The following is a 136,731-nucleotide window of genomic DNA, read 5'->3' as shown; positions in this document are numbered from 1 at the left end:
AGAATAACCCTTTTGAAGTACCCATTATTGAAGAAGTACCTATAAAAGGAAGTTTCAGAGAAGGCTGTGCTGACCTGCTGTATATGCCTGAATTAGACTCTAACCTCTTAGGCCGGGATTTACAATTGCAGTTAAGAATAGGGGTAGTCCTTGAAGGTAAACGTATGGTAGTGAAAATGATGGTTTTAAAAGAAGAAGATGAGAGAGAGATAGATCCGAGAGTGTGGGCAGAAGGAGGGGGTCATGGATTGTTGGAAATTCCACCCATAGAAATCAAAATGAAACCTGACATTCTCCCAATAAGAGTTAAACAATATCCAATTTCTGTAGAAGGGAAACGGGGATTAACACCTGTGATTAAAGACTTAATTAAAGAAGGAATTTTAGAACCATGCATGTCTCCACATAACACCCCAATATTACTCATAAAGAAACCCGATGGTACATATCGATTAGTCCAAGATTTACGAGAAGTAAATAAGCAAACTGTTACTCGATATCCAGTAGTAGCCAACCCCTATAATTTTATTGAGCAAAGTGCCATCAAGACATGCATGGTTTAGTGTTATAGATTTAAAAGATGCTTTTTGGTCCTGTCCACTTGAGAAAGAAAGTAGAAAATGGTTTGTGTTTGAATGGGAAGATGAGGAAACCGGGAGAAAACAACAATTACAATGGACACGGTTGCCTCAGGGATTCACAGAGTCACCATGTTTTAATCTCTGATATTCCCTGCTACTGATCCTGTGATCTGAGAAGTGATAGAGCATTCTCCCACGCACCTAGCAATCTGGCTCCAAAAGAAAGAAAGAACAGGTTGATACCAAAAGGGGAAGTAGACTCCTGCAACAGTAACCAGTAAGAACAGCAAAAGTAGTAAGGAAAGAGAGAAGAGAAGAGAAGAGAAGAGAAGAGAAGAGAAGAGAAGAGAAGAGAAGAGAAGAGAAGAGAAGAGAAGAGAAGAGAAGAGAAGAGAAGAGAAGATAGAAGAGAAGAGAAGAGAAGAGAAGAGAAGAGAAGAGAAGAGAAGAGAAGAGAAGAGAAGAGAAAGAGAGAGAAGAGAAGAGAAGAGAAGAGAAGAGAAGAGAAGAGAAGAGAAGAGAAGAGAAGAGAAGAGAAGAGAAGAGAAGAGAAGAGAAGAGAAGGGGGGGGCAAGACTGGATCAGGATATACTCTTACCAACAAGAGTCGCTGATCCTCTACGGAGAGGAGACATGAATGGGAGAGTAGCCTGTACCGGACCCCCAGTTCTATTGATCCTCCTACTTATCAGCATGAATAAGGGGAGATACAACCGTGTGAAAAGTGCTATCATCCTCTGTATGCAGAGAGTCTCGGACAGCCGTCCTCAGAACACACTCGAATCCGAGCCCCAATTGCATCAACTTTTTATCGTTAACCACCTGTATAGAGGACGGGCAGAGTGTATTGGCAATTCGAAAATATAGGGAATTTTTAAACAGAACTTGTTGGGGGAATGCCCTATGAAAGAAAATTGGATCAGAAGGGAAATCAATTAAAGGAGAAGTAATTCATGTGGCAGACATTGAGAAAACTATACGTGACTGAAGAGGAAACATGTTAACAAACTGATTAAAAGACTGGTCAAGAGAGTAATTGAATAACTGTCAAGAGACTGATGCGGGCTAAAGCCCGATCAAAGTTTTAGAGGGGGGGAGTTGTTATAGGTAAAAGTAATTTAAAATAGGATATAGTTCAATTATATTGTATTAATTATGTTCTATTATTTGTATTATGTTAAAGGGGAGGGGCTTATTAGAATGTGCTAGAAGGGTCCAGGGTTTGGTGAAACAGGGGTCTGATGGGGCAAGGCAAGGTCGAAGAGAGATTGGATGAAACCAATCATTCGAAGCCCTGCAGAAACGATTGGTCCAGAATGAACGGCGGTAAAGACCAATGAGAAGCCTGGAATGGACCAATCATCATGAGGATCCAAAGTGCACCAATCCTGGACTCCAGGGGGACTATAAATGTGGGGAGTTCGTTTGGGTTAGGGTTCCTCTTCTTTTGGGGTACTTGTTGTTTGGGAGAACCCAGTGCACTTGGGGTGAGCGCACTGTTTTCGTTTTTGGCTCGCTGTGTGGGTGCCTGGGCTTATCCTGGGCACTCCGTTCCTTGTAGCTATTTTAATAAACGAGAACCTCTTCCTCTGGAGAAAGTTTGGCCTCGTTCGTATCCGTAACATATATTCTGTGATTCTGTAATTCTGTGCTCATGTGATATGTGATTGTGCTTGATTGCTTGTTCCTAAATGGACACTACATCTTATTTCATCTATCCAGCCTGGTTTGTTTTGTTTGCTTTTTTAAGTTAAAACAGCTTTTAATCACATCAGTTGCACAATTAATAATGAAAATTTTACTCAGATATTCCTCAAGAAATACATAGACATCTTTGTCTTGTTGTGGTATTTAGTGCAGTGAATACCAGGGTTACTCAATTCTGCGCAGATGACTGACTGCTCATTAAGACATTATTCCCTAGTGTCTATATACTCATGCCTTTAATTTAAAGAAAAACTAACCTTTAACAATATAATCTATATAAATAAAGCTGGTATTATTTCCTTTTTATTTTATGGGATTCAAAAAAGGAATCACAGGAATGTCCTTTGCAGTTTCAACCCTATTATAATAAGAGCACTCTGAATGCCAGTCCTACTCTCTTCCCTCAAAAACATTTAAAACCTTTATTATTCCAGAAATATCTTCAGACTTCCTCAATATGTTCTGTTTTCCACCCTGCAGGCCTTTAACTAAAATCTTGAACAGAAGCCTGCTCTAGACAGACTTATGCAACACTGGAATGACTTCCCAGACTGAGAGCTACAGTTGAGAAGGGTACAGTGTTTCCCCACTGGATTACCATTTCACATGGGCCATATATATGTGAGTGTAAACAGCTTCTACTTGCTATATAGTAATTCCTCTTCCCTAAAGAATTGTCCTTTTTTCAATAACATGGTTATTCCAATTGATTCTCTGATATAATGCATTATTAGCAAACACCTCCTACTAGCAAACAGTTGTTTCCTAGTTAGTTGTTTCCTAATTATCTATTTGTTTCTCCTAGAAATTACTCCAGACACAAATTCAGAACAATACCAGATTTGTTCAGGATAATGTCTTGCAATAAAAAAACTTAGAGAAGAAATTATGTCATCCCTTATCTCAAGAAAACACAGATGATTCAAGCCAAAAGGTAATAGTTCTGTAGTTTGTGGGCTACTTATGTATTATGCTATATATTGGGGGAACACTCACATGATTGGTAGACAAGATGCTCTGGTGTGGTATTTCACAGAGGTAATATTCTCACTAATTTGGTAGGCCAAATTAAAACCTCCTGACCTGCTGTCAAGGAGCTAGGCTGGAAGGTTAGGTCAGGAAGGTGTTTGATCTTGCTGTGACATCATCTGTGATATCTTAAAGGGATGCAAATGAGGCGAGTTGCTCAGGACTACTTCAAATTTCAGCTCAATGCAGCCGTTAGTTTAGGACTTTGCTCAGCAGCAGATTTGTTCAAAAATCCATCCTTCCACATCTTCCTCAAGACTAATTTGAGCATTAGCAGCACCCAGGTTTTACCACACCTCCAGTGTAGGCCAGGTGGTGAAAACTTAAAACATTTCCTGTCTCTAAGTACTTCTGGGTTCTCCTAGTGCTGAAAGAACAAGTTTTTATGACTTTGTGTTTTGTCTTTATTCCATGTAAGTCATACATGCCCAGTGTAACAGGGCAGAACGGACAGACTTGTGCTCAAATATTACAAAAGTATATAATCTTTAAAAACTCATACAGATAAGTCTGTACTGCACAGAACTTATTTCTCTCCTTGTGGATGATTTCATCCTTTATTACCTATAAAATTCTCCACTTTACAGTAATACATAGCAAATGCTAAAATGCTGCAAATATCAGATGAAGTATTTTATGCTTCCTCTGCTTTGATGCATACCATATTATGCATGATAGTAGCAACTTACTCTGTTAAGGACCTAATCTTTATATAAAATGTAGCAATAAAGAAGTTTCTATTTCACATTTCTTAAATGAGAATATAAAAATGACACTCAGAGTTTGTCATTTCTGTCTGCCTAAAGGTGGTGAATCATTCTTGCTGTGTAACTCTTAAAGCTGTCAGTAATATCTTTCAGAGGCATCTAGTCTTTTAGAAATCTCTTTGCAGTATTTAATGATTATAGAAATAATATACAGCTGCAAGCCATGCATCACATGGGAGAAAGGGTCTGTTCTTTAACATAGATTTATTCAGCCATTGTATAATAGTCTCTGCAGTGGAGCTCATTTTTAGTGATAGATCAGTTTCTACTGTACCTGCATGAAATTACTAAAATAATTAGTCAAGATTGAAATGTAAGTGAAATAAACCCACTATATGAAACACCAAAGCTGTGTTAATCTCATTGTTTCTTTATATTTCTCTGGCTGAACAGGATACCAGAAAAAGTAAGGCAGGTACAGCTTCTCAGAACTATACAGACTTCATGCAGCCAGAGACATGGCAACTGCACAGCCACACAACATTAAAGTAAAACTCTTTCCATCAGCAATCCTCATGCTTGTTACAAATCAATCTCATTAACAGGGAAGGAGAAACCCTTTAAGTTGTGCCTCTTTCCTTCTCAGCATGTAGATCTGTAACATATTGTGACATTCTCTAAAACAGGCCAACCACCGTGTTTCCATAAGCAGGATCCCAAAGGTCACGCTGATGCCACAGGTGGATTGTCATCAGTTCCCTTGTGGGTGTTGCGCCCAGATGTCTGGCAGGACTCAACCATTCACAGATCTCCACTTGTGTTATTAGCATTTTCCCAGAGCCTATTCTCACGTGCCCCTGGTAATCCAAATGGCAATACAATGGCATGAGGGAGGATGTTGTTATCGTCCCTTGTTATTAGTGTTTGCCAGGTGTAAATTCAGAAGGAATCTGCAAATTCTGGCATATCTTTATGAAAAGAGTAAGTATGAATCTTGCATGTCATACACACTCCCATTGAACAGTTATGCTTCCCTTCCTACCTAAAGAGGGTGTTTGGGGACTTTTGCTGGTTTAAATAATTCCTGGAGATGCCATCATGTGTGTCTTCTCCTTAGCAGCTGTTCTGATCCTGTCAGAAAAAAAAAAACCAAAAAAACATCTTGTTATCACAGGTGCTAATCCCACGGTTAATCAAACCAGTTACAATTAACCTATTTAATCTGTGGGAAATGTTTTCCCCTTCTCCCCTGGGTTGCTCTGTTCTCTCATTCTTTTGCCTGTGTCTTTGATGATGATATTTACCACTTGTATGGACAGTTTAACAAAATTATAACTCAAGAAATGTAACTGACATTGAAATCCCAAACATACTTGCCAGTTTTCTCTTCCACAGTGACCTACACAAGCATATTTGTGGCATAATCTTCTAGGAATAGAACTTTCAGTACTATCTGCGAGAAGCAAGTGAATGCCTGTGTGCTAATATTTTTCATGTGCTCTTCCCATGAGAACTTCATGGTCTGTTTTCCCTTTAGTCAAGATATTTCCTTCTCAATGTTTGCCACTGGGTGAGGTGGATTCTGTAGCACCAGCAAATGTTAATAAGTATATTTTTATTCACCAGTACATAACAGTGCAAGGTTTTGAATGAAGATGGACAGAGATCAAAGTGAAATATATGCAGGAAATATTTTCCCAAAGCCCAGAGAAGCAGAAAACACGGCAAATGTCTCTAAAATTTGCACAGTTAAAAAATAGAAAACAAACATTAAAATGACGTTATTATAATAAGCAGTTTCCTCTTTTTTTTCTGCACAGTTAACATCAGTGAAAACAATTGCTTTCTTCTCAAAAAAGGGCTTAGTTATAACCCTAGTGATGAAATATTGAATATTTTTACACTTTTATCTGTATCCACACTATAAAATTTTATTCTCTTTAGATCACAGATGAGTGAACTTTTGCATTAATACAGAATTCTCTTATGCATTAACAGAAATGTGATTCTGCACATCTGTCCTTTATTTGATCAAAATTCATGGCTGATACATATTGATGTTTTCTTCACCTCTATTTTATCCAGAGTGATTTCTCCTATGTGGTTCACTGGCATAGAGTCATAAAATTAAAGAGCAAAATTAGGTTGTCCTTTGAAAACAGGTCTTTTGACTTCCCTCTAATTGTTGGAACTTTTCCCTGATGATTCTGTACTAAGCATTTACTGCAGTGTTGCTACCTTTAAAGTCCAGTCGCCTTTAGATAACTATCTTTTGAAAAAATCTCAATCAACTTCTTCTCCCAAAGATATTGGTTCATTTTCTTGGGCATAAAACCCATTAACAAATACAATGTAGCACAGATCTTTATGAAGTGAGGTTTTCTTTGTATCTTTAACTTGACTCTTTACACCAGTAAGAAAATGAAGAGTCAATGATGTTTAAAAAAAAAAAAAGTTTTGTGCTTTGCCTTAAGGAAAAAATAAACAAAAATCCAACCTTGGTACCAAGCTTGGGCAAAGTTGCACAGTCTTCTAAACCCAACAGATTCTTATCTCATAATACAAAACAGTTTTCAATATGCAGACATCTGTTACAATTCAGGATACCAGGAGTTGTTTAGAGCAAGAGCAACTCCCTGGGAAAGTGCTATGGAATGCAAAAGTGAAGAAAACAAGGAAGAAATTAGAAAATCAGATTGCAGAAATTTTTGCTCAAACAAGATATGATTTATACTCTAGAAATACATGCCTTCAAAATTATTTTATTCAAATATTGGTATATTTTTGAGTGACTAATAAAAGGTCAATCATTTTCCCTTTAAGTTCTGTTGATATTTCCCCTTATAAATGTTATTAAATAAAAAGTGATTAGTATCTGACATTAGGATAAGTTAACTTGATATAAAAATTTTAAAAACAGAAATTAGTCCTTGACAGTTGAATACTAATAAATCCTAGCAGAAAGGTCACTGTCTTCCAGAACAGTGGGAAATAAAAGAACTCTATTACTGTAATATTTTCTTATACTTCAGGCTTCATATGTACTAGAAAAGAGGTTTTCAGTTTTAGACCAGTGAACAGATAGTGGGGAATTAAGGACATCTTTGTCTTAATAGCTAGATAAAGATGATTAAACTCAGTGGCCAAGAATACTTGAGAACAAAAGCCCATGATAGGCTGATGACAGCAGCACTAACACACCTTCCCTGGCCAAACTTCTAGAGATTTCATGTCTCTATTTTGTTCTACTTAAATATTTCCTTTTTCCTTTTTTATCCTCAAAAGTCCCATTCACAATCTATTGGTTAAGAAACTGAACTGTTAAAAAGGTATCAAAAGTGGTATCTTCCAAGGGCAAATCTATCTTACAGAAAAATCAGTATGATGAAACTCTTTTACAGAAAGCTAGCTCTTACTGGAAGTGTGTGTATTGCATTTGCATGGCCAGGTTTTGGTAGCCAGGGGGGCAACAGGGATGGCTTCTGTGAGAAGCTGCAAGAAGCTCCCTCTATGCCTGACACAGCCAGGGCCAGCTGGGTCCAAGACATACCCTTTGCAGGCCAAGGCCAGGCCCATCACTGACCATGGTAGTGCCTCTGGCATAACGTATTTCGGAAGGAAGGAAAAAAATTTGTGCAATTGCAGCCAGAAGAAAGGAGTGAGAATATGTGAGAGGAGCAGCCCTGTAGACGCCAAGGTCACTGCAGAAGGAAAGGAAGGAGCTAATCCAGATGCTGGAGCAGAGATTCTCCTGCAGCACCTGGTGAAGAACATGGAGAGGCATCTGAGGCTCTGCAGTCCAGGGAGGTCCGCAGGTGTCATGGTTTGGGAATGACACTCCCCAGCTTAGTCCCCCCCCAAAGCAAGACTGTCCCAAACCAGGTGCTGCTTGCTCACTCCCCCGCTTCTCTAGTGAGAGGGAAAAAAAGGCAGAAATAATGGGTAGAGATAAGAACAATTTACTGGAAACAGCAACAGGACAAGTAAACAAACAGGAACAGAAACAATACTGAAACATGTACAAAAAGAGGGTGACTTACAAGCAAAAAACCCTCATCAACTGATCCAAAGCAGCACCACCCTGAAACAGTTAACCATGATGGATGGACCCTCTGTGCCTGTGCGAGAAATCCCTTTCTTCTGAGCCTGGGGGTGATATGAGGTGGTATAGAATAACAGCCTAGACATGCTCACACAGCTCCAGTTCTTCCTCCTCATGGCTAGTGTAAAATTTTAACTTTGTCCTGGCCAAAATCCAGGACAACAGGGAAGCAGACTCTGTAAGTGTAAAGAAAAAATGTGATTTATATGGTTTCTTGAGTGCAGCCTATTATATGAGCACAGGGATGTCTTAATACTAACTAAACTGCAGAATAAGAAGAACAACATTTTTCTTTGGAAAGTGTTTTGCCTCTGTGTACTTCTGCTAATTAGCCCTAACAAGACTGGATTTCGAAAGCCAAAGTACAAAACATATTTACTGGACTTCCATTTTCTGAGCCTCTGAAGATGAGCATTTTCACATTTTTTACATACTGGTCTTGTATTTTGTAGCTTGGTGATACTAACCTACAAAAAGACCATTAATGTAGAGACACTTAAATTAGTTGAATACTTGTCTACATCTTTTTTGCATGAGTAACTCATAGACTCAATTCAGTCAAATGATAATTACCTCAATTTTCTCCTTAGGCCTTTGAACTGCTCCATGTAAACTTCAGTTTGCCCTACTGCAACATTTTGCATATGAGGAAAACCCATAAGGATCTCAGTTTGTAAAGGCTGCCTGCTGTTCAGCACACAAGGGCAAAATGAAGGATTTCTGTAACTGGAAGAATCAGTGTTGTTGCGATTTGAGCTAAGAATTGGCTCAAACCGCAATGGTTTGAAGGGGTAGGCACAAAGAGGAAATTCAAATATGTATGCAAGCATATAGTCCAGCCAGCCAGCCAAATCTATTGCTACATGCTCTCCCACATGTGGAAGTTCTCTAGGGTACGCCGAGCACAGCATTGCTGCAGAGTTGAGGATGGTGATTTTCCCACTCTGCTCTGCCCTGGTACTGATGACTGACCATCTGTAGCACCATCTGATGACTGACCATCTGTAGCACCATCTGTAGCTTTGGGTGCCTCAGTAGAAGGAGGACATAAAGCTAATCAAGAGTGTCCATGGGAGGGCAAAGAAAGTGGTGAAGGGCCTTGAGGGCAGACTGAAGAGCAAGACAGCTTGGTGTGTTCAGCCTGGAGCAAAGCGATGGGGTGCCTCATCACAGTCTACAGCTTCCTCAGGAGGACCACAGCAGGCAAGCCCTGATTTCTCTCTGGTGAATACTGATACAGCCAAAGGGAGCTGAATGAGGCAGTGTTGGGGTGCTTCGGTTGGATATTAGTAAATTTTTAGCAAATTTTTTTTCCCCTGAAGGGTGGCTTGGCACTGGAACAGGCTCCTCAGGGAAGCGGTCACAGCACCAAGCCTGTCACAGTTCAAGGAGCACTTAAAAATGTTCTTAGGCACATCCTGACTGTGTGATTCTTGGGATGTTCTGCTCAGAGCTAGGAGTTGGACTCAATGATTCTTGGAGGTCCTTTCCAACTCAAGATATTCTATGACTCTAAGACTCTATGACATTATAATCTTCTAATATAATTTCATAATCATAAATCATAGTAAATATTAATAGTATCCTTGTATTTACCATAACTACAAACACTTGATATTAATATAGTATGAAATAGAAGAAAGCATGTGGTATCAAATTCTTAGGCTCAGCTAGAATAAATAAATTATGTACAAAGTCCAAAAGGCTGTCTATTTTATTGTCTACAGGTCTTTACCAGGAGACCAGGTGAAAACTGAAGAAGCAGGAAAAGGAGCAAAACTCCAACAGATGGGGTTGAAGAAAAGAAATCAGAACATGTTCAACCGTGTAGCAACTATCTCTTGCTTTTCCTATTAGAAAATGATTTACAATAGATAAGGAGAAACTTCATAATTTGCTCTTCTACACAGAAAAACTATTGACAATTTCTTTTTCTCAAACCATATTTCATTTTGGATAGTTGCCATTTTTAGCTAGTTACATCACCTTGAGATTGTTCTTCAAATTATTTGTTTCATTCTACATTGTTTTTCTATGTCCTTCACAGTTTCTTTGTCAGATATCAGCAGCACCTATGAAATGTTTGAAAAGTTTGAACTCTGGTCCTCACAGATACTTTCTTAAGTGTAACAACAAAAGGAATACTTCAATGCCACTGTGACTGTAAGCAAAGTGGTGGGAAGAAGTTTCTTTTTCACCTGTGATTTGCCTAGTAAATTTGACCTTCAAATGAGTTGTTAGGAAAAATAGATAGTTCCAAGCCAAGGCTGCAATACAAAATCTGGTGTATTGTTGCTCCAAAAAGTGTCATAAGAATGTTTTTCATGGATCTTTAGTGCTCTGCTTGTTTTGTGGCCATAACGCAGTGCTTCGATTTAATTACTTGAAGGGCCCATTTTAAAAATCAGAAATTAAAAAATAAAATTATCAGAGTTCATATACAAAGCCATAGCTCAAATTCAAGTGAGTCATCAATATAATACAGCTCCTGCTCTATATAAGAGTGGACTCAACAATTAGTAGGATTCTGAATAGCTGTGCTTTCCCATTTAAAAAACAAGGAATGATGTTTACTTTTGTATTCATTAGACTTCTTAGATCATATATAAAGTCTGACTCCCACGGATTTCAGTAATAAATAAGCCATAATGATGAAACTCAAATATGTCAAGAGTTCAGTGAAAATCATTCAGTGAGACAAACTTTCCAGTCACTTTATTGCAATTCATAATACACGTAGCCATATAAAGAGAATAACATTTGTGACTGTGTACTGATTACATCCTGCATCTCCTCTCCTCACCCATCATCTTTTCCTTATGTTCATACTGAAAGTTCCTAATCTGGAGACTCTAATATTTCTTACTAATGCCTTGAACTACTGGTGATCAGTCAGTTTCCTGCTCATCTCTCCAGAGCTATACAGCATCCTTTACATGAGGAGAAAGATCAAAAGAGCTCTTCTTATGCTCCAAATCTTTTCTTTCTGTGAGTCCAACTACTTTTGCTTTTAGCTTCTCTTCAGGGTACACTAGTCTGAGAATGATGAAAAGATAAAACTGAGGAGGGATTGCAAAAGCAGTTGCATAAGTGGCTATATACTTCTTCTGAGGTGTTTATTATTTGTGGAATATATGACTTGCAGTCATATTGCAATATTTTTACCTCCCTTTCTGTCAAATCCAAAAGAAGTAATTGTATTTCAAAAGACTTCCTAATACCTCTTCCCTATGCAATTTTAACATGACTTTAATTATAACGTGAAATGATGGAAATGCGCTCAACTTAAAAACAAATGCTACATAGATTAAAGGCAGATACAGATATTGTTAATGAACAGACACCACACTAATATGCAATCCCCATTCTGGTTTTGTCTATATTTTGTATTAATTATCTTTAGAGGGAAGGAAAAAAATTTGAAACTGATATCTGTAAACAGATAATCCTTGAAATTACTGAAGTCTCCAAAATAGTTTTCCAGACAAGACAAAGAAATGCTGTTGAGAAATAGTCCCAGATCTTCCCACATTTATGGCAGTAAAGTTCTAGCCACTCTTGATTCTCTACCTTCATTATTTGGCTCTTTGATTTTTTAGCTAGAAGCTGCAACACCACAAATGTAGTATATGACAAATAGAATACTGTGCTATTCAGGAGGAAGGATGAGGCTGCTCCAGGATGTAAGAAGGCATCAGGAAAAGGGATAAAGAATGGCTTAAGAACTAGCAATTACAAAATTAGACTGGTGTCTTAAAAAAAGGATTCCTTTACTATTGTTGGTGATGACATGAAATGTTTGACTACTTATCTTGGACTTTTGCAGAATCTATTTATCTTTGGCAGGTGTGATTAACTTGTAAATCTCTTGCCTTCTATGTACTTAAGAATTTCTTTGATACCTCTATATTTAAGCATGTAGGAAATCGCCCTTGAGAATATAAGTTAATTATTTTCATTCAGCTACATCATTGTATTAGCAATTGTTTCTAAATAAAACTAATTTATCTCCCCAGAGTCCCTTACATCAGAGTAGCTTGAAGTTTAATCATCTTCAGTAGCTGGCCTGAATTGGATGGGTACACACAGAACAGACAGGAACCTGTTTTAAAGTGATACTCAGAAACTTAGTTTGTACACTGTCTGGTTTATGTCTTTGGGATTTCTCTCTTACAAGACCTAATGAACTTTCCTGCAATAAACTATATTGTCTGTTATTTTTAGTACACACTTTCAGTTTTAGGTTGGTGTTTTCTGCCTAGTTTGAATGAGAAAAGGCATTCATGGATGCAATTTAAGAGGCAGGATCACTACTTTCACACTAGTAAATTTTATGACTAAGAGCTGGTAACATATTTCTTGTGCCTTAGCAAGCAAAGAGTTTTTAAAATTAAATATCACTTCTAGTTGATATTTGCGGGAAGGAGATAAGACTTATGTATCAGCTGGTGTTAAGATGCTCAGCCAGACATCAAGGAGACAAGGTCATTCTGGCTGGCTACTCTGAAAGGGGTAATAAGTGAGCCTTACAAAGTGAGATTGTCACTAGCCCTTCCTTATGCCAATGAAAAAAATAATGTAGTCTCTCTTGAGACATTTAAGATACTGCAAGTTTAGTTAAATGTGCCTGAGTTACAGTTGCTGACACCAGCTAGGAGAGAACAGCTTATTTCCACACTCCTAAATAATTTTAGCCTATAAAGCTGCTTGGGGGCATGCAAACCGACTAGTGGAAATGATCCATAATATATCACAAACTGAGCTTGGAAATTATTTGGAACAGTGGAATCTCACGTGGAACAAAGGTGAACTAGTGACTTGTGCTGGCTTTGGCTAGGGTAGAGTTAGTTTTCTTCATAGGGATTGCATGGGCATGTGTTTTGGATTTGTGCTGAGCTGTTAAGAATATAGGATTTTTTAAATCACTGAACAGTTCTTTTTCATCACCAAGCCCCTTTCTGCTTTTTCTAGAAAGTTGCCACACAGCTGAGGATGCCTGGGACACTGGGAGGAGACACAGCCAGGACAGGTGACCCCAACTGTGACATGTGACATCAGGCTCAGTATACAAAGTGGGGAGGGAAAAGGAGGAAGTGGGGAGATGTTTGGAGACATTGTGTTTGTCTTCCCAAGTCAATGTTACATATGATGGGGTCCTGCACTCCTGGGCATGCTGCCTGCCCTGCCTGCCCATGGGAAGCAGTGAATTCATTCCTTTGTTTTGCTTTGTTTGTGTGCATGACTTTTGCTTTTCCTATTAAGCTGCCTTTACCTCAGCCCACAAGTTTTTCAGCTTTTACTCTTCTGATTCTACCCCAGATCCTGCTGGTGGGGAAGTGAGCAGGTGGCTGTCTGGTGCTTTGATTGCTGACTGCTGTTAAACCCCAACAGAACCACAACAAAAATTTCACAGCATGTACAATTGAATTTCAGCTCTCAGGAGCGCTCCCCAGCACAGTTCAATTTACTAGAGGGTTTCAAAAAGACAAATCATAACAGTGATGTTCTTATGTCCCTTTAAACTGTTTGAGGTGGTTTATTCAGTTATTATAATTGTCACATAATCTAGACAATGATGCCAATGTCTCTGTGTATGAAGAGTAATGGCTACACTTTCTTCCTGTAATAACAAACACTAAGACCAAGGTGTGTGTTAGGTAGGTATCAATGAAAGAAAGATGGTTTTTGGTTTTAGCTACAAGAAATTGATAGGTATAATTGCATCCTTGTATGAGCAATTCCGCAAAATTTCTGTGCAAGAATACTAGTAGCTACAAGGTAAAAATTATTGTGAGGGTTTTTTCCCCAACACTCCTATTCACATTTGTGCAGAGTGCCAGAGAACCAGGCAGTCTCTCATTCAGTAACAGTTCTCCAGCGTTTCCTCAGAATTTATGAAAGAAAGAAGGGGAAAAAAGCCTGGTCTGAAAGATTCTGAATTCCCAAATGTATTCTAAGCAAAAGAAAAGGGCTGATATTTAAAAAGTTCAACTTTTAACTGACTTAAGTATGTCTTTATGATCCATGCCCTTGCTGCTTATCTAAAAGTTTAAAGTATTTGAGGTATTACTGCTAAAGCTGCATTTAGAAGGAAAAAGTATCTTAAAGATGAAAAGGATATACTCAGAATGATGTTTTTTTATTCCCATCCACCTTCTAGGCCATCTCCTATTTTCATATGAGCCTAAGAATTCTCAAACCAGGAAAAAGTAGAACTAATGAGCTTTCGAGCAGAGGCCTTCAATGAGACAGAAAATGAAATAAAATAATCTTACTTATGATGCTTTCACTGAGAAAATACTGTAAGAGAGATAAATGTCAAATGTTATGAAAATTCAGTTCAACCAAACAGATCAATGGTCTATCTGTGCCTTTTTAGTATATCTTAAAATTCTACCTAGTAACTAAACTTTCTCACTTCCTCTTTCCTGTTGTTTGTTGGAGTTTTTTTCCTGATCCTTTTTTTTTCTTGTTTTCTTTTGGTTTTTTTTTTACTGAAGATGAAAAATTTCTCAATGTTTTCTGAATTTCAAAGATTTCTATCAGGACTTCCTTAAATTTTGTATGCTTAGCAGTCTTGCAGATCAGGCCTTTCAGATTCTATTTCCTCTATATGCAGCTGTGATTCTGGGCTTGAAATGTCTGTGTGATCCAAATGAGAATGCAGATCAGTGATGGGGAACAAAAGTTGTGAGAAAAGACTTCAAATGTCTCATTTATGTCTGAGGTCTTAAATGTGGAGTCAAATGTAGACGCTTGAAATACCAATACTGTTAATTATGTTATATTCAGATGAGAAAAATTAATCTGAAAGGACAATCTCGGGGGTTGGATGACAAATCATCAGACCTTCAGGGTGTTATGTCTCACTAAGAATACAATTACCAGCTCCAGAAGTAGTGGAAACGTGGATGTTACACTGGTGTGTTTGCCCAGGGCTGGGGACTCCTGTCCCCTGGTGAACTGTGACAGTTAACAGAGGGTAGAAATAGAAGAGCTAAGCTTTGGATATACTGATCAGATTTCTTCTACAGCACTGAGATTATTCCACATGTTTTCAATAGTTCTGGCAGCAAACCCATGCACAAGGAACAGGATTCTGTGAAAGGCAAGTAAGTAGCAACCGCATCTGAAGGGGAGGAAAATAGCTTCCTTCTGGTCTTGCTCTGCTGCATGAGCCTACCTCAAAAATAAGGAATTTTAACTGAGGGTTTGGAAAGTACAAAGCACTGAATGGTCTCTTTTTGCACAGAGGTAAATATTATATAGATATTACACTATATGAATATTATATAAATATTCTATATGTAGAAGCAATCACATTATGTTGCTGAGCAACACCCAGGACAAAAGGACTGCACTGCACCGTGATCCCGGTTTCAAAAAATAGCCACAGCAAGGTGAAGTATAACCTAAACAAGACACCAGTGTGCTCTCATTCTTGCATTTCCTAAATTGTAAATGTGTGTTTACAGCTGATTTGCCTTATTGCTAGATACTTTTGCCAACCTTCCCTTTCACCATGCTTTAAGGAAGCACTAGCTGTTACAATGACTTTGGAGTAACACCTTTCATTGTGGGAAGGGAGACTGTTGTCTAGAATTAACATGTTAAACCTCTTCTATCCACTGAGGAAGCTCGCGTGACCAAGCCTAGGTATGAGGCAGATTTCAGCCCCGTTAATTTTATAACAAGACAGCAGAAAAATTCTTTTTGTCATAGGTTAATAAGGTGGGTAATCTGTTTGCCATCCAGTAAGCAAAAAGGGAGACTGAAAATCTTAGAGCAGATGGTAGATTCATGCTATAGCCTGTTTTCTTTTCAGGGGATTTGTTACCATATGTGCTTTTTCAATTTTACCGTCCTTCTGTTTTGATTACTGATACTACTCTACTGGAATGCAAGAAGGTTTAGGTCTCAGTGTAATGAATCCAAGACAGGTTCCAAAAGAGCAATAAGCAGTGCACTCATTCCTAACATGAAGATGGTATCCAACCAAAAGTCAAAACAATATTAAAGAAATTATCAAATTGATTTAGTTTTCTAGTCTTTAATACGCTGTGACCTGGGATCTGAAGTCTCCAAAGAAGTGGGGAAAGGCAACCGTAAGCTTTTAAGAATATTGATGTTAAATTAGCATTAATTAGCATTAATATCAGCATTTAGCTACACACTCAAATCCATAAGACAGCTGGCAACTTCAAGAAGCCTTCTTGGGTGCACTGTAAGACAAGCATCTCCTCTGTGCTTCTTCATTCCAAGCTGCAGTATTATTACTTCTACTCTTTCTCAATGCCTTCATCCTCTTCTTGTCTGTGCTGTTCTTCATTCAGGTAGTTGACTTCTACAGGTGAGGGAGGAGCAGCCAAAAGGCAAACTCATTCCACCAAAGACACAGGCAAATATACCTTTATATCTATGAAGAAGTAGGGGCCTTTTATTTGGTTTCAGATTAACAAAAAGAATTGGAATATCTCACTGAAAGTCAGAAATCCTCTTGAAATAAAAATAGCCTAGAAGAGTTCTGCGATCTCCATATCAATTTTAGAATTTTAAGAAGAGCTCTATTTAACAATTTATGGCTCAGTGTTCTCCTGTATATCTTCAAAATGAGGAAAAGGATGACCAGTATCTAGCCCTTAAAAAACAATGATGGTGGTGGTGTTACTTGTTTTGGGCTATGAAGTGCTTTAAGATGAGTCATAAAAGCCATCACCCTTCCTGGTAGCCACTTGGCTTACTTTTGTGGAAGAAAAGGGGCATCCACCTTTAGTTTTTTTCCTTCATCCTCATTCAGCATAAGTGCTAGCAATCATCACAATGACTTTAAAGAAACTAGCTCAGAAACATTTGACAGCCGAGATGCAGTCACATATCTCAGCAGAAAATTAATTTACCCTGGCAAATACTGGTTCTTAACTTAATGTTGCTTTCAGTGGACAGTTCTTGATTTTCAGGCCAGATTTGGTATTCCTCTACAGTTTAGAGCAGGTCATAACCTTTAAGAGCCTATGGAAAGAACCTCAGAATGACCAGAGCAGTATGTATTCCTGAAAGATAGTGCCTGATCTACAAGAGGACACAAGTGACTTTTTGTAAAGGACTGCTAACCCATACCACTTCTTTTCACAGACACGCAAGAGTTTTGGTTAACTGTTATCTATGTGTCCTAATATTTGTTTACCTTAATTCACACATCGAGTATTTCTTCGAGTGTTTCTCATTATTGGACTTAACTTCCTAAACATTGCTCGCTTAGACTTTTTAGAAACTACACAGTTACTGTACTTTGCAAACCTATTGCTACTACATGATACTCTAAATTTACATAGAAGTCGGTATCTTTTCAGGAATAATTTCTTCACTGAAAGGCTTGTCAAGTATTGAACTGGTCTGTCCAGGAAAGCAGTGGAGTCCCCACACAGCACTTGGTGCTATCATTTGTTTGATGGTGGTGTCAGTTGGAAGTTGGACTGAACGATCTTGGATGTCTTTTCCAAACTTTATACTGATTCTGTGGGTGCATGATACAAATGAAGCAAAAGCACCCATCTTCTTTTAAAGCTACTACAAGTTCTTCTTGAGGTAAATACTATTGGTATTGAGCTGACAGCTAAATATACCAAATATAGATGATGACTACAGAAAATCTAACAAAACCCACTAAATACACCTTAGGTAACTATTTAGAACAATGCTTGACAGAGCAAGGAAAGCCCTTCAGGAAGTTCTAATGGGGAAATAACATTACTGAAAACACCAATTTTTACTAGTACTTGTTGCACTTGGGAAGACCTAATTATGAACACTAGATTTTCCTGTTTTTTTTCATTAGATTCTGCTATCCCTTGAAGCCTGCCACAAGTATTTAATAAATGATCAGTCTGTTCCAACATACACTATTTTCCTTGGAAAAAGTATTCCTAGAATATAAACAATGCCATAATGCCAGTGCACTCTGTATTTTGGAGGATATTTTGGAGACAGTTTGATGGTGAGCCAATGATGGGTGTTAACATATATGATTAAAATGTCATGATATATGTCACATTTTAAAAAGATATTTCATTACACAATTATTAAAAACTTAATTAACCTTCTGGTGACACTGCAGAAGACGATTTTTGAGGATCAAAAATCAGTGCAAATTCATACAGTTTGTCAAAATATTCCTGTGGATGAAGATGAAGTAAGTATAGATACATGTCTGAATAAAGTCTCTGTCTTGATCTTGTCCCCATATGCACCTAAGCCATTTACATCATGATATTGGGATGCTTTCCTCAGTCTGTTTATATCTATTTTTAGAGAAGAGCAGCCTTCTGAAACACTGCTTAGTTTTTTTCTGATCATATCATTTAGCCTAAGATAAGCTATGAAAACCTCCCTCAGAAACCTGTTCCCCCTCTCCCCTAAAAAAAAAGGAACTTTCTCAAATATAAAAAATATCCTAAGAATGACACCTGCTGCCAAAACACTTCCAAACACTCACTCTGTCAGAAACATTCCTTCACATATTAATATCATACTAGATCTTTTAAACCCCATATTTATACTAGGAAAAACAAATCACAAAATTGCTTTCCTTAATTGTATATAAAAATAATTACAGAGGGTAGAGTCAAAAATAGCTAGTGGATCAACCACCAGTTATCATTCTGCCAGTATTTCAGTTTGCTGTTGTGAGTGTTACATATTGTCCAGACCCAATGGTATAATGCAGAAATCTTCACGGTAATCATCACATACTTTTGAGAGTTCCAGTGCATACAGTATTTGTCATCTCTTAGTAGTTCAGTTTTATTGTTTTTCACTGCTAAAAAACTTCAATTTCCCTTATTTTTTTAAGTTTTGATTTTCTGTTTAGATCTAGATTATAGGTATTCTAGTCAAAAAAAGAAATTAAGGAAAACATTATCTAGTATCACCTTGCTTTCTGAGGAGAACTCAAATTTGGCTAATGTTATCAAACCACTAATTCCAAGCCTTATTATTTTCAGACTGCAACAGACTGTGAAAATAAGTCACAGGTGTTCATCACTTGATATCATGTTTCTATTTTATTAGATGACAATACCTGTATTACTCACTGATGGTTCACAGTTCCAGATGAGATTTTTGAGAAACATTCTGTCTTGATGTGGAATGAAGCACAATCTGCCTCCCTGCCTCAGCTCTGGCTGCTGTGAAATTACCACAATATTTTGCAAATAATTATGGTGAGCAAGATGCTTCTGAATTATTTCTTTGAATTTTAATACCAGATATCCTTAATGTAGCTCCTAAAGATCAAAGCCATGCTGTGTTCTGTGGTGGCAGGTGATGAACAAAAACATAGTGAGTAAGTAGGCAATGTTTATAATTTCCAGATAAATTTGCTGGGGGTTCCATCTGCTTTGTGTTGAATTCTAGAAGTATTTCCAAATATTAAATGAGTAACAGTTGTTTACACTTTATAACAAGGGTTTCGTAAATTGAGAAAATGCTATAAAAACAATGTAATCCATTCTCCAACCAAATAAAATATCTTTTTACTACCCATCCCACTGACAACACTGTAGGTAAGTATTACTTTGGCATTTGGCAGAACCTAAAGATCAAAAAGACCAAGGCTCCTTACTTTGCCCAAGTTTCAATCAATCTATACATACTATACATTGGATTGCTTACCCAGAAATCAGCTAGGTGTGTTTTAAGTTGTGACTTAGCATTCCCTATTGTTAACAAACATTGCTGCCTTATGCTTTTTGAAAATGGACACACTGTTCTATAATTTATTTTTATCTTGTGTTTTGATCTAAAATGGTATCCTAGAACATTGGCAATCCATACATTAAAACGTTATTTGAATCATTAACAAATTTGTATTTTTTCTAACATTGACTATTTTTGAATCTTGAAACTTACCTCTGCAAAACAGTTTGAATAATTTTTTTAGCTCATTATAACCAAGTTTCCAATACAAGGGGGTTTTTTCCAATCTAGAGGTACTAAAGGATTGTTGCCCAGCAGCCTTATTTTTTACAGAATTGAAAATTAATTTCAGTAAATTATGGAAGGGAGGAAGGATATCAAACATAATCAAAAGCTGCTTTGGGTCAATTTAATTGCCGGGTTGCTTTTCAGGTTAGTTCACTTTATGTGTCTCATCTCCATTCACCCTTGTCTGCTTCCAGTCAAAACTGAGAGAAAGCAATAGCTAAATACTTCAGTATAGTCAACAACTCTCTTAATGCTAATTACACCTAGAGATCAATGACTGCTTTCAAAATGTTGACAACTCACGGATAAGTCAATTTGACTTTCCCATTCATTCCCAGGAAGTTACCTCAGGAAAATCTTTGGAGCTATTAATAACAAGCATTATGCAAAACACTCAGAGATTTTTGCCTTGCTACTTGGTCAGTACAAACTGAAAAAATTCCAGGCGCTACCAGTAAATTAATTTCTCTTTACAAACATCAGTTTTTATATGTTGGGGATTTTTTATAATTTATTTACATAATTATCATAGTTAGTGGTAAAATTTTTGTTAACCAATAAGTATTCCACCAAAAAGAGGCAGCATTTCAGTTTACACTTTACTGAACTGGTATGATAAATTACATTTTCCAGTAATTAAATAAATTTCCCTTTCACAGACTTAATATCACTTCATCAATATTTGATTTGTGGCAGTCATGAAGACAAGTATCACCACCACTAATTAAAAATGTTTCTTGCGCAATACTTCACACTTCTAGTTAGTTGGGGTTTGGCTGGCATAGAATGATTTTCTTCTTAGTCACTGTTCCAGTGCTGTGTTTGGAGCCAGCATGGGACGAACGCTGGCAGCACACTGATGCTTCAGCTGCTGCTGAGCAGTGCTCACCCTCGGCCAAGGCCCTTCAGTGTCCCATCCCTGCCAGTGACCACGTGCACAGGGCACTGGGAGGGAGCACGGCCGGGACAGTGACCCGAGCGGCCAGAGGGATGTTCCACACCGCAGAGCAGCGTGTCCAGGATGCAAACTGCAGGCAGCTGGCCAGGAGGGGCTGGCTGCTGCTGGGGGCTGGGCTGGGCATTGGTCAGCAGCTCGTAAGCAATTGTATTGTGGGTCACTTGCTTCTCTTGGCTTTTATTCCTCTTTCTCTCTCTCTCTCTCTCTCTCTCTCTCTCCTTGTCATCATGATGATTAGTAGAAGTAGTAGTAGTAGGAATAGTAGTAGCAGCAGCAGTACTTGTAGTAGTAGTTGTAACATAATAATATTTTATTTTGTTTCAATTATTAAGCTGTTCTTATGTCCTAACATGAATTTACTTTTCTTTTATTCTGATTTTCCTCCCCACCAGGGGAATGGGGATCAAGGAGTGAGTAAGCAAGCAGCTGAGCAGTACTTAGTTGTCCACTGGGGTAAGACCACCATGCCAGCTAATCATTATTTTTGAGTCTCCTCTTCTAAATTCTTCAAACCCTTTTACCAGTTAGATAAAAATTACAGCCATTTCAAGATAGTTCTTTTTTTTTTTTTTCCGTTTAGGTAGTTTGTATACTGTGTTTTTGCAGCACATCCTACAAGTTCTACTCTCATGCCCCTGCCGACACGCTGATGCTCTGTCCTTGAGGCTGGAGTCAAGGCAGGCCGAGCAGAGCGACATTAGCTGAGGAAATCACTCCCTCTGCTGGATATTCGAGCTTCTTGCTCTTATTCCAATCTCAATGCAGTGTCTATCAAATGGATCTCAGCTGAGGGTTTACATTTCCCCATGTGTTGGTGGCCCGCTGAAACCACAGCCAGTAGTCATCTCGTCCGTATTCCTGTAATCAGCAAAAGATACAGTCTACACGTTTCTGCTCGGCTCAGAAATTAAGCGAGGACGAGAGAAGTCTGATGGAAAGAAAAGATACTTTGTAAATAAATGAAATGAAAAAGCACTGACAAATCAAAAGAAAAACTAAAAATTGAATGCAAATAAGAAAATGGTAGGTAAAAACCAGAAAAAAAGAATATTAACACCTTGCCAAAATGAGAGATATATGTGCAAATGGAACAAATGTTTTAAAATAGATACTGCAGAAAACACACAGAATCTAAGCAGGTATCGGAAGTGCCTAAAAAATGCAATTAGGTGAAACATGGAAAATTTAAAAAAAACCCAAATGCACATACCTACACTGGACAGCAGACTCCTAGAACTTAGAGGGGCCTACAAGAAAGCAGGAGAGGGACTTTTTGCATGGGCAAGTAGTGATAGGACAAGAGGTAATGGCTTTAAGGCGAAAAGAGAATGGCTTAGGAATTTAGGCTATTTGGAAAAAATTATCTTCTGTGAGGGTGATGAGACACTGGAACCAGTCACCCAGAGAAGTTGTGCATGTCTCATCCCTGGAAGTGTTCAGGACAGGGCTGGAAGAGTCTCTGATCTGCCTGGTCTAGTGGGAAGTATCCGTGTCCATGGTGGGGGGATGGAACCAGATGATCATTGTAAGCCCTTCCAGCCCAAGCCATTCTATGATTCTGTGGCTACCCCAAGCCTGTGCTTTTTGCAAGGCAAGGTGAGAAATGCATGTATCCTGTGCAGTGCAGGATCCTAACTGTGCAGGACCATCAGCTTACATCAAGGCTGTACTGCTGTCAGTCATTGACAATCCAGCTTCTGTGAAGAATATGAATAGCTGAATTCAATTCAATTTTCCTGACATTTGTATTTCAAAATTGTAATGTTAAAAATATGCCAAAGCATACATCTAATTTCCCAGCTTAGAAGATGTGTGAACATGGTTATGGACATGACTCAGACAATAAAATCTATTTGATGCAGAAATAGCATCTTTAGTTCTTTTGGTCAGTGATGCAAGGCCTCAGCACAGATGGGTTGCTTCAGGAGGTGCCTATGTCTCAGGATCATTCAGAAGCATCCAGAGCAGTGTCAGATGTGCCACCCACACTTAGAAAGAGAAAACTTTAGGGCAAGCATGTGCCTAGGAGGGAGAACTCCAGTCCACAAATTTCTCCAGCTGTTCTCCCGGAGTACTAAAAACAATAATACACTCTACACCCTACAATAATACACTCTACAGACATTACAAAGGTGGGGAATGTGACTCTTTGACACATCAGTGGTTTCAAATTGAAAGAGAGTAGGTTTGGATTAGATATTATGAAAAAAATTGTTTACTGTGAGGATGATGAGGAACTGAAACAGATTGCTCAGAGGATATGTGTCTGCCGCATCCCTGGAAGTGTTTAAGGTCTGGTTGGATGGTGCTCTGAGCAACCTGGGCTGGTGAAAGGTATCCCTGCCCAGAGCAGGCGGCTTGGAATTAGATCTCTAAGGTCACCTCCAACCCAGCCCATCCTGTGATTCTCTGATTCTTTACTGGAAGGGTGACAGAGTAGTGGAACATATTGCTTAGGGAGACCATGGAGTCTCCCTCCCCAGAAATATTCAAAATCTGACTGGATGCAACACTACACAACATGTTTTAGGTTCACCTGCTTTAACAGGGCATTAGACTAGACGACATCCAGAGATCCCTTCCAACCCCAGCCATTCATTCTGCAGCTTTGTGATTCTGTGAACAGATTCAGTTTCCCACCTATTGTTTGTAGCAGGTATTTATGAACTCAGATATTTCTGGGGCCATTTTATCTGTCTAACATAACAGACTCATATGCTCTTGTGGGGCCACTTCTCAATCTCATCCCAGCCCCTCTGGATGACTTTCCATCACTCAGGTGTGCCAGTCACACCACTCAGCTTGGTGTCATCTGCAAATTAGCTGAGGGTGCACTTGCTCTCTCTGTCCTGGTCCCAGTATGGACCCCTGGGGGACACCAGTCACCACTGATCTCTGTACAGTGAACTCTTCACCCTTACTCTCTGGATGCAGCCATCCAGCCAACCCCTTAACCACTGTCCACCCACCAAATCCAGCTTGGAGACAAGGATGATGTGGGGTACCCTGCCAAAGGCTCTACAGAAGCCCAGATAAATGACAGCTTCTCTTATCTACTCTATCATAGAAAGCCAGTGGGTTGATCAGGCAGGACTTGCTCTTCATGAAGCAGAGTCTCAAACCACTGTTGTCCACAACCATCCCTGCTGTCCATGTGCCTTAGCACAGCTTCCAGAAGGATGTGTTATCATCTTCCCAGACACAGAAGTGATGCTGACAGATTGGTAGTTCCTTTCATCCTTTTTAAAAATTGATTCCATGTTTTCCTTTTGTCCACACACCCAGGACATCACCAGGCTGCCATGAATTCTCAAGTACCACAGACAGAGGTTTGACAACTCCATTGGCCAACTCCCTCAAGATTCTAGGGTGTACCTCATTAGGTCCCATAGACTCAAGTATGTTCAATTTCCTCAGGTTGTCTCAAACTTGCCCTTCTCTTACAGCAGGTATGACTTTGCTCCTGCAGGTGCTGCCTTGAGTTCCATCCACTTTAGAGATGTGAAAAGAGAGGGTTTCAGAGAAAGCTGAGGCAAAAAGTCTGTTAAGTACCTCAATTTTCTCCTTGTCTACTGTTACTGGATGTGTTAACACATATTTTATTAATGGATTTGTTTTTTCATGGTAGACATCAGTAAGATGTTTGGGTGATTGTTCTAAAAAGAACAATCTCTTTTAAATATACAAATTTGTCATAAAGGCTCTGAGTTCAAATTATTTTTCCCAGTAGAAAATATGGATTTGAAAGTCAACACTATTTTTGTTTTAATAAGGAGCATGTCCCTGTTATTAAAACTTGAGAAATACAATAATTAGTTAGGGATGCTAGTGTCTGGACATTTGTCTTGTACCAAAGTTAATTTCTTTGGAGCAATTCCCATATTTCAAAGTTCAACAATTCTTCTTTTTTTCATCTACAAAACATATCAAAAGTATTTTATATGCCAGGATGTCAGAACATACTACCACATAAAGAGATTTTATGAATAATTTTATTTTTCATTTTTCCTTCACTTCCTTCTTCTCATCTTCCTTTGCCTTTTCCTTCTTTTCTATTTTTTCATCCTTTCAGTTTTTTAATCTAATTATTTTATGTCAGTCATGATAATTAGGCCAAGTTTCAAACATATGAGGAAAGACAGGAAAAAGTTTCTTGAAGTTCAGTCTGCTATAGCTTTTCTGTCCCATATATTTTGAGATTCTTCTGATATGTGTCAAATACTCATCACCTACCAGCTCACTATAAATCCTGATATTTTTCTCATATTTGGAAAGTCTTGTGTATAAAATGTTGTGACTAACTACTATGTATTTTGGGCTCATTCAACAATATCTGTGTCCTGAGACATGACAGGAAAGCTTATTTATCACAGAATGAAATGTATGATGCATGCAGCCAACTCTATTGGACTAAAATGAGACTGCCTAACTTCAGATTCCTTAGTCTATTTTAAAGTCTGGGTTTGGCAAAGCAAGCCGCAGTCAGGGGAGTGAAAGCAGATGGAAATAAACCTTAACTGCAGACCACTGTTGTCTTACAGAAGAACATTTTCACTATCTTCCCTGGAATGTTTTTATCTGCAGATTTTCCCCCCACCATTAAGAGCAGATATTTTTTCTGTGCCTTGTTAAAAATTTTGACACTAAGCAAAGTTCGTAGTTTCAGCTTAATAAGTTTCATTAATAAATTAATAATTTATTAATAATTATAAATAATTTATAAATAAATAAATAAAATAAATTATAAATAATTTATTTATTAATAAATAAAATTAATGGGCATGTTTTTCATATATACACAAAAGAGGGAAATTACCTGTGATACCAATCTGCATTAGAAGTCCTGTATGATCTCCGCGATTGCTGGAATTTTCTCTGCGTATAAGAAAATCAGGAAAGAGTTGTTATTAATAGGTCCTCATGGACATACCTGGCCACATTTGAAAAGAACAAGTCTTCCTCCCCCACTGATCTAAAGGTGGATTTTTGACACCACCTTTCAAAAATGATGCAACAGTCAGTAGCTCCAGTGAGGAGGAGAGTGTCCCTGTGTTCCCACTTCTGATGAGAAGGCAGACAGGAAAGAAATGTGGCTTTTGAGGGGCTGACATAAGGGACAGACCCCAGGATGGTACAGATCAAGTACCTAGGCTTCTGTGAGCTGTGTGGTTTATCCATCGTCAGGTCAGAACAAGTTCCCAAGCATTTCTGGGTGCAAGTATTGGTTTTGAAAAACAAGACGGAAACAGCAGGTCTCTCCCCATAACAGGCCACACAAACACTTGCAAAGACTGGAGAGATGAGAACACAGTACAGACTGATTGCAGATGCTGTGAGCTCCCATATGTTCAGAAGCTCTTGCCAGGTTCCTGGCTAGAAAAGCTCTCTTTTCACACACCACAAAGAGCTTCCACAGTAGAGTTCCACACAAATTTTCCCAGACTGCTTGCAAGACACCCAGATTATGCTGGGAAGAGGTTTACAGTGAAGAGCATCTTTGCTAAATCCAGAGCATCCGTGAGGAACAGCTTCGTTTAAGTCACTCCTGTCGTGTGCCCAGGAGATGAAAGCAAATGGGATTGTGGCTCTGATCTGAGCCCCATCCTGCCTGCCTTCCACATGCCTAGGGTAGAAAGGGAGATCCTGCACCCCCACCTTTGAGCCCCATAACAGAGGATCAGGCCACAGCCACTGCCAGCAGCAAAATACAGGCTCAGCATTCTGCTCAAGACCTCACAGACAGACTGCTGAGGCACCTTCTTCCAGGATGTGGTCTGGCCAGCCTGGAGATGGGCTCCACCTGGCTGAGCTGCCATAACACTTTCCCTTGTGACCAGGCAGCCATGGTGCTTCTACTGTAGTCCTGCTCACCTCATCAGATTACAGGGACAGCTCTGTCCAAAGAGCAGCCCAAAGTTGTGCTTTTGTGCAGAAGGAATTACTGAGTGCAACCATATCAAGATTGCAGTGAACAGAAAAGGCTGGAGAAGAGCTTCAAGATGCCAGCACGGAGTGAGGCATGGAGGAGGCCAGGTCTGGGCTCATGAGCAATGAGGCATAGGTTGGACCTGAAGGCCTCCCTGTCCTGGCAAAGGAGTACATGTCTGTATCCCATCCCACCAGACAGGACCCATCCATCTCAGGCTGCTGCAGACACATGAGGGGAAAGGTGGGCACAGCACCCAGAAAAGGAGGAAAAGACTTCACAGGAAGGGATAGCAATACAAGCTACACTATTTTAATGGGACACCAAGGCTTTTCCTGCAGTTTCCATTGTTTTGTATTATTTTACAAGCGCCTTCAGGTCCTCTTAGGGGCCAGCACGTTTCACAGGACTGACCTGTCACTGGTTTCACTGCCTTAGTGTTGCCAAAGGTATGACCTCCTGGAGGTGTTCTGGGGGCCACTGGCCCTCCTCTTTGTGGGGCACTTGCCTCCAGCAATGTTGACGAGCTGACACACAAAAATGACTGCCTGGTTTTGTAGAAAGGGCTGGAATTTCCAAACCAAGGTCTCCTCACCCAGCCCCACCTATATACTCTTTTGCCATTTACATGGCCAAAGCCACATCCACCAGTGGCCCCATACACCAACTGTTTTAGCCAGGGTAGCAGGGCCACAAGGATCTCTGAGCAGTTCTAGAAAATTTCTGCAGAGACATCAGGCTGAAAGACACCCATGTAAGTCCTGGGCTCTTGCCCCACAGCACCTGGTGATCCTGGTGGCTGAAAACTGATGGATCTGAGGGGGCTGTTGAGCCATCTCCAAAAATTGAGTCCATTGACTAAATGTTGGTGTTTACAGCCTGCCTGAAAAGAGGAAATTCTGTTTTCCTCATTGTCCACCACACAATGCATCCCAGGCAGGACTGGTAAAGCAGGGAATAACATAAGCAAGATTCTATTGAGCAAGGTTCTATTGAGCTGATGGGCAGCTCCACCCAGTCTTCACAACCATGTTTGCATCTTGCAACAGGGCAGAGAAACCCAAGAACAAGGAGCTGCTTCCCTTGGCCAGCACCACAACACACTGCAGAATGGAGAAGACCACCTAAATTCACTGCTTCACAGAGGAGAGGAAGAAGAGCCCAGGTCCCTCAAGAAGGACACTTATCTAGTTCCCCCCATGGTCCAAGTACTTCCCAAGCAGTCCCCATATGGACAGCTCCAAGCTCCATCTATGGAAATCACCAAGTCCTATTTGGAAGTTCAAAAACAAAGGCATAGTTTACACAGAAAATGCCCTGAATTCAGCAGAAGCACATATCTCACTTTGCAGAGGTGTTCACTACCGGAAACTGATGCCCAAAAAAGGCATTCTCTGCTTTTGTTGTCCCAGTCACCCTTAAAAACTGAAATATTTAGACAAATAAGAACAGTTACTTTTTAGGCATCTCAGATACACTTCAATGGAATATTCAGCTGCCAGTAAATTAACTCTTAAGAGTCATATGAGATGCCCTCAGGTACAAAACCTGGCTTCTAAGTGCTGCTTTAGAGAACCATGTCATATCTTCCAATATCATAAACAAGAGAGATTTTTAAGTAGCACTGAAGACAATGTGTGTGTATCTCATTCAAGCCTTGCATTAAAATTGAAAAAGAGACTCAGAAGACGATGTTTAAGCAGCTCCTAAGTTGTCTGCAGTTTATAATGTCCATAATATAAACTACAAGATTTTTAAAATATTTAAGCCTAGAGACTGTGGGGACATAGCTTTTTTCTTAAGCATTTGTCCTATGGCTTAAGCCTGAAGTGAGAGTGTGACTAAACCATGCCAAAGGAAATAAAATCAACTGCAGTGTTAGTTTGTGGCAGTACTACTTTGACGTGGAGTTCAGAGTCATGGCTACATGGTTGGTTGCTCTTACTGAGAGCTGTTGAAGTATTCTCAGTGCTGGAACAGAGAACATTTTAAGGAATGTCACTCTTCACCGACCCTGCAAGAATCATAGGTAAAGCAGAGAGCTTCCTTTCAGCTTATCAGTACTTAGTTTTGGTAATTGAAATGGTTACTTTAAGAGGCCTGTTTGCGGGGATAAAACCAGAGCCTACATTCAAGGATTGGAGAAGGACTTCCATGGCAAAAGCAGTGAGGAAACAATTATGTAGAATCTGGTAAGAGATAAAAAACCAAAGTGAAAACAATATTTACTGTAGCATCATATTATATTACGGTTTTTTGATAACTCTATTATAAGAATTTTGGATCTCTGTGAGATCTGTCAGGAGAATTCATAGGCATCATTTCTCAGTAATAATGAAAATAATATGCAAAATGACTGTAGGAGGTTCTTTCAACTACAACAAAAGAGTATTTGAACACAGTCTCTTGTTAGAAAGCTTCAAAGATCTCCATTTTGGTTTTGTTGTGCCATCAAACTGCAAATAGCAAGTGCAACATAGAATTTGTTAGACCAAAATTCTCAACTCAGAAACTGAAACAGAAATAATTTTCAAAAAAGTAAAGCTAGAAATTATCTCAAAATTCTTCATGTCCTCAACTAAAATTGGTATCTGAATGAGGATATTGTCTACTGAGTGTAAGACAAGTAAGTTTTTCATAATTATGTAACTGAAACTAGAATACATACAGTAGCAAGCTAATTCCAGAGTAATTTAGAGATTAATTGATTATCTATTGATTTATTATGTACCAATATTTTTATTTGCTAAGTTCCAGCATGTTCAGAGAATAGAGTTCAGAATGTCATTAAAAGGAAATTTAAAAAATTATTTAATACAAGATAAAAATATGTGGAAATCATTATTTCTACAAAAATACTTTGTTCACAGTATATATCAGTATATATCCACTCAAACAGGTAATATGAAATTAATATTTTGATCTATTCTCAAGGATAAAGTGATTATTTAAGTTGCAGTGTCTTCTAAAATCAAGAACAGGTTACATTTTTTCTTCAGCAGTCAGCCAAATTAATAATTCTCTCTACTTACTCTCTATTCAATATTTGTAAGGAATAAGATTAAATACATTAGGCATACATAAAAGACAAACACTACTTAAAAGATAAACTCAAAGCAATTTTCAGTTTAAGAGGATAGTAACCAGGAAAGAAGCTGGAAAAAACCCAGCCATGGCACTCCCAGCCCAGAGAGCCACACGTGTCCTGGGCTGCATCCAGAGCAGGGTGGGCAGCAGGGCAGGGAGGGGATTCTGCCCCTCTGCTCTGCTCTGCTCTGCTGAGATCCCACCTGCAGGGCTGCATCAGCTCTGGGGGCACAGCACAGGAAAGATGTTCTGTTGTAATGAGTTCAGACCCAAGATGATCAGATGCTGGAGTGACTCAGCTATAAAAAAAGGCTGAGAGAGTTGGGGCTGTTCAGCCTGAGGAACAGAGGGCTCCAGAGAGACTTTTTAGCATCTTACAGTGCCTAAAGTGGGCAGCCTGCAAGAGAGCCAGAGAGGGACTTTTTACAAGAACAAGTCGCAGCTGAACAAGAGTAGCAGTTTTAAACTGAAAGAGGGCAGGTTTAGATTAGATATTAGGAAGATATTATTCACAGCGAGTGTTTTCAGACACTGGGAGAGGTTGCCCAGACACTTTGTGAATGCCCCATCCCTGGGAGTGCTTAAGGCCAGGATGGACAGGGCTTTGAGATACTTGGTCTCATGGGAGAAGCCCCTGCCCATGGCAGAGGGTTTGGAACCAGATGATCTCTTAGGTCTTTTTCAATCCAAACCATTCTGTAGTAATTTCTTTATATCTCAGCCTAAGAACAAGCCTGGTACATGTAGGTATTAGGACTAATGACCGAAGGAAAATTTCATTCTTTTCTACCCATTCCTATTGAAAAGTTAAACTGATAATTCTAGAAAAGTAATGCATTTCAAACTGCTTCATATAATGCTGCAATAAAAATATATTTACAAAGATGTAATTTAGACAATGGTAAAACAGACGATGATGCTGCAGTGTTATGAAAGATTAAACTTCACCAAATAGAAATTACTGTGCAGAGCTGTTCAGAATGTTTGAATGACAGCAATATTGAAAAAACCCTGAATTCTTTTATATTCCCTCTGAAGGATATAAAAGATGTTTTTACACTATTTAGGAAATATTATCTTTTTATACGTACTAAGCACTGACAAGGCAGTGCCTCTCATGGGAAGGGAAATCAGGACTAAGAACACAGAGACAGTCATGAGGTAACAAATTATCAAGGATGATCTTATTTTCACAAAAAACATAAAATTAAAAATAAAATTGCCACCACCAACTTTGGAAAACTTAGTTGGTGTTTCTTTTCTCCAATATTTTTCTTATGAAAAATATTTCTTATTTTTCTTATTCCATTTATCTCCCTGGTAGTATAACTACAACTTTTCAACAACTAAATTTCTTTTTGGTCAAATAATTTTGGGTGGGGGGTTTTTTTGGTATACATTTCCTAAGTTATAAAAGGCTGCAATAATATTTTATTTCCTCAGTGATGACCTCTCAAGAAAAACTTTGCGCAGCATTTGTTTTGCTGAACTGAATAAACAAAGCCATTTCTGCCATTTCTGTTTTCCCATAAAGCAGGCTCTATACATTTTCTATCACCTTAGTATTTTTCTTTGTGCCAAAATTAACTTTTTAAAAAAATTATTATTATCATCACTATCCATATTATTTCAAATTAAAAATTACCAGAGCATTGGTATTCACCTGCATGTACTGGAAATGCCAGGACAGAATTAGTTTTTCCAGCACTACATCACACAGTCAATGCACAGACATCCTGTGATCAATTAATATACTCCATTACTTAACCTCTTTATTTCTTCCAATTGATGAGTCACCACCTGATAGCAGAAATTCTTGCCAGCAATCTCAAAGTGCATAAACTTATATATTATTCACCTGAATCTCATTCACTTTCCAACTCTGTGACAGTCAAGGTTATAAAGTAACATTCTTTACAAGTTCTAATCCAGCTTCAATTTTAGCAACTTTAATTACTATTCCACATTCTCAAAAAAGATGTCATCTGCTGATCAGTATTTTTTGATTCCTTTCTGTTCTTTTCTATTTGTTGAAAGTCTGTTGAAAATACTGCTTCAAGTAACAATCCATTTCATTCTAACATTATTTCTGGAAGTATTATTCTTGCTGGGATAGAAATTCTTGGGTTTTTAAAGAAATTTAACTTCAGTTTCAGATATCTTCCCCAAATTCCTGAGCAGTTCAGATCAGCTGAATTTCTTTAGCTTATGTAAGCTCACTTTACAAGTCAAGCACTTAATACTTTGTTTTTCTTCACTAAAAACTAAATTGAACTAACTTAATCAAAAGCCTCGATGAAAATTTACAATGATCGGCTTAATGGTATTACTTACACAGACTAAATATCACATAGTGCAAAACCCCCTTCAAAGGGTTGTTAGTGCAATTTCATGTCTATTTAGTGAAAAACACTCAAGTTCTTCCTTGAAGATCCCAAATATTCCCTTTCTGATGTAAGCTCCACAATTCTTTAGGCACAGGCGTTTTTCTCAATCCTGTATATTCCTACAGAACATAAATTTTTGAAACCATGCCACCACATGGAGAAAAAAAACCCCAGTGCTTTTATTTTCAGCTGGATAACTAGTATGTTCTCCCAGGTCAAGGGAAATGTGGGATAAACATCTTTTCTGTATAATAGTTTCCCTTCTAGGAACTAGCTTTCAACAGCTGATAAGCAACAAAGTTCAGTTACTTACTATATTAGCAGTATATGGTTTTTTATGTTTTCTTTTGTCGTCTCTCAAGATAGCAGGATTCCTTGACCACCAGGATTGTGAAGCACAGAAAGGATCCCTAGATTTAACACAGCTCTGGATTCCATTCCAGGGAATAAGCAAACACAAATTAAGAAAACGAGATTAAAAATTACTTTGTTAGTAGTCCTATGGGACTTAAAAATGTTTTCCCTAACTATAATCCAGCTTATCATCACAATTTTAGATGGATTTGATTATTTTTCCAAAAGAAGAAAAAGCAAATCAAAGCAAATGTTTTTTTAGTTGATGGATATTCTGCATAAATTTTACATTTATTATAGGAGTACAACAAGATTTACAAATCAATTACAAACCATTATCTTCAAGTAAAAAAGTATGAAATGTCATTTTCTTGCAATTTACCTTGTAAGACAAAAAGCTTTTCAGCAGTGTGCTGAATTGAAAGTCAGGCTGTATTCTCAATAGGATAAAAATACACAAAAATATAATCTTCATCTCTCCAGTAAAAATGTTATGTGTGACAGTGGTCACAGGGGTTCTTGGATGAGGGAAGAGACAAGAATGTTGACTCCATGTTCAGACGGCTTGATTTATTATTTTATGATATATATATTACATTATAACTACTAAAGAATAGAAGGAAAAGTTTAATCTCAGAAGGCTAGCTAAGCTAAGAATAGAATGGAATGAATAACAAGGGTCTGTGTCTCAGACAGAGTCCAAGCTAACTGGGCTGTGATTGGCCATTAATTGTAAACATCCAAGATGGGCCAATCACAGATGCACCTGTTGCATTCCACAGCAGCAGATAACCATTGTTTATAATTTGCGCTGAAACCGCTTAGCTTCTCAGCAGGAAAAAATCCTAAGAAAGAATTTTCATGAAAAGATGTCTGCGACACTTTTGCTTGATGGCTATTGTAGTGCCTAGTATTAACAAAATTCATCCAACAGTTAATCCAATAGTGAAGGGTGAAAGAGGCCATGGTTGCTCATCGTGCTTCTCCTGATATAATGCTGTTCAAATATGCAAGCTGCTTAGAAAAGAAAAGAAAAAGGGTGGAGGGGGACAAACAAACAAACCCCAAACAATAAACAAAAACCCAAACAAAACAAAACAAAAAAATAAAACAGCAGGTAATGGCAAAGATGATTTTCCTTCTATGCTCAATGTCAAGTCCCAAAAGTTCTACTCAACAATTTCAATTTCTTCATTCTTTTCTCCTAATTCTCCCTTTCTGACCATCTTCCAGAACACGTGACCAAATAATTGATATGCAGGTCTTGGAGATGACCACATAATGGAGCACTCTAATGGGTTGAAAAACCAGGGATTACAGACTGGGTTAATGCTTTGGATGGTCATTAGTGCACTACTGAATAGCTGCAGAGAACGTAACTTCTTGTAATGAAGTATTTTGGTAAAGAAAGAAACTCTACAGGAATGACAATTAGGTTGTCCCTCCCTCTAGGCAGTTATATCAACACAACTGGAATGGAAATTACATGTTCCTGGTGTGATTATTGGAATACATGACCACTTATTAGAGGTTCCCATAGAGTACCTGTGAGCTGGATACACTCTCCATTGTCATGACATGAAAACAGAATGTGCCACTGTGTATGCAGCAGTCACTATGGCCCTGCAGGGTGCTTCAGTGCACAATGGCTCATTGCACAGGCCTTCAATGCAGTACTCCTGAGACACAATCAATGTCTCACAACAGCAGAGATGCTCTCTGGCTGCTGACTTACTGTGCACTGATCCTTCAACTTCCACCATAGACTTAAGGGGCTATCCTAGCAAAAGGCATTTCATATATAGCCTGCCTTCGAATTAACTACTGCATCAGACTGTCATGGGTCCCAAAGCCACAGCAAAATTCGTCTTCTCTAGTATTCCACCATCCAGCTGCTCTGTGATAGACAAACACTATCTATAAGATAATCAATACAGTTACCCACACAGTACAGCTGAATGGCTCTGAATATATTCTTGTAGCCAGCAGCAAAGTTTCATTCTTCCTCATTCCATTTGCTGTTGCTGTGATGTAAGCCATATGGTCCTTTTCACCTCTTAACCCCAGAGCCACCTTCATGACTATTTCTTTTTATCTTTTAATGTGGGATTCCATTAAATTCAAGTAATCCAACACTACATCCTACTTAAACTGAAACAAATGAGATGAAAAAAATTAAAATATCTCTCTCCTAATATTTGCAACATTATTCTATGCCATAAGTCGAGGCCTGAAATGTCTTGAATTCATTCTTTTAATCTGCATTTTATTTCCTCCATTCATCTATTTCATGTGTTGCTCTATAGTTTTATCAATTAAGTTTGCTAAAACTTGCCTTATAAACTGCAGTTCTTTATGACTGATAAATATTGCTTTTTCTAATAGTCATTTTAGTCTAAATTTGAGCATACTGTAGCACTCTATAAATTATTTGAAAATAATAGTCCATTTCTTCTACAGTTACTGTACTGCACATGGCAGAATAAAACATAATTTAATTATTGGGAGCATCCTACTTGTGATGTTCTTTACTGGCTCTCCACTAAGAAAAAGTAGCGATTACTACATCTCAAGTTGTAATCTTTGTGTACTTTGTAACCTTTGCAGTGCACTTTGGTCTCCATGAGAGCCCAGATGTTAGAGCCACCTAATAATATAATTTTGTCTTGACCTGCAGGGACTGTATATTGAAATATAAGTAAGATCACAGAAATTATATATCATAAATATAGGACAAAGCCTGAAATTAAGGTTTGATTTTTCCAAATCACCTCCACAGGCAAAGAAGTGAACAGACTCTAATTTAATTTTCGTCAGCAATCTTCCAGCCTTTCTTACTCTCACATTGCTTTAAAATTGTTCCATTCTCGTGTTTGAAGATTGTCATTAGCCTCATGAGCAGATTGTCAGCACGTATCAGCTCCTGGTCAAGCCACAGTGTCACCGCAAGAGACCAAATCCCCGCTGAGGTGCAAGGGACGCTGCAGGGATGGAAGCGGCCCACTCGGTTCTCTGGGCACACACGCTCACCGGCCTGAGGCCGCCCTTCCTTCCATGGAGCCCCGCCGGATGTGCAGCAATTTCCTACACCGATTCATAAGTGTTCTTCACTCCCTCGCCCCGTGTCATTTAACGCTTCCTCCTTTCTCTTGCTGTACATTAGGGCAGCCGGGGGCTCTGAGGACACCCAGCCTTGCAGGTGACGGCCGGCGGGCGCTCGCCCGTCCCTGCCATGTCCCTGGCCTCGCTCTATGAGATTACCATCTCTGGGTTTGGGTTGATTCCTCCGGCCTGAGGGAACGCAGTTTCTTCCCCAGGGGCCACTGAAAAGTTGTCGTTCATTTCTTTAGCCTTAATTCTCTCCGCCTCTCTTCTCCCTGGTCACAGCTTGCCGCCGGCGCTGACCCCACCCCGCTCCATCTGTGCCAGTCAGGAGACGAGAGGACGTGCCGGCCTCAGGGCTCGGCGCAGGCTGGCGCGGGCATTGCCTCCGTCCCCGCGGCAGCAGGGCTGGCCCCGCCGCCGCCGAGGGCCCCCCGCCGGCCGCAGCAGCCGCCAGGGCGGCCCGGGCTGCCGCCGTGTGCCTCCCGAGGGCAGGGGCCGCGCTGCCGGAGCGCTTTCCGCCGCCGTTTGTCTCCCGTCTCTTCCCGTTCGCGGGAGCAGCTGCTGCTGCGCAGCCCCTTCCCCGCCCGCCCGGTCGCTCCAGTGCCGTCGCCTCCTCCTCGCAGCCTCGCACGGCGCGGCCCGGTGAGCTGAGCGGGGCCGGGGCGGCGGGAGGCGCCGCAGCCGCCCGTGGGGCCAAGGCGGGCCCGGGCCGGGGGCGCGGGGGGCGCGGGTGAGCGCGGCGGTGCCGACAGCCGCCCGCAGCCGGGGGAGCGGCCGGGCTGTCCGCCCCCGGGTGAGCCCGGCGCCCGCCTGAGGGGCAGCCCCTGCCTTCGCTCCCGGGGTTACCTCGGCGGGGCAGCCGGTCGGGCCTGGGCGGGTTCGGGGTGCCTGGGGGCAGCGGCAGTGACTGCCTGGTGTCCCGCGCTGTGCGGGGACAGCGGCACCCTGTTCCTGTTTGTTTCGGTCTTTACTTTGTGCAACAACTAGTGCCGGGATGTGTAAGAGCATGAAACAGGCAGCTCTGACTCTGGGATCTCTTGGAAATACGAGGTCACACGCCGATCCGTGATCTTCCAGTGACCCGCCCGGTCTGCTCCCTGTCAAAGCCATTTACATCCTCCATATCCAGCAGTGCCTGGACGACCTGTTGACTTAGGCAGCAAGCCGCAGGGGATTAAGCAAATCAAGAAATTTGTTGCAAGCAACTTTTTTTTTTTTTTTTTTTTTTTTAACTTCGGTTTATTACATGGGTTACATGATACAAAAGTATCATGCTGGCCACCCGTGGTTGTCTCTCTGTCTGGTAAAGTATCAGTTCCTCCTTTTCTGGGAACAGGAACTCGGGATATGGACTCTTGTTGGCTAGAACAGCCCATTTAGCTTTTCTCTATCATCTTCCTACAAAGCTGACTCTCATCTAATTTTTTTTTAAGACTGTCAATAACTGTTGCTGAAGTTTCAGTGCCCTAGTTTCTTACTATGGTGTAAATATTATTGTAATTTTAATGGCTGCAATGCTCCAAAGGGGTCATAAGTGATTTTTGAAGAAAAGGCATTGATAACCACTTGTGTTGCTACACTTCTTTTCTCATTTTTATATATTTGTGAATGAAGGGCAAGTTGAAATTCTAGGCCGGATTTCAACAGAAATTTAGGGGATTGTGTTTCATTCTTCACTGTGAACCTACGAGAATTTTTAATAGGAGTCCTACTTCATGTTTTTTAGCAATCCTTTTGAAGACAGAATGACCAAAATGTAATATATTATACAATTGGAACTTTGTAAGAAATTTAGATGATTTAGATAATTTTTGTAATCTGTCTAGTCCTCTCAGCTGGTGAAACTGCAGTGAGTTCTGTGTCCAGAACTTGGATTCAGCAGGAATAGCTGACCCTTTTGAAGGAGTTCACAAAATAGCAGTGGCAGTTGGAGATCAAGAAAGCATTATCTCTGAGGAAAAAGAGAAAGATTTATTTAGTTCAAAGACAAGATTGAAGCTAATATCTAATAAGTGTTTAAAGTTTTAAAATATTCTGCACAAAAGGAGCAATTTTGTTCTCTGTATTCACAGCAAATAAGGGAACTTAGAAGAAAATTCCATGTAAGTATTTGGGGAAAAGTTAATAATAAAAGATAAGAAGACAATGAAGTAGTTTGGGAAGGCTGTAAAATCTTCATCAAAGGTCTCTAAGAGAAGATTAGACCAATGAGTTCCAAGAAAGGGAACCGAGACTGACTTGGAAAGGAAGTCTTAGGACTCTGATATTAGTTTTACTGGTACTAAATAACAAAAAAGAGTTTGAAGGTCAGCAGACAGTCGCCATGGAAGAATATAGGTTTTTAAACGCTCTGATATGTCTGCATGCTACTTGGGAGGCAAGCGTGAGGGAGGCTCACACAAAGCAACTGACCTGAAAGCAGTGCAGCCACACGTGACCTAGTACTGAGATAAAAAGGCCCACTCAGGGCCTGACACTATTTTTGGAGTTCCAAATGAAAAACTTTTTATGTAGACACTTTTTGCTGAAGGAGACTAAGACACTATGGTTAAACTGCATTTAACTAAACAAAAAACCTTCAAAATTCCGTGGTCGTATGCATTCATTTGAACTTACGTGCAAAACAAAATAAAAGTGCATATTAATGTGGTAAATGAGAAACATGATGTGTGTAGAAACTTCTGCAGTGTGTTGACATGCATCTGTAGAGTTTCTTCTCTTCTTTGTGAGGTCTGCAAAAGACAAGCAGAATTTTAATACGCCTGCTTACTTTTTAAATACTCCTAGGCCAGAAGAACACTTCAGCCTGCTGTACTGTAATATTTTTAAAAGTATCCAATTGACTTGGATTTTTTCCATGTAGTTCACTATCAGCACTCTTGCTTACACAAAACACAATAAAATACAACCATGCTGTGTGTGTCATTACACTTATACTATGCACTCATTTCTCTTATGTAAGTGTAATTTTAAATAGAAGGTATATGCTGAACTAAGAAGTACCTCTCAAAGGGTATAACTAACTAAACAAAATAAATAATTAAAAGACGTTTTATTTTGCAGTAAATCTTGCAAGATGTTATAGAGAAGGAGGATGTTTACATCAGTTCAAATGCCAGTGAGATCCTTAGAGAGCCTTTGTTTGCATGACTTGAACCTTGGCTTTTAAATAGAGTAGGTGCTCATCAGTCTTTCATCTGATTATTGAGAGGTCTATCCCAAAGTGGTTTTTGCCCTGCTCCAGTCATCAACTTCAAATGAAGCAGCTGTTCAAAAGACAGCAAGACATCCTGTTCTCTAAGGGGAACAGAATGTATATAGAGACTTAAATATATCATTTGGATAAAAAAAATACAGCATAAAAAGTGATGCAAGTATGTATCACCTCATATCAAGAAGATAGTTGGGTAGATAAGGATATGACTGTACCTAAAAGAATGTATGAACTAGCTGCATGCAAAATATCTTTCAGTCCATCCTGGCTGATCTTAGATTTGATGCTCACACTGAACTGTTGTAAAATTAGATTCATTCTAGAAGTGTATTATGAATTTGTGAAGGTTAAATTAATTAGAACAGCTTTAAAGTGTTTGAGTGATATAAAGAAATTCATAACTGATAATCATTCTCTCAATACCCTGTGGTGCCTAGTGTTATAACAGCAAAGGGATACAAAGTACTTCTAAAAATTTTCAGAGAATGAATTTACTTTAAAAAAAATCATTCATAGACAAGTTCATTATTTTATATGTTACATTCTGAAATGTGTCTGATACAGAAAGTAGCAGCACTGACAAAGGTAGGTTAGTAAAAACTAAGTTTTGGTTAAGTAAAAACTGAAGTTCTGCTTAAGTCGAAGTCTTTGAATCATTCAAATTTTGTCAGGAACAAGACAGATTGCTAGTAGAAGTTCTTAGCTTTTATGTAATTGTTTCTTGCATGATCCTTTGCTTGTCTGTCCTAAGATTCGTTAGTAGACCCTTAATAAAAATTCTTTTTAATTGTGATATTGCAAGGAAATATTTAATGTTTACCTTAATTTCACTTCTTAAGCTGAGAGAGGATCCATCTGATTGTTAAAAACTGCACATAAACTCAGAGTCTACTATATGTATAGATGTTTCTGCTTGTCCTTGTCAGACTATATTTTAGACCTTTACTTTTGTAGAAAAGTAAAAAATGTGCTGAATGAAGACCTCAGATGTAAATAAAAGATAATAAGTAACCTCTCTGTGTGTTTCATTGTCTTTAATTAAATCAGAAAACAAGGCAGAAAAAGGAAAGGTAGAAATGGGGAAAATTCAAAAGTCTGTATGTTTTCAATAAGGCAAACTGCTCTTCAGACAGCCTTTAGTGAAGACCTCAAAGATTCTTTAGTTAGTGAAAACTGAAAAAATTTAAATGTTAAAATAGTTGCAAAATTAGATGTTTGGACTCTGAAACTTTTTACACTGATTTTTAGTTTTATAGTCCAGCATGCCCATCAATGAGTGCTGTGCACTTCAGCACTTGGAGTAGGCCTAACTCTACTACAGGGCTTGAGTTGCTATGTAGATGAAAAAGATTTTCTTATTTTTTTTCATGTGGCTAGCACAAGGGGGTAAAAACATAAGTACTTTAAAAGAAAAGTTGGAGGGTCTTAGGAGAAAACTTGACAAAAGGGGAAGATTTTGGAAGAAGCTAGAGAAGACCAGAGAGACCATCAGGATGCAGCAAGACCCAAAAAGAGAAAAATAGAATATTTGTCTTGTCCTTCTGGTGTCTTGAAAAATGGTTGCACCAGTAGTGTTCATCCTTGCACACAAAATAATTTAAGGGAGCAAGCCTCCAGGTGCATGTTGAGAAAGGAATCAGTCATCTGTAGTTTTATGTTGGCATTCATTATTGTTATCTGGCATAATATGTGTGTATGTATTCCATAAAAACTGGAATATGTCCAGTTCTCTTATCTTTTGTCCAAATATTGGACAAGATTTTTGTTTGGTTGATTGTTCAGTTTTGTTTTATTTTATTTTGGTTTTAGCTGTCTTTTGTTGTTGCTGTTTAGTTCTTTTTGCAACCTGGAAATAAAACCAGCTGTTTCATGTTACTATTAAAAACATCTAGATGGCATGCTATATAAGATCAGATTACGTTTGTAAGTAGAGTATTAGTCTCCACTACAGTGGTGAGAGTATTTATGGACTTCAAGGTCTCAAGAGAAAACTGGTGTTTCAGTGGGTGACCAAATTGTATGCTTTGTGGTCTTTACAGGTCAACATACAGAGCTGCAAAATCCCAAGCTGACATAATGAACAATCAAGAGGCTGGTGTTCTCTGTTGCTGGAGATGTAGAAAATATATAGAAAATTCTGTTTTTCTTGCAAAATGTAGTGAGAAAAAAACATCCCAAGTAAGTATAGCTTCTTCTGAGGGAGTTTGTAAGTTCTTCTGGTGCCATTTATTTTCAATGAAGAAGTATTAGACTTAGCCTCACTTTGTACTTAATCTCTCGTATGTAGTAAAGAGACATTTCTGTAGAGAGTAGTGGAGGAAATAATTTTAGTGAAGCCAAGTAGGCAGTGATCACCTTCATGTTCTGCCATATGCAGGCTTGTGCTCATGGACGCTTGGCTACTAGCTTATATAGAGCACTACCATTTCTAATATAGAAAATGGGGTTTGGTTTTGATGGTTTTAAAGCAGTCCTTTTTTTTAATATCTCTTAATGGACAACTCTTTGTGTATAAGGTGTATTTTAAAGACTGGTTCTAATTTCCGCTCTGGTAGTTAACTGTGTGTAAAATATCCCTACATCAGGGATATTTTGCTCTTCATTTTTTAAATGTGGGCCGTAGTCTGTGCACAAAAATAGCTCAGAAGGTTAGTTTGCCCTGAGCAGGGTTATACCCTGCTCAGAAATTTATATTGTTTTTATTAAAATAAACAGAAGGATTATTACACAAAATAAAACCATGACAAAGTATTTCCTACTGTTTTATAATGGCAGCTACTAATCATAAAGAGCTAGGGTCTTTCCAAATGTGCCAAAAAGGCTTACAGCCTCTTGAATCAAAGTTAAAAAGCAAATAAAAGAGAAGGTGGTGATGTTTTTTATTAATGTGTTAGTAATGCAATAACATTCTTTTGCACTCTAGAGAGGGGTACAATCAATGGATGTAGAAACAAAGTTAGTTTTTAAGATCATGATAGTATTATCAATAAAACCCATTTTAATCACTCTGCTTACAGAGCTTGAAGTTTTAGAATAATTTTCTCACTTTATATTTGATGGTTCTTTTATGCATGGTTTGAAGTGATTTTTTGGGGGGGAATGTGGAAATTCCAACTCCTTCCATGGAAAAAAATGTAATGAAAATAAAAAGATATCTTTATCCAAGTTCCCTATGGTGGAGCTTTTAGTTGTGAGTGGAGATCAACCCATCATTGCACATGGCTGAGGTAGTGTCTCCTCCATTTATGTAGATAGCAAATTAAAAAGTGTAATTTAATGCTATATCTAAAGAGGTTGGGAGGAAAAGACAGTATTAGAATGAGAAGACTAATGTTTTCAGCGTGTTTTCACAGATGATTTTTAGACCTTCACACAGAGACATAACTGAATAATGAATGAAGAAAAATGCAGAACAAATTTTAAAACAAATGTTGAAGTTAAGACCACAGTCTAAACACTAATAATTAAATGCACATTGAAGTGCAGATGATCTTCACAGACAGGACAAAAAGCCAGCATAGGCATAATAAATGGATCTGTCTTCTGGCAATACTTGGAAAATTTTTAAAAGCTTTTATCTTCTATCTATAGCCCCACTTCTAATTCTCAGCAGAATAAAATTTTTATTTCAATGACTTTAATAACATGGGCATTGACAACTTTCCTTATTCATAAATTTTAGCAGCTGATTTTAAGACTTTCTCACCAGTTTCCTTATAATTTTAGCCATCCCTGTAACACTTATTTAGTTAGGCAATTGTTTTTATTTTAGTATCAATTAGTGAAATGCTACAGGTTTTTGGATTTCTTTTCTCTTCATTTGATCACGTTATTGCTGTAAAAACTCAAAAGTTGATAAGACTACCTGGTTACTCTGATAGTTATTCTAAAAAAACCCAGAAAATTAATTCTACTCATTGCATTTGTGCATTGCTGATCACAGTCTTTATGTAAATTATAACTTATATTTTTCTGTCTTTACTGAAAAATTATGCCAGCTCACAGTGATTCTAAAATCAATTTCCAGATATTCTTGGAAGGCCTGCAACGGCATACTTTCTGTTCTTTTAAACAAAACAAAACCGCCTCCAGACGCCTACATTTCCGCAGGAGTTTGCCCAATATTTTTAGATTCAGAAATAGATAATTACTGACAATATCTATCTGATTTTTAGCTTAAAGATTTGAGATTTTTTATTTCTTAATGTTTACCGGTTTTGGGGAACTGTCTTCTGGCTATATTCAAAGAAAAGAAAGCTTACATAAATTTTGAGTAACAGTGTAATTGTTTCATTAACAGATATCACAACCTTCAGCTGCTGCTCAGAATTCTTGCAATGTATGGCATGTGAGTTTAGAAGCCATTCCAGAGTGGGTGAAATGTGTGATTGAAAAGGTAGTAGATTTTTTTTTCTTGCATCTTCATTATTCAGCATGTAAAACAATTAAGGGGGACAATTTCAAGGACACTATTCTGGCAAGGTCCATATATGTTACAGAGACCTTGTAACTGAGGGAATTCTTTTCAGGAACGTCTATCGTTACCATTTACCATTACCGTTTTTTTCCTCTCTAAAATATTGTTTAATTTTGTTTTGCTTTTTAATATATGCAGAAGTGCTACGAGTGATAAATTCTGTTTCCTACTCTTTAACAGATGAATGTATTTATGGCTTTCCAAATAACTGTCATGGGCCTATCTGCATGTTTGTCAATGCTTAATATTATATTTATTACTTGGGCTTTGGGGTTTTCTTTGTTTTGAGCATGATATCTTGATGTATAGGTTGACAGGGACAACAGGAAGCACGTTTTCCCATAGAAGTGGACTCCAGATTTGTTAAGAGATCAGTTTTTGGAATATGATGTGTTTTATACTTAAGTTTTTTATACTTAATATGCTCTTATATGTCATATGAATATAAAGTAGATACTTTTCTGCAAATTCAAAGGTCTGATGACAAGCCAGTGTCACTGCTTTTGAGTTTTAGCTGCCCATTTGTAAATTACAAAGCATCTCATAAGTTTCCTGTTGTACTGACTGCTTCAGTTGGTATTTTCTTGTTGACAATCTAGAAGTTAATGTTGTGGCATAGATACCAATAAGCAGAAGCAGTGGGTTTTTTTGCCTCACTGATTTTCTTTTATGAATATTTGATTTTGATAAGTAAATTTTATTTGCATTCCTTAGACTTCTTAGACTTCAGTGTAAAATTTTGCTGTATTTTAAGTAATTTCTGCCCTAAGCAAGCCTATACTCAAAATAATGCACAAAGAGAAAAAAAATTGTTATGACTGTAGAACTAAGGATACAGAAATTTAGAAAACCTTAATCTTCCTTCTTTGTATTCCTCTATGTGGGATTTTTCTGTTAAACATTAATTAAACTTTTTAAAATTAGTGATATCCTCTACTTCAATGAATTAAACATTGTTGTGTTATAATAGTTATGTTCAGAAACAGTAATCTTAGAGGTATGTTTGAAAATTACAGTTCATGAGTTGAGTTATAGTATGAGTCACTTTACAATATCACCTAACCATGAATCTTTAATAATAAGGCAGTTTTTTAGAGGTTTTTTTGCCTCTTAAATTATTTCAGTAGAATTGAATTCAATATTGATAGTAGTATTATTCTTTTCACTTTTAGCTTTTAAATTATTATTTTGCACCTTTAGCTTTTGCATTTGAAAACCTGGAGGGTCAAACTGGGGACCGAGAAAATATAAAACCCATTGAATGCTTGGCACATTTGCTTAAGGATGCAGAGGAGCAAATCTCCTGTGGTGAAAAAGGCAGACAAGGCAATTCTCTGTGTACACCTTTGACATCTTTGTGTTCACTGTGTCACTTAATATCCTTGGAACTCTTGCCTCATTCACTTTGTCTCCTCTGGCAAGATCCTGTGTTTTTATGGGTAAGTGCGGGGGAAAGCAGGGTGTTAAACAATTCTGACTTACCTCCAGATCCTCCTGAGCTCTGAATAATTTTGTGATCATGTGTTATTTTCTCCTGTATGACTCCTGAATCAAAGGCTAAATCATTCTGCATAAGCGCAAAGTCTATTTGCAGGCTGTAAAAACCCACTGCTTCCCAGCCGGTTCTTTTTTGCCATCTGTCCCTGTTCTTAACCAATCTTCTTGGATTTCATGTACGTATTAGTATAGTTAATCTTCAATAATTATAAATATGTAGCTAGTGCTGCTAGTGACCTTTGTTGACCTGGATTTTCTGTTACCCATCACTTATTGCTTGATTTGGTTTCTTTTTCTAACTGTTTCCATTTTCCCTTCATATGCAGTCCATCACTAAATGTATGTATCCTCAGCACTCTTTCAGATCTTGTTGATTTTCCCCCTACCACCTCCTCCACTAGTAGGCTGTTACTTCTTTTACTGAGTCAGTGCTTCCACACTCCATTGCCAAACTCATGCTAAATCAGTCCCAGGCTCCTTGGTACTACACCTCATCTCCCAGTCTCTGTGCACATGGGGCATGGAGGTGTCCTTTTTCCTCCTGTGTCTTGCATGTCAATTTTTTTGCAGGCTTCTGGCCTTCTGTGAATCATTTTGCCTCTCCATTTGAAGATTGGATGCTATTCCATCCCAAAAAGACCCAATAAAGTCACGAGAAAGTGCTTTTCTCTTAATTTTAGTGTCTAGCGTCTAGCCCCTGCCATCTGGGAAATGGACTGTGGGAGACTTAAGAGTAAATCTCTGAAGAAGCTTAACTCTTCTTTGAGAATGGCCTGTGTACACATCGGTCAGTCTTATTAAACTGAGAGCCATTGTGAATGTTTGCAGAATTCTCAAGAATTTGAAAGCCTGATTATGTGTAAACTATTCTTTTTGAAAATAACTTTTTCCACACAAGTTGCTGGAGTTTTTTTCTGAAACTGCTAAATTGGTCTTTCTGACATTTTCTGTACCTTTGAATGGGACAAGCATCAGTTGTGGACATAGCTGTCCAAATCACCTTGAAGGGCATTTACAACTGAAAGCAATGCTTAAACTAGAAATGTTGTGCACCTTCTGTATTCATAGTTCTTTAGACACTCAAGTCAGTTAAGTGTGGCTGGAGTTGATAATGTTGTTTCTCTGGGCTTTGATCCTACAAACACTTGCATAACTTTAGTCCTCAACAGTACTGCTGACAAATGAATATAATTGCTGAAAATACTAATGGTTGTCTAAATATATAGGAGGACTAATAGTTGTATTAATATGTAGGCATTTATAGATTTTTGATATGTATTTTCTTTTGAAAAAGTGCCTTCAGGGTTGAAAAGAATTCATAAAATTATAAATAATGAAAATAACTGTCTCCCTATATATAGAGTATTAAGGATTTGTCATGGTTTCTGCAGAGAGATTATGTTGTAATGCTACATACACCAAAATACAAATACCATTTTAAGCTGTTGTGGGTTAATCAAAGTGAAAAGCTATATTCTTTTTGTAAGAAATCTTCTTTCACCGTACTTAGTATGCAAGAAATATATAAGTGCTCAGAACACTCAGCTGAGAAGCTGTGCTTGCCAATTCCAGATTAATTTGGGAAATTGATTTCACTACTTTAAAGATCTAATGTTTTCATTAGTATTGCAGCATTATTCTATCTGTGGACAAATTCTAAATATATTTTAAAGCTTGTACATTTTACAATGTGTGTTGTAGTTTTCTTAGAATTTGTTATCCCTGAAGCAAACCAAGCTTTGACCAGAACATTATTTATGGTGAATTTGCTTCCTGCTGTGAAGTATCTTTTATTCTATTTGAAAAACAAGAAGAAAATCCTCTTACTAAAGGAGAAAATAACTTCAGTAATTTCTTGCTCATTTATTTTCAGTGAACATGTTGGATGTTTTATTTTTTTCTCTTTTTGTCAATAGGCACAGTGGACAATTGGAAAACTGCACTGTCCATTCTGTGAGGCCTGCTTAGGTGGCTTTAACTTTGTTTACAACAAAGAATGTTCCTGTGGACAGTTACTAAATATACATTTCTTCAAAACTTGGACTGAGGATCGGCCACCTTTCTCTGTTAAATTGTCAAAATCATCAGAGAAACATTTGCTTCTCAAAATTCAGTCTGGTTTTAACAAGGATACCTGCCATGAAGTGGTAACTGCAACTTTGGAAATCATAAATCAAGGGCTTTCATACACAGCTGGAAGTAATAATGGTGCTGGAAGATTAACAGAAGCACTTTGTCTAGAATTAAGAGCTCCTAGATATGAGATAGAAAGTAAAAAACTTCCCTTAAAAACATTAAATCAAAAAAGAAATCTTCCTTCTTCCTATCCTCTAAAAGATTCATGCACTGTAAGTCCTTTTCACAGATCATGTAGCTTGGATTTAAATATCAGAGAAAGACTTGTTTTGTCACCTGTGTTATATGAAACTTGTGGCATGGGACCACTCTATCATGGCCCAAGTGAAAATGCACCTGCTTATGTACAAGGGAGCTTGCAATTAGAGGCCAGTAGAAAAGGTGGTAGTTCTTTTCAGGATCTGTATAGTTCCAGGGCTGAGATACTACAAAAACAATTTCAAGTTACTTCTGTTACCACATTACTACACAGAGACACTGAAAGTGAGTGTGACTTTGAAGTTACTGGACAATCTTCTGGTACTGTCATTGCTGATGGGTCACCATTTGTGATGAATCTTCCCTCACCTACAAGGGCTGTAGAAGACAAACAGTACATCACACCTGGTGGTCTTGTGCAGCCTACGAGTATCTCCTTCAACCAAAAGCTGAGTAAAAGAGAAAGAAACAAGTCAAAAAGCTTGAGGAGAAAACAAAGGCGAGAACAATGTCTACTGAAGCAAGTAAGTGTTTAAAATTAATTATGCTACTTTTTTGGTGTAGTTTGACTTGCTTTTAGAAATAATTCAGATTTTTTTTTTCCATGTTGTCTTTTAATACTGGCTTAATGTGGAACTGTCTACAGTTCCTACCTGACCTGCAGTCAGGTATCAGGCAAGCAAAGATGTGTGAACCCTTCCTATATGTAGTTTTTTTTCTAATTCTGTCATATCAGGTTTTCTTTCTGGGCAAAATCAAAACATGATGGGTTTTCACTGGCCTTCTTATTGTTTTGTGATGTAATATTAATTTGAAGTGGGAAAAAACACAGTGAAATTTAATCTGTGGGATTAAAGAAAAACTAAAAATTTGAATCTTCTAAATGAGGAACCCTACCATGACAGAATTTTCTAACTTCAAGTTAATGGTGTTTTGAGTTAACTTTATAGTTAAGTATGTTTTAAATGCCTTCATTATTTCTTGTATATTATTATTGTTATTGTTATTGTTATTGTTATTGTTATTGTTATTGTTATTGTTATTGTTATTGTTATTGTTATTGTTATTCCATAAAACTATTTTTCTATGAGTAAAGAGTTGATTACTGTTATTTCAAATATTAGTCCTTAATAGGACTAATATTTTAAGTAACAGTAATAATATTTGCAGATAAATATTTTATCTGCAAATCTTACACAAACTGTTACACATTCTTATCAATTGGACAGTAATGGTTTCCTTTTTTAAGGCATATAAAGCAGAACAGAATTAAAGGTGATAGGCAGTCACAATTTTTGGTGGAAGGCTGGGAAGGAAAGCCAGTCATGAAATGACTAACACAGTTTTGGTTTGCTCTCAAATTTAGTAGAATGACTAATGATAAATATGCCTTTATAAGAAAATTTCTCATCATAAATTTCCTGCAAAAAAACTGTGTGGTAAGCAAGAGCAACCTTACTAACTAATCAGAGAAGCAGTATCTACTCAAGCAACTATTCCTCCTTTGGGTAGATTTGTCATTGTGAATTCCAGATTTAAGAGAGATACTTAGAGGGTGTCTCTCTCAATTAGATGTGAGAACCAGCTTGAAAACATAATGGGTCTTGGAAATATTATGAGTCTTTTCAGTATGGTGTGCATATATTCTTTCTTCTTTAGGAAGGCTTTTTGTTTTGCTTTAATACTTAAACTGCTATTGAGACCTTTTGAAAATTTGTTCTCGTAAAATGCATCTATTAAGCTGAGAATGTGGATGTCTTAATATTGAATACTTGTTTTCTAATAAGCCTATAAAGATTCTTAGCTGTCCAGATCCTTAAAATAGCTTTAAAAATTCCAAATCACATTGTTTTGGTAAGTGAAATGATGATGCACAAGCACAATGTACATTTTTCAATTTTATCATGTCACCTACGGTGTCTCCAGACACTTTAATCTTTAGATGTTACTTTCAAGAATAAGACGTTGTACAGATTTTCTGAATTTTTGATAGCTAAGGAAGAAAGAAACTTTCAGAATTTTTCTTGTAAAGACATGCTTAACCTATTCCAACATTATTTTAGTTACATTTGTTAAGATCTGATTATTGGAGAGATGCGTCTAGCCAAATTAAGGTGCAAATGAGACCAAATGCTGAAGGCAATAGTATGAACTTCATCTAACAGTAAGTGGGAGGTAGAGAGAGATAGAAAGAAATAGAAGAAGAGAGGAGAGGAGTGAAAAAGAGTGTGAGAGAGAGATTAAGTAAAAAGATATCACGAGCCATGGTTCCAGACATCATCCCCATGGTCCTCTTCTGGTCTTTTCAGTAGTGAGGGTCCAAGGTCACTCAAAACTTCTCCCCATTTGTACATTTTAGCAATCAAAGGAATCACTGCTCATTGCATACACAGTTCTGCCATTCTCTTGGTTAAATGATCTGCTTGTTCCCAATGCTGAGTGGTGCCATGCTCAGTTTTCCTCTTCTTTTGAGTCAGTGGGCCATGGCCTCTTCCTTCTGAGCTGAGCCCAGTCAGAGCTGACTGTCAGCGCAGTTGCTGAGCTGGCTTTTCTTACACCACCCTGTGGCTCAAACACTGGATTCCAGGGCCTCTTTCTCAGTTCATGGGTTGTCTGTGGGGGTGACAGAGATAGAGGGCCCTACAAGAAAACACAGAAACAGCAGAAGCAACAACACAAGCAATCATACCATGTACAATAGCTGTGCAAATCATTAAAAATACAAATCCAATTCCACTTATTAACCCAATCCTGATTAGGCACTGCCCCTACCAGTGATACACAAGGATCTGAGTGTTGTTTAATTGGTAGTGGATGTGATGGATTCTGCAATACTGTGTCTGTTGGATGTAGGCCAACATTAGCCGTAGAATTACAGAGAGCATCTTGATTTTTAAGTCCCATAGGCCAGTATCCCCAATAAACACATACATTATGTGTTAAGATGGGTCAGTTAGCCTGCTCTGAAGTAGATTTTCATGTCACTTAGTACAGCTGATTACACAGTTGCACACTGGGAATAAGTGTGAATGGATTTGTTGAAAAAGTATGCTTACATACTTCAATTTTTTTTAAATAAACACTTCAAAGTGTACTCTTTCAACAATATCCACTGTAGTTGAAAGAATTTTATAGGCAATGTTCCTGTCCAGCTGAGTAATTCTATGTTGGGATTTTTTGGGTTTGGTTGGGGTTTTTTTGTGTTGGGGTTTTTTTGGGTTTTTGTTTTCTGTGGGGTTTGGTTGGGGTTTTTTGGGTTTTTGTTTTCTTTAATTTTTTTTCAGGGTGCAAATGGCCCTCGTTGCTGCCAGAGTAAATTGCACCCACAACTGAGAGGCGCATGTGGTACAGAATGCACTAGAGTAACTATATTGATTAGCATAAATAAAATAAATTAGGTGAAGTTAAAATACTCTGTTAGGACACACTGTAAAAAGTCAGTGTACATCAGACATGTTCAACAGGGAATATAAATCTCTGATTTGATTTGGAATATCTCATGATTGATAACATATTTTGTTCCAAAACTGGTCACAAGTAAAGTTGCTTAAGATCTGGTAAACAGCCTTTTTGTGTTATACCCATGCCCCTTTTTTGGTCCATGGCTGTCTGTCCTTCTGGTCTAAAAAAGAAACGTTCCATTTTGCCTGGAACATTTGTTTTTTTAGGATTATTCAGCTCACTCATTAATATCTCTGAAAAATGTAGCCAAATCATCCTAAATCTAAAGCCTTTTGAGGCAGAACTGGTTAATATGTGTTTGTATGATTCCAAGTATACATAAATTCTTATGCCAACTCCCAGGCTAAATTTGATTTAGACAAAATTATACATTTATGAGACAAAAGTAAAAGGTCTTCCCACACCATTTTTTTCCAGTAAAAAACAAAATAAGCTTGGCAGAACATCAAACTAACAACACATAAAATGGTTTGAATAAGACGTGGTCTCCCAACAGGTTCACCCGCAATGAAAACACAAACAAATCACAAACATTAATAAGTTGATACTATAAGCAATTATGGTGGCAATTAAAAGCTTCATTGGTTTCATGCAGCTTGGTGTCATATGTTGGCAGGTTCCTATAAAAAGAAAAGTGAAAATTCAGCCTACTACAGACAGATTATTGGGAGGATGAAAAATCCATCCAGTGTTAATTCAGAGTTCCTGTGTCTACCAGGGAGGATAAAGGCCCTAAAGGAAAAGTCATTATTGTATCTTCTTAGCTGGCTTCTGCGAACTTTCTCATGTAAATCCACTGATTCACCCTCTCTGAGCTGGTTCTTTTGATCTTCAGTGTGGGCAGGGAATGCTAGCACTCCTAGGAGAAGAAAGCAACACTATCTTCCTGGCAGATTACCCCTTAGAATTTTACCTTCTGTTTCATGAAGTGTTTGGTGCACTCCTCTTGTTGCTTCCTTCATCTTTTCATGGGGCATTCCTCTAATTTATTTCACATCTGGAGGAAATAAGACTGCTTGCAAAATTTCGGGAAGTGTTGAATTTGTGAATTAGGGAGTGCTTTAATGGCTTAGCCCAGATTTCTTTTAGGGTTAAGATTAGCAGACTTCAGTTTCTCATCCAGGAGCCATGAATTAACCTTATCAGTTTGGCAGATAACACTGGCTCTGTTTACTCCAATGATTTTACCTCTTTGCCATCCTGAAAGTATACCCAGATTTCCAGTATCCTAATGAATTAATATTAATGGATTTCAGTCTTGCCTGATGTATGAACAGGCTTTGATATCTTAGTAGATACATAAGGCACCATTTCAGTAGCCCTTTGCTGATCCTGGCAGTCATTTGGGGTTTCAATTTTAATTAAGTATGAACACGCTACTGCCTTGTCATCAGATGTCAATGTTAATGTTACATTTTGCTCTTTTGCAAAACCACAGACTCATGCACTGTCTCCCAACTCCTCCCAACTGAACAAAATAATGTCGAGTTACGAGATCATGTTTCAGAGTATGTTAGAGGTTCTCCATCCTGCAGTTATTCCCCTAAGATTCTCCCTCTTTCTCATTCATACTCTAAACTTCTGCCTGAAGAATTTGGGCATCATCTTACTTGACAGCTAGCAATTCCTCTACTTGCATTCTTTTTTCTTTTTCCTTATTTAACTGAAAGTGCTATTCTTTCACCAAATCTCATAAGGATACGATTATTTCATCTTCCTATTTTTGAATAAGCAGTAGCTCATTATGAGGAACCAATAGGTTAATTTTCTTGCGTAAACCCACCTGTCATGTAGGAGGGAAACTAACAAATTTTTCAATGAAGGATACAAAAATACTTTTTTTGCACTGACTACCCTGGACAGCCATTTTTTCAAAAGTTCCCACAGGAGAAAACATGTAACCTTCCTCAGAGGAAAGCTGTGGCAAAGTTTCCAAGTGTTCCCAGGGAAGGAACCACACAACCCCCCCTAGAGGGAACTGTACTATTGTCAAAGAAAATTCAGATCACAGTATCCTGCCAACTATGACAAAATAATGTTAAGATCCCATTACTTGAGCAAAGCCTCTGCCCAAATTAAGGTGCAAACGAGACCAAATGCTGAAGGCAATAGTATGAATTTCACCTAAAGTAAGTGGGAGGTAGAGAGAGATAGAAAGAAATAGAAGAAGAGAGGAGAGGAGTGAAAAAGAGTGAGAGAGACAGATTAAGTAAAAAGGTATCACCAACTGTGTTTCCAGACATCATCCCACTGGTCCTTTTCTGGTCTTCTCAGTAGTGAGGGTCCAAGGTCACTCCAAACTTCTCCCCATTTGTACATTTTAGCAAGCAAAGGAATCAATGCTCATTGCATACACAGTTCTGCCATTCTCTTGGTTAAATGATCTGCTTGTTCCCAATGCTGAGTGGTGCCATGCTCAGTTTTCCTCTTCTTTTGAGTCAGTGGGCCATGGCCTCTTCCTTCTGAGCTGAGCCCAGTCAGAGCTGACTGTCAGCGCAGTTGCTGAGCTGGCTTTCCTTGTGGATGCTTTGTGTTCATTATCAGTGTTCCCCCAGCTTGTTTACCTCTTCCTAGTCTGAGATAATCGGACAATATTACCATCTTTTTCTTATCTCTAGTTCCTGCCATGTGACTTAACTTACTGTTCAAATTTCCAGGAAGTCACAAAGGCATATCCAACAGTGGCAGGGTGGGTGGCAGGGGTCAGGGTGGTAACCAATGAACAGTTGCCTCGTGGTGTTGGTTTGGCCAGAATGAGCAAAGTCCTTTGGTGATCTTAACAGTATTTGAGGCAATTTTGATCTTTAAGTCTCTTACAATATTATATAGAAAATTATATACAGTTTGTTATGTTACTTCTCATCAGTAAGTGTAGTTTACAAAATACAAAATTTTCAAAATTACTGTGTAAACGAAGTGATTGCTTTCAAGTAGTAGCTTTCAGAAGATGATACTTTGCTTTGAGTTGATTATTTTATCCTTGGTGAGAGGTTGCAATCATGGCATGGAATGTTTAAATGTGTCTATTTCTTAGAGCGTGTCAAGCTGCGCATGTGGCTAGTGCATCTGTGTTTCCCAGTGCTGAGGTATCTTCCCAGGAGAATGTTATTCCAGAAAGTCACATCCTCTGTACAGCCTGACATGTCGTAATGGTCCTCTGCCACGCACCCCATTTCATGGCTGCTTGCCTCTCATGTCAATCTGCTATCCTTTTTTTGCAAGTTTTACTTTTCATCTTTTTTGGGTTTTTTTGGTGTTTCTGCAATCCTCCTTGTAAAAATGTGGATTTTGTCATTCTGATACTTCCAATAGAAAGCTGATCTGTGATACTTTGTGACCATGATTTCTAACACACCCTGTGTGTTCAAGCAATCCGTAAAACTTCACGAAGAAAAAACCATAAACCTCTGGTTGGATGGAGTGAAAGAGTTTTAATAAATGGCAGTGAGAAGTATATAATTTAAGTACTTTTTAAAGAATTACTTTAATGCAGCCGAACCCTGCTGTGAGGTAAATATTTTCAAAGATGTAACAAAAGCACTGAGCATATCACTTCTATCTTTAATTTTCTGGAGAGCAGTCTAAGATAACAAATCAATTCAGACTTTGGAATTTCTTTGTAAATGCAAGGGCTACTTTATTTTAATAAAGATAAGTATCTGTCAAAGGTTTTCTTCTATCTTGCAGAAAAGCAAAGTGCAGCCATAAACATTATGTGGCAGCAGAATGCACTCTGTTATTAAATTGAACTCAGGAACGTTCTGTGAGCTCCTGGCCTGCACTTCTTCCAGAGGCTTGAAGTAATGCAGGTTCTGAGGCGTAGGAGCAGGACTGAACTAGCTAGCTAACAGTAGAGGGACCCAAGCTTCCTCTCTCTGTTCTGCAAAGGATGGCTCTTCATGCCTGTGCAGGGGATGCTTGCATTTTTAATGTGTATGTGCACATCTGTGTTCATGGGGGATTTTTAGACTTCTGTTAGGATATGATTATATATGGTTAGAACGTGTTAATTATGTAAATTGTTATGGTATGATAATAGCTGCTTAAGTCTAGGAGTTGCCAATATTAGTAATGATTCTTATTAGTAGCTAAGCAGCTGAAGTACTTCTTCTATGAATTCCATTTTGTGTATATCTTATATGTTTACATTGTTTGCTAATGAGGAAGCTTGTATTAGTTTTCAGGAAGACCTCAGAAAAATATGATTTGTGATTTCTCCAGATACATTGCATTTTTTCTCAAAATCATTTTACATAGAGCTCTGTAATCAGCTTCAAAACTGCAGTATCCTCTTGGAAGGGATCCTAATTTGTAGGGGGAAATACTTACAGTCTTGCTACTTTTCTTAATGACACTTCACTGGTTCTTTTGTATCTTTTTGAAAACATCAGTGTTTTATCTGACAAAGATGGCTAGCGGTCAGTTTCCAAAAAGTCAGTTTGCTTTTCATGCTCCAGTGATAATCTAAACTATGGACAAATAGGTGGGTGAGATATAGTGTCGTTTATCCACACTGTCAGGTGTTGTTATCTTGCCCTACAACCTTGAGTTTTCAAGTTCATGCTGATACCTTCTACCATTTGAGAGTCTTGTAGTGAAAGTGCTAGACTTTCAAGGTTTAGCTTGTGACCAAAGTTATTCATCTATGTAAGTCTCTTGTTAATGAGCACAATAGTTTACAGTTCTTTTTCTTGCACAGTCATGTTTTTATTGCAACTGTAAATCTTTCATGTGTCTAGTTACGCATTTATGTACTTGGATTTCGTTCACTCTTTCTGTGATGATGCTCATAACAAGATTTGTTCTCAGACTGCATATGGATCTCTCAGCTGGCTGCTGTGGGGGCTAAAAGCATACATGGAACAACTGCCGTTACTTGTTGTATCATGAAAAGATTAAAAAAGTAAAACAAATTAACTGCAGACATCTGGTCAACTAGAGAAATTGCTGTCACAGCTAAACAAAGTAAAGCTAAGCAGCCAGCAGGGCAAGGGGAGCCAGCCACAGCAAGTGCGTCTAGCCTCAGCCCTGATGCCTTTCAAGGTCAGTGCTGAGCTAGTGGTTGTTCTTACAGCAGCAATACTGCATTACAGGGCTATGTGGGTACATGAAGTAATGTCTTTTTTAACTTCCTGAATAAAGGAGACAGTAAATTTCAGGCATGGGTTGCTGCTGAGCCAAAGTTTCTCTTGGCTTTTGCTCTGGTTGTAACTATTGTTGCTACATGACCTTGGTTATTAGCACATTCATTCTGTCACTGATTAGAACTGGATTAAGAAGAAGGTATTAGGGATGATGGATTCATGGCCAAATGCACGGCATACCTTTGTAAAACTGCAGTTGTAGTGTGTATGGAAGTTGTATCTGAGTAAAATAGCATGTAACAGCTACTGTTTTCTGAAGTGCACCTGAATCTCCTGTCTCAAGCATTTAAATGTCAAGGTTTTAGAGTTTTAATTACTTTTAGCTGCAGTCTTTTTATACCATTATTTGTGATTACAGCTTTTAAGGGTATTTTCTGACCTGACTTCTTCTACTCTTTGACATGTCTTCTACACAGCTTGGGGTTAATAATAACAAGTGGAATAGATAGTTTTGCAAATTTGCAGGAGGACCCTTTGCCTGCATTTGGTTATGAGTTGTGTTGTAAGCAACACTTGTGTTGCGAAGGATAGAAAATTGCTCAGGATGCTACTGGATAGAAACAATATATCAGGATTGTCTGTATGTATTTTCCTATATTTTATGATCATCTTGAAGCTAGATTATTTAGACTAGAATATAGTGTAGATGCACTGTCATAGTAGCTGTAATGAAGGCCAAAATAGCTGGCTGTGCTGTGAAATTCATTCCTTAATTTAAATGAAATACAGGTTTATTTAGCTGCTTGTCTATAAAACGCTTTTAGGATATATAGAATTATCCCAGCAGAGTGGGATCCAAGAACTGTTACGCATTATGTGCACATTTTACACAAGACAGAGGGGATCATCTGCTACTTGCTGTGCCAGGCCAGCACTGGTGTTCAGAATGCTAAGATAGAATAGTATTCACTGATATATTTGTGCTTTTCTTGCATCCTTAGTAATCTGTAGTTTTTTCTGAAGAGAGACGCAGAAAGTCTGCAAATGCGGCCACCTCTGCCTTAAGTAATAATATACTCATAGTGCTACAACCCAAAGCGTCAATGCCTGGGGTAATGTCCCATGCCACAAATAAGATCCTAATCCATCCTCACAGGCACTGTATCTTGCTGAATGAAAACAACAAAAGAAAGAAATAGCCCATTGAAATTAATTACATATTTTATTGCTGTCCGCAAAAAAAACCAAACAAACAAAAAAAAGACCAATGAAAAACCAGTGTGTTTTTTCAATAGATGATCACAGAATCTTTGCTGCTGTTCCAAGGCCCTACTGATTGCTATTCCAAGAAAATACTGATGATCAGCCTAGAACCATAGAAGTACTGTACGCTTTTTTCTTTTATGAACTGCAAGGTCTAGAATCTATTATTTTAGTTTCTCTAGAAGCTTACAGACAACTTAGATCATAAGAATTTATGAAATTTTTAGTCTCAGCTGAGAAAGATAATGACCTGTTCACAGAGGTAGGTTGCAATATTGTGCAGTTAGGTGAATCCTATAATTTCAGCAGGAATTATTATTACATAGATAGAGTGAAGAGCACAATAAATTACAGTTACATAAGATGCTTTGTGGCAGATGAAAATCAAAGTTCAACAATCCTAGGAACAATAATACAAGAGTGCTTTCATATCACGATTTTTACTGTGTATAACCAGAAGAACAACATCAAATACACAGTAAGAAAAGAATTTTACCAAAAAAAACCCCAAATTTTGTGCTCCTAGTTCTTCCTTTCTATGAATTGCTACTGACTCATTCTCAGTGACTAAGAGTTTGAGTAGGTTTTGTATTTCTGATTAGTTTTCAGGGTATTAAACTCTCTGAATACATATAACTAAAATAAATTAAAGGTGGCTTTTATGGAAATTCAAGTGCAGGACTTGGTTCTCCAATTTTTTTTTTAATTTTTTTAAAGAAAAACATTCCTAAGATCTGAGAGAATTAAAGCTTGCTACTATTTCACAGAATCAGAATTATAGGATGGTTTGGATCAGAAGGGATCTTAAAAAATAATCTCATTTTCACCCCTCTGCCCCTCTGTCTCCCTTCCAGTAGACCACGTTGCTCATATCCAGCTTGGCCCTGAACACTTCCGGGGATAAGGAAACCACAGCCATTTCTTCCTGCTTTATAGCAGTCAATGTGTCTATGAATGTTATTAATCCACAACGTCTCATTAATTTTAATGGTATTCAACTCCAAAGCCTTTTTTTTTCATCATCACCTCTTATGGGAAAAAATAATGCTATCTAAAAATATTTTTTTTCTTTACATTACTTTCATTATGCAGGCAATCACTGCGTAAAAGTCATTGTACACATCCAAAAGACATCATGCTAATAGAACAGATCAGATTTCATACCAACTGTTTCTGCAGTTGATAAGCAATCAGTGATTCTAGTAGGAAATGGCAAAGTTAAAGTAACAAATTAGTGAAAGTAATATATAGTACTGCAAAATACTGAAGAGGTATTGTATGGTAACAGCATTTCAGAATTAAGGAAATAATTCAGAAGTAAGGAAAGATAGCATCTACTTTTACAGCTAAAGAAGCTGGCAGTCTTTCGGGCATGAGAATGTCTTTGTAACGTGCAAAAAACAAGTTTGTGCCAAAAATTTAGATAAAACAAAAGTTTCCTATGCTATGATGTAACACCCTTATGTCTGTAAAGCTGTGATGTCATTTTCTAAAGCTAGATGTTGCCAAGATTTTATTTGAAACACTGCTTTTTCTGATATCACATGATCATCTAATGCTTTATATAAACACCTAAATTATAATGATTTGTGATTTGTCAATGTTCTATATCAACCTTAATTATAATGATTACACATCAGAGGGGAATGATTTCCTTTACAGATGATTTAGCTAAACATGCTTCACAATTACTACAATTTAGAATTATGGGGGATAGAATGTATGGGGGGTTTGTTTCTCTTTTAATCTGCATTCAAGAGTATATGTGCTTTACATATGTGAGAATGCTAGAAATTTGTCCCTTCCCTTTATTAGTATTTGTAATCCAGTTTCTATTTTACCCTTCATTTGAGCATTAGAAGATAGGATGCATTGTTTCTAAAGGGTAGAGATTGGAGTATGAGCAAGAAAACATTTGCACATATTGAAAATGAGGAAAGTAAATGTCCTGATTCATTAAAGATCTTACCTTTTTGAAAATGCTACCAGTCTGAAGAAACTTATTCATTGGATGAGGTTTTCTCCCTATAGTCTTTATAAAAACAATCTTAAACTTTGACAAAATGTTAATCAAATCCAAATATTTGTAGGTCAAAAATTTGAAGATGTCTTATTTTCATATCATGTATATCTCATTTTCTTCTGTCTAGAGTGCGAGGAGAGATTGCAGTACTTGGACTAATCAATCTTGTATGATTAGTAGAATTATGTACAATCAAATAAATATTTGACATTATGAACACTCAACTAAATCAATAATTTGATGCCTCTCTCTAATATAATGACATTATTTCTTTCATTTGTATTTTGTTCAACAGCTTTTAAAAGCAATTTTGAGTTTTGCTTTGGATTTAGACTTTTTGCTAAAGTGCACTGCTAATACAGATTTTGAAACAAATTGAAAATAATTAGCTAGCAGCTTGGGAACTAAAATGGGATTTTACCTAAGGGAAACTGAGAGGAAGCAACTGGTGAAGAAAGATGATTTTCACTTTCTTCCATAAATGCAAAAATTTTAAATGATGTTTTGGTAAAAGATGTATAGAAATTGGTGAAATGACTAACCAAAAAATTTACCAAACAAAAACAAATACACACACACACACACACACACAAACACACCAAAAATATGTAAGAAACAAAAATTTTAGGGACTTTTTTAAAAGTCAAATTAGAAAATCAAAAGTAGATGTAATCTAGAAAATATCTCAATTTCCATTTTCAGATTAAAATTAGTATGTCTCAGGAAGAGGAGAGCTAGAATTATAGTGCAACTCTGAAATGCTCTTTACTAGAAAAAAAAAACTCCATCTGTCTGCTTATCCCACTGTTTTTCTTGTCATACTAGTTTTGAAGCCAAGCAATTTACAGATTAAGAAAATAAGTAATGGAAATTATTTAATTATTAAGAAACAGAGGAAATAACATTCATTAAAACATCAAAAAGGTCGCACATGGTGAAGGAACTAAAATACATTAAATAATGAAAGCAACCAGGCAACATGGAGTGTTACATTGAGTAGGCTCCCTGAATTGGAAAGAATAGATGACTGTGGAGCATTCTGACTCTGCTCCAATTGGTTGTAACAAAATGTTTGTTAAAAAACCAACAAACATATATGAATAGCATGAAACATTACACTTTTGATTCTTGGAAGGTAAAAACTGTGTGCCAGTCATTTTTCTGTAAAAAACCTACAAACTGTGGGCTGATCATTTGTATGGAAAAAAAATTACGATCTTCCTTTTTGTGTGTTTCCTCAATGTTTTCTGACCTCTTTTTTCATTCTAGCCAATTCTACACAATTTATCATTTGGTAAGTTTTATTCAGATAGCTGCTAATATTTAGGAAATTTTAGGAAATTCAATTTACATGGTAGACTCCTAAATGCTCTATGTAAAATGCTGTACAGGAGCTTTGTAATAGGGAAACATACAAGTCATAAGGCAAAAATCTGTAGACATCAAACCCCAGTGCAGCAGACCAGTCAGCACTGGCACATCCAGAAGGAACGTGTCCTCCTGCATGGGACCTGCTCTTCTTCAGTTAGATTAATTTGCTTTTATTCCTCTACTCTGATGCATATCAAATATGTGGTTTAGAGAACTTCTTGTTTGTTTTATTGACAGTATTGGAAAATAGGATTCTAGAATAGCAAAGAGAAAAAGACAGCATTGCATGTGGGCAATTGCGTATGGTTTTTATAATTTGCATTTTTCCAGAAAAACCCATTTAGTGGGTTTGGTGTTCCATATCACTTTCTACAGGACAGATTAGGCTGTAGAAAAATAATGGGAAGAGATTTTTTAGGGGTAGACATGAGCACACCCGGTAGTTCCTCTTGGCTGCATAATGACATGGCTTGTGTTATTGAGTACGCCTTTTGAGGTGGGTCCAAAATCCAGACTGAATTGATTGTGTCAATCATGTTATGGTAAAGAGGAGTAGTGTTTTTGGTGTATTGGCAAACTGAATTTTGGGTTTATGCATTAGAAAAACTGCTGAACAGAAAGAATTCTGATAGATAATCAGTTCTCTTCATCAGGGAACCTCTAAACTGAAAGGCAGAACATTTTTGCAGTTGCTGTGACAATATGCTGCTCTTTCCATCTGCAGCACAGCACAACAGACTGATCTGGTTTCTAAAAGCTGTTTTATGAGGATATAAATAATGTATTAGAATTACTACTAGATTAATCTTTCTGGATTGAAATCTGTTAATCTATAGAATCCACATTTAGAATGGTATTAACCACCATGGGAATGTGTGTGTTTTGGATTCCTTTTGTTCTAAAAGTAACCCAATTCCCTTTGCCTTAAGTATGAATGTAACATTGATTAGTGCATGGAAGCTGTTTTAATTCACATGTGTGCACAGTATTGAATTTTTGGGATAAATGTGGAAAGCACAGTATGTGACCCAACACAGTGGGGACAGAATGTTTTGAGGATGTCATTGGCTTAACTTGAGCCACTATTAGTATAATATAATCTTACTTTATAATGGAAAGATGCAGTAGAATTTAGTTGCTCAGCCGTAGTGCTAAGATGTGCTCCCAGTTGTTCTCTGTTTTTTCCCTAGATTGAACTACTGTAAAACCTGTTAGGGGCAGCAGCAGTGAACATCTTATTGTCTCTAGCACAACATTATATGATTCTCTGTTTCTCTTTATCTATACCACTATTTCATCAGTTACATCTACAGAAATACATTGTTCCCTTGCTTCTCATGTCAATTCTAGACAGATTTCATTTGGCATTTTGAATCTCAATACATCCAGTGATCTGATTAAATGAGATTCACAGTATCTGTTTATCTGTCCTAAGTTTCTCTGCCTAATATTCTACCTGTGTTCTTGGCAGCAGTTTGCCTTTCTTGTCCTTCCATATGCTGTACATGACACCATATCAAAAGACTTCAGACCACTGCAGCTGCTTTTTTGAATTCTCATGTGTTTTCTCAGCACTTTATCTTCAAATTCTTATTTGAACTTTAAAATACCTTGGGGTATTTTTCCACTTGTCTTCCATTAATCTTCTGTCATTTTTCAAATATGGTTGTGCATGTGCTGTGGGAACTGACTTGCTGTACTTTGTATGCAGTGTGCTTTTTATTATCATTTATCGTACGTAGCATTCAATTGTTCAAATAATTCTTCCGGAAAAACAGGCCGAAAATGGGATTTTGCACATAGTGGAAGAAAATTCTTATACCTCAAAATGGATACCATAAGAAACTTTGCCAGTATTTTCCAACCATATACATGGTGTATGGAATGTGAACTGTTGCATTTTAGTGCCACAGGTATGGAAACTCTGCGGCAAAACCCCTCAGCGAGTGAATTATGACCCAAATGTCGCTCACATCACTGTCTGCTCTCCTTTGTGTCCCATTCTAGTTTGTAAGCAGTCCTTTATGTATGGAGAGGGAAAAGACCTGGCACAGGCAGAGCTGATTGGAAGTTCATTGGCAGACTGTACCTCTAGAATCCAAGGGTGAGACTACTTAGCCTAAGAAATAAATTCAGGGTTTTTTTCTTTCGCTGTCTCCTGTCTCTTTCTTTAGCTCTCCTGCTATGATGCATGGAACTGCAGCTGAAGGTAGAGGAACAACAAAAGGTAGTGGAGCTTGAGTGCAAATGCATGTACCTTCCCTGCTTGTACTGTGCTTTGTTGTGAAGCTAGACTATAAAAAAATAAAAGGGGAATGGGGTGAAAGAGAGCAAACTCACTGGAGGCTATGACTACTTGCACCAGTGAAATCTAAGTAGAAAACAGGGTGGTGCCCATCAATTTGCACTTATGTTGAAGCTGAAGAAACAGACCAGAAACCTGTGGGTGTATATGGAACACAGGATGGAGAGTGTCTTTTTTTCATTTAGCTCTATCTTTTTACTTTTAAAGAAAGAAGTTAAGACATACTAGTAAAAACCAAAGTGAAATCATTTCATAGTTGTACAAGAACTTCGCCTGTTTTTTCGCCTGATCTAGGGAATTTTTCTAAGGACACAACCCCCCTAATTTAGTGTAGAATATTTATGTTAATAAAATTTTTGGGGTTAGTGTCACGTTTATTCAGAAACAAAACAGTGTTTTGTTTAAATTTTGTTCCACCAAAAATCTGTGCTTAAGTACAAACTTCTTATCAATGCCAGTAGCTCATCTTTACTGATTTGGAGCCTGTTGGTGTAAGATGCATCTTCCATGACACATTGTTGTGGAAGCTCACTAAGAGTTCAAAGTCCCTGTTACTTTACAGAGTAGTCCTTTTGACAACTTGGTAACCAAGCTAGATTTTTGGCACAAGAAAGAATAAAAGGTATGATATTGTATTATGCTACATCATGTTCCATTCTATGGGGCTCCTACTAGTGATTTTTTTAGACTGTCGGAACAACATGAAGCTGTCAGAATGGTGGACGGGCACAGGGTGTTTGTGGCTGAACCAGAAATTTCCAGGAATTATGCTTTGTTTTTGTCAAGCATGAACATCAATGAAAGGTATATGACTCATCGTCCTGCTGATATGCTATTGCAATTTAGTTTTATGAATTATATTCTGGGAAACTTGCACAGTTCTTTGTTCAAAATACCAACAAAATCAGAAGCACATGGCAGAGCCGAAACACGCCAGTATCTGATGGCTTTTTAGTTTAAATGATAGTGTGAGTAGGCAACGTAGGTGGTGGTTTCAAGTTAAAGTGGATGAAAAGGAACCCACATACAATTCCGGCCGGAACTGGCTGCTTCTCTTGTCTCATCTGACCCATGTTGTCTGGGTTCAGAGAGGAAAAAACCTAAAATTAAATATTTCTCTATTGCTTCTTCTGCCACATCAGATCCTGTTGGGTTTACTAGTTTGCTGCAGCCAGCATAATACAATAGCTGGAATGGTGCGATTGGAGGTAAACAAATGCTAGCTGGTAGATCAGCTAAGCTAGAACATGAAAATATGGCTTATACTTTTGATTTTTGCTACTAATTTGTTCCATAGTCTAACAATCTTGATAGGAAATGTTCTTGTGTTAAAGTCTTGGTTGTTTGTAGTCATACTATTTCCTATCAGCTAAAAATCTTCACTTGCTGGATGTTTCTTATGATGGCTATAAAAATGTAATTATTCTCAGTGGAAGTGTGTGAGACATTATCCAGAACTGATTTGCTGTGAACAGAATTAAGTTGAGGGCTAGAGTATTTTGTATTGAAACCCTTTATAATGTGAATATGAAAGTGATCCAGCTTCTGTCTCTCTATGCTTAAATCATATGGCATATACCATGATACATTGCTTTGCTGCATGGTCAGGAAGTTTGTATTTTGCCTCTATAGCATTTCTATACTGCTGTGGAAATATTAGGGATTACTGGGTGGGGGTAGTGTTGGGAAGGACTACTTTTTCTGCAAGAGTCTAAAATATTATTTCAAAATTTAAAAAACTATGAAAGTAAATTTCCACCTATGTTATATAAGAAAACTTAAAATATCTGGGAGGTGGTGAGCAGGGATGGGGGGAGAGCTGGAATAGGGAGAACCAGTCTTGTGCAAAACTGTGTTGTTTGCAATTTAATTAAGATCAGTTTAAGCACCTGCACACTACCATTTATGAAGGGAATTTATAAAAGATATTAATACAGGTATTTATTTTTTCATTTACAAAAGAACACATCTGAACCCCCAGTTCCAGCTGTGTGTTCCACTTCTGTAATGAAAAGTATTTAACAGTTAACACTTTAGAGAGCACTTCTTAGGCACTAAGAACAGCCTGCTCATCTAGTCATGCAATTGCCCTCTTTCCACAAGGCACTGAGGTTATTTTTGGGTTTAAAAATGGGTATGGTAACACAGCAAAAGTGCAATACAAACCATGTATCTGGTGAATCCAGTGTTTCCTAAGATACTAAAATAGTTAGAGGGCATAAATTTTAATTAATACTTAATGATGCAAGAGCAATGAAAAGGACCATCCTACCTAGCAGTTGTGCCTGGGTGACTTTCATGCTGATAGTGTTGGGTAACCAAAGTCTGAACCCTAAGACTGAACTTAGTTCTCAGTTTATTCTAGGAAAGACAGTTTTTCACTCTTGTTTTTGGCTCCTTGCTTTGTACTAAATTTGGTTTGAGTGGACATGATTGTACATCATAAGCATATTAACTATAGAACTATAGAATTAACTACTCTCTACAAGCATTTTTAAAACTGAATTGAAATTACAGAACTGACTGTATTTTTAACATTTGATAGCAGAAAAATTGCCCAGCCATTTTTCAGAGAACTTCAAGGCTTGAAGAGTCAGTCACATTTTAATTTTATCTCTGTAGAAAATTTTTAGTGTCATATCAGAATTTTGGAAAATTAAAAATATTCTCTGAAAAAGACAGTATGTTCTGGAAATCACAGAATCAGAATGGTTTGGTTTAGAAAAGACCTTAAAAGCCATCTGTTTCCCTGCCATTGGCAGGGCACTTTCCATTAGACCAGGTTGCTCAGAACCCTATCCAACTTGGCCTTGAACACTTCCAGGGATGGGTCAGCTACAGCTTTTCTGGGCAACCTGTGCCGGTGCCTCACTTCCCCACAGTAAACAATTTCTGCCAAATATCTGATTTAAATCGACCCTCTTTTGTTTTATAGCCATTCCTCCTCATCCTGTCACAATATGCTCTTGTAAAAAGTCCCTCCCCATCTTTCTTGTAGGTCCCCTCAGGTTCTGGAAGGTGCCATGAGGTCTCCCTGGAGCTTTCTCATCTCCAGGCTGAGCAACTCCAGCTTTCTGAGACTCTCCTCAAAGGAGAGGTGCTCCAGCCCTCTGATCAACTTAGTGGCTCTGCTCTGAAGACCACTAGTTAGTTCAGTGAGATTACAGCTGGAGAAAGTTTTCAGAGACTGGTGTGAGACCAATGACATGCTGTGGTGAGGCTGGAAGACCAGGGTATGCCAATTTAAATTTTAGTTTGAACTGATGCAAAACTAAGCAAGCCACATTTTCCAGGCAGTATTTTCTTTGAGACTGTTGAGTACAGTGTAGGTACTTCAGCGAAGCACTAGGAATCCTGGGGTATTTCAAGACACGAAAATGATGAAAAGCTCAAACATTGATTGAATGATCATCTTACCCAATTGAAAGAATTTTCATTTGTATATATGTATGTATATAGGTATATCCCTGGTGCAAACCACAAACCATCTCCAGTCTTGGAGATTGTAATTTTATGTAGTATTTTTCTCAGATGCAGGAATGATGCTACGTTGATTTCTGTAATATGGAGCAGTCTGAATTATTAATTTAGTTTCATTTTACAGGTAAAATAGTTTTTAATTGATTATGCTATAAATTACAATATATGCTTTCACTGAGCTGTTATCTGTATTTGAAAGTTTTAAATGAATATCTAATTTAGATATTCATAAATCAGGATGCTCAAAACCAGTATAATCAAAACCTAAAAATAAATATTATCAGAAGTGTTTAAAAGGCTCTGATTCAGGCAATAGATTTTAAGTTCCAAGAGATTAATTGTTTGCTGGGTTACTGTTGCAAATATCTTTGGAATAAGCAATTTTATTTAAAGCTTTAATTGGCAAATAACCTTTGTCAATTGGGTAAAACAAATTCACACTTAACTGTCTAGGAGCACAGACAGTAGCTCCCTATAAGGATAGTTTCTGATGGTAACATACATTTGTACTGCTGTACTGAAAACTGAAGTTAAAACAGCTATATTCAAACTTGGAGAGCCTGTGTCCTGTAAAGAGTTTTCTTGGATTTTTATGCCTTGTAAAAATTGTTGTAATTTTTAACTGAAATGAGTCATAGTTCTTCTAAGAATCTTGTTAACCTTTGAATTCTTGAAAGAATTGCAGCTCTAGAACAAGGAACTATATCAGATAGCCATATGACGATTTTTACTATGTGTACAGCTACACATTTTATAAAATAATATTTGAGATTTTTTTTCCATTATAAAGTAACTTTTTCTGTTATAAAATATTTTTCCATTATAGAGTAACTTCGTTTGATACAAGTAGAGAGCTAAATTATGGTATTTGCTCTATAAATGAGTGTAAAGAAAAAAATGAGATGCTATCATCTATTTGATGTTAGTGTGTATACATTTTAAACTTCTGCAAGATTGTCCTTTTGAAATACAGACCTAGAGGACTTTATCATCTAGATTGTCAGATTATGGGCTTTTGTTGTGAACACAGAAAATTAAACGCTCTTCCTGGGAAAAATGAGAACAAAGTCATAATCTTTGTCAAGAGCGATGTCTGTGGTCCTTTCTTTTCAAAGTGTCATTACTACCAAGGCAGTGATGTATTGTTTGCACTATTTGATTTAAATTTTTGTTTGTACCACATTTAGGCACTCAGAAAGTCACCAGTCATTGAAAATCTACAACACCCAGAGACAAGGCAGGCATCATATTTTGGCATTAATTTATCAGGTTCTGTGTTGCTGTGTTATCTTTGCAATCTCAAGAGTATCTTAGTGAATAGATTTGGTGCCAGGAAGAACATAGATTGATCTAGTGAGAGCAGGTATGTAATGCTGACCTAGGGACAAGTTCATAATCTCCTTTTCAGTGTTATCTGTCATTGATCTCTTCCCTCTTAGTTTGAGGGGCTTATGATAATGGATTTTATAAAAATCATAGAAGTAAGATTTCACTGGGTTTTATTACATTATGGAATTGGCTTGGGCTTTTGACAAGATCTTTTTACATAATGTTTTAAAGCACTTAATATGAATTAGTCTCTTCTGGCATTGAAAAAATAACTGTTGAAACTCAAAGTTTACATACAGTAATCTAAGGAACAATGTGAATGAAATGTGATTGAAGGCTGAAGAACTATTAAAAACTTGTGTACATCTTTTAACATAGTACTATAATGGTTTCTTATTTTTATTGTGCAATTATCATCCATCATTATGGAACAAGTGACTAGTTTGTTTGTTTTGTTTTGTTTGTTGGTTTGGGAGAAATTTTTTTGTTTGTTTTTTGATAAAATTATTTATGTATGCCTCTTTATTCCTGTCAAGATACAGTCCTTGGAAGAATAATTAAACACTTATATCTGTTCAGTTCCTTCAGAGCAGCTATATGCTGACCCCAGCCAGCAGCCAAACACCCAGCCAGCCAGCCCCTTGCTCACTCATCTCTCTTGCAAAGGCAAATAGGGAGTTTGTTCTTGTGGGGGCACATGGAAGGAAGGTGACAACACTCACAGATCAAGATAGTGAGAATTTACCAGGCAAGGTAAAAGCTCTGTGTGCAAGCAGAGCAAAAAGAGTCTATTCACTCTTTTCTATCAGCAGTTAGATGTCCGTCTGCTTCCTAGGAATCAGGGATTCAGCACATGTAGTTATTGCTTGCACAGAGAAATACAACCACAAACATTCACCCCTTCCTCCTCAACTCTCTGAACATCACACTCGGTGGTATGGTCACCTGTCTTGACTCTATCAACTCCCAACCTCAAGCCCAGTCTCAGCCTGTTTGAAACAGGAAAGGAAGCATTCCAAGGAATGAAGCAATAGCCAAAACACAGATGTGCTATCAGCACTATTTTGGCCACAAATACAAAGCACAGACAGACATCCATGCCATATATCTTTATAATATGTATGAGGAAATTTTTTTATTTCTGCATTTGGTTAGTTTTTTGACACACCTTCCAGCTTTTCTCTGCATTGTCTTCCCAGCAGCCCCTCCAGTTCCTGAGTCCATTTCATACACCATGTATCCACTAAATGATCATGGTTAAATGACTAAAGTTGACGTTGATGGACTTCAGAACTAAGACTGCACTCATGCTTAAGCAGGACCGAGCTCGCATCGCTGAGTTTTTCTTTCAGGTTGTCTCCGTCAGTTAAATTTTATTACTTTTGAAGGTTTATCTGAGTACTAAAACTTCTTTTTAGCAACAGAATGTTAGGTGCTAGAAGATTGGAATTTGTCATGCACTCTAAGAATTTGTGCTGGTTGTACCCTTCATAAAGGCTTTATGTTACATCTTCTGCTTAAAGGCTTTAGCTTGTGTTCTTTAAGATCCAAAATTAAGTGCTACCCTTGCATGGAGTGCACTGTAAAAGTCATAAAATGAAAAGTTTGTAGATTAACAAGTTTTACTCTTTGTAAGATTGGCAGGCTTTTGAACAGTGTAAAAGTGAGCTTTGTTGCTCCAATCATGCCCTGCTTTTGCCTGAAGAACTGACATAAATAATACATCTAAAAATGCTCACAGTTTGTCAGCTACAAACTTAAATTAAGGAGGCAACCAACCCAGCACAATCAAATTAAAGGGCATTGGTTTGCTTTGTGTGCTTCACTGTATTGGGTCTTTTGTCTTTGCCTATTACGTTTCCTCATTAGAAAATACTTTCTCTGTCCTGCTAAACTAGGGCATAGCATGCTGCCCACATTAAGGAGATGAAAATTATTAGCTAACTTCAAAAAGTTTCTAAGACCTTACTAGAGAGTCCTAGAAATTTGAGGGAGTCTGTTGGGTGAGGTCTGTCCTCTACCTCAGTCTACTAGGATTATTTTTATAGCAACTCCATTTTTCCCCTCACTGTTATACTAGATGCAAAGTATGTAATGCCTTTGCTTAATGTCACTATGGATAATTAAAAATGAAATAATCTTTACTTAATATGTTAATGGCAGTGGGCATCTCTTGGATTTTTCAGAAAAGGGATAGATAATCTAGTATCAAACTATAGTACAGTACTTTGCCACAAAAATAAATTGCAGTTTATTTTACACCATGTAGAACAATAAGTCTGAAATAACTTTTCCTGGTCTTTTTTTTTCTTGTATATATTTTGAACTGTTCTTCACATGAAAACATTGTAAGTTGTGTGTTCTAGTTTCTTTGTATTTCTACAAATTTCCAAACTCTTATATCTTCTTGGTGTCAGTCTTGCAAGTATTTTTAGGATGTCAGCAGTGAAATTTTTGAGACGTCTTGTATTTCGATGATTAATTATTTTGCATGTTGGCTATCATAGCCAGATCCAAGTATTCGTTATGTCATATATCTAAGTTCGGTCAAATATGTGAAGTATTAGGCAGTGCATTCACTTTAGTAAATCCATGTATTTTGAGAATTTTAATGAATGTAAATAGCAAGTTTTTGCATGAGCTGTTAAGCTTTTTAGATAAGGTTTGCCAGTGCTAAGCTAAATACAAAACTATTCATTTTAGACACGGGGAGATGACCATGCTTATGATGATTATGGTTATGAAAGTGATTATGCTTATGGGTTTTTTTTCTTGTCTACTTTTTGAAAAGTTTTAACCCTCAAACAAGAATTTTGCCTTCATCTAAAGCAAATCATATTTTGTGGTAATGTTGTTGAAAGGAAGTAGTAGCAGCTACTTAGATTCAGTTTTCTGTTGGTGTATTGCAACAACATTTGTAGTTGTATCCTAAATTTTTTAATCCAGGCAGAGAAATGTGAAATAGTAGATGTTCAGTTTGATTTTTCTGTTTCAGCATCCTGCAATTCCAAAGAAAAGCTTTACAGACTCCAATTTTTTTTTGTCTGGGAGGGTGGATTTTCATAATCAGTTTCTGAAAGACTTTGTGGGATACTTCATTAGAAGAAAAATCCACATTGTTAAACTGTTGCAAAGAGAAAACATTGAAATCTTTAGAGGTCAATTGTTCAGACCCCTCAAGGCTTTTGTAGGAAGGCTCATGAGAAAGGATGGCACCCTAGAATTTAAAATGGCCTTGCTGTCTTTGTAAATAACATCTGAAAATGAAATAGGGTGCAATATCTTGCTTATACAACAGAGAAAATTTACGTCTTGCATAAAATAGAGTGACAGTGGTTCAATAGCTGTTCAGGAAATGTAGTTTGCTCTTCATGAGATGAAGTGTTTATAGAGGTGTATATGAAATTACTAATAATTACAGAAAGATGCATGCATACAAAATTGTTCACTTGTTCTATGAAATAAAAAATTAGCAATATTTTCTGCTCTGTTTATCAGACAGAAAAGATAACAGCACCTTAATTTAAGTATCTGGAAAGTGAATTTATTCAGGTGCCAGAATACTGACAGCTGACCCCTTTGAATCCATCAATGTTTAGCACTTTCAGATTGTGGCATCTAACAGTTACATTTGAGGGAAATGAGCTTTTGCACAATTTGGATGACTTTGAATATGACCAAATAAAATACCAAGGAAAGAATGTATTGCTTATTGCTGCCAATACAGAACCACAGTTTACAATAATATTTCTGACGAAGTATCGTAAAGATTAAGAGTTGAGGAGACAAGGATTAATCAAACTGAACATCTAGATATTATTTGTCAGAAAAAAACAATATATACAACATTTGGGCTGTACTTTATTACTGCAGGTCCACCTGGATTATTTTCTTCCATAGCTCAGGATAAAACTTCAGTGTCAGTCTCCAAGGTTCGCTTGAAAAGAAGAAACAAAGGGGACATTTTTTTTTTCTATTGCTGCATGAGAACATCTGAAACACTTTTGTATTTTGGTTTTTTATTGTTTTAATTTAGCATTGCAATATCTACTACAGAAGGATTACAAACTATAAGTTTTACTGAGTCAGATAATTGTGCTATGAAAATGGAGATAAAGGTCTAGTTGATGGCTATTAACCTTAAATAATTTTTTACTTTCGAAAATGTTTTTTACAACTTTGAGAAAATCTCCAGAAAGGCAATACAACTTCTGTAAGAAATCAAACAGACTTTTACTTCTATTAGTTTGTAGTAACGGAAAATCTAATATAATTTTCATTATTTTTTTCTAAGTAGAAACAGATACTTGTATATTTTGGGGATTTGTTTGTTTGCATTTTAAGGGAAAACTGTATATTAATTTTTCCAAGTCATATTGAACTGCATAAGAAGTGAATTAAATTACTTGATTCTAATGAATCTAGGATTATTCCATAGTCATGTTAGTAGATATTAAAAAAAGCAACAGTGATGCAATCTGATAACCTTTACCTAAGTTTCTCATATATATTATTTTTTTAAACCCTTTGTTTATCTTAATTTTCCTTCAGAACAGTTGAATGCTGTACTCTAAACACTGTTTAGTGATGGAGTCTATTTAATTAATCAGTATTTAAATTGATTTTTAAAAACTTAGTCAACACACTTTAAATAGGTGGCCTGATTGTTCTAAGGAAGATGATCACCCAGTTGCTCCAGCCAGATAAGGAAACTCTTTGAAAACTAGGACAGTCCTTTAATTGTCTAAATATAGCTTTAGGTTCCTAATTTTAGGGCAACTTATTTTAAAGCAATTCATCTCACTAAGTGAATCTTTCTTATAATGTGATATCTCACAAGCTATACCTCAGTTGTGGAAACAGAAGATGCTTGCAGATCCAGAACTCATGATTTTGGGGTGAATGGTGAGCTCAATCTAAGGCACACAATGGTCACCCACCCCCAGAAAGAAGGATGCCACCTTCCACAGGTGTCCAAAAGAAGGGTCAGAGGTGGTTGTACCATAATGCACATCCTGGTGAATAAAAATGAAAGAGTCAATTTATCTGGGTTGAATACCTCCTTTGGTCACAGTTGTTATGAATCCTAACAAAAATCTCTTCCATCTGATGAATAAAAGGGAAGAATTTTGTGACTTCTACCCCAGTCCTTTGGACTTTTTCCAACCTATGTTTGAAACATGTTATTATTGTATTAATAAAACTGGAGTGATCATGAAACCACCAGAACTGATGACTGAAAGATGGTAATGGCTACATAATAAAACTGAGGAATTAGTTTGAAAATCATTTGAAGACATTTTTGAAAAAGTTTTTACTGAGAGTTCAGTTCAGCAAACTCATCTTTCTGTCCCAAATAGTAAGAAGTCTTCTGTAACTAGCAGCCAAAAACTGTGTAATTCTCATTATGTTGATCTTTTGCTAATTGCTAGCAGACAAATCTTTGTACATGCTGTAGACTTTATGAATATAAAGAACCTTACCTTGGAGCAGGCAAATGCCAGGAGCAATGACTGGTAAGAAACTAAAGATCTGTACATTTATCTTATTTTGGAAAGCAGTGTTCCACAAATGGAATGACATTGAGTTATAAACAGTTTATAAACACTGTTCAGAACAGCAGCCAACCTCCACATCTGACCGGCTCTCTTCCATGTTGCCTACTCCACTTTCTGCTGTATAATGCTGGGGGAGAGACATCTGTAAATGGTAAGAGTTGGTATTCTTCATTAAATATGCTGTTACCTCAGATCATGTCATGCATTGCTGTAATTTGCCTTTAAATTATACTGAATGACCAGAAGGATTTCAAATGCATTCTTTCTAGTACTATACTTATGCAAAGATGCCAAAATGTAGCAGCACTGTTCAAGATATGCTTTTACAAACATTTTGTTATGAGCATTTTCCCTAAAAGCAATAGTGTATACTTTCACACAAATCCTAGAGAAAGAATTAAAAAATAAGCCCTTGTCTGTTATTTCAGTGCTCTAAATTGTTTTGCTAAAATTAAAAAAAAAAGAAAACAAAATCTGGTTTGTTATCTGCAGGTAAAAATCTGGTTTGTTTATCTGCAGGTAAAAAATTAATCTAAAGCCAAAATATTTTCTGATTCTTCATCTCATTTGTATGTAAACTGACATACTAGGAACCAGAACAACTACAGGTTTGTACTAGAGGGGAGTTGCACTCACTGTACTAGAGAGGTGGACTTCAAGGGTAGATAGCAACTGTTTTGCTCTAACTAACAAAAGCCAATCATTTTTTTACTTCTTTAGGACTCTAATTTGACCTTCCAGCTCTAATATATTTGTAAAACATACAACATCTGTATAAAAAGAAAAGAAGTTGTTAAAAAAAAGTTTTCTCTGCAATTCATTCCAGAAGGCCAACACATCCTTTTATCTATCATTGAGGCATCATATCAAGGTTCTGTGAGATTCACAGAAATTTCTGCAGGCCTCTGGGAATGAATTTTCCTTCTCTTTGTTTGAAATAATGGTTACAATAAAGATTAATAATTGTTAATATTTGCTTTATTCTTAGATTTAGTGACACTAATAGCTGTGCCTGGATGTTTATTTCTGGTGGCAAGCTTCATGTGCTACTTAACTATAAAGCTGACATTGTCTTTTTACATGCTATATAAACTATGTGTGTGTTTTATGAAAGGCAAAATGAAAACAAAGATAAGCTTGTAACATGGTACTAATTTCTTATATACTAGTTGAGGGTGATTATAAATATTAAGGTGTTTATATGATTGTGGTACAAGGATTTTGAGTAATATTTATTCCAGTGGCCCATCTCTCAATTATTCTTTATAATTGAATTATTTTAATAGGAATTATAAACCTATAAATTAGTTGCAGGGATCTTCAAGATATTTTCATAAAAGCTGTGTTTAGAGATGTTCCTTAAATAAAATTCTTCTTAGAGAAATTTCTAAAAGGGTAATAATATGTAGAGCTGCCAGTTTAGATGTGTATTTCAAAAGCCTAAAGGCTGGTACTCCATAGAAGGAACTGCAGAGATTAACCAAATTACATAACAAAAAATGCTTTAAAAATTTCAAATCTGTCATAATAAGAAACTGAAGTATATTATATAAGATGCTTGGAAAGAAAGGGGATAAGTGCATAATACTTATGTACAGTGCCTAGCACAAGATACATTCAGTTTTGTGTGGCCTGTTTCAACTTGATTAAAACAATATGAATCAGCAATAAATTAAAATAGTCATTTTTTTGGATGAGGTATGGACACAAATGAAAAGAAAAGTTACTAAATAATTTTCTTCCCCTTTGTTTGTTTTTTTCTGAGGTCTTTTCCCACTTCTTCAACAAAATAAGTCTTTGTCTCCTGACAAAGTAAAAATATCTCATTGAACCAAATTGGTTAACTTGCTATGTCTCAGGCATTCTATAATTCTTTTCTTTCTTAAAGTGCTCCAGTATATGTGTCCTCTCAGTAGTTGTCTTAGAAGCCTTGGTCTGCAATGCACTCAATATCATAGCATGCTTTGCGTTGGAATCTACTTCCAGCCCTTTTCCATGGACAGAGATGCCACTCACTAGACTGGATCACTCACTACTCCATCCAACCTGTACTTGTCCTTGATGAACAACTCCAGTACCTATGCCTAAGGCAACTTCTAAATGAGGCTGAATAAAAAACAAACAACCAAACAATAAAAGCCAAACAACCTCTCCCTCCACAAAAAAAAAAAAAAACCAAAACAAAACAAAAAAAAAAACACACCTAGAACAAAAATACAACCAAAATAAAACATAAATTAAAAAATACCATAGTTAGCTTCTCAGCTCTAGAAAGAAATTTCTCTAGAAAAATATCTTCCAGTTTTTTCCCCTAGAGTAATTTATCAGTCCCAAATGCAGCAGAGAGAGTCTGAATGAGCCAGCAGTGCAGTGCCCAAGACTGTCCTGAGTGCATTAGGGAAGCATTGCCAGCAGGTCATGAAAGGTGATCCTGCCCCTTTTCTCAGCCCTGGTGAGGCCTCACCTGGAGTGCTGTGTCCAGTTCTGGGCTCCTCAGGACAGCAGAGACATGGAGCTCTTGAAGTGAGTCCAGCAGAGGGTTACAAAGATGATTAAAGAGCTGGAGCATCTCTCTTGTAAGGAAGGGCTGGGGAACTGGTCCTGTTCAGCCTCAAAGATATGATTGAGAGGGAGCCTTATTAATGTGCACTGGTGTCTGACAGGAGGGTGTCAATGGGATGGATCCAGGCTCTTCTATGAGGTGCTAAGTAATGGGAAAAGAGCTATGGCCAGGAACTGATGCACAAGAAATTCCACCTGAACATGAGGAAGAACTTCTTCACTGTGCAGGGGAGCAAGCACTGGAGCAGATTATCCGGAGAGGTTGTGAGTCTCCTTCCCTGGAGACACCCAAAAACTGTCTGGACACAATCCTACTCCCTGCTGGAGTTGGTTGAAATGAACCACTGTGGTCCCTCCCAACCGGACTCATCCTGTGGTTCTGTCATTCTGAATGGAGAACATGGCAATAAGTGGCTCCTCAGAGCTGCTTGGGCAGCTTGGCTCTGCTTTGAAGTTTTTGGCTTGCCTTTGAGCTTTTCTGGAATGTTGTATGGTGAGAAATTTAAAGTGCGGGGAATTTAGACTCAGTTATTGATTTGTAAAGATGTTTAAGCCATGGGCATTGATCTCTCTACCCTATTATGATTTTTATGTTTCAAGCTTAGCTCTGCCAGACACCAGAAAATATGTCCTTTTGTATTCATTATACCTGTCAACTGAAACAGTGTTCAAAGGCATACAAACCCTGGCATACCTTATAGCCTGATTTGGAAGAACTTCTGCTAATATAGCTAGCAACATTTTTGAGTAGGATTTTTCGGCATTTTAATATTAGATTTATTTTTTTCTGAGTTTACTTTTGAAATGCCGTTAGAAGTCACTAACTTATTCTACAGAAATAAGTCTAGTTAAATTCCGTTTGAAGCAGAAGAACACTTAAAAATTTTCTCATAACAACGACAGTCATTCAGTCCCTGTGTCCAATATACCTGTCAATTTTAAGACATTTTCAGGAAGCAATGTACCTGATGTAATAAGTCTTGTACCAGTTCTGTTTGCAATTGTCTAAGAGATTCTAAAGCTGTTGTGGGACAATGTGAAGCTACTGATATTTTTGTCCAGCAACAACCAAGAAGCATTTATTTCTTTTTGTTCTGTTTTTGTATTAAACAGTATCAATATTCATTCTTTCTCACTTTTTTAGACCTGATGTGTATGATTCCAATTCTGCATTATAATTGAAGAGTTAAAGTCTGGTTTAGAGCTAAAAATCATTCTAGAGGCAGTTTTCTTTGCAAGATAATAATGTGAAATATATAACTGATTTCCCCTCAGTCATCATTCCTTTCAACTGTGGACATTTTTGAGATAACAAGGCATTCTGAATAGGTCATTTGAAAATGAATGGTTTTGTAGGTTGGGTTTTTTTTCACAATAGGGCAACTTTGTCAAATGACATATGTGCCTTATTTGGTTTTGCCACTGTTTTGATCATGCTTCCAGGTTTTACTCTAAACTTCCTTTTACTGATAGCTTTCATACGAAATCTTTTCTTGAGTGTACGACCACTTGGTCTGGGTCTTTCATATGATTGCAGGTAAACCATACATTAGATAATGTGTTGCATTAGATATCCAGTGATGCATGTATTCTTTCTAAATGTGAAACTGAATCAACTACTTTCCTGTAGTCCAGTAGCAGAGACTTCTCACAAGCTACAATATCCATATTTCATAGCTTCATGCCCCTTCTCAACCACTGCTGTATCAGACTCCTTGTTCCTTAACATGCTTTATAGGCTTCTCAAGCAGAAGCTGATTCCTCTCTTTCATTAATATCCTTCAGATGTCCCACTATAGATGTCCCCCTATATAGGGATTACTGTCAAAGCCGCATTAGCAGCTCCCAATCAGTGTGGGAAGATGAAAGGCTCTTACCTTTCCTTCATTTCTCAGGAGCAATAGTTTTGCTTTCCAGCCTTTTCTGTTATTATTTGACAATCTTTCACTGTCCTTGATGTTTACATGTACTTTCTTAATTTTGTTTGTACTATAATCCTGTAAGAAAACCAACCTGGATTATGCTTGTTAAGTTTTCATACACTGAAGCCCTGGCTCTAGTAATATATATAGGCACCACTTAATTGCAAACTAAAAAAATAATGACTTTTTAAATTTTTGTGCATTAGCTTCTTGCACAAGGAAGTTACTCGGGTTTTAGCTTTGCAGTTCTGAATAATGCCATGTGCCTACATAGATCTTTTGAAAAGGGGCACCAAGCTGTAGAAAAGACATCTCTTCCACTAAGAAAATTACTCCTAATTAGGTCTTGTTTGCACATTAGAATAATTTTGATCTTTTGATCAAATTGAAACTTTTGATAGTTGCAATTGGTTCTGAGATACCTCTGTCCGTGCATCTTACCATTATTGCAAACCTGTCTCAGAACCAACTGTTAACTGTGAGTCCTCAGAAGTTTTGCCTCTAGCTGTCTTAGTTACCTAATTGCCATTTGAAAGACATTTATCTTGCAGTCAGCTCCTCTAGACACAAGGTGTATTTTCTTTCCAAACACTTCTCATCAAAACCAGTTAGCAAAAGCTTTCTGTATATTGTTTTTGTGCTAGATTTTAATTATGTTTTTGACATTGCATAGGATCATAGGGTCACTTACGTTGGAAAAGACATTTAAGATTGAGTTCAAACACTTAATTCTGCCCTGCCAAGCCCGTGTGGCAGCATTGGAGGGGACTTTCACAATGTATTAGTGTTTCCTGCTTTCTGCTGAAGTCATCAGTCATGTAATTACCTGAGGTTACTTTCCTCACTTTCTCTGCGAAATTATTTGCCACTTTTTTTCCTAAAGAAATGGTATAATGAAGAATTTTAGAATGAATTCATTCTAAAATTATTTAGCTGTAATAAATTTTGTTACCCTTTGCCATTCTGTCCTGGTGTGGGTTTTCTGTGCTGTAAGTGTAGAGACAGTCTGAGTTAAACAGTTTTACTGATAGTTGTAATACTCTAGTATTTAATGTTGTCTTAAGAACCTTTCCTTCAGCATGGAGCTGGAAGTAATGGTGCCAAGCTGTTCCTGTCTGTATCTAGCTTCTGCGGCTGTTAGTGCAGCCAGACTTGTGCTTCCTGCTTATCAGTACATCCTAGTTGCTCCTGTTGTAAATTTCACTACACACCGAAGTTTTCTTCAGACCTGTCAAGTGGAGAAAATCAAACTGCAGCAGTAAGTTCTAAGGTAATAGAAACTGTTGTTGACAGTTCTTAGACTAAGTTCTAAGGTAAGAGAAACAGTTACTGACAATCATGGTTGTACAAGACCTTGTGATTGGACGCAGTGCAATGTGGTTTTGGCACAGCAGCTCAGAATTTACAAGCACTCTTGCCACGTAATATCCTGGAAAGTGCAATGCAAAGGCTAAGGTAGAACGACAGGACAAATGTTTGTCCAGAACAGATAAATCCTGGCTGAATTTTTCTGTATTTTTAATGCGATCCACAGTACTGTATTGCATACTGTTAAGGATTTACTCACTCTTTGCAGAGTTCAGTAATTCCTGTAGAGAGAGATACTCTTTGGGAGTAATGAGAAACACAGCAATCCAAACCATAAGTGTAAGCCATAAATGTAATAAGCCATAAATGTAATCTTCTCTGAAACATCTATAGATTTCCATATCTACATAACCCTAATATTAACAATTGTCATTAACTTTTGGTACCAGTGTCAGGCAGTAGTGGTCTGTCATGGCCTATGAGTATCAAAAGTGGCCTCTGTAATGCATAGTGTGTTGGATTGACCCTGGCTGGATTCCAGGCAGCCACCAAAGCTTCTCTATCACTTCCCACCCCAGCTGCACAGGGGAGGCAAGGATTGGGAGTTTAGAGTAAGGGGGATGAGGGGATGAGAGAAGAGTTTTGACGCTCAGCAGTGTCTTGATATGCTCCTATCTTGTTTTTTTGTGGTGGATCTCTTGGTTATTGCAGTATATTGGGTTCTGTGATCTGTGAAAGAGAAAACCAGAAACAGAAACAAAGTAGATGGATAGAAGAGGCAGAGCATAGTAAATGTCTTCTGAGTGTCTCCCATAATGAATAAAAGATTGGTTGCTTCTTTAACCCAATATCCTCATTCCACAGAGTTAACTTTTGCAGTAGTCAGGAGAGGGCATGGCTAAGCTCTTCAAGGATTATTCTATTCTACCTTGTATCATTGCTGGGGTCGGGGAAAGAGAGTCTCTTCCAAAGAGAAGGGCTTCCTTCCAGCTGAGTAAGTGTGGTGCAGGTTCTGAGCTGGAGGGAGGGTTGGATAACATCGGTTCCAAGCTGGAGGGGGCAGTCAGGTGGCACTGGTTCTGAGCCAGAGGGAGCAGTGGGGTATTTATGTCAGGGGTTTCCACAGTGAACAATAACCATGTTTTTCCTTATACTTACATATATATGCCTTTAGTATTGTTGCTGTTACTGTTCATATATCTCACTACCATTCCCAGTTTTTGTTCTTATCTCAGTCAGTGATCTTCGCCTTTTGTGCCTCCCATTCTCCTCTCCAGCCCTCCACAGAGGGGAGGGGAAACGAGTTGAGTGGCACATGGTTTGGAGAATCTCAGTGGGAGCGCTAAATAGAAGAGTACTATTCCTAAATCATGACAGCCAAAAACCCAGGGTGCCATAAATACCAGATCTTCAGATTACTTGGAAAGGTTTAGTCATCTTACAGGAGCAAAGCCAGAACATGGCAATGCACCCCAGTTGTTACATTCATATAGGATGAGCACCATTTGGGAAGTCCAGCTATGTCTTCCTACAAATATAGCAGTGCAAGGAAATTTGGAGCACATGTGCTGACAAAAGCAAGCAGTTACCAAAGATGATAGGAGTTCCTATACTTTCTACTCTAAGGTTTATACTGTGCTTTGTAGTAATAAAGTTGTGGCTTGTTTTGAACTCATTCTTACTGTAACATTAAGTAATTCAATTACAAACATAAACATTCACAAATTAATTTTCAAAGGCAGAACCATTCACAGTTTATTTTTAGAGGTTTTTTTTTTTTTTTTGCCTTTCTTGGCACAGCAAAGGTATTTTCACACCTGAAGGATGGGATGCCATCCAGAGGAGCATGCACAAACTCAAAGAGTGGGTGTACAGCAATCTCTTGAGGGTTTAGTAAGACCAAGTGAAATGTGCACTGGTTGGAGCAAGTCCTGATATCAGTACAAGCTGAGGCATGAAGGAATCAAGAGCAGCCCTGCCCAGAAGGGCTGGGGCTGCTGGTGGCTGAGAGGCTGGACACGACCCAGCCATGGGCTCTGCCAGCCCAGAGAGCCACACGTGTCCTGGGCTGCATCCAGAGCAGGATGGGCAGCAGGGCAGGGAGGGGATTCTGCCCCTCTGCTCTGCTCTGCTGAGACCCCACCTGCAGGGCTGCATCCGCTCTGGGGGCACAGCACAGCAAGGACAGGGACCTGCTGGAGCAGGTTCCGACAAGGCTGCCAAAATAATTAGAGGAATGGAGACTGAGTATTTCGTTTGTTCAAAGTGTGGTTTTGTTTGTTCAGTATTTGGTTGGAAAAGAGAAGGCTTAAGGGTGATGTAATTGTGGCCATTTAGTGCCTGAAGGGAGCGTAAAGGATGGAGAGAAAATATTTACAAGGACATGTAGTGATAGAACAAGGAGACATGACTTCAATCTGCAGTAGGGTAAGTTCAGATTTGATATTAAGTAAAAAAATTTATTTTGAGGGTGGTGAGGCACTGTAACAGTTTGACCAGAGAAGTTATGGATGTGCCATTATTGGAAATGTTCAAGGCCAGGTTGGGTGGAACTCTGATCAGCCTAGTCTCAAGAAAGGTATCTAGCACATGGCAGGAAGGTAAGAACTAGATGATCTTTAAGGTCCCATTCAAGCCATACCATTCTATGTTTCTGCCTTTTTGTAATGCAGATACATATAAACTGTAAAAATTAATTTTAAAAGAAGAAATCTGATCATAATAGAGTTTTACTTAGCCATTTTGGTTTTGTTACTTCCTTCTTTTACTGCCTTGTGATTTTCGTCTTTCCCACAGAGGACTTTTGCTGATATTCCTGTTTTATATTTCATCTTTTTAAAAGTATTTACCTGTATTAAATTTCTGAATATCACGTGTGTGATATTATTACTGAAAATGATCTTCTGGACACTTGGTTTATCAAAAATAGTTATGAGCTGAATGTGAAAATATGTTCTCTTTTTCTTCTTGCAGCCTGCAAATGATAACCTGCATACAGATGATGAGCAGGAACTCAGAGGAGATAAAGAAAGCTATCTCTGTGCTGTGTGTCTGGATGTTTATTTCAACCCTTACATGTGCTATCCATGCCACCATATCTTTTGTGAACCTTGCTTAAGGATGCTTGCCAAAGACAATCCAACCAGCACTCCATGTCCACTGTGTCGTACTACAATTGCCAGAGTTTTTTTCCAAACAGGTATAGAAATGAAGGATTTTGCACTTATTTTTTACAAATAAAAATTATTTGTACTTTTCCTTCCTGTATGCATTCAGAGCAAATTTTGGTAATGTTAATCCACTGTGAGATTTTCTTTCCATTTAACATCTCCTAATAACATTCCATGCAGGTTCTCTTCAATGTCAAGAAGCTATTCGGGACATGTACTTTTAAACTTTTTATTTTAGAAATGAGATTCTGATTGCTTTCTTTTCTGGTAGAATTCTTTTGTTTCTTCTTCCTGAATAATAACAAGCTCAAAACATAATAAACATTTCTCAAACTATCCTAATGGAAAAGTATTTTCAAAATTTCTCACTTCATGGCGCACACGAAAAAATGCTCTTTTCATTTATGACATTAAATTTAGAGACAATTAAAGGCTTGGACATCATCTTCTTAAACCCTTGATCATCTTCTTAAATTCTCCTGTCCTAGCCTCCTATACCCTCATCTAATGTTCCTTACTCTTAACAGTAGGAAAATATGGTGGCTAGGGTGTTTGGTGTCAGATTGGGTATAGAAATAGAAGAGGGTAAGTAGTTCTGCAGATAGAATATCTGGAACAGCATGAGTCAGTCTTTTATGTCCAAAGCTTATATGGTAGATTCAAGTGCCATTGATAAAATTGCACCATGTATCTGGAGTCAGGTCATTTACAGCACTTAAAACTGTGCAGAGACAGTTCACAAAGTAATGGAAATGACTCAGCCATGCAGGAGTGTTTGTTTCATTTTAGACGCTACAGAGATCTTGCAGAGATCCTCTTTAAGCTGTTGTGAGTGCTGTGATGATGGCAGGTTAGGGATGCAGACTGAAGTGTGGTTTCACATTGATCAGCAGAGCTGCCCACTTCTGTTTCTGGTTGTCCACAGACTCTGCTTTTGAACAGACCTAACTTTGTATGATTTGATGGCAGGTCAGTTTGAGGAACTGACTGGGATAAAGAACTCATTTGGGTGGGAAGGAAGCATTTTTCAGGTGAACCTATTGCCTCAAGGTGATTCACTGAGCAGCTGCTGGTTGCCAGGGATAGAGACTGGCTATACCTACACTGATGCACTGCAGCAGAGAAAATGGGCGGAAAGCTGCAGCCTGAGCACTCTCAACCCCTGCCTGTCTGCTGTATAGAGATTTCAAGCTGTTCTCATTTCATTTTCCTAATGTTTGATGCTCCATTCAATTTGATGTACAGATGAAGTGTGTTTCACTGATAGATAGTTAGGTTTTTCTAGGGCTATTTAAATTTTAAAAAACCAATTTAGCAGATTTGCTGCAGAAAATTACCACTGGGAGAGCACAAAAGTGGAATAAAGATGCTTTCTAAAATGTATTTGCAAAACTTTTCAACATGTTACAGTTTTCTAAGTGAAATATTACTAGGAATATTCGTAGCCTTTGAGTACCTAACATACAATGTGTAAAAATGCCTGGTGGGAGGGAGTGAAGAGGAAGGAGCCAGATTCTTTTGAGTGGTGCTCACTGACAGCAGAAAAGGAATTCAAACACAACAGATCCCATCTGAACACAAGAAAGAGCTTTTTTTTTGTGAGGATGTCAAGCAGTCTGGTCAGAGAGGCTGTTGAACACCCGTCAAAACCCAGCTGGTTCTGGGCCCCTGTGCAGCTGACCCTGCCAGAGCAGGTTGGACTAGCTGTTCTCAAGACATCCCATTCAACCTTACCCACCCTTAAAATATTAAATAGGTAGGTAGCTCTTTTGAGGAAGAGGAATTATGTGCCTAAGGATACCTAAGGTATCATAGATTTGTAAATAGAGTCTACTCTAAATAGTGGACCATGACGTATATAATATATTTTGTATTAACTACTTCAGATGAAAGAAATCTGCAGCTATTTGTATATTGCCATTCAGTATATAGCAATATGTGCTTGACTTAGCAATATATTTAAAAATAGGTACAGTAATTTAGCTTTGTTTTATTATATATACTAAGAAAAATATTTTGAAATATTCCAGTTCATACTGGAACAACTTTTAAATTAACTAAGGGGTATTGATGATGATGTTGTATTCTCAGAGGAATTAGTAAAATCAGCACATTAAGAAGCTGAATGGTGCCAGAGCAATGTAAAGCATAGTAATTTGGGGGTTTTTTTCCACTCAGAAGAGTTATTAAGCCTTTAAAAACTTATGCTAAAGTCACTGCTACTATAGGTTTGTGCAGGTAACAAAGCAAAGTTGTTTGTAGTCTTTACATACTTCTCTAATGCTGAAGCTGGGATGTCTTATGTCTGTCATTAATTTATTTTCGATGCTCTCTGCAGCTTTCCTTTTGTAAAATATGTGTGAGTGCATATATTTTACAAAGATTTGTCAAAAAGAAAAAAATTTAAGGATATACTCAGAAGTTCACTCTTTAGCTTGTACAGTTTTGCAGACTGAACATAACTGCAACAGAAGGATGCATCTAACGTGTCAAAAAAAAGGGCTAAGACATCAATTATCCATCAATTATGGAGAAAATCAGTGTTTAACTGAGAGCTACAAAGCCATATTTGACTCACAAAGGCAATTCCTCTGGCCAGTTGCCTTGGTCAGCTGAGCCTTTTTTACAGGATCCCTTAAGCATGAGTTCCAGTCCAGATAGGTTGCTCTATGGTGCTTACTATGTGTTCCCATCTTTCTTAAAGGCTTTCTTAGAAGCCCTTCTCCCATCAGGATAAACTCACATCTGATCAGATGACAATGTGCCCAGGATACACATAAGAAAACAGCTCTTGAGCTGATTCCATCAAGTTACTTAACTTAAAAGAAGCGTCTTCTAAATGCTTCACTTACAGGGACAGAGTGATCTTCTGCACTTCCATTAATAAAAATTTAATTTATGTTGTTTGCAAGAAGGGCCAGATCTGACACACATGTGCAATAAATCCACCACTTTGGAGAAATACAGATTGAGGGTAGAGGTTGTGCAAGGGAGGTCCAGGCACATGGCAGGGAAAGAGGGTCATGTACCTGCAGAGGGACAGGTGACCTGGCCAGCCTGAGGGGATCTTTCATTGAAAGCCCAGCCCAGCAGGCTTCTAGAAGCCAGTAAGACTTGTCACCACTGTCTTTTCTGAGAAACAGGAATTAGATGCCTCACCAGAGGTTTCAGTATTTAAATTTGAATAAAATTGAAAGAACTGTGTTTATTTCTGTGGTCTGTAGCAGGAAAATAAAATGTTCTCTGTGCTGTGAGAAGCAAGCAGAGTCTCATCAAAAGCCTGAATCTCAATAGTACTTAATCCAAATATGTTCAGTAGCATATAAAGCTCTTTCATAAAAATTTAAAAAACACTAGTGAAAAATGCACAGTTTGTTCATTTTACATTTTGGAGAGAAAAGGCCCTTTTGCCTTCAGTGACAGCAGTTTATATGTGCAGTAGCTCTATTTTCACATAACGAGATGGAGGATTTGAAGATTCTGTGCTCTTCATGTGTTGTGTAGCTTCATGCCACCTGCATTGTCACATGGTGAAATAAAGGATAATTTTTAGAATCAAACTAGCATGGGGTTTTTACTTCAAATCTGTTAATGTCTTCATCTTACACAGAAAAAGCTACTGGAAGCAGAGGCATTTTTTCTTCTTTTTGGAGCCTGCTCACAAAAAGCTTAGCTTTCTTAAATTTGCCAGAGAAAAAGATTTTATCCTTTCATAAAATATTTATTATTGGAAAAGTATGTTCCATTACATTGGACCACATGAAGTAATAAAAAAAGCCTTCTCAAAAATCCTGTGAATGTCTTTTCTTACTTTGAAGGTACAGAAAGAATTATGGTACCAGCTACTATTCATATTTATCTGGAGCCATCTTGGTTTGGAGGCACAAATTGATGAGCAGGGGGTTGAAGTTTTTCCTGTTAACTACTAGCTTAGCAACCCTGTTTGTTATCAGTAGATCAATTCTATGGTAGGAAAATACTGTTGTTTTTAGTTTTCCATTGCATTCCTATGAATATCTTAGTTTGGCAGTTTTAAGTTGCAACCATGTAGGTATTTCCCCAAATTATACACTGAGAAGATGTTGATTTCTTGAGATTAGTGCATAATGCCAACTCTTGCAATGTGTCATGAATCATCCTACAAATGTTTTCTTAAAAACTTATAAAATAGTTAATTTACAGGATTAATTAATTAGTATTATTAACTTCCTGTTAATCCAAAGTATTTTTTAAAATCTAAAAAAAATTTCAGACTCTTTCCCTTCCTTTGCTTTACTGACTATTACTGAATGGTGATGTTAAACAAAAAGCTGAGAATTAATACCACAGTCATTTTTATGGATATAATTTTTCTTAAGAGAGATCATAATAGTTTTGTAAGTTAAATAGCTTGATTTCTTAAATGCATAATTTTGCCAGAAATTATCATAATGACATAATCTTTTCTAATTTTTTTTCCAAAGAAGCAGAATGTTTACAACTTGCTCTTGCTATGTATGGAAATGGTTGCACAAATGTGATTTTTAAAAAATAGGTGTTATAATCAGAAGAATTACACAGTAGATATGGCATTTTTTATTTTGTGTAAATTTATGCAAATTATTATGCTAATTATTATTATGCTTTATTTAGGGCATTGATGTATGTATTCTTTCCCCTTAATTATTGTAGATCTGAATAACTCTACCAGATCTTTTTTCCCTGTGGAATATTTGAATTTAAAGGAAAATTTTCAAAAATCCAATTCTGCTAAATGGCCTCTACCAAGCTGCAAGAAAGCATTCAGAGTTTTTGAAGGTAAGATTTTTAATTTTTGCCTGAATGTCATTCAAACTCAAGTGTAATATTTGAAAATAAGACTCTGATTAATACGTGCCATCGGCAAACAGACAGGTGATTCTTAAAGTAGAGATGAGTTTAATTCTCATGGGTGATTCATACACAGTGCTCTGAATCTGAAGATAAACTGCAAACTGTAAAAAGACAATTGTGCTTGTACCTTTTAATTTATTTTTGAATCTTTAATTCTGTACACATTATCAGGATAGTTTTGTATAGCTTCCTTCTTAGAAAATTGTCTGTCTACATAGTGGAATAAAAAAAATTACTCTAGGAGAAAAGTTGCTAGTTCTGAGTGTGGTAAATAAAGACCTCTCAAAAAAAATCAGAAGAATCAGACTTTTATAAAAGAAGTCAAATAAAAATTTTGAATGATATATATTATTCCATATATAATGCATACAAAATACAGTAATGAGTATGGGTGTTTTCATTTAATTTTCTCTTTATTGTATGAAGAAAACTTAGTCTCTTGTTGCTATTTTAACACTAAACATTTTCAGGATTAACTGATCATGAACTGAACAAATTCAAGCTAGACCATCTAAATGCAGGATTCACTGTTTACCCATATTTCCCTGCTTTCAGTGTAATGGCCTTTCTTCACCAGGCCTCATGTAAATTTACTTGTAGTTACTTGTATACACTTTTCATAATGCTAGCTAGCAGATATGCTTTTCCTGTTTGCAGGAGCAGATGGCGTCTAAAAGTATGTGGAAAAAAAAGGAGTTGCATTTTATCTTCCTTGTATAAGTCTACCCAGGCCTTTGTAAAGGTGACATTTGATAAATTCTGGAACTCCACTTATAAAATCATGTCAAGTAATGTCATAATTTGGTACTGATAATATCAAGAAATGTTCTTGGCCATCAAAAGTAGCAGGCTTGAGAAATTTGAGAACTCATAGATTATCTTTGGTATTATTCAGAGAAAAAACTGTTGGCAGGACAATGAGGACGAGTACTTACTTTCTCTAACAGGAGTTAATATAGTATGAGTGTTAATGCTGGGCTTATTGATATATTTTAATGTATATTATGCATGTGACATAGTTCCTTTATGTTTTGTAGTCTTATACAAATTATGCCTTTCATAAATATCTTTCTCAATGCTAAGCATTGTACAAAGCATAAATAAGTAGAAATAAAATAAAGGTCTGGAGACATCATAAAGTTTCAGTATTGTTACACCTGAAAATTTGCCAAAGATAATTTTGAGTGCTGGAATTATGTGTCTCCAAAGTGTAGCCTAAAGGTCCCACACTAAATGGGAACATGGTTAAATCTAGTTAATGAGACACACAAACCACAAAGCTGTCTGAAACTTTGTCTTTGCATTTCTCAATAAGAGGATTGCTGCCTTGTCTCTCTTCTGACTTTTTATTTCAGTAAAAACTACTGCAGGTTTGTGTGCTTTCAAAATGCAAATACATAGTATTTTCTTCCTGGACTGTTTATTTGGGCTTATATCTAAATTGTACTTGGCAACACCTAAACTTCTACATTTGGTTTCCATAATTGGTTTTGTTCACTGGCTCAGGACACTGCTCAAACTTAACAGGCATAAAATGCTGAGAATAGTGGCAGCAAAAGTCTTCTGACACCATATTAGATTCCATTGCAAAGGGAAACCCTGATACCACTGAGATCTGAAGGGATAAAGAGGGTACTTAGATTAATTTTCTTTTAATTAAGAACCTAATAGCCTAATAAGATGGTATAATTTCAGAAGTCAATTATAAAGAATGGGAAGAGGAATAGGGTGGGTACATGAGTAGAGTGACTGGAGTGAAAAGGGATGTAATTACAGTGCTTAGAAAGCAATGAAATTTTGCAAATTTGAACATGAAAATAACCACCTCTGTATAGGAGTGCACTGTCAAATACTGCAGTACAATACTGTATTGGCAAAGAAGAAATTCTGCAGCCATGTTAGAAATGCATATGCTCTTTCACTTTCATATCCAGCAGGTCCAGTGTTCATGGAGTATCTGGAAGCTCTTTTCATATTATTCCAGCTTTCATTGTGACAAAACCTCTTCCACAATATCATTTTAATACCACAGATGTAAAAATAGTATACCTTAGCCAGTAAATCACTCATTAGATATGCTAGATTAAATCAGACCTCAGAACTAGATTGGGATATGAGGAGACAAAAGTTACTGTTAGGAAGTTTAGATTATATACAAAATTTATCAGGTTAACTAATTTTGACTTTATGAACATTACAGGACTGCTAGATAAAATCAAGCACTTCTTTGGCCTTACTTTTTTTCCTGAACTTATTCACTTAGCCAATTATATTTGGTAATCTACATGTGAGTTTTCTTTCGTATGAGATTTTCCATAGGGAATGTAGAATTATCTTTAATAATACAAACAACCCTAACTTTTCAGTTCTTATACAAAAAGAAAGAAACCTCAGCACTGCAGCACTTTTGAGCTTTACACCGAAGAAAATTGCTCCAGATTAGTTTGCCCTTGTATTGCACTGTATTTTTTTCCAATAAAATAATCAACAGAATTCCCACTTGTTTCATAAACATTGCTTATGGTATTGCTGTCTATATGGTGTTTGGTCAAGGATAAGTTAATGATGAAATGAAAATTCTGTTCACAAAGGAAAGCAATTCTTCTGTTCCCATTCAGATTTTTAATACATGGAAAAGTTAACAAACTAATTTTAAATTCCATAAAATATCTTCTGTTTCATATGAGATAAAAAAAGATAGTATATTAGTTATTCTTTTGAGTACTGACAACTTCAAAAAATTGCAATTTCACAATAGAAATAACATCTCAATTAATAATTTTCTTAAATAGATTTTATAACAGATAAATAGTGTCGTTTGAACAGAAAAGTTAAATAGCAAGCACACTCAATTGGATCTTATTATCATATATCATAATTGAATAACTTAAGTGTGGCCTTTGTATGCCATTAAAGTGGAATTGCATTCTGTAAGAGCTGTACAGTCACAGGAAGTTCACCAACAAAGGGTAGGTCCCCAACAGTAATTTGATATAGAAATGTGAGCTAAAATAAGAGATTAGAATAATTTAAATTGCAAATATGATACTTAATTTGACATTGACTTTGGTGTAATCAAGTGCAGAAATTAAAAATGATTGAGACATTTAGTACACTGTGCCTAAAAGTGTTATTTCTAAAGTTTTGCATAAATCTGACTTATCCTGACTACTTTATCCTTTATCTCTGCAATTATCTATTGCAGAGATAAAGGATAAAGTAGTCAGGATAATGATGATTGCATTGTGGATAGATGCTGGCTGCCTGCATGTAGAGTAAGGTTGTAGAGATGACTCAAGAAAAGTAGAAGTAGGTGCTCAGAACTGCAGAGGAGGATTATGGAACCTCTGAGTTACAGCCTTTGGTTAGTATTTGGAATCATAATTATTCCTAGGCTAATAGGAATCCCCTCCATCTGTTAATGTTGCTGATGTTTTATATAAAACTTGGCAATTAAATTGAAAGTCTAGTTAAAAATAGAATGTTTGTTTCTATCTTTTCAAATGTTTAATCTAGAAAACATTCCTCCAGTGTTGTATACGATGAAATCTGTGCAGATTCTTTCCTAATCTCATGTCTTTAGGTACTTAATAAAAATATTGACTTCTGTATCAGGATTGCAATAGAGTGTTTTCCAAGCCTACTAAAACCTGGTGGAAATTACCATCACTTCAGTAGGTCGCATCTGCTATGACCTTTTATGTAATCATTCTCTAGAGAAAATGGTGAACCATTTCCTTTAGAGAAAGCTTTTAATAATGCCAGTTGGTAAATTTCTTTGTATCTCTGTCTTTAAAATAGGGGTACGATACTAAAATTTACTTTCTTGATTCAAGATTCTTCTTATCTTGATTTCAGTTTGATAGGCAAAAAAGGCAGGATGTTGGAAACAAGAAATGTACAAGTTTTAAGTTAAATCTTCCTTGTTCAAAATAACCAAATAAAGTGATACTGGTTTTCAAGTTCAGATAACTGTGATCTACTGAGAAGAAACAAGACAGGTGTTACTGAAAATAGAAAGTGCAGCATTTCATTTTAGCTATAAAGAGTAATACTGGCAGAAGGCTCCCAGAATAATCCTTATTTTGGGCTATTCTTCTCAAGTTCTTCTAATCCATCCCATCAGGGTCACCCAGAGTACATGACTCAGGAAGTCATCCAGCTGGGTTTTGAATATCTCTGGAGAGGGAGGCTGTACCTCCCTGGGCAGCCTGTTTCAGTGTTCTGCCACCTTCAACACAAAGTTCTTCCTCATGTTTAGGTGGAACTTCTTATGTTTTATTTCATGGCCATTGCTCTTTTCCCAGTCTCTGGAAACCACTGAACAGTTGGGCAGCATCCTCTTGAAACCCACTTTTGGGATATTTATATATGTTATTGATCTTCCCTCTCAGCCTTCTCCTCTCTAGACTAAATGGGCCCAGCTCTCTCTGCCTGTCTTCACAAGATTCCTCAGTAGGGCTTGACAAATCACAAAAAGTTAATTTGCATACATCTATTTGTCACAAAATGCATTTGCGATCTGCAGTCTTCACATAAAGTGAATTTTCTGCCTAAAAAAGACACACTTCACTGGAAAGTGTTTTCTCAGTTTCTGCTAGGCTTATAGTACACTAATACAGAAAAGACAGAATCCAAACCTGCTGGTTGAGTGTCTTAGGTCAGCTCCACTGATGGCCACTTTGTCATTTTACTGATTTGTCAGCACTTGGGCCCTAACTCTTGTACCCATTTTCCTTGCCCACAAGTTCTGTCAGCTCCTGCTGGTAAAAAATGCAAGACTGATTTCTTGATTCCAGAGTCCCCCTTGGGTCCCATGGAGCAGCTATGCACTAAATAGCCTTTATGCTTCTCCTTCTGCATCTTGCCAAGTAGAAGTCAATCTGAAAGGAAAAGAAAATGGAAGGGAAGGTTTAAAATTAAAAGGTCTTTGCTACAGAGAAGTTTTAAACTTCAGCTTCATGGCTGCCACTTCATTCCCTGTTACTTTGCCAACAGTGTTAGAACTAAATATTGTATATCAATAGCCTTGCTTATATTTTAATCTGTTTTGCAGAGGCTGTTCTTTAGGGACTCCTTCAGAGCCACATTCTCATTGAAAAGGATGTTCCAGTCCTAAAGAGTGCCTCCAGCACTAACCTGTGTAGGAAAGTAATTTACTACTCAGAAATTATGGTTGCTGATTTGTCTCTTGGTTCATCAATGCACTAGAGGGAATCAAATTCTGTCTAATTTGTATGTGTCATCAGGATTGCTTGTTTCCATTTAACCATGGTACTGTAAGCTACCAATATTCCTGGTGTGGCAGGAATATTGGTAGCTGTAATTATGCAACACCAAGGGTTGTGCTAGAATGGCCATGGCAAAAAGGTATACTAATAGCCTTTCCCCATTTGACATGTCCCTGAATGGATGTTAGATTGGCATCTTTAGTTCTGCTTAGGCAGCCAAGTGTTCATGCTGGTCAGTGAGACAAACTAAGAACATCTTGGACCTCCTATGGAGCCATGGCCCACAGCTGTACCAGAGAAACCCAAATTACCTTGTAGGGGTGTTAGAGGTATCAGGGTTTTCATTCTGCAGCTTACAATTCCTAAAAACTTTTAAGGTCCTTTTCTAAAGATGCTTGATAAAACATAGCTGTGTTCAGGATAAGAGGGAAAGTCCTTTGAAGCATTAATAGCCAGTTAAAAGATGCCAAACAAAGAATACAAATATATGATTATTTTTTCTCGCTGAAGATATATCATATGGATCCTGTATGGGTCTAAATTACAGCTCATATTATCCAGTGTATTTTTTACAAGATATGAAGATGTAAGATTTGCTTACAGTATGAAATATTTGGGATAATAAAAATTAAAACCAAGTGCAAACAGTGGCAGGAGACTGTCTTGGAACCTAGTGTTCTTCAGCAATGTTTACATTGTTTTCTTTTCATCACAAAACAAGGTAGTTAGCAGGAAGGGTACAGATAAGATAAAAGAGAAAGTCAGTTTTAAATTGTTTCCTGATGAGGATTATGTAAATGGACTAGAATACTTCGCACAAAGAAACAGATTACTAAAAGAGGGGGGATGATTGCGGTAATTAAGATCAGGAAAGGCATGACAGAAGTGTATGTATGCTGCTGTTATTCACTGTCTCATAATAAAAGAACTAGAACTCTGCAAAAGAACTAAGAGACATTAAATAAAATTATCATTACCCCAAAGCATGGGTTCAAATAATGACAGATTCTTGTTCCTGGTAAACTCAAAGGTACCACATTTGTCTGCAGAGATCATGGAAATGCAAGTCGCTGGGACTGAGAGGGAAAAGTGTTGCAATATGCTTGCCTTGTGCTTTCTTTTTTTCAATCCTGACCATTTCCTCATAGTCTGACTTGTCAGGAAAAGAATGATGGGGTAGGAAGACCTTTAGACTACTCAGTATGCCTGTTTTGTAAGATGTTCTGCAGTTTGATAAAATAGTGTCTTTCATTATTATTTTATTTAAGCCGTCATTAAAGGGTTCTATTTGATTTGTTTATTAAATAAGATCACATAAATATTTACTATTTGCTCTCTAGAGACTACTGAAAACAATACATAATCTTTGTTTAACCACGTTGGGTAAACTTTAAATTATTATTTTTTTTAAGTGGTAGTCTTTCATTACAGAATTTGTTTAGAGCATAAAATATCTCTTGATTTTAATATTTATGTTTTGTGTAAAGTTCTGCTGTGATTAGTTCAGGTTCAGATTGGTCTCTATGAACAAGTGAAAGGAAAGATGCCTTTTTTCTTCACCAATGACAGGAAATAGCAAGTATTTTTTATGTGTTTTAGTGGAAGTGGAGAATAATCCTTGCCAGCTACGCCAAGAAGAATAGGGAATAGGGAAAAAATGACTATATTATATTCTTAATTAGCTGTTAGCTATACTGTTACTGTTAGCTGTTAACTATTATGTTTAATAGCTGTTAACTATTATGTTTAATAAATTTTTTGTTGTGCCTTCTTCCCCAGCGCTGAAATGCGTGACCTAGAGAGCAGTTTGTACTCATGTAACCATTAAAGAGTTTCAACTCTGCTGGTGTAAATACATCTTAAATTAAAAGTTAAGTTTGCCTGGTGTTCAGTCCGTTTATTTGATACCTCACAGAAACTCTGTTTGCTACATAATAATTTTTGGTTCCTAATAGATGGTAGATGTATCAGTTGGCTTCATCGCTGTCAGTGAGTGGATAAAGAAAGAAGGACAGCCACATACAGTGTTTTTCCTGCCTAATATGCAGCGATTACTACTTCATACACCTGTACCAGTGACAGATAACTCCGTACCCATTCCAAAGCTGGACATAAGCAAAAATTCACTTTGATCCTGGAGTATTTATTGGACAGAAACCTGACAAGATTTTTGGAAGAATGTGGTGCTTGCACAGCATGATTGTAAAAAGATAGGCAACATTTTTTAGGCAATACAGAGTTGTGGAGACCCTTTAAAGTGAAAACAAAAGCTGACATTTTGATTTGATTTTGAAGGACAAAAGAAGAACCATGAAAGCACTCAAGGTGATGAATGAGGATAATAAACACTAAAATGTGATAATGTTTTAATTAGTCTAGAGCCAGACTAGCCATACCTTCTTAAAGAAGCCAGAGATTTGCAAACAACAGAGCAGATTCAGGAGCTTTGGTGAATGTACTTACTGAGTAGATAAAATTGAATGTTTGAAATTGCATCAGGAAAAATCAGAGATAAAAAGCATTGCACAACTAAAAAAGGACTAAAGAAAGGAATTTTTAACAGTTCATAAGCATTTTCTTTTTATTTCAAATTACTTCTTTCTAGTTAACTTTTTAATAAACCTGCTTTGTGAAAATTTATTTTTAATTTTATGTTGAACAACTATGAAGGCTTTTTAGACAGCTCATTCTGTGAAGTCTTGGCTAACTTCCTAAAAACTGGTTAAGTACTGTCATCATCAGAAAACTTTCAGTTCAGAAAAACTGTGCCAGCTTTCTAAAGATACAATCTTGTACTTTGAATTTTTTCATTATCCGGAGGAACATTTCTTTTATTTGCTCAGATGGGAAATAGAAATTTTGAGTATTGACAATAGCTAAAACTGAACATGCCTTTTTTTAAAGACAGATGCATGGGTCCAAGAAAGGTAATTCACCAGTTTCTCCAGAGAAATTACGGGACTCGTGTTGCCAGATTTGCAGATGAACTGAATATTTTGTGCAAATGCACAGAGCCATGTCTTACAGAGGAGCATGGTGAGGCATGCCTATTACGGGTATTCCTTCTGATCTCTGCCATCACACTGCCCCTGTCTTAGGAGAAGTAGGGAAAATTCATTAATTTATTTTAAAGAGAGTATTTGCATTACTATTATCTACTGTTATCACTGACACTGGCTTAAAACATTAAAGCCTTAAGCACTGAAACGGTTTGAACAGTAGTTACAAAACTCTGCAAAGTATTTTGTTAAATCATCATTAGTATTAAATAGTATGCTTAGAAAAAATACAGCAATCATGCAGGTTACAAAATAAGAATCTAGAGAGAATTAAGCATCATGCCAAGTAGCATTCGCATCAAAGACAAGAAACAATATGACATTTTTTTTAATGCTATTCTGTACTTATTCAGTCATCTCTTATTATATAAGAAGTCTACCTATCAATATCGATAGTGTTTGCCTCTCTGTATATTGTGAGGTAGCAGTCTGTACAAACAGAGCCTAAAGGGATGTAAGTACTTAGTGAGGGAAGAATGAAGCTAGAGGTAGCCAATGCCATTACAGCAATATGACACAAACAGGGGAAGGCTTTTGTGATGATAACTTAGCAAGAGTTGCTGGCAGCTGAAATACAGTATTTGGTCATCTGGGAAGATGACAAATACAACATGATGTACAGAAACGTTCAGTAGTAAAATGTAGGAACAGCAGGAGAGAGATGATTGATGTTGATGATGAGTAAGAGATTAGATAGAATGGAAGAGAAGCAGAAAGTAGATTAAAAATAAGATGAAATCTCATTGAATTAGAATATTCAGAATACTTTTTAAGATTATTTTTTCATATAGATTATTGATGCACATAGCCACAGAAGCAGAAACAACCTCAAGTTGCTGTTTGAAATTCCCTGGTTTTTATTGTTTGCATGGTCATGGTAAAGAGAGAAATTGTCACAAGTTAAAGTCATTGTTAAGATACAATTTATTTACAAAGAAATGTGAACAAAAGTCATTACAACTCCCCCTCCTGAAGGCAAATGTATTAAAATTACTATAATTGTAATTTGTATGTCATCAATATACATGTACAAGTCTTACCTTTAAAATCAAAGTAAGACATTTTATGGACTAGAATGTGTGCAACCTATGCATTTGGATCTCTATGACATGCATGAGACCATGCAGCTTCATTCCTTGATATCATTCCTCGGCTGTTACATAATATTCTGACTGTTTGGTACTTTTTGTGTTATGATTTGGGGGAAGAAAGAAAAAGCAAACAGGTAATTCACCTAGTTACTTAAAAAAAAAAAAGATCTGCATCCTGACTATCTTCCAAAATTCCTTCAAGTCTCCCAAAGTCAAGTGACTTTTACACTGAGATATGTGAATTAATTACTCCCATTTTAGTACATATCCTAGCAGTTGAGCTAGCCAAGTGGCTTCTATTTGTGAGTATTGATAATTATAGAATAATCACAGATGATTATGTTTTCTGTGATAATAATCACAGGCTGAGCATGTTTTCGAAGGTCATTATGACCTCCCACAGTCCTCTTGTTTCTTGATTCCGTTATTGTCAGGAAAATAAACAGCCCAAGAGAGAAAATATGAGTTCTACTTTTTCTTTGAATTTCTGAGAGGGACTGGACACAGTAGCTATTGAATAATTTTCATAAAATTGGTAAATAGATTTCTTATTTAATAAAGAGTGAGATACTTAGTTATGCAGAATAGCCAATGCAAAATGTGTATGTATGCATTTAATGTGGCTTTATGGCTTTTGGCATTAATTTTCAAACTTACTCATTTTCTTTTCTCACAATCTGCTTATTTTTCGCAATATACAAGCTAACTTCATGGGTTCATATTTTAATTTGCAAAAGCTGAATTTTTTATCTATAAAATAGCAAGAGGTAACTGTCTTCCAACTTTTTATCTCTTTATTTGCTTAGTATTCTGAACATCACTGTTAACTGGTAAAGTGATGCTGTATTTTTTTCTTAGAATTCAAACTAATAGTAGGAATGTGCAAAAAACTTCACTTATAAATAATTCTCACTGAAATCTGACAAACTGTATTTGAATGGAAGAAGATCTTATATTTATTTCCACTCTAGAGTAAAACCACCAAATTTGTCAAGTGAAAATAATTGTAATTGTGATGGAATGCAATTTACAGTATTTCACAGAGGAAAAAGTCCAAATGAAAAGTTGTCACTGTCCTAAAGGCCTGAGAGATGTTAATTTAAGGTATTGGCCATAAATGATCCAAAGAAATGCCAAATTCAAGTATGGCTTTTATGTATTGATTTGTAATCAATAACTTTAAATTCTGCATTTATTTTGTTTACACACCTCTGAAGAAAAGCTCTGAGATTAGCTACCAAAAAAATTGTACTTATAATTTTGAAAATAATATGGGAAGTTAGAGCTGTATGAAATAAATATTTTTAAGAACTGTTATTGCCATTGGAACCTCTATTCATTGTTTTGATTGGGGTTTTTTATCCTTTCCATTTTGTATATTTCTGGTTCATTTTGTTGTATTCTCTTCTCAGATCCCCAAAGGATTTATAAAGTTTTAAGAGAGGGGAGATTATTCTTAGATATAAATCCCAATAGTTTTGGTAATACCCGACAGCAAGAAGCATTGTTTGGCTGGTGCTTGATTCTGTAGGACTGACGTTTTTGCAAGCCTTTTGTTTTGACAAATGACATGTACATCAGTGACACTTACGCAGTTTGGGATTTCTACATAGTTTTGTCTGTAGCATGTTGTTCTTCTTTTTTGTAATAAATGCCTTATGAAAGTCACAAAGCAGACATCTAGCTGTAACAGTGGTTCCCAGCTCTGCCTTATGGAAAGGAGTGTCCCTTATGGAATCAAGTCTTGTGTCCCATATGAAAGGCTTCAGGACATGGCATTTTCAGATTTTCACAGTAACTGATTGCTTATCTAGACTCTTTCAGATAGGGGTCTTTGACACCTTTAAAAAGCAATATCTGTGTGTTTCTCACTAAATTGCCTGCATACAACTGATTTATTCATGTGCAGAGGCCATCAGTATCATATGCACAGTGAGTTCAATAAATCACATTTTAAGCATGCACAAATTACTGCTTAAACACAACTTACCTCTCTGAGACTGCAATAGAATTTAACACTTAAACCAAAAGCCCAGCAAAAGTCTACAACTGGTAAGACAGACAACATAGTGAAAGTAAAAATGGTTTCAGGAAAGGAAAGTACATTTGGTACTAAGGTACAAATGTACCTTAAGTACATTTTACATCCAGGTTTTCTAGAGCCCAACAGCTGTCAAAAAGTAGGACGTGGATTTTGGGGATGGAAAAGAAAAGGAGAGATGTTTAAGATGTCATGTAAGTCATGGTTATAAGGTGCTGGCAGCCAGCAAGAGACCACAGATAATATTAGAAGGGCAAGAGGAGTGAAATATGCAAGGAAAGCAGAGAGAAAGTGAGAGGAAAGTAAGAGCAGGATAGTGAGGGAGGTTTGGAAATATGATTTTGCTGTGGAAAAGGCCTTGGAAGATGATAGTAGAAGTTTTAACGTAGAAAGCTGAAGGTCTGGTATGCATCCTGGAGACAGAAAAGTTTGTAATTTGATATGACTCTCTCTAGATAAAAAGACCTCTGAGACAACAGGTGTGTGGAGAAATAATGAGGCAAGAGGGTGGTAAGGTTCAAGCTTTTCATGCAGAAGAAGTGGATCTCTGGATCTGAGAAGGATGGTGATTTCATTAAAGGGCCTTAGTTTGGGGAAGGAACTGGATATTTTGGGAACTTGAATTTCAGTGGAGAGCTTGAGACTGAAAGCTTGGGGCATGAGATGAGAAGTTAATGGGACATGCTTGCAGTCATTCATGCAGAATAAGTGCTGCTCTCTCATAAACCTTTGTAGCAATATATGATTTTTCTTTCTTGGAAATACAAATCTCACAGCTCATCTTAACTAGAAAATCTTGCAATTTAGCTATTATGTTAGCCTAATCAGAATATAATGCCTCTTGATGTGCATATGGGAGAAAGCTGGCATTTATGCAAGAAGTTTGGGATGATACCTTGTTTGTCAAACCATGAAAACAACATAAAAACACCTGTATACTTGAAAAATTATAGAATACTTGGAAATTTTTGTTCTTTTCCTCCATGCTCTCATCAAGTCTGCAGGTGACAACAAGTTGGAAGACTCAGTGGTGGGGCTGCTATTCAGACAGGACAAGAAGTTGGAGAAATGCAGGTGCTGCATCAGACAAAGACCCTTTTGCCAGGCACCTCAAAAAAAAACCCAGACCCAAGTAGGAGATGGAAAATACAGTGTAAAAGAGCACATAGCAACTCAAACTGAGACCTTGTCAGAATGACACAGTGGTCTGTGTAAAGTGATACATATACAGCTGGTAAAATTTATAGTGATATTAAATTATTCACTTCACTAACGATAGTAAATTTGAACTTGACAACTAACAGTTCTTTTGATCTGTGACCTGGAGATAGCAACAGAACACATTTTCATCAGGCCTGCAGAGAACAGCAAAGTTAGGGACAGATTGATAGACTCAACACAGGGCTACCATTCAGAGACACATTGACAAGCTGTAGAAATGTTCTGGAAGGACTCTGAAATTCAAAAAGGACAAATGCTGAGACCGGCACCTGGGAAGGAAGAGCCCTTGGCAATGAGACAGGTTGTGCACTGAAAGCCTGAGGACAGATCTCTGGAAAGAGCCTGGGCATCCTGGTGGAGAGCAAGCTGTGGGTGAGCTGGAAGTATGCCCTGGCAGTGAAGAAAGCCAGCAGCATCCTGGGCTTTGTGAACAGGAGTAGGAGATATGAAAAACTGTGGACGAAGCTTTTATCCCCTACTGCTCAACAGACCACATCTAAAATCCTGCAGTTTTGCCTTCCTCCCTTGTACAGGGAAGACAGCAGTAGACTGGAGCAGGTTTAGCAGAGCGACCCAGGTTTGGCTGGGATGCTCAGAGGCCTGGAGAACCTGACCCAGAAGAAGAGGCTGAAAGAACTGGCTTCTTCAGTCAGGGAAGGGGTAGGCTTTGGGGAGGATCTTCAGTCAGCCTTATCATACCTCTAAGGAGACCACCAAGAGGACAGACCACCTGTTCACAGTGTTCTGTGGCAAGTGGATGAGCATTAAGGCATATGAAGAGTTCAGATTGCAAGGAAAACACTTTCACTATGAGGACAGTCAGGTGTACACAGAGGCATTAGTCATCTCCATAATGCATAATATTCACTGTAGTGTGCTGTAAATCAGCTATTGCCATTTAAAAAAAGACATTTGGATAATACTGGGATTAATTTTTTGAAAACATTTCATGCACAGCCACAATAAAAAGGTAAGCAGGAATAATAACAAAATATTTTGTCATTGTCTGGATTTGTGGTGATCCCACAACTCAAATTTTGCACATAATTTTAGACTACATCATCTCAGAGAAAAATAAAGGAGGGTGAAGCATAATGTGGAAAGGATAGGATGAAGTTTTGAAGCTTTTTCCATACAAAGAAAATTCAAAAGTTCTTTTGTTTGGAAAGCGTATTAGAGAAAACAGATACTAGAGATCTGTAAAATTATGAATGGCATAAAGATGTTGCAGAAAAGATTATTCCCTGTCTCTCAGAGGCATTCTTGCATTAGCAATTATATCAGCTATAATAGAGCACAAAAATTGATGCTGTGAGGTCAGATGTCCACATTTGCATGTGAAGCAATTTGTAGTCCCAAGGGCTAAATGCCCGTTAGTAGTTGAAGCACGTTACTGGAACACTTCTGAGCTCTAAGAACTCATCTTCTGTTTCTAGTTTTACCTGAAAGAAAAACAATTTATTTACTCCAAAACTGCTCCACCAAGGGACATAAAGTACAGTAAATGGAGTCAGTGTGAGATCTGGTTCACAAGCATGCAGAGACAGGTGCAATGCTGTTTTAACACATTGTTCTGGAAACAACTTCCAAAGATCTAGCTCACTAAGCTGCCAGGTGCTGCAAGGGCACATATGGGAAGGTCTCAGTCTATACTTGCATTTTTCTCACAGTCTTTCAATAGCTCTTCTCATCCATGCAGAAAGAAGAGGCTGTGCCAAAATTATGTACTTTGGTATATCTGATAACCTCAGAACACTTGTTCGTACATAATTTAATTTTACGTGAGCCCTTTTAATGTAAATGGTTATTGTAGCTTGCATATTATTCATTTGGGAACATTTTTAGAGTAAAATTTTCTATCTTGTACCTTCTATTTTCTAGTTTTAAAAAAGTAGGTCAACTTATAAAATTGAGAGGATATTTTCATTTTTTGTATTTTTATTTAGTGCTTTGCTAGTACTTCATAGAAGGTTGCAAAGTGCAACAGATGTGCCTACTGATGCTTACTGAAAACCTTTTTTGTTTGCACACTTTGGTGCATATAAAAGTGTGATTTGCACAAAACGTTGTTTTTGTTATCTAGTAACAGGTTCCCACTAACAGTCTGCCAGACTCTGCCAGCACTGTGCATGCATATTCATGTAACTTCAGTAGAAGTTCTTGTTCAGAGTGTGGCAACACAGGCATATGAAAGAAAGTTAAATAAAATATATTTTTTGCACAAATACATGCCCATACATTAATTATTTGGGGACTGTAATGTTTGGGGATTGAAATCATGTATGATAGGATTTTTTTTATGTAGTAGAAAAATACATTAAAAGATGTTTGGTGCTCCCTCAGGTCTTCTGTTTCATAATTCAAACCCCTACTCTATGTTGCTGTTCCGTTTTTGAGGAGCTCTACAGCTCTCAGCTTTTATCTGCAGATGGTTAAGAAATGTGGTTTACACTCTAGTTGGAAATACAAAAGGTATTTTTCTGTTCAGAAATTATTAAAGAATACAGAATGCATCATAAAAATTTCTCATTCCATGAAAACAGAGGAAAAATCCAGAGTACAACAGCCCTTTATCAGAATCGGACAGATTTTCTGCCTTCGCAACACAACTCCCAGGCTCTTTTTTGTGCCACAGCCTACTGTTTGACACAGCTGCACAGACTCTTCTCCAAACTCATGTCTTGACATAGGGAAGAGGTCTGCTTCCACAGTACCTCTCTTGCTACTTGGAGAAGTCTGGGGGACAATGAAGAGGACAGACCTTTTGGCAGGACCCCACACTCAGGCCATCTTGGAGACACAGGATTTTTACTTCCACTTGACTTGTTTGCATCTGCCTATATATTTTTAAGGTGTTATCAGCATAGAAACAGTGATTTAAAAATTGAATTTTCACCTGGTATGCATTATATTAAACATAATGAGCATTATATTAAAGCAAGCATAATTCATTTAGAAGATTTATTTATTTTATCTTTGAAAGATAATCTCCGATTCTAGTAAAAGGAATTCAAATGTGTATCAGCTGTTGCACTATATAGGTTCAGATCTGGATACTTTTGATTACTGGAGAATTCAGAAGAGTAGAACCCATCTTAGGGAACCCATTTTAACCAATTACTGAAGAGATTCATTACAGTATATGGAGCCTTTCACTTCTAGATCACTAAGTCAAACTCAGTGAAAGAGGGCACCAAAAGAGAGGTGCTCATAAATCTGGATAACTTAAGCAGATATCATTACTTTATTATGGTAGAGAAATCCATACACAAACAAACAAACATATTATTTTCTAGACATGGAACACAGAGTTACTTTTTAAGGAACACAGTGTTACTTTTTAAATCCTTCAAAATCAATTCCAAAGATAGCTTCTTGTCCAACAAAGTGATGAAACTTACCAGTGAGGTGTGAGATTTCCTGCTTCTATTTGTCTTTTTGATAACTGGAGGAAGGAGTGCTAACTTTTTTTGCTAGTCAATCTGGTTCTTTTTAAAAAGATTTTTATCTCCTTGTCTGTTTTTCAGCAGGTTTTCGAAGGCGCTCAAATACTGTGACCAGGAGGCATTTCCCACATGCTGCTCACAGGATGGACTTCATGGACTTCGAGGATGATAGCCGTGGATGGCGGTTTGATATGGACTTGGTGATCATATACATTTATTCAGTCAACTGGATAATAGGATTTATTGTTTTCTGTTTCCTTTGTTATTTCTTTTTCCCTCTTTAGGCTGTAGAAATAACAGTTAAGGAAAATGAGAGTCATGGGAACAGAAAAATTGTGAATAGAAAAATATTGAAAAAAGGTTAAAATGTTTGATATTGCATTTTTATCATTCAGAATTGGAATAGACTGCATCAAGCATGCTGTGCAGCTGTTCGTTACTTCTCCTATATGTGACAAAGTACTTGAGTTTGGTTACAAATGTAATGTGAAATCTACATCATACTTCATTCAGTGGCAGTTTTGCCTTTGGGAAATTTTGATAGGAAAAGAATTTACCCCTAATTTATAAAATGATTACTCTGTAGAAGTACTCCCAGTTTTTAGGGGAAGTCTGTGTACTAAAAAAGAATGTAATCTATAGAGTCATTTAGGGGTTTCACTCTGTGTTGACACACTTCACTCACTCATTGGTGCTTCAATTCCTCATACATAAAAGCAATAAAGATGCTTCCCATTTTTACTCGGATCCTTTGGGAGCAGGAGAAGTGCTGTACCATGCATTGCGCAGACATTCATCAGAGCTATTTCAGTGCCATGATCCAAATCCTGGAAAATTTTGACAACTGATAGACCTGTCAGCATTCCACTGTGATATTTTGAGCCTATTAACCAAAAAGAAAAATTACACTGCAGTGTGCTGCCAGTTCATCTTTTCTGCAAATATTAATCAAAAGGAATCAACTAACAACCACAAGTTCTGCACAGTAAGAAGACCATTTTTGTGCAGATTCCCACTGTAGCACCATACCTTTTTTACCCATTCAGATGAGTGTGTTTGGATCCAGCAAGACTAATGGAGGGCAAGCAGCAGGCCTGTTGGCTATGATGCTGTTAGACACTGACCCAAATAAACACTGGAGACAGAAGCATTCTCCAGTATAAGAAATCAGTATCATTATTAAATTGCTGTAAAAATTGAGGATACTTTAAAATGTGGGCTCTCCAGGACTTTATGTCTCATGGGACCGGATATAAGAGGGCACAGTATTTATTTGCACCTTTCTTGTGAAACTACTCTGAAGCACTTTGTAGTTACTCTAAATAAAAATTGATGAGTTACAGTACCAAACTGCAACCAGTTCAACAATAATTCCAGACTTGCTATTTAGACAGTATTTTTAAGAGCATCTATTAAATTATAGTACAAGATACTAGAAATGAATGTGGGAATCAGGTTCTGAAGAATGGCACACAGTAGTTTAGGGCTTTACTTTTCAGGGAGGTACAAGGAAGTTTTTATTTCTAGTGGCATGACTCTTCAAAGTACACTGTACTTTCATCTAGAAAAGCATGTAAGTGTAGGTATATTGTCCCTCTAGTATCAGAATTTGTGTGGGAGACCTGTGGTTTTTCAGTAGGTGGTGTACTCCCCTGTTCTAGCAGAGAACAAGGAGAAATATGTTGTGGAAGGTGCCATCTGCCAAATGTGATGGAATGAAATCAGAGTTTTATTAAGAATGATCTTATATTCCTTTACTGGAGCAGCTCCAGCATGGTCAGCCTCTTACAGGCTATGAAGAGATCAGGAAAAGAAACTTTCACTTAATCTGAAAATCAGCAGTAAATCAACTACAAATATTTCATTTCTAACAGGCTGCATAAAACAATCTTTTCAAGAACATATGAGTAGAACTAAAAATTACAAAAACTACACTGATTAGACTAAATAATCTGTTGTCTTTTTTAATATATGCAAATTTAAAGAGATGTAAGAACTGAAATTCCCCATCACCACATACTTGTGGCTTTGCCAAAAATACATTATTGTAATAAGAATAATCCACATCCAGTTACTTTGTCTCTTCCTAAAAGTGACTGGCTCTATTATTGATGACATTAAGCATAATCTTTCTAAAGCTTTAAGGCTGGAATAAAACATTTGGTGGAAGTATTTTAAAAACTAGGGGGTATAAGTCATACGCTCCTATTTGGCTACATGCAGATGTGTGGGTGTGTATGCTAAAATATTATCCACAAATTTAAGCAGTTCTCTCATATATGCCAGGACTGCCATTCTAACTTCAATTTTTGTTTGCCTCTCTAAATTTCTGAAATTACAGCTCATATGTCAGAAAAGGGAGAGACCAACTCCGTGTTAAAAAAAAAATTGCTTCTACATTTTGATCTCAGAAAACCTAAAACAAAAAAATGTCATGAAAAATTACTTTAAGTGATATAGTCTAAAATTCCAGTAATAATATTGTTTAAAATTTTAATGAGGCTGCCTGGTAAAGCAATATCCTTCAGTAAATATTCAAAAATATATTAAGACATAAGAAATGTAATATAGAAGCTAACTAGTTATATAAGAAAAAGTTACACCATTTTTAATAGCATGTTACCATGGTTTTATTTGAAAAAGGGCCACAAAGAAGAGTAAAAATACAATTTAATATTGGCTTCTTTTGTACATTTTCAACAAGAATTGATGACTGAGAGAGACATTTTTCTAAAGTTAGTAGGACTCACAGTTTTGCAGGACATTTCTAATTGTTTAACTCTACCTTTCTTCAAGGCCTAAACAGTTTCTTGAGCAATATTGTTTCATTTTATATGGATTGTTATTAATTCCACAGGAAGATTTTTCTTAAATTATTAAAAATGTACATTATGAAGGCTACTCCAACTCTGAGAGATCAATCCTCCATAGGAGGAAAACACCGAAGAGGTATAGAGTGGAGATGCACGTTTTTTGTCATATATTGGGATTTTTTGAGATACGTATTTCTGTAAAAATGCAGAAACCATTTAAAAGCTTAAATTTGGTTTTCCTTGAAGTCTGCTGTAAAGTCCTGTCAATATCTCTTCGAGCAAGAGCAGGTCCTTTGTAGGCTATTTTCTGGTTCAATTGATCCTGATAAGCAAGTGTGTATTTGTAACTATCGTAGTATTAAAATGTTTACAATAAAATTTGGGTTGTTTTTAATATTTTGCAGTCATTTCACTAGATTTTGCTTGGTGGAATTTTTTTTTTATTCATTGTATTCTATGATATCCCTTTTTTTTCTGCTTGGGGAGCAGCAAAGTTTTGCTGATTTTTTCACTACTGGGATTAACTTTTTTTATATTAGCAGCCTTTTATTTGTTTCATTACTTTCCAGGCATCTTTTGTCAGAAATCATCTGGGAGCATGGTCTGGTTCTTAACATATTCTGATAATGAAGAATTCTCAGTACTGGCACTGTTAGTCAAGACCATTTAGCAGTTGAAGACAGCAGAAACCCAGGACAAGACTTAGGTATCACATTTACTGGAAAAGGACCTTCATGCCTACTCAGAAGTGTGTGAGTTTTTTGTCAGCCAGTGGGTATGTTTGTAGCTCCCCTACCTGCCAAAGGTTCAGTCATCTTGCTTCTCTCATGAGACAACTCTAAAAAAAAAAATCCCAAAAAATAGCTGCTCAGGGAGCAGCTGCTGTGAAGCACAACAGAGTCTTACATGGCTTGTGCCTGCCTACAGAAGCTCAGATCCAAGTGAAGCTTTCCCCAGTATTCTGTATATACACCTCATGTTTTTATCACATGTCAACTGCTTCACTTAGTGATACTGAGATGGAAAAGAAGGAAGAACCAGTGTGTTTTGTCATTTTTAGAGAAAATTATTGCTGATAACATGAAAGTCTGGGAGTAAGATTATCTATTGTAGCTATCATCTGACAAGTAACTGTCTTCATGGTATGTAGTGTTGCTTTTTGGATGTGTTTTCAGGATCTTTTGTTCTTTGCTATCCTGACAACATTATAACTATGAGATGCACACTCTCCTCTGGGGAATTCTAGGTCACAGATGAACAGAAAAGAAAGATAGGGTATCAAGAGCATCTGCTGGTGTTCAGCCCCATACCCAGGCAGAGGCTGTGAGGAAAGATGCTTTGGATTGCTCTGGATGTGGACCAAGACACCAAGCTATCCTTAGAGATGCCTTTTATTTACCAGAAAGGCAGACAGTACTAGTATAAGGACTTAAAGATCACCATTTTCTGTCTCAAACACAGTTACCACAGAAAGACTTTTCCATGAGATAAGCACAGAATGGAGTGACAGAACGGCCCAACTCCAAGCCTGACAGATCTAGCTAGCACATCCTGGGTAATCAGACAAAAATTCACAGTGACAAAGTGTGTAAAGAATCTGCTGCTCGTATGCTTATCGCTGGTCAAACAAAGATCCTGATCAGCAGGTTATGGGACAACTGGCCTCTGCAACCACCATGCCTCTGTGCATACCTGAAACTTGAACTGTGAATTAAGACACCATGAGGAATACATGAGACAAGATAAAGATGTTGTCTGAGTGTTATCTCAGGCCTAGGGGGAAGTTAACAAAGCTGGGGAGAAGAATGTATCAGTGATAATGGCTGATTCTATGGGCCAAGAGGAAAGCCAACTCACCAACTGTGCTGAAGTCAGCTCAGGCTGGGTAAAAGGTAATTCTGGCAGGCAGAGATTGCAGCCACCAACTCACAACCCAGAGGAAGACTGAGCATGAGACTCAGTATCAGCACTAGAAGTGAGGGAATCCTTTAGCCAATAGAATAAGAGAACTATGTAACCAATGACCATTAGTTCCTTTGCTTACAAAAATGTATAAATAGTGAAAAGCTTTGAATGACCTCAGAACCCTACCACCAAGAACCCTGGGTTAAGAAGGATCAAAAGGACACCTCTGGATCCATGAGTGGTGACTACCTTCTGCTCTCTCTTGCTTTCTTCTCCCTTGCTCTCTCTCCCTCTCCCTCTCCCTCCCCCCTCCCTCTCCCTCTCCCTCTCCCTCTCATTTTATTGTTAAATAAAATCCATTTATTGTTAAATAAAATCCATATGGTCCCATTTGCACTTTAGTTCAGGCCAAGGCTTCTGTCAGTAATAGTATCCTTAACAAACTGTGAGGTGGATTTAAAACTGGCTTGAAGAGCAAGCTCATAGTGCTGTGATTAGTGGCACAAAGTCTACCTGAAGGCGAGTAGCTAGTGGTGTATCCCGGAGAACAAACCTGCATCCTATCCTGTTCATCATCTTCAATAGTGACCTGGATTATGGGGCAGAGCATACTCTCAGCAAGCTGCAGAGCACAAAATAGGAAGAAGTGGATAGTACACCGGAGGGTTGTGTCCAGTGGAACTTTGGCTGGAGAAATGGACTGACATGGAGAAATGGAACATCATGCTGTTCAACAAGAGCAGTCCTGCACCTGGGAACAGCTCCCCCATGCCTCGGTACATGCAGGAGGTAACCCAGCTGGAAAGCAGCTCTACACTCCCAGAAAACCTGGGAGTTCTGGTAGACTTCAAATTGAATATAAGCCAGCAGTGCATCCTTGTGTCAAGAAGGCTAATGGTGTCACAGAAGATGGTCCTGCCACTTGGCTCAGCATTGGTGGGTCCATCTCTGCGGGGGCTCTGTCCAGTTCAGGGCTGTCCTGTCCAAAGGGAATACAGAGTTATTAGTGAGATGCCAGCAAAGGACCACGGAAATTATTAAGAGAATAAAGTCTCTCTCATATGAGTCATTCTGTGAAGTCATCACACAAGAATTGACTGGTTGAGGACTAGAATAAGGGAATTCCTGAATAAGAGGTAAATAAAACAGAAATGTCTGAGGAGAACATCATGTCTTCCCTTAAAAACAAAAAGCAGTATAATGCTAGAAAAACTTGGCCCACATTTTTATTCATTTCTGTACTTTTCTGTACATATCCATCTAGAATTAATTACAATTTTCTCTTCTTTCACTGTTATCTTGATTCAATATGACCAGTCTCTCTTTGGTAACCAGTTCAATCTTTAAAAAGTTATTTTTCTTTTTACTGATTGAAATCTGTGGTTGTTGCAGTTCTCTGCAGTACTTATAAGAGCACTAAGGAAAGAATCACAGAAGGTTTAGTTATATTATTTCCATATTAGTAATCCTAGTGTCAGAAATTGATATGCCAACTTTATATCTAAACTTATTATTCAAATGTTCAAGTCTAAAATCTTATTTTTTACAGGTAAGGGTTTGAATTCAAATTTCAAACAGTACCTCCTATTTTGTCTGCCTCAATTTGTCATTCCCAATATGAGACCTTCCTTTTAAAGTGACCTGATGCAGAATTGAAGATCACATTTCTTCAAAATGGATTCTTTAGGATTTCAAATATTGGGATCTAAAGCCTTAAATGGATGTGTTTATGATGGATTTCAGCAGTGATCTGGATCCCAGCAGAATCAATGAGAGTCATCACTCTAGAGTACGGTTTCTCATATACACCCGCAACTGGATTTGTGTCTTACAAACTTTTTGTATTACTGTAAAACATATTTTGATAGCATTTCTGGAGTTTTCAGAATTTCTCATGAAAGCAAGTTCAAATTTTATGTTTATTTATATTTGATTACTCTATGACTGAAACTAAACTGAACCTCCAGAGTCTTAAATCTTTGTAGCTGTGATATAACACTGGAAAAAAAAATAGTCTATAATAGCTTAGTAAAATTACATAGTTAAAAATAACTTATATAATAATCTATTTAATTTTGTACCAAACATCTTCTTTGGTTGAAATATTTCTACATTTCTGATGAGGCACTAAAATGTAGACTGTAATGGCGTAGACTACTCTACACCATTACACTGTGTAAGTTTAATCATAAAATGTAATAATGTATAATTGAGGACATTCAACTTTTCACTTGATCATAATTTTTACAGGTTTTTTATTGTTAAAAAAAGTTCCTAAAAGAAGACCAAGGGTATGTATAATCCCACATTTTTCCCAGGAGGTTTTACTAAAATTATTTTATTACAGACAAATCCTACATGACAAACTTCATCTCTGATGAACACTGCAGAAAATGTCCTGACTAAGCCGACAAATTTGATCAGAGGAACGCTTTTGGACAAGTCATCAGACTGACACTGGGGGAAAAAAAAGCTCAGGGCTTGCTTCTCAAGGAAAGACTCTCATCTGGGCAGAGTTATGTAGGAGATCAAATGGATTTCCTTGTCCTTTGAGTGCTGTCCAGGGCACTCTGTAGTCTCCCCTGGCACTTTGGGGTTCTCAACTGAGCAGGTGTCCTATAACAAGTCCTCAGGAGCTATACAGGGCATCTGACAACACACACTGATTTTCCTTTTCTGCTCCGTTAAAAGATTCCCCAATAATCCCAGGTTTCTTAAGGTATATAGGTTCACCTATGACTGCTGGAATCTATCCAAAGAAGGCAAGATTGTGTATTGTTATTTTTCATTGCTTTCTGTCCTCTGGGGCTGCTCTTCTATTTCAATCAGTTTGTTTTGCTAAGGCATGACATACCACTCTCTCAAAATTTTGAATTTATAACCAGGTGGGAATCTTAACCTGACTTATTCCACAGCCTTTAATGAAAGTTGGGGCACATATAAATGGAAGGAAAATATATACGCATGACGAAGAGGAACAAAACACCTTGTGGTACTAGATATAAATAAAACCTCAGGATGTTTTCAAAGAAACTTTTGTGTCCCTGTAAAAAAGATGCCAGGAGCCAGAGTATGGCTGGTTCTTGCAAGAAAATAACCATGAAGGTGTAAAATAGCAGATAAGCAAAGGACAGCAAAGCAACTGCTTCCAGGGAGGTAGTAGATATCAGTACTGGGTAGCAGTGCCAGGATAAATGCCCTTCAACCTGGCTTAGAAAACTCAAGATCAGTATTAAAACACAAGAATATTTTACTGACCACTGCCTAGAAAACAACTGACTGTTCCCTCAGTTCTGTTTGAGGCTGGTAGGAACAGAAGAGTGGCTTATGAGCCTATTTGCTCGTTGTGCCGGAGGAGATGAAACCCCTCAAGGTCTTGGCTCAGGCTGCCTAGACCTGATCTTCTTAAGGGCTCTTTACACATTGGTCCTTGGTCAGGAAAGTATGCTGCTTCATTCAGGATTGTTCATGGTATATGGAAATGCTACTGAAAAGGCCCCACAGGACTGTTCGAAATTTAAAATCTATCTGTTAGCACTTCCTGTAATATTGTAGCAGCAGTCACTGTCCTGTGTGCACTTAGCTAACTAGTTTTTGAGTTTATAAAATATTCTGGAACTCAATACTACAGAATATTACTCTGTATTACTCAACAGTAATGCTGCCATCCCTCAGCCACCTTTTAATTGTCCACTCTACTTTACAATGTAATGAAAGACTCCTTCAGCTTCATGCCCTTGAAATCTCAATACTAATTTACAAATTAAATAAATTTGCTCCCAGGATTTCTAGATTGATGATATACAAGTGATACAAATCATTATGCTACTGTATTAGTGATGGCTTATTTAAATTTGTACTTTGGTTTTACGATGAGAAAACTGCACTAATTATATTCTGACTTTTCAGTAGATACCATTTCACTTATGAATAATCTATTTCATTTTCCATCAAACATTTTCAACATTTAGTTGAAGTATTTCCACATTTCCATTAAATCATTAAAATGTAATCGGCAATAACTTAAAAATGCTCCATATGCAATATTTTATCCTCAAACAAGACAATGAAGCAGAGACTGTAAATGCCACCAATAAAAGGATTATTATAAGTCATTTGATACTGATGAAAACATTAAAAATTAATTATTTCAAATCCTTTTTACTCTGTCATTCAAAAAAATAGTATTAAAATGCTAATCATGTAATATATTCCACTGTTTCTGAGCCTGAGAATGAATTTCAGACTGTAGAGACAATAAATCTCATGTAGCTTTACAGTATTACCTGTATAAAGTGAAGGATATCAGATATTGACAGAAAAAATTAGCTGACCATCCTGGTAAATTAAAATGGAAGTATAATACTTAAAAAAATTCTATATAATGCCTATCTACCTAAAGTAACCCCTGGTTTGGGGGATAGTAACTCTTCATATAATCAGGCTGCTACCCAAGAAATGATGGTTACACTTAGAACCAAAGTGTGAAAATAACTGAAATTCTCAAAAAACTGTCCTTAATCCATACAGTATAAATCCTTGGGGAGATGCATGATTCCAGAATTCATTACCAGTCAGAGCATGGCATCAAATGATGCCTGCAAGACAACACGTTCCAATTAGAAATGTATGAGGTAAGAATGTGTTTGCCTTGCAGATGGCTCTACATGGCTAATGTATGCATTTCAGCTGTCAGAAGTTAAACTAGTTCTAAAATAATTTGAATTAAATTTCAGGGCAGGAAGAATATGCTAATTTTCTTTTACATTTTATCAAGCAGAGAATGTGTGTAAGAAGTTAATGTTACAGTCAAATTATAACCCTCTCTGGTTCCATCTTATAGAATTGGATTCCACCTTTTATCTTTTTTAAAACTTGGGAATTAAAAGAACATATGCGTTCATAAAACAGCTCTATGGTCACAGATTTTTCCGATGCATATACTCCAATTTCACATGAACAGCAATTTCAAGACCTACAAAATCATCTGATAGTTTTCTTTACACTCACCTGGGAATCAAGCCTCACTAACTAATTTTTATTTGTCATGTAGGTTATGATTTAAATTCTAAACTACAAAAATTACATAATGGTATTAAACTGTCAAGCCATACTACTATTTTATCTCTAATTCTGCTTAAGAGAGGAATCTAGTATAATGGTAACAATAGCATAAATGAAGATACCCTTCTCTTTCCCTGGGTATTCCTGAATTGTTTTATTTTCAGAGTAATTTGAAGGTCTGATTGTCATTATTTTTAATCTTTATTTTCATGCAGAGTCTAGTAGAATGTTCAATGTGCAAATCACTTGGGGCTTCTCAAGTTAAAGGCACTCTTACAAACACTGGGGAATATATAAATACAAATATTACAGTGTTAATATAACAGGTTAACAAATTTTTTGGCAACATTAATGAAATTATCTTATTACCATAATTTAAATCAAAGGGCAGCCAAATTATATATGCATGACTTGTTAGATACTAACTATATATGCATGATTTAGTTAGATACTAACTAAATTCTTTATCTACTTTAAAAAAAATCCCACAACACACCCCTACCCCTGGGGTAGCATTTACTGCTTTACAAGAAGTTTAACATTAAAAACCTTTCAGGAATGTCTCTGACCCACTGGCTGGAAGGAAATTTCTGGAAGATTCCTACTAGCTTCCACATACTGCTTAGCTAAGTACCCTCATCAAGAAAAGGAGAGAATGTCTAAACCCTTAAATAGAGCAGAGAGCAAATTGCTTCAGGCAGCAAAATATAAATCACAATGTTATTTAGTAAACAGGGTTTCTGGCTTTTGCACCAACTGAAAAGAAAGTTGAGTTTATTTCACATCTCAGTTTTTTTACAAATACAAGTAAAGCAATCCAAGAATTATTACACAAATTCAAGAAATATTTTCATTGTCAGTTAGCATCATCAGTAATCAGAAATGAGATCGTAGCAATCATATTTTTTATTTAAAATTTTTTTTATTTAAAAGGACTTCAGTAAAGACTCTGGACTGTCTCTTTGAAAAACACTACCATAATCAGCATTATGTCAGAAAAACATTACATAGAATTAATACAAAAAATATATTTTTAATTTTATTGAAATTATTTGGGTTTTAAACATTAAAAATGGACAGGTTTCATTATTAGGTAACATTATCAGTTAGCATTAATTAAAATGTAGTAAAATTAATTAAAATGTAGTAATAGTGCTAAATTTTTTTAAATCTTCAAAATGCAACAACTGTGGGTAATTTTCTTCCTGAAAGGCAAAGCAGTGGGTTGAATGACTGCACAGTAAACAAGTCACAGTAAAAGTACAAAATCAAAGACTTAAAAGAGAAAATATCAAGTCCTAGAAGAGAGTCTTCCAAAGCGATAGGGATGAAGTCCTGATTCAGCAATGAACATTGTCCACCAGCCCCTTCTTTCTAACCTACCGTGACAGACAAATCTACTCTCTCACTAGGCCATTTTATGTGCTGCTGCAGCAGCCATGCTGCACCTGAAATTGCTCTGCTTTTCCCATCTTTTGGTGCAGGAATCCTCATGTGGACTAGAGCCAGCATAGCTGGCTGTGTGCTGTACCACTTGGCATTAGGAATCATACAGATGGCAGGCAGCATGGTCAGGTGACAATGCAAACTGCCTGTGGTCTGCCAGAATAGGCTCTGAGTGACTGTTTTAAAAGTGGATATTGAGTGTCTGCACTCACCCAAATATTTTTTGTTTACTCAGAGGAATGAACAGTAATATAAAATTAATTATGCTTATACTTTCCAAAGATCCTTGACACCTAACTGCCCTTAGAATAGCAGTGTCTGTGATGAATAATAATGCCTGTGTTAATCACAGATAACAATAATCTTTTTCTGCAGTTTAGTGGTCAGAGTGCTTCAGGAAAATGGGTTAAACATATCCTCCTTCAATCAAGACTTTCCTTGTCCACAGCAAATGCTCTAAGCACTAGATAAACATACAGGAATGTCAGGGAGAAACACCACTTTCTTTCATTGTCAAATGAAAGAAAGGCTCTGTATTTGTTGGACTTTATGATCTTTCAGGGTTCCTTTCAGCTGCAATAATACTATCTGAATTTAAATTCTTTATTAAGTACAGAAGATGGAGTTTCTAAGTTTCAGTTTCACTGAAATTTATTCTGTAAGTTAAATGCTGTAGTCAGTAATATATGAGAGAAGGGGAAGAGAGACAAATGCAGCTCTTGGATATGCCTTTCACATTCTAGAGACTGTTTCCCCAAGTCATCACACTACTGTTGTCATCTGTGTTGAAAAACTAGAAGATCTGAATATATGGATACCTTAAGCTTTTTTAAATCATGATCCTTTATTAACTCAGCTCCTAAACAACAACTATTTTTTTACATCTTACACAAAACTTTCCAGTGTTCCAAAAGCAACAACTTGATGAGGCTACTTTCTGTGAAATCCTTTAAAAATTAAATAAATGCAGCTAAACCCACTGTCTATTTAAAATGTCTTCATATTTAATTAATGCACTAGTATATATGAATGTGCTTACTAGGTCTTTTTATAGTTAGTGTGTGTTGGCAGAAGGTATAATTATAGTACTATCAAAACCAGAGTATATCAAATTAAAACCCTGCAGATTTTAAATTGTCATAAGGAAAAATATTGTGAGATGAGTGGAATCAAGAGCAGCCCTGCCCAGAAGGGTTTGGGGCTGTGGTGGCTGAGAGGCTGGACATGCCCCAGCCATGGGCACTGCCAGCCCAGAGAGCCACACGTGTCCTGGGCTGCATCCAGAGCAGGGTGGGCAGCAGGGCAGGGAGGGGATTCTGCCCCTCTGCTCTGCTCTGCTGAGACCCCACCTGCAGGGCTGCATCAGCTCTGGGGGCACAGCACAGCAAGGACAGGGACCTGCTGGAGGGAGTCCCGAGGAGGGCACCAAGATGATCAGAGGGATGGAGCACCTCTCCTATGAGGAAAGACTGAGAGAGCTGGGCTGTTCAGCCTGGAGAAGAGGAAGCTCCAGGGACATCTTACTGTGGCTTTTCAGTAGGACCATCTAAAAACAAATGGTGACAAACTGTTAAGTAGGGCCTGTTGTGACAGGACAAAGGATAATGGTTTTAAATGGGGAAAGTACTCTAGAGGTGGTGAGGCACAGGAACACATTGCCCAAAGAAACTGGGGATGCCCCATCCCTGGAAGTGTTCAAGACTAGGTTGGACGGAGCTTTGAGCAACTTGGTCCAATGGAAGGTGTCCCTGCCCATGCCAGGGGGTTGGAACAAGATGATCTTTAAGGTTCCTTCCAGCCCAAACCATTCCATTCTATCATTCTATGAGTTTTAACTAAAAGTTAATCTTCACTTTAACTACTACTGCTTTTTTTTCTAAGCATTTCTTACATGCCAGGTATGTACAACCCGGTTTTAAGATTTTGGACTGCAAATGCACATCTTGAAAGAAGGCACTTCAGAAATACCATTAACATACCATGCTGTGAGTTGACCAGAGATGTCTGTACATGCTGAGTCTAATGCATAGTGTGGACATGAGAATTTAGTGACCAGGAGCTTTTCAAAGTTCAAAAACTGCTGATACATAGACTCGAAACAGTACACGTATTGTGCAAAGTGAATATGGTGATCGATTAATTCATAGAGGAGAGTGAGTTGAAAAAGTACGACAAGAAGAAATAAGAGAGAGAAAATTGTGAAAAAGAGTAATTTAATTTTCACTGTCAGGAAAAGGAGTTTAAATATGATGTGGTGATAAGGAGGGAGCCCGTATGGAATTCAGGGAGGGAGATTAAGGTGGCTTGTCCTGTACTCATGTATGAGAAAGAGAGCCCCAGCTCATTGTTCTCATGAGCTAATTAATGGAATGTGTGGACTATGTTAGCTTTGCCCAGGCTGTGAAGAGAATGACTTGCTGCAAGAGGATCAAGAGGGAAAAGAAGGCCCCTTTTATCATCCATCAAAACATGCTTGTGCTAGGAGTGGGTACAGCAGGGGAAAAAAAAAAGATCACATTTTTTTCATTAGCTTTTCAAAGAGAAAAAAATGAGGAATGAGGCATTCACACAGCAGTACAGACATAAAGAGGCACACCCAATAAACCTAAGGGAAGACAGCAAAAGAAAAGGTTTAGAGGGAAAATTAGGAGCTTCTCTTTCCCACTGAACTTTGAGACATCTACTTTAATCAGCAATTAATTCATTATTACATTATCTGGAGTTCTCAATTGCAAAATCCTAACAGTATTTCCAGTTTTCTTTTGTAGCTTTGACCTGATTTCCTTCATCCTTTCTAAAAATAAAGCCATCTACTGTCAAAAGAAGTTTTGAAACATTTACAGAAATCAGTTAAAAATTACTTGATCAAAATTATAAATAGACGATTTTAGCTCATATGAATGCTTTGAGACAGACTTTTTGGTGTATTCAAGCACCATTCATGTGACCATCCACTTGGCTTACATAATTTAGACCTGTGAAAATAGTTTCAGTTGTCTTAGATTTCACACCCTTCTTTGGATCAAAAGTGTGTATGTAACACATACTTATCACAGCATGTCAGGTAGAATATAGACTTCCCCATCCTGTTCTGGAAGAGATTAAAACATACTTGCTATTGCTTCTACTACTAAGTGATTTCTCTGTCTCTCTGTACAGTGTACAGTACATTTTAAAACCATGCACCATATTCTGGATTTCCCTTCTAGGAAGCAAAACAATATACTAAATAAGAGGCATCATTGCAGATTTGCAAGGTGAGACACAGCAATTTTTACACACTCTTTTGGGTACTGGGAAAATTGATCAAGACACAAAGGTAGCCAGTATTAGAACATGACATATAAACTGTTCATTTAAGTTAAAAAATATAGATGACAAGGAATAATGCCTCATTTCTTGAAACTAAAGGTTTGTCTGTTGATACTGAAATCTGCCAGATAGAAACTTTCTGACACAGTTTTGAGTATTAGAAAGCAGGCATTCTTTACTGCAGCCTAGTCACTCAGAAGTTCCGTCCTCTAATTGTGTGTGCCAAGTGTCAGGCAAAGAGTGTTTACCATACACATTGATTACAAATTACAAATAAGCTATCCCTGCTTATCTGATGTGTCTGTATCACTTTATTCACATAGTTGCACCCCTCATCAGAAGTCCTTCTATGGTTCTTTGGGATCTGTCTTCAACACCTTGTGTCCTTTTCAGGGGGCTGTTTGTCAACCCCCACTTCTGAGTAAGCACAATATAATTGATTTTGTACAACTTACTCTTTGTCAGCCTCGCAGAGCTGAGCTGGCGTCCTGCTTGCATTTTGAATGGGTTCTGTTTGCCTGAGTTACATTCTTTATCTATTTCTACACAGCAGTGCTGTTGTTCTACTGCCCTTATCAGAATAAAATGCTGTTCTGTTCTACTGTCCTTATCACTGTCTTTGACTAAACTTATGACTTATGTGACTTACGGACAATTGAAAGGATTTCATTCATTGCCTTAAAGTGCTTGTACGTAAATTCCAAATTTTAGCTTTTTCTTTTGCATGTCAAACTTTGGAGTTTGCCTTGACAAAGGCACAGTTTATTGGTATGAAAAAAAGAAGAATGTATTTAAGTCTGTAAGACTTATGAATAGGTGACAAAAGTCTCTTACAGAGAACACCTCTAAGTATTGCAGTCATCTAAAGAATTTCTTAAATTAACATTAATCCCTTCTTGTAAGTAAAAAAGTGCTTGGAAAGAAACAAATTCATTCAACCATTTAAAAAAACCTAAGAAATCCCTTTAGAGCTGTGTTTATGATGGCAAAAAAAAAAATTGTAGGTGGGATTATTTAGACCTGCCCAAGTGACCTGGGCATTAAAGTCCATATATGCCACCTTAATCTCATGTATATCAAAGGTGGATGCGTTCTTCAAGAAACAGTAAGGTCATGGCTCCCTTTGAAACCTTTTTTGGCATTAAAATTATTTTAAATTAACTTCAACTTTTGTAACCATGGAAATCATGGTACAATAAAACTTCAGCCATTGGTGTCTGAAGGAGATAGAGCAGTAAATCTTTGCTCTCTGAAGATATTTATAGATTTTTATTAAAAGTTTTTAGAGGCTAAGAAAGAAATGGAGATAGACGTGACAATGCTAGGATGTATCAGCAGACCTACATCCTGCAAAAAATTTCTGCCACAGATTTTTTGTGAGGGTAAAGAGGCAAATTTTTCAGAAAGGTTTTGTTCCTAGAAGGCTTTATGTGCTGAACCCAAAGCCTCTGTATGTCTAATGCACACCCCTGCAAGGGGACTAGGATTTCAAAACAGGTTTTGAAACATCCTTAAGAGTCTTTTCTATCTCCTCCATTTCCATATCTCTTCAGAACACATCTCTACATGCATGCAGGAGTGGTTGCCCCAAAATGATCAACTGTGAAAAGCCTGTGAAGCAGATTTTATCTGAGGAATTATTACCATATTCATAACATAGCAGCTCTGTGGACTTAGAGTGTCAAGTACTCAAAAGCTGTCACATATCTTTTCTGCCTTTTCTCAGCTACACTCTGAAAAAGTGTGTGAAGTTCCCATCGACTGGTGTCCAAATATTTTCTATTTTCTGTATTACATAGCTTTATTTGCTTTATTAAAAATTCCACGATGCTGGATGATTAAAAGATGATCATAAAACCCAAGTCTCTTGGAGAAATAGTCACACTCTCATATATGACAATTGTGTAAAAGTACACATTTAAATGCCTATTTGAAAATTACTTTAAATTGTAATGTTCTAAAAGCATTAGTAAGAAAAGTATTCAATTTTTGATTTAGTATATTTTTTTGTTTATTCCTTTGAAAAGTAAGTTGAAATTGCTTGGAGCTACCCTCTTAAGTAACTTCCAGATTGAACATGTACATTTTGCCTGCAAATAAGATAGAGAGACTGTGACTACAATAGCCATACTTGATTTGAATATGCAAAAATAGTACTTGCGTGTGTGAACTTTACTAGAAGGCAAGTAGGAGAGTTTTAAAAACAATGCATTTTTTTAATCATCTGCAGGATGAATACTTATCAAACTAAAGGCACACATAGGAATGTCAGGAATCAACACATTTTAAAACTGATGGAGAAAAAAGCAAAACATCAAATTTAATCCAATATATAGTCATGATATAGCACTCAATCATATTTTACCTGCTTCACAAGCACAAATAATAATAACAATAAACATATCAAAACTTAAATTAGCCAAATATTTCTTAATAAGAAGTTGGTAGACGTTGCTCTCCTTCAAATGTAGTCCCTGATCTTTTATTGAGTCTCCTACTGTTCTATGTCCTGGTTCTGCATCAGGATGGAACTCAAATTCTATTCCTGCTACCTGAGGAAATCTGGAAGCTAAGAAGTTTTCCCATCCACAAATACTGGATAGGAAAAAGGAATAAATCAAATCAATGAACCATTCAGAACAATAGTGTAAGAGCCAGACTCAGAGCAAAAAAGACATTGCTCTTAAAATAAGACTAATCATCATACTTGCACCAAATATTCAATATTTTAAGGTTATTTGAAGCCGTAGCTGTTAGCTTTTTTGCCAGCAGTCTGTAACTGATTATCTGTGTTTACCAAATGGAAGGTGTCTACATTTTTATATTCCCATGTTAGAAATGTTTATTATAGGGAAGTAATAATCATACTTTGCAAAAGTGTAACACAAGTTTTGTGATACCATTATTACCATTAAATCAAACTGTGTGAAAATATTTTAAGTATCTAAGAAAATTCATTTTATTATACACAGGTCAAACAGACTGAATGATTACTCTACAGACTTTCCGTCAAGAGCTCAATATCTGTAAAACACCTTTTAAAAAATTTCCAATACTTTTCTTCACTGGATTTCCAACTCTTAGCAGGGGATCTAAAATAGTGAAGATAGCAAAAAGAACATACATTGTAAAATCTTTGGCAGGTTATACTCAGTCTAAACAAAGGGTATGTACAAAATCAAAACAGATAATTATGAAATTTCTAGTAAGATTGTTCTTCCATAAATATTTGGCTAAATAATACATTATCTTGTTGAAAGATATAAAGTCAGCTGTAGTTTGAGGTTATCCTAAATGAGAGGCAATGTGTATTAAAAAGCTGTTCAACTAACAGTGATATAGGAGTCAATACCACAAATATGTATACACATATTCATGTGCAGGAAATAGCCTTAGAAAATTAGGCAAGCATCTTGAGTTAATGACTTTTTATTAAAAAACATGTTGTTTGATTTTGTAAAATTTTGCACACTTGGGAACATGGACGAGCCAAATCTCAATCATAATTCCACAATAAAAATGGTATAGAGAGCCTAATTAGCTAAGAAGAAGAGGTAATTAGAGATAGAAATACCATCAAAAAATATTGTATATGAAGATTTGTTGATAATTTCATTTTTTAAATAGTTTGGTAGCATTTTGGTTTCAAGCATGTTTGGCAATTACAGTTGTCCTGCAGATTCAGTTCAAGCATATAAAAATGTGGGAAATTTATTCTCAAATTGCTTCTTATTTGATTGAGTAATGGAAATAATTGTGTAAATCTGTCTTTCAAGACCAGATCTAGGATTTTACCAAGATTTTTGTCTTATTACATTACTGCTGTACTTTTACCTAGCATAATTCTTAACTCTGACCTATTTGTTGTACAGAGACAATGTGCTTGATTTCTGTCTTAGATGTGGTATTTTAAAATGAAAAAACTAAGAGAAAACAAGAAAAAAACCACAACAAAAGAAAAAAATTCCAAAACCAAACAAACAACCCCCCCACCACCAACAAAAGAACACCAAAAAAACCCCACATACAGAACGTACAGAAAAGTAGATATTTAACTTATAAGACTCACCAATACACTATAACCTATATAGACCAATTTTTAAATTATTTATTGTAAGACTATGTGTTCATTTATGCACCAATATATTGTTGTACTTCAATAATAACCAGTAGCAGTTAGCCTATGTGATTAGTTCATGTGTTAACATGCTGGTATTTTCAGTATACATATTGCTAGATAAAACATTAAGATTTACTCTTTTTTTTTTTTTTGCTAATTTTAAATTCTTAATTTCTTCAGAGATTTCTTTTAATAGAACTATATTTTAATGCTTCCTTTTGTGTTAAAAGTCCCTGACTTCTGGATTTGCTCTTACTCAGATATTTTGGAAGAACTGCTCCAAACTAAATCATTAAGACGCATTTCTAAAGTTAAATATTAATATATTCAAAAGATTTTAGATTTCTAAAAATGTTTTAAATGATGACCTGAAGCAGTTACTGCTATATCAGCATAAGCACCTTCTAGTATGATGCTGGCTATAGAATTTCCTAGAATGCTTCCTACTCTCACAGTATCAATGACCATCTAGTTCTGTATCAGCTGAGCAAAGGACTACTTCTAAAGGATGATGAATAATAAGATTTTCAATATACACATTTACAGCAAACATTCCTTAATTGTAGAAATATTTTTTTAAAAAATAGATTCATTTATAAGTTTCAGCAGAAAAAAACATGAAAAATATGTAATATCTCTTTAGTCCCATAAATCTGAATAACCATACAGAGCATCATTAGTTTTGCCCTTAAACATTGCCAACATTTCTGAAGCCATCTAGCTTATGCTCATGCTTTTGAGAAATTTAGCAAAACCAGCAAAGCCACAAAATACATCACTCAAGTTCAAGTTTATCTAAGCAGGGGGGAATTCCAGTCTAGCATTTCTTTTTGTATACCATATACAGGATTTGCATGCAATAATAGTAGACAGTAGAAGTGATGAAGACTTGCTGTAAGATGATAAACCCAAGGTATTTTCCCAAGAGTAAAAAATAAAGTTTTATCCATTATTGTACTTAGGAAGAAAGATTGATTGAATGGCAAGAGACAACTTGGAAGATGAATGAACTAGGGGAATTTGTTCTCATGCAGGGAATTGGTTCTGACCTGCAAAGAGTATGTGGGATTTTACTTACAAGCTTTGAAAAGTCAAAATCGTCCTTTTTTTTGTTTGTTTGTTTCATGCTTCCTCTTCAAAAGGAAGGTAAAAGGATTCTAATTATGCTAATGACTCCTACAGAGAAGACTGAAGAATTTGGACAGAACTCGAAAATATATGAAAACAGCTCATAGTCACATACATCAAATTAACAGATTGTAGCTTGGTGCTTAAATCCATTCTTGGAACCATCCTCACCCATGAGCATTTCCTGAGCAATTTTCTTAACTATTCTCCCAGTTAAAGGTTCAAAACAAACTCACCTGTGGTAAACAACAGAAACACTTCTGCAGGTTTAAGATCAGGGACTGCTGACAACTTCACAATCAATCTAACAATCTCAAAGTTTTACTGTAATGCTTAGTGGTTTTTAGCATCCTTTGTGAGTACCAATGATCTAATTTAAACTGTCTTGTGTTCTCCAGAGTCCTCTCTGAGACTATCTAATATCTCTGAGAGATATGGTCTCTGTATAGAGCATTTCACATGCTAGTCCAGTATGTTTTAGGCACAGGTCTTACAGGAATATACCTGTGGTAGACTCTGAATGGTATGAGTGCTGTATATCAGAGAAATTTGATTCTTTTAAAGTAATGTTTTGTAAGAAATATTTTATTCACACTAAGAATGCCCAATGAAACTCAAGAGCAATAACCACATAGGTAATTAAAGTATAAAGGTGTAGGGATTGGATTATGCATAATTATATAAAAAGAAATCCTTATAAATGTTAACCTTCAATTAGAAAGTCCCATCATCTATAAAACAGAATGTTATTGGAAGCTGTATTCTTTTACTCGGCCAAATAACAGTCTCCAACTCTTTAATGCGTAACTGTCAAGAATAAATTTCCTCCTATTAATTCATATACTATTCATATAATTCCTATGCCATATAATTCATATGCTCTTATCAACAAATTCTCTCAACAAGTCAGCAAGTAACAGATAGGATACTGATTTTTTATTATCTACTTTCATATATTATGCAGATAAAGTAATAATTTAGAATCAAGCTGCATAAATTGCAAGATTTCTGAATCTCATTTTCATAGCTGAGCTTAAGGCTCAGTTTTATGATGTGATGTTGGCTGGGCAATCACAAACCATATGAAGTTTACCAAAGACATGGACCAGGTTCTGCACTTGGGATGGGACAACCATGAATGTACAGACAGATGGGAATGAGAGGCTGGAGAGCAGTGCCATGGAAAGGAGCCCTGGGCAAGCTGATGGCAAGCTGAACATGAGCCAGCAGTGCCCTGGCAGCCAGGAGGGCCACCCGTGCCCTGTGGGGCATCAGGGACAGCATCAGCAGCCGGGCAGGGAGGGATTGTCCTGCTCTGCTCTGCTCTGCACCGGGGCAGCCTCACCTCCAGCGCTGGGGGCACTTTGGGTGCTGCAGTGTAAGAAGGACAGCACTGGAGAGTGTCCAGCGAGGGCATGGAGGGGTGAAGGGCACTGGGGGGAAGCAGGATGAGGAGTGGCTGAGGACACTCGGCCTGCTCAGCCTGGAGGAGACTGAGGGGAGACACCATTGCAGTCACAACTTCCTCCTGAGGGGAAGAGGAGGGGCACTGATCTCTTATCTCTGGGAAGCTATGGCAGGACCTGAGGGAATGTCATCAAGCTGTATCAGGAGAGGTTTAGGTTAGATATCAGGAAAAGATTCTTCATCTAGGGGATGTTTAAGCAGTGGAACAGGCTCCTCAGGGAAGTGGTCACATCAAAACAAACATGCCAGAACTTAAGAAGCGTTTGGCAAGCCTCTCAGGCATTATCACACAAAGTGTGTTTTTTGGGGTTGCTTTGTGTAGGGTCAGGAGTTGGACTCAGTGATCATTATGAGATCCTGTGGGCTCATTTCAGCTCAGGATATTCTACAAGTCTATGGTTTTTAAGTGTAATCAATTCATAAAACCACTTGTGTAATGTTCCATTAATAATTAAACTGAAAAATTACATAAATTATAGACTACATTCCTCTGTGGTCCAATTTCACTGAAGTAAGTCAAGTTGTATTAGGAGAATGTATAGATCTCCTTCCAAGACAGACAGGTAAACTAATTCAAAAATTCCTGCTAAAAATAAATATAAACTGCTTTAAAAAAGCCTGAGAATCCCAAGACCATAATGTTAACACAGTACAGTTAATTGCAACTAGAATAATACAGAATATAGGAGTACTTAGAGCTTCCCACCACCTAAATTCATGCTCAGATGTGAAGTCAAGATACAGATCTTATAAAACTCTACATCCAAGGATATGGAGCTGCTTTGTGGCCCAGTATTTATAGAACCATACAATGTGCTGAGGTGGAAGGGATCCATCAGGATAACTGAGTCCAGCTCCTGGCCCTGCACAGGAAACCCCAAGAGTCACACCTGTGCCTGGCAGCATTGTTGAAGCACTTCTTGAACTGTCAGGCTTGATGCTGTGACCACTTCCCTGGGGAGTCTGTCCCAGTATTATTGACATGGACTTTTGTGTTTCACAAATCTAAAGGTTGGTTCACTTATATATGTCATTGCCAAATAAACTAACTTGTGCTTTATCATTTCCTGGGTTAATGCACTGCTGTTCTCAACAGCCAGTTCTGTTGGTTACTATTTGACACATTCTCATTTGTGAATCTGAACACTTTCTGCCTACAATTAAAGCAAAGTATTTTACAACTAAGACTTAATTACTCTGTTTATTAAATAGTATTTCTGCAAAAAGCACACATTATATGGTTTGCTTGTTAATTTCAAAGAAGATTATAGGCCAAAGCAAAAATCTTACAAAGATTCAAATGGTCTTGGATTTATGTCTTCCCTGAAGTAATTGTTCCTGAGAACTGGAAGAGCTACCAAGATGCTGCTAGTGTACAAATTGTATGCTTGTCCTCCTGTGACAAGGGCTATTTTGAGAGACCACTAGTCAAAAACAATACCTTTTTTACCCATCATGTGAAGTAATTAGGCTGTATTGACACAGAAAACACCATAGACTGCATTAAAGGTAAGAATACAAGGTTATGTTTGAGACAACTTACGAAAGCTGCAGATGAAGCCACTCTCCTGGAATAAACCAACAAACCAGAGGTTCTATGAAGTTCACCTTAGCTTTCCTTACTGAAGACAGCAAATGGGAAGTACATCTGCAGGAATCATGTGCTGTTGCTACACATAAAGCTGATGAATTTAACCAATCTCTCTAAAACCAGTAAGTGCATTCAGGGACTCTAAAACCAGTAAGTGGATTCAGGGAATCAAACTTTTTATATCTATTGCAAGTGTACAAGCAAAACAACAATAACAACAACAAACCCACCAGGGGCATTTGTCATAATCTTCATGCTGCTTATCTATACTTGCAGCATCCTTTTAATTGATGTTTTGGTAAATATTTCATTTGGCATTTCCTCAAAATATCTGAAAATATTTACAAACAAAACAGATAAGCAGTGTTTAGAACACTATATTCTCTTTCAAATGTTGATAGCAGGTGTTCTATAAATAGAAAGAGGAGGTAAAATAGAAAAAGGTTACAGGCAAAATATGAATTTGCTCTTTTTCTGCCATGAAGTTATTCATCATGGGCTTTACCTACCCCATGATGAATAACTTCTACCAAAGTGCAGTAACTTAAACATTTCCTTACAAGATTTCACAACTTTTTTTAAGATGGTATCTTCAACTTGTCAGGATCACAATGAATTCTCAGCTGAGTTCCAGCACCTGTCCTTTCACATTTGTGCTATCTAAATTAATAAGTAAATTCCCAATACCACCATCTGGGGAGCATGGAAAACACTGAACACTGAGAGCTGGACTCTCAGCAGGCATCTGCTGAGCCTCACTTACATGAGACTGTGTTAAGAGTAACCCACTGATTACATATGGATCTGTTGTTTGAACTGTTTTTTCCTCCCTTAACTGTAGCTCTCCCCAGAGACAAGGCAAAGAAATAATATATAGGCAAATATTAACCTATATTATATAGACCCTACATATACATAGCATATATTTCACTGGATATCTCCACTCCTCTGTGGTTACCTGTGGTGAACAAAGACAGGACTAGGATTCTGGTCCAATAAGCCTGTAATGTAGTATAGTCTAGGTTTATTTATGAATTTTTAATGTAATTTTTGAAGTTCATTTGTATAATAAATCTTTCTCTCTCATCATAAGTTTTAGCTTGTGTAGGGTAAGCTTTGAATTTTACTCATACTTGGAGGTGTGATGTGCTAACCTCAAAACTATAGTTTCCCTTGTTATTTAAAAGAACAAAATACAAAACTGTTCTTTGATCACATAGAAAAAACAAATGTAAGTATGGAAAACAGAGAAATGAGTGAGAAACAAAACTAGAGAAATAAGTGCAAAACATTTAATGGAAGGATAATGCAAGAATACATGATAAAAAACAGAAGATGAGAATAGGCCAATTTAAAATATATGACATAAACTGAGAAGAACATAAAGCAAGGATACAAAAGGACAAAGTTAAAAAGACAAAACAAAGAAAATGCAAGTCCATAAAATAATATTGGAACCAAGGACTTAATTCTTTGCCTCTACACAGTAATGCATTCCTATATTTTTAGGAGAATAGTCATACATTCTCAGATCTTTAGCTCTTTACTGACAGCACAACAGACTCATTCAGGATTTTAAAAACAAATTTGAAGAAAAGCATGTGCTATATGTTTCTGAATCACTTCAGGTCCTCCCATATGCTATGTCCTTTTCCCAATCTAAGGAAGACTTATTCAAGCTTAAGATGCTTTGCTTTTTCTTTTTTCTCCTTTGAAATACATCATCAGAAACTCTGGTCTTAGTGAGTATGTCTCCCTAAACCCTACCTCTTCTGAACTCATACTTGTCTATGAGTTTCTTGATTCTTACAGGGATATTTAATTCATTATCATACAAAGCTCAATGAAGAATTATTAGAAAGGGTTCTTTTGTTTCCATCATCTGCAAAGAAGAAAGGAGGAGGAGGAATTAGAAGAGAAAGAAGTTGCCAGGCAGAGCCTTCATCCATATGTTTCTCAGTTTCCACGGAGTGCACCTGCCACCACAAACAGAAGGACACTTTTCTCATTACTAATTTCTCCACATCCCAATAGCCAACCACCAAGGTAAATCCAGAAGCCTACACCAGCAAATCAGTACACAATAATGACTAATAACCTTTCTACATAGGTAAAGGGATAAAATACAATCAATCTTCAACTGAGTAAAGTTTGGAGACTTGTGCATATAATGAAGCAACAAAACTGGAAATTCTGGAGAGTATTGGAGAGTATTTTCTGAGAGGCCACCATTTCGCACTAATATAATGTGGAGGAGGGCCATAGAGAGAATCTTTCATTTGCTTTCACATGGATGATATGTATGATTTGGGTTTGTTTGTTTTGGATTGGGTGGGGTTTTTTGTTGTTGTTGGTTTGGAGGGTTTTGGTTGTTTGGCTGGGGTTGAGTTTTTTTAATTTTATTTCATTTTCATATTCTATTTTTCTGAAATTACCTAGTTTATTCAGTTCTAGTTTTCCTTAAAATTCTCCATGCTTCAAGTGAATGTCATTGGAATAACACCAGGCAACACCATCAGTGGCCCTCAAAGTATTTCTAGATTTTTGAAAGAATAATGTAATATCTCAAAGTTAGGCAAACAAGAAAGAAAAGTCCCCGTTACTGTATGTTCCTTGTATGTCACAATGCACAGCCAGATTCTCAGAAATACACGGTATTCATCAAGAACAATTACAGGTTTTGCTCCGCATGTTGAAAATTTTACCCATGAATTTAAAATCATCAATTCTGTAGGTTGATGAGCTTAATGAAAGAAGATTGATGACTGATCAAGGACAAGTACAACAAAAGCATTTGGCAATATGTATTCTCATCAAGAAAGTCTTGATTTCAGGGCAGTTACTTAGAAAAACAAGGCCAAAAAGAGCTCAGCTTTCCCCCATGGAATCCCCACTGGTCATTTGATTCAATCCAAACTGCTTTTTCATGCAAAAATGAATTATGCTGTACTTACCATATACCAAAAGTAAATTAAGTCATGGTGGTATGCCATAATGACACTTACATGGAAACAGCATCATTTCCCATGAGATCTAAGCTTTCATTTAAAGAAATTATGAAAATATGGTTATTAAAACAAATCTTTCAAATGGGTATTTAACCAGGAGTGAAACAGTCCAGATAATAGTTCTTAACAGGATCTGATCCATTTCTGTTCATTTCAATAACACATTAATTCCAAAGTCGAGTAATGATCACTTCAAAAACCTCTTCCAACCAGGTAACAAACATGACAGAATAACTGAAATTGATGTAAAATATTAGTTTGTAGGGCTACAAGATCTTTAAAAGGTAGCTAGCGAATGGTTATTAGGAAGAGCTGAGGAGAAGAGATACAAACTGGACCATAAAGGCTGTTTCACAAGGCCAAATTCAGTTGGCAAGTAGAAGAGATTTCAGAGCACTGCTGCTTCCATTGAGTTTACTTATTTTGAGCTGTAGTCTCATCTTCACATAACATAAATAGAAATTTGTCAAAATTACTAAGCCTGAGTGTCCAGTCTGATTTAATGTCCAGACTTTCATTAGGTCACTTGCTCTGAGACATTACATACATTTGAATTATTCCTTGAAACAGCACAATTCTTGTGCTATATTTACATTAGATACAGTAGCAAAGTTTTACTATCCTTGACCTGCCTTTGTTACCTGAAAATATTTGTCCTTTTTTAAACATTATTTGACTTTTGCTTTTAAAAATTTTTCAAGAGAACAGTAAAAATTTTATAAAACTACTATTTATATTAAAAATGTAAACATGTAGCCTACCTGCAAACTTCCTCCTGTGGGTATAGTTTATGCTGCGTGCTGTTCCATTGCTGAGCTCTGGGACTGTGTGACCATAAGGCAGGGCAGACTGTGGCAAAACCATTTCTTACACTAAATAAACCAGAGATTTCGTATAGGCCTTTTATTTCTAGTAACCACTACAGAATAGGCATGGACATGACAATGAGCACAAATTTTGTCATCTCTTCCACTTTTATAAAGTACAGGACTTTTTATAATGTTTCTGAAGATGCAGTAGAGGACTTCTGTATTGATCCAGGCTTTTTTCCTGTAGACGTAAGCAAGAAGAAAAGTACTTGAGTCTGGTATTCATACTCTCAGATTCTCAAAAGACCATACTCAGTTTTTAGAATTAATTATATGCTCCCTGAATGCATAAATTACTGCAGTTTATACACTTAATATAAAAACACAAGCCCCACATATTTCTATTATTGCATCAATCAAGCACTCTCTAGACCACCATATAGCAAACATTGCATTTTCTAAGTAGTAGAGCACTGATACATCTAAAGACTTTAATTACTAAAACATCCATTTGCCTAAAGCTCTATTCTCTTAGTCTCCCTCTAACAGCTCCTCACAAATCCATTGTGTTTTCTTTTTCATACCTCTTTCTATTCTTCTTTAATAACAGTAATCTTTCACTTTGAGTTTAATCTTCACCAGCCGATTAATAATGTACAGATTCATTGTAAGACTTTATTAAAATATTTTATTCTGCAGTCTTATTAAATTGTCATGAGAGTTGTGACTCTTAAGGGATTTTAATAATATCATTACACTTAGCTTTTAATTGTCAGTTCTTACACATATCTTTTAATAATTTTGGGCTTTGTGTGTTATGACACTAAAGATATTTTTTCTTGGTTTTTTTAGACTTTTACAGGAAGATTAATCAGTGGTCTCTTTTATCTTCCATTTCTTGGGTGGCTTTGTTTTATGTCAGATTTTCTGTGATAATAAAAAAGTAGGTAATATTAAGGCAAAATTGTATTAATTTATTGCATTGTCTACACTATTTATAGTCATTCTCTATTGCATTGAGAATGTCTACACTAGAGCTAAAAGTAAATAATTTGCTTTCATAATTTCGTAATGAGAAACTCAACCTCTTTCATTTCAGAAATAATTCTTCCTTTGTGCAGTTTGAAGATTTTCTGTGCTAATGTTTGGGTTTTTAAAGAAGGCTTTTTTCCCCCCTCTTAATAAGAGAAGTGCTGATGGCCTCAACATTAGGTTACTAATGATACTGTGTTTTTAAAAAAATATAGAGGTGAAAGCAAAAGGTATCTGGTTCTATGGGCCATTTTCTTAGACTTCCTTGTAATTAAATCCTATATTGTGCTGGGCAAATGCAAATAAATTTGAAAAATTTAGTCGGCTACCTTCCTGAGTGTTCCCACAGACTGTTCCCACAGTGTAAGCTCATGTTGGAATTACATATGTAAATATATGTGGTAAAGAACTAGAGAAGATGGGAACGTATTGTGGATTATCTCATTTAGAATTGCTTTCATTCTCTGGTTTAAAGAATGCAATAGTTATTAAGTGCCAAATATCTTACCATAATAATTTCTAGAATCCTCAAGGCATGACTTAAATATTATGAACAATCTTTTGCAGCACTTACCGAGAAGGCAAGTAAAGCAGACTTAGCCATTTTTACATTTTTGCTAGCTTAAGCATGTTGTTTCATGCATTCCTATCGAAGAGCAAGATGCCTGTACTGGGCTGACAGCTACAGTCTCCCTGGTGATTACATTTTTTAAAAATTTGACAGCAAGCAAAGTAAGCCTTTTCCTCAGCATCTCCGCTGATAATACACTGCATGGACATAAGCTTCCTAAGTAAACTTAGAAATTATTGAGACTTCTAAGACTATAGAACTTAGGAAAGTGTTCCTGTCTGCTTCACAATTTTAACTGACAGACTGCCTGTGGTTTTGGAATTGACTGATTATAAATTTATCAACACAAATATGTTTCTTTGATTTGAAGGGTATCTATATAAATTGGTTCTAGATTCAAAATGCACCTGTAGTCAAAAAACCACCCAATTCTAAAGGAACTGAGTATTATATTTTTCTATATCTTGCCATTAAAGTAGTACATAATGAAAATACACTAATGTTTGTAAAATTTGCTACAAAATAATTTGACTTGGTAAGCATAGCACTGAGCACAAGCTGAAGAGAAAGAGTGCTGGGAGCTGTCTCTGCTGGTGGACCTCTGAAGCCAGGAAGACTTTGGATACATAAAAGACTTTATGGAGTAAGTATTGAATAGTCCCTCTTGTGGCTCTTCTTTCCCTAACTCCCCAGTCTTATGAAATTATTTATAAAAACGAAATGGCCATTGAAGTGATTATTTTCAAATGAATTATTATATATTATTACATTTTTATTTGTGATATTTAAACAGTTTTACTCCATAGGAAGCCAAGTGCTTTATCTCCAGACACTGATCTCACCCTACATTTTCAGGGTATAAATCTGTGCACTGCCTTAAATCTATCTTTAGAAAGACAGAATTTCTTTAAAAATATAAATTTCATAGAAATGTAGAAAAGTGTATAATTTTGTTTTCATTTTCAATTTAACCTTAAAACTTATAGTTTATTCTTCTGTCTTATGAAGATCATGCAGAAATACTTTCTCTTTTTTTCTTCAGTATCTGGAATCTTCTTGGTTTCCTCTTCTCTCTATGTATCTGTATCTAGAGAAATGGCCTTTCTTCCTCCTAAATTTTACATATCTCTTTCCCTTTTTTTTTTTTTTCCCCTACAAGGATATTTCCTCACATTTCTCAGAAATTCAGTCTCTCTTTCATAACTTATCTAGTCCATTACATTCTACAATCCCTTGAGAAATATCATCAGAAGCCAACAACCAGAGCAATAAATGGACAAAGATTACAACAAAATGGAACAAGAGAAACCAAATAATCTCAGTTCATGTTTTGGAATTACCATACAGGCTAGGCAGAGGAAAGGCCCGCATATACATTTTTGGTTCGTTATGAGCTATAGAGCTGCAAAGAATTTGACTGTAATAGGCCATGCAATTTCTGAACTTACTTCAAGGTCACCTGCCTGTGGTCTTAAGAGGATGCCATAGGAGGGAGAAACAAGCCCCTGCTTCCTGCAATCCATTAAACATCAGGAGATGAAGCTAGAGCAAGGAAAAGGTGACAGAAACACTAGTTCAGACAAGAAGAAAGAATCATGTCTCCCTCTTCAAGAAAGTTTTCAACATACATGCATCAGCTTTCAAGAGAGAACATTTGTTTCCTGGTGATATGTATTTTCAAACCTTGCTGTTTTCTTGTTGCCTCCACTGCCTACCCTGCAACAACCTTTGGTGGCTTAGCTTGGAGCCCTTTCCCCCATCCTCATTCCTGAGATGCCTACAAAAATCATTGTTTCTTATGCATCCCAAACTGAGTTGATACTTGTCACTCCAGGTATCTGTCACTCATATGTTTCTTCAACATAATCCTGGGTTATGCTGATGAAGTGCCATCAAATTCATCACATTCAGCCAGAACAATTATGAAAACATGGAGTCTTACAAATTACAGAATCACCATGTCCACTTTCAAATGTGGACATATTGAATGTTGTATTCCATATTTCTCAAGTGCCATACTGTACCAAGCCGTTCCCCTCTGCAGCACAGTTCTCAGTGTGTCTTCTCAGGGGCTCCTCCTGGCCTCTCGACCCACCCCTATTTATTCCAGTTACCTTCACAAGCCACAGCTGCTGCCCAACTAAGGACTTTGCAGCTGTAGCTCATTTGGAGTAACTAGGACCCACACATAGATCTTACAACACATAGATCTTAACAGGGACTCTCTCCATAACAATACATATATTCAGGCCTCCACATTTCCCCCCTTTTAACAATTATACAATTACAATATACATACAGTCCCAGCTCTCACGCTGCCACAGCTCTCAGCTGCCTTTAAACACATACAAGTCGCTAGATGTTCCAAGGGTCTTTTCCTTAAGGGCCATATTCTTACAGCTTTCTGCTGTTACAGCTCCTTAATTCAAAGGCCATATTAAGTTCTAAAGTCCCAGCTCTCAGGCTGCCACAGCTCTCGGCTGTCCAGGGGATTCCATACCTTCTCTCGATGTTTGGCTGCATGTTCTTCCTCACACGGGGTCACCAGTGTTGTAATCTTCACTGCAGTGTTGTTCTTGCCTCTCAGCTGGGGCTCTTCTCCACTCTCTGCAGCACAGTCCTTCCTGTCTTCTCAGGAGCTCCTCCTGGGCTCTTGACCCACCCCTTTTATCCCAGCTATCTTTACGAGCCACAGCTGCTGCCCAACTAAGGACTTCGCAGCTGTGACTCGTTTAGAATAGCTAGGACCCACCAAATATAATATAGATATTCACAAGGACTCCTACTATACTTCAGTTGTTGTATTCTTTTTGTTGTTATAACAATACATATATTCAGGCCCCCACAATTGAATACACCATGTGTAGTGAAATAAGTCACTAGAATTTCAAAACTGTTACAGATGCTGGCTGACAGACAAAACTCAGCTGTGACTCAGCTTTATACAGGGCAGATATATCACCAGGAACTAAATTCCAATCTTTCTTAAAAGCCAGTGGGACTTTGGTTCTGATTTCAGGGGACTAGAACTTCAGCCAAGACAGGTAATGTAAAAGTAAACTCTTTGATACATTTATTATTATTGTTGTTTGGTTTAGTATTAGCATTTTTTCATTACTGCTATTGCAATAGCTCTTAATAAGACTAGAAATAGACTGAAAAAATACTACAACATTTGACTAAAGTGATCCTTAAGCAACAAATAAAACACTAGCACTGGTATAGCATAGTGTTATATTTAATTTCCCTTTACAAATTTATTTTCCCTTACCTATATAGATGTGAGGAGAAGATGTGTTCATTTTGCTTTTTACCAGTATTAAAAATATTTTTCTTGTCATTAGGAAATGTCTTTTCTCTATATTGTAGCTGCACAATGTTCTGGCCCAAAGCATAATTTCATGCTTATGCTTCCTATAAAAGAATTAAATTAACCATGGAAAAAAAAGTGATGTCCTTAAAACTATCAAACTGCAAGTTTTTCTGCACAGAATGCTGAAAATCTAGTAGTATTATGTTTACAAAAGTAAAGTTACAATTACAAGGTCATTTTAGCTTTAACTAAGGTGATGACAGCACTTGCAAGTGCTGCAAATCCATCCATACAACCGCATATCCCGCAGCTTACATTTTTGTGAAAATAGCAGGAGAAGTCTAAAAAAGAGTTTCAAAGTAGATTCATAGGCCATATGCAGATTAAAGTGGATATGAGGTTGTCTGTGTTACAGTAATGTTCAGTACAGCCTGAAAAGAGCTCCTCAAGCTGCCAGAGTGGCACTGATGGCATATTCAAGCTCCCTGGCAAGATGGAGGTTACTCTGTGTGATGTGTTTAATGTTGCTTTGGATTCAAGAACATTACCAAAACACAAAAAAGCTCTTATTCAGCGGCCTGAATAAATAAAATTATACCAGAAGAGAGCTAAACAGCCATAGCTCCCTGGGTACAGAAAGGAACAAGACCAGCAGAAGCTGAAGCCGTCTCAGGCCATAGCTCATGCAGGGGCAGGGCAGTCCCCAGGAGCCCCCGGGCAAGGCAGCTGCAGACACAGAAGGGGCACAGCCCCACAGCACTGGAGGGGCTGTGGCCACGGCCTAGGAGCACTGTGAGCACCAGCCCGGTGAACTGCAACTGCACTGTGGGTGCACAGAGTTTCTCCACTTAATTATTATTTCATCTTTCCTGCAAGTAACAAATACAATCGTGTTGCATCACAAACACCAAACTTTTTGTTAGAGCCCCAAAATATGAAGTTTTTTTACAGACAGAAAGAAAGTCATAGTGTTGTATTCACATTGCTGTACAATTATATTTCCTGAGTCCCATACCTTCTCTCGATGGTCTTCTCACGGCAGATCTTCACAGCAGTGGTGTTGTTGCTTCTCGGTCAGGACTCCTCTCCCCGGCTCTCCCTGACCACCCCGCCCCCTTTTATCTCAGCTACCTCCATGGGCTACAGCTGCTGCCCAATCAAGGACATCACAGCTGCAGCCCATTTACAATAACCAGAATCAGGGCAGGGTCACTAATACAATAGAGAGATCTTTAACTGCCATACATATATTTACAATACATAAGTTAACTCAGGCCCCCACATCATAGTATCATAGAATATGTTGAGTTGCAAGGAACGTATCAGGACCCCTGAATCTGCTCCTGGCCCTGTGCAAGACACCCCAATAATCCCATCATATGTATTGGAGTGTTGTCCAAACACTTCTTGAACTCTGTCAGGCTTGGTGCTTTTACACGTCCCTGGCAAGCCTGTTCCAGTGTTCACTACCCTCTGGGTGAAAAATTTTCTGATATCCAACCTAAACCTCCCCTGACTCAGCTTCACGCCATTTCCTCAAATCCTTGCACTGGTTGTGAGAGCGATAGGATTGGCACCTGCCCCTTTGCTTCCCCTCACGAGGATGTTGAAGTGAGGTCTCCCCTCAGTGTCTTCCTCTCCAGGCTGAACAAACCAGTGACCTCAGCTGCTCCTCATAAGGCTTCCCCTCCAGATCCTCCACCATCTTCGTGTCCCTCGTTGGGACACTAACATTTGACTAAATTTGATCAATATTGAGCAACGAACCAAGTATTTTTTTATAAAGAAAAGCGACACCTAAGCACGCCTCTTGAAGACCGGTATGAGCCTCGGCAAACGCGGGACGGGCGGTGCCCTACGATCCCGGGCCGCGCCGGGGCGGCTCCCAGCGGGGCGGCGGCTCCCCG

The 136,731-nt window shown here is 37.2% G+C and overlaps 1 protein-coding gene across 5 annotated transcripts; it reads left to right on the top strand.

Annotated features, from left to right (window-relative positions):
* Positions 1-36,473: 36,473 nt before the first annotated feature.
* On the top strand, positions 36,474-106,454 carry RNF180 (ring finger protein 180). Of its 5 annotated transcripts, none has more exons than XM_058044435.1 (7): positions 36,474-36,567; positions 41,179-41,317; positions 43,440-43,535; positions 47,030-47,971; positions 82,088-82,313; positions 86,956-87,081; positions 103,327-106,454. In XM_058044435.1, the coding sequence occupies exons 2-7, from the start codon at positions 41,216-41,218 to the stop codon at positions 103,527-103,529; spliced, it is 1,695 nt and encodes a 564-aa protein (XP_057900418.1). In that variant the 5' UTR covers positions 36,474-36,567; positions 41,179-41,215; the 3' UTR covers positions 103,530-106,454. The 5 variants fall into 5 exon arrangements, with proteins under 5 accessions (XP_057900418.1, XP_057900419.1, XP_057900417.1 ...); XM_058044436.1 differs by lacking the exon at positions 36,474-36,567 and adding an exon at positions 38,895-39,099; XM_058044434.1 differs by lacking the exon at positions 36,474-36,567 and having other exon boundaries at positions 41,084-41,317; positions 103,330-106,454.
* The last annotated feature ends 30,277 nt before the right edge of the window (positions 106,455-136,731 follow it).

This window comes from Melospiza georgiana, chromosome Z (genome assembly GCF_028018845.1).
Source record: "Melospiza georgiana isolate bMelGeo1 chromosome Z, bMelGeo1.pri, whole genome shotgun sequence".
In the NCBI taxonomy this organism is placed as follows: Eukaryota; Metazoa; Chordata; class Aves; order Passeriformes; family Passerellidae; genus Melospiza; species Melospiza georgiana.
This window is presented reverse-complemented; position numbering and strand designations above follow the sequence as displayed.

Coding starts and splice junctions, on each gene's coding strand:
- RNF180 (XM_058044433.1), top strand. CDS start 41,159: ATGCTTTGTGGTCTTTACAGGTCAACATACAGAGCTGCAAAATCCCAA. Junction 47,972..82,087: donor AACAATGTCTACTGAAGCAA/GTAAGTGTTTAA, acceptor TTCTTCTTGCAG/CCTGCAAATGATAACCTGCA. Junction 87,082..103,326: donor AGCATTCAGAGTTTTTGAAG/GTAAGATTTTTA, acceptor TCTGTTTTTCAG/CAGGTTTTCGAAGGCGCTCA.